The sequence below is a fragment of the Vulpes lagopus genome, chromosome 5, assembly GCF_018345385.1.
Source record: "Vulpes lagopus strain Blue_001 chromosome 5, ASM1834538v1, whole genome shotgun sequence".
NCBI lineage: Eukaryota > Metazoa > Chordata > Mammalia > Carnivora > Canidae > Vulpes > Vulpes lagopus.
Window position 1 is genome coordinate 21,821,240 of NC_054828.1, and position 117,884 is coordinate 21,939,123.

At 45.7% G+C, this 117,884-nt stretch overlaps 1 protein-coding gene, 1 long non-coding RNA gene and 1 other non-coding gene across 11 annotated transcripts; 2 read left to right on the plus strand and 1 right to left on the minus strand.

Annotated features, from left to right (window-relative positions):
- Nucleotides 1-27,707: 27,707 nt before the first annotated feature.
- On the minus strand, nucleotides 27,708-40,862 carry LOC121490663. 5 transcript variants are annotated; one of them, XR_005987742.1, is made up of 5 exons: nucleotides 40,101-40,220; nucleotides 38,475-38,611; nucleotides 32,128-34,166; nucleotides 29,325-29,948; nucleotides 27,708-27,757 (listed from the first exon to the last, which is right to left on the minus strand). It is a non-coding gene; the product is annotated as an uncharacterized LOC121490663 (long non-coding RNA). The 5 variants fall into 5 exon arrangements; XR_005987740.1 differs by lacking the exon at nucleotides 27,708-27,757 and having other exon boundaries at nucleotides 27,776-29,948; XR_005987743.1 differs by lacking the exons at nucleotides 27,708-27,757; nucleotides 38,475-38,611; nucleotides 40,101-40,220 and adding an exon at nucleotides 40,727-40,862 and having other exon boundaries at nucleotides 27,776-29,948.
- FHL2 (four and a half LIM domains 2) lies at nucleotides 40,305-108,436 on the plus strand. Of its 5 annotated transcripts, none has more exons than XM_041754537.1 (7): nucleotides 40,305-40,444; nucleotides 71,797-71,916; nucleotides 86,310-86,489; nucleotides 93,905-94,079; nucleotides 101,027-101,196; nucleotides 104,038-104,224; nucleotides 107,837-108,436. In XM_041754537.1, the coding sequence occupies exons 3-7, from the start codon at nucleotides 86,334-86,336 to the stop codon at nucleotides 107,986-107,988; spliced, it is 840 nt and encodes a 279-aa protein (XP_041610471.1). In that variant the 5' UTR covers nucleotides 40,305-40,444; nucleotides 71,797-71,916; nucleotides 86,310-86,333; the 3' UTR covers nucleotides 107,989-108,436. The 5 variants fall into 5 exon arrangements, with proteins under 5 accessions (XP_041610471.1, XP_041610467.1, XP_041610468.1 ...); XM_041754534.1 differs by having other exon boundaries at nucleotides 40,370-40,444; nucleotides 71,770-71,916; XM_041754533.1 differs by lacking the exon at nucleotides 71,797-71,916 and having other exon boundaries at nucleotides 40,321-40,444.
- LOC121492229 lies at nucleotides 102,717-102,824 on the plus strand. The gene has a single exon (XR_005988140.1). It is a non-coding gene; the product is annotated as a U6 spliceosomal RNA (small nuclear RNA).
- Nucleotides 108,437-117,884: the final 9,448 nt, after the last annotated feature.

Sequence of the window (117,884 nt, forward strand, 5' to 3'; positions counted from 1 at the left end):
GCTCAGGCAGCCCTGGTGGCTCAGCAGTTTGGCGTCTGCCTTTGGCTCAGGGTGTGATCGTGGAGACCCTGGATCGAGGCCCGCATGGGGCTCCTGCATGGAGCCTGCTTCTCCCTCTGCCTGTGTCTCTGCCTCTCTGTGTGTCTCTCATGAATAGATAAATCAAATTTAAAAAGAACTGGCTCTGTAGACCAATTTGATGTAAGTGACCAGTGCTGATTCTTTAAGCCCCATTGGCATCACATTCAGTGTTCTTAGATACAGTCACATAAATTTCTTGAGACAAATGCCCTGTGTTGTCTTCTGACTCAGAGCTACTACACTCAAGTTCAGAGGCAAAACTGGAGCACGAACCTTAGAGATCTAGGATAGAGCAGGAGTTTGTTTGGTTCCCAGGATGGACATTGTACCCTTCCAGTTTCACTCGTCACTCGAGGCGAGCCAGCAGAACAAAACTCAGCTCCATTGTGCTGTCTGGGTCACCTCCTGGGTTACTTTACCTCTTTGAGCCCCACTTCCCACAGTGGCAGTGCCGGGGATATGATAGAGAGCACTCACTAGTGGTTTACACTCTCTGTTTTTAGGAAGCTGGGAGGAACAAGAGGTAGACAGGAAGGTGTTGGCTCCTGTAAGTACACATGTCCTGTAAATGCCCTCCCTTCTGTGTGTGCCCTGCAATTCCTCACAGTATAGCAAAGGAGTAGCTACCCCTCAATTCGGCATTCTGGGTGCAGTGCTACTAACGATCCTCCCTGGAGGTGTGCCTTGAACAAGAGAGGGAGAGGATTTCATCTCCAAGCCACTGCTGAGAGAGGGCACCCACTCAATCTTGGGAAGTGACAACTGATAATTCAAAATCCATCAAAATCTTCCTGGTGTTGGGGTTACGGTGAAGTTTCTCTGAAGCCACCTCTGATCCAGGTGTGTGAATCATTAGATAAGCCACCATTGTGTCTTTTTTTTTTTTTAATTTCGTCTTCCTAATTGTTTTTATTTCTTCATTCTATTTTCATCTATCATTTAAGTTTTGTTTCCATTTTTGTTATTTATAAAACACGTTCCTAAGGTTCAGTGACTTGAACTAGAAAAGTCCTTCAAAATCCAGATAAAATGATCACCTCATTTTTAAGCACATCCTAACTTGTGCCTCTGTTAAAAGACAAAAGTGGGGAGTAAGTGCAGCCCTGTGTGTTGCTGGGGTGACTGTAAAATGGTCAGCCTCTATGGAAAACAATATGGTGGGTCCTCAAAACAAGTTAAACATAAAATTACCACATTATTCAGCAATTCCACTTTAGGTATATGCCCCCAAAGGATCAAAAGCAGAGATTCAAACAGATATGTGTACACCCATGTTGATAGCAGCATTATTCGCAATAGCCAAAGATGGAAGCAATGCAAATCTCCATCTGCAGATGCATGGAGCAACATAATGGGCTATAATTATTCAGTCTTAAAAAGAAAGGATATTTTTACACAAGTTGCAGCATGGATGAACTTTGAAGACATCACGCTTGGTGAATAAGCCAGTCATAAAAGCACGAACTTTTTTTTAAGATTTTATTTATTTATTCATGAGAGATACACAGAGAGAGGCAGAGACATAGGCAGAGGGAGAAGCAGGGTCCCTGCAGGAAGCCCGATGTGGAACTCGATCCCAGGACCCTGGGATCACGACCTGAGCCAAAGGCAGACAGACGCTCAACCACTGAGCCACCCAGGTGTCCCTAAAGGACAAATATTTGATATGATTCCACTTATATGAGGCACCTAAAGTTGTCAAGTTTGTAAAAGCAGAAGATAGAATGGGGGTTGCTGGGGCTGGGGGGAGAAGAGGAATGGAGAGTTGTTGTTTAAAGGGTACAGACTTTCAGTTTTGTAAGATGAACAAGTTCTGGAGAAGGATGGTGGTGATGGCTGCATGACACTACGAGCATACTTAATACACTGTTGTACACTCGGAAAGGTAAGTTTTATGTTATGTATATTTTACCATAATTTGGAAAAGGCACAAATTGGAAGCAGACTGGGCGGGGGGTGTTTAATTGATGAGATGCTGGTTCAGTTGGTACCCAGATGTTGTGTGGCCCTCATAGATGAGGGCAGGTACCATGGATGGATCTACTGGGAAGTCTATATTCCTCTGAATGCTCTTCACATCAAGCAAGCAAAGCAAAAAAGGCAATAGAGTTTTTTCTTGCAGTATCTTAAAAATAGAGAAGAGAATCTAGGTCGATGTTCTTGATAGCTCTATTTATTTTCCATCTCAAAGAATTCCTTCCTGTTCTGGGAAAAACTAATGAATGTTTTGCACACGTTTCCATGTTTTCTGAGCGGGAGGAATGTGATTGATGATGGCCAGAACGGAAACTGCCAAGTTCTTAGAAAAGGTATGTTTTTAAACTAAACCTCCCCCCACCCCATCCAAAGTCCTTTTCCAAAGATGTAACTAAATTTAGCCATCCAGAAATCATCAAGAGCATCATATTTGTAGCTTGGCAGTTCTTTCACACCCTGCCCCATGTCATGATTTCTGTGTTCACACCCCTCAGTGACAGAGAACATTGACTGTGACTCAACTTCATCATGTTCTTTTCATAAAAATTAAAATCTCCGGACCACTTCAATGAACTTGGAAGTCAGAGTTTCCATGCCAGGACTTCGGAAAAAAGTATTTGGTGACCAAATATTTTTGTATGGTTTTGTGGTTCGAATTTTATTCACAAGCCCTAAGAGCTATTTTCATCTCATTTTACTGATGCAAGTGTGAATACTGGATGGTGGAACAGACACTGAGTACAGGCTGCTTCTGAACCATGGAAATGCGCTCGAGCTGCTTGGCCAAAATGCACAGTGAACAAGATTTGGGAATCATTTCCTTTCTGTTGAGTTTGGAAGTTGAGATGTCAAAGGAGCTTCTAATGTGAGGTAAAGCAGAGAGTCAGCGTGGAGAATGGCCAGTTCCAGTCTGGAAGAGCTCAGGCAGGGCCCTCGAGAAGATATTAATGGGCCCTCTGGTTTCATGCTGGTTGCACTGCCCATGAGACTGGGCAAGGTCAAGTGGGGGGAAGGGAGGCAGCCTACACAGACAAGAATGTTGGACAAGAGCTGTTATTCCCCTCGCCAGTATAGACACTTGTGAAATCAGATTCTTTTGCTCTCATTAATGTGGCCTGTTAAAGCACCCCACGTGACAGATTAGTTCACTGAAATGATCACCTTTAATACTGGGGCCTGGGGACAGTCACCAAAGGGAAAGGGCAGAAAGGCAGAAGAAACATTAAGAAACTGGGTTGCAGTGTCTTGCTATTTATGATTGTGGGACTATTAGCAAGTTACTGGACTTTGCCAAAGCCAAGTTTCTTGATCCATAAAATGGGGGCTGCCTAACTCACTAGCTCTTTATAGGATGGACTGGAATAAGGTAGGTACGCACAGTAGAGCAGCTGGCGTGCGGCAAGGTGTGTGCTGCTTATTATGTCCAGGCATCCTTTCTGTTGCCGGGGCCGTGGGCAAACCATCTGTTAGTCAGTGAGCTGGCATTCACGGAGTACCTGTTGTGCACTGAGCACCCTGGGAGGTGCTGAGAGGTCTATCCCTGCAAGGCAAGTGGTCTTGGACTCTACAGGCCAAAGAAAGAAGACATATTTAAAAAGTATGCCATGATGAGTTACATCAGCATTCAGAGAGGACTTAGGCTACATCTTGAAGCACAGCTGGATTTTGGGGGGAGCTTCTGAGCAGGTGCATAAGTCCCCCCAGCCCACTAAGCCTGCTCCTTCCTGGCCTCATGCCTACATTCCACCTCCAGATATGTCAGAGCAGCTTTGACATCAGGACAAATAGGGTCATCTTTAGGGTGAAGACCTGTGATTAGGAGGTGAGGACAGTGAGGCCGGAGAACAATTGTTTCTCGGCTTGACATTGGGCTGCTCCCGGGATATAACCATGGTAGCAAACTTAGTCCAGCGGTTAATTTGTTGCCAAAGGAATGATACTCAAAAATTGTGATCTTGTTCCTTTCATTCCTTAAGTTTTGCTTGCTCTTTATGTCTATGAATTCAGGTTAAGTAAAAACTTGCACCCAAATAGGTGGCTTACTTTCTTCTTATGCCTAGCTTCCGATGGGGTACATGTCCTGGAGTGTCCAGTTTTACATTTGGTGGAACTCCTGCCCCAAAGCAAAGCATGTGTGTTGATGGACCTGGTCCAGACTCCAGAGGAGCACAGATAGGAAGACTAGGGGCTGGGCACGCGATGGACTGAGCCAGTCAGGCGCCAGGCAGGAAGAAGACAGCACCCCAAAGGAGAGTAATTTGTAGTGAGTTTAATAAAGGGACCGCTTTTAGAAGGATGTCCGAAAGACACAGTGAGGGTCCTCAGGGTCAGCAACAAGGGAAAGCGCTGACCACCCCAGGACTTGAGAGCACGAGGGAAGAAGTGACCGCCAGATACCAGAGAGAGCCGAGAGTGGCAGAGGCAGCCACCTGGCAGGAGCTGTAGCTTTCCATAAAGAAATACAGAATGAACAACAGCAACCTGGCAAGGGGAGGGAAATAAACACCACAATTTCACTCTCTCTGATGTCCTGCCAGGGTTCCCCATTGGCCAAACCCAACTGGCAGCCAGGTTTGTGGAGTCCATTGATTCAGTCCACGATGGTCAGCCTCCTGGATACAGACCAGGCCGGGGACCAGGGGAGGCAGGGGTCTGGAGGGGGAAAGGGAAAACATTCAGCACAGTAAGCTTCTATACATTCTTTGTTGCAGGAACATGATGCAACTCCTATTAAAAACTTACCTCAAGTAGTATTTTTTATGGAATAGAATTCAGTATATAAATGGGCCCATCTTTACTTCCAGTAAAGAACAAATAATAAGATGTTCTTGAAATTCTTTAATTATGCCTGTTGACATCCATGAAAATGTATATAATGATAATGCATACCTATTCTTTAAAATAAGTTTTTATCATATAAATAGCAAATATTCTGAAGGAAATAAAAAAAATTATGACAAAAATTAAATTACCTGCAACCGTACCATCCAAGGATGACATTTTTAAGATCCTCCTGCAAATCCATTCAGTCTCTTTTCTGAGCACACATACAAGTGTTTTCATACAACAACTATCAGATTGTGTTCTGTGTCCATTTTTATCTCCAGCTTTTTCCGCTTAATGTAACCGAAGAACATATTCGCGTGCGGCTGGCCACATGGCTCCTATCTTCAAGGTATATCATAATTTACTTAGACATTTAATTTACTTAGACATTTTCTATTATTGGATATTATTAAATGTTCAATTTAAGCTCTTTCCCATTTTTTTGCTGTTGTAGTTATACCACAAAGATAGTACGTGCCACTTTGAAAAAGATGACTCTGGCTTCTTGTGCTTCCCAAGTAGAGAAAGGCACAGGTTTTAAACACATCTTCAAAGTACACAAAGCAAACCAGCATTTGCCCTCCTTCATGGATGGCGGCCACATTATTCTCGCATATAGATTAAAGCTGGTGTCCTACCAAGCTCTCCTAGAACCTCTGTGTTCAGAGGTCTCTGGACACACAGCAGGAGAGGTGACATTGAAGGCCCGCATCCCCCTGGAGGCTCTGAGGGGCAGTAGGGAGTGTCACCGGCTCCCCATCACCCAGCAGGACAAATAAGCAGATGGGGACGCTCTGCAGAGCAGCAGATGAGCAGGCCATCGACCTGGAAGATCAAGCTCTGCCTTTCTACTCACCGCTGTGCTTGACCTTCACTGTCTCTCTTAAAGCAGGGCTGCTGAGGCAGGGCCGATTCTTTCTTTCTTCCTTCCTTTCTTCCTTTATTCTTTCTTTCTTTCTTTTTTAATATTTTATTTATTTATTTATTCATGAGAGACACAGAGAGAGAGAGGCAGAGACACAGGCAGAGGGAGAAGCCGGCTCCCCGTGGGGAGCCCGATGTGGGACTTGATCCAGGACTCCGGGAGCACGACCTGAGCCAAAGGCAGACGTTCAACTGCTGAGCCACTCAGGTGCCACCAATTTTTGCCCACAATTACCAATGACCATGGGCACCCCCCCAAACCCAACGTGTAGGGCACCTTTGGAATGATCCCGCAGATGACCCCTCCAGCCACTGCTCATCAGTCTCCCTGCTTCTGTTGATGGAGATTGTTCTCTTGGCAAAGTTTTAGAAACAATTTATGTTTGCTGGGGGGGAGAGGAAGAGAACCAGAACCAAAATAGAACCATTAGCACAAAAATTTTTTCCTACCGTGTGTTGTCTGACTTGGGGTTATCTGGAATCCATCTGCTCCCAAAAGAATTGTAAAAATGTTAGGAGGGCAGGGGGGTGGGAGTTCAGTTGGAGAAGTTTTGCAAGTCTGATCTGAGGTGAGAGAACCTGCCGGCTGCCCTATGACAGAGGGCAGAAAACAGCAAAGGGACACTTTAATGCTCAGTCCTGTGGGGAGTTCAGAAAGCACGTCCCAGGTGAGCTCCGGGGGTCACATGAAATCCTCCACCCAACATCATGTGGCCCCTTGGGCAAGTCTCAGGGATTCACAATCAGATAAGCCTGGGCCCGGCCTTCTGGGCCTGAGGGTCTGGTTGGCCTATAGTCTCCACCACTCCATAAACGAAGACATGCTACTCCATGTCAGAGATGCCACAGAAAGTTATGTCCAGTGTTCAAAAGGGGCCCAAAGGAGGGGGCAAGAGGTCATGTCCACCAGGAGATGGGCTAGGCCCTCCCCTGCAGATGAGTCACCATCCCAGGCTTGGAAGGATAGTGAGAAGGGTGATGACTGTGAAAAGTTTGCTGGGCACTTCCAGGTGCCGTCACTGTGCTCACCGCAGCCAGGGTCCAGTTAGGAGGCCAGCTAGGGGTGAGGGGCACAGGCTGAAGGACGCAGTCCTCCTCAGCTCACACCAGGGTAAGGTTGGCACCTGAGGGGGAGCATCCCCTTTCACTGCCATTCAGCGTGGCCCCCCTGGTCCAGCCAACACTGCATTCAGACCTCACTGATCACCTCCCAGCTAGCTTAGAAAGCAGCTCCATGGACACCTGGGTGGCTCAGTGGTTGAGTGTCTGCCTTTGGCTCAGGTCATGATCCCGGGGTCCTGGAGTAGAGTCCCTCTGCCTATGTCTCTGCCTCTCTCTCTGTGTCTCTCATGAATAAATTTTTAAAAATCTTTTAAAAAGAGAGAAAGAAAAAAAAAGGAAAGCATATCCTCCATTCCCACTTGTCTATGAGACAAATCTGTAAGGGTGGGTTAGTGCTCACAGCAAGCAGAGCTGGTACCGGCACCTGAGTCCTCTCCCTGCAGAACTGGGCTGCTGACAACACCTTCACCAGACAGTCGTGGGGTATTGGGGTGTCTTCCAGGCATGAAGAGAACATTCAAGGCCTGATGAGGAGACAGCAGCTCCCACCCAGAGGCAGTAAACCTTTGGCTCAGAGCTTAAATCCAGCCTGCAGATGGCTTTGCTTTTGCTTGTGGAGCATTTTTGCAAAATTTGGGCCACTGTTTAAAAATGAGTGACTTCCACAACACTCTGGAAGTCGAGATTCCCTCGACCTGTGAGAAGAGCTAGCAGCACTGGGCCCGTGTATCTGCAAGGAGGAGCCAGAAGGGAGGAGAGGCTGCCGGGCCTGCTGCCCTGCACCTCCAGCACCCCTTGCCCAGGTCTGTGCCTTCCTCGAGGCAGTGACAGAGTTGTCCTGGGTACTGCATCTAAATGGTGTGGGTGCACGTCTGACCAGGTAGGGGATACAGGCCTGAGGTCGAGGGCCAGAGGTTTTTGAAAGTGTCTTCCTTCTACAGTTGCCTGCTCGGCAACATGAGAGGACATGGGACAGTCTGCACACTGCGCGCTGGTCACAGAGAGCATCTAACCCAAACCCGGGAACCTAGAACCATCTGTGGAGGCAACCAAGAACCATCTGAAGATTTTTTGTAAAAGATTTTATTTTTATTTATTTGAGAGAGAGAGAGAGAGAGAGAGAGAACAAGCAGGAGGGCCAGACACAGACGGAGAGAATCTCAAGCAGACTCCCTGCTGAGTGCAGAGCCCCATGTGGGGCTCGATCTCAAGATCCTGAAATCATGACCTGAGTTGAAACTCAAAAGTTGGACGCCCAACCAACCGAACCACCAGGCGCCACTTTCTGAGAGTTTTAAACAAAGGAATGACAGACTCTGAAGGAAGCCCTATAGGATGCATAGGGTTCCTGGACCACCTTTCCGTCGTTCAGCATCTGTTTCTCTTCCACTGTGTTCCACGCTGCACCTCTGGAGTCCTGCAGAGTGCCCCAGCACAGTGGGGCGGGTGAGATGCCTCCTCTCCTTGTTCTCCAGCTTCCCTCTCCTTGTCCTCAGCTGATCACCCTACCCTGACTCTCATTTCAGTGAGAAAGAGAAGCCATTGAGAGGGAGCCACCACACCTTCCCACCACCGGCCTCTTGAGCCTCGCTGCTAGAAAGCGGCCCTGCTCTAATGCTAGCCAGCCCCTGGTGGTGTGCTGGGCCTCAGCCCCTCTGCTCTGCTCCAGGACTTCACCCTGCTTTCTCCTCCTCCTCCCTGGAATCATCCTATCTTTCCTCTCCACTGGTTCTGCTCACCAGCATGCTTAAATATAAAAATAAATAAACTAATCAAAAAGTCCCCTTCTCCATTTTTCTGCTCCCCTTGATGGTAGAACTCCTCAGGGGGCTTGACTCTACCCATTTTGTCACTTACTTACCTACAAGTTTGACTAGACTGTCATCAGTACATTTCTACTGGGCTTTGTCAAGGTCACAATGCCTTCAATTTTGCTATATTACACGTCTTGTCTTCTCTCCCTGCTCTGTAGCATTGGACACCTGATCCATCCCTCCCCTGGAAATTCCTCCTTTGCTAGGCTTTAAGGGCACCGTGTTTTCCTGGGGGGTTTGGTCTCTCCAATTAAGCTTTGAGGTCCATGAAGATGGAGAGTGATCTGGGCCATTTCCCCCTCTCTCCTGAGCATTCATATGTGTGCCTGGCACTCAAGAAAGGTTTACTGAAAGATGGAATGAGTAAATGGATCATCCTTCCTGCAGTACCCCACAGAGCACAGAAGCACATGCAGGTGAACACTTAATGAGGGCAATCATTTCCTAAGGCGGCTGTAATAAATATCCATACATTTACTTAAAAGGACAGAAGAGAATTCTCTCCAGTTTTTGAAATCAGTCCAACATCAAGATGCCAGCAGATCCACACTTCCTTCCAAGGCTCTCAGGGAGAACCCTACCTTGGCTTCTTCTAGCATTTGGTGGCTCCTGGCCATCCTTGGCTTGGGAAAGCACACGTCCAATCTTTGCCTCCACTGCCCTTTCCCATGGGTCCTTCTGTGTCTCTCTTTCCTCTTATTAAGATACCAGCCATTGGATTTGGAGTTGTCCCTAAATCCAGGATCTCAGAATCCTTAGCTAATTACACATGTGAAGACCTTGTTTCCAAACAAAGCTGCATTCTGAGGTTCCTGGTAGACATGAATGAGGAGCGGGGGCAGACACTATTCAATAACTGTACATCTCCCTTGAAATTTAAATTGTTTGAGTACCCACAACAGCTACTAGAGATTCATCTATTGGGGCCCATAGAGTTTGTAGTCCTTCAGGTGTCTCTTAGAAAGATAATGTTCCTAAAGTGGTGGAACTGACAGCCGAATGCTATTTTTTCTTTTCATTTTTTTTAAAGATTTTATTTATTTATTCTTGAAAGAGAGAGAGAGAGAGAGAGGCAGGACACAGGCAGAGGGAGAAGCAGGCTCCCTGTGGGGAGACCGATGTAGGATTCCATCCCAGGACCCTGGGATCATGACCTGAGGCAACGGCAAATGCAACCATTGAGCCACCCCAAAATGCTATTTTTAATCTTTAAACACAAACATGTGAAAATGTATCCTCCTTTATTTTCTTATATGTGATTTTAAATTTTGACCTTGAGCTCCCCTTCTACCCAATGGAGAAAATGTAGGGAATCATGTCCAGGTAAATTCAGGTCTTTTCCTCAGTCACTTCAGGTTGAAATACTCTGGGTTAGAACTCCCAAGTGCAGCACCATCCTTCCCACGTCTACTCTCCTCCAGAGTCCTAGTGGGCTCTGCCAAATGGTCTCTGGGGTCTTGTCTTCACTCCTGAGATATCCCTCAGGACTCAGTGCGAAGGACCCCTGAGCACAGATCTGCTGATCTATTGTCACTCTGCCCCATGTGGTAGTGACTTACCAAGGACTCCGCAACAGCATCTAACTTCCTTGTCTCCTCTCCTCTCCGGTCCTTCCTTCACTTCCCTTAGATCTGGGGAATGGAGGGCCCTGTGTGGATAGGAGAAAGGCTAGTTTTGCCTGACTGCTCTGTGCACAGATTTTCCTTTCTCAAACATGGATGGAAATAATTTTGGATTGGTTTAGTTTGGTTTGGTTATCATTTTTTAACTGAAAATCAAGAATTGTCTTTTTTTGATTTAGGCTTTCAGCACGCCTGCTTTTCTGAGATGGTGACTCATGTTTGGCAATCTGTTTATGTGAGGCAAAGGCCCTGGGGCACAAGTGAGGAAGTTCACTAAAGCAAAGGTGAGGACCTGTCTTAGGGCCAGGACATCCCTTACATTATGCCATCCACACATGAAGAGATGATTGCCTATGAGACTACACCCAAATATTCTCCATTCATAGCACCTTCAGAGTCCCAGAAATCATTCCATGGTGGCTTTAGACCAAAGAAATACCAAAGAAATACAAAAATGTATTAAATAATTAGGTTAAAAAACTTGATAAGTATTCATGCCCTAACAACATAGTAGGCATTTGAAACACACATACACACACACACACACACACACACAAAAACAAAAACAAATAAAACCAACCTACACTGAGCAACTTTTCAAACATCGGAATCAGATTGGACACCATCTGTTATGCACTGGGTCCCCAAAATACATGTATTAAAACCCTACCTGTCCTCCCCCCACACACACCCGGTCCCAGGCACCGGGGTGGCTCAGTCAGGTAAATGTCTGCCCTTGGTTCAGGTCATGATCTCGGAGTCCTGGGGTCAAGCCCTTCATCTGGTTCCCTGCTCAGTAGGGAGTCTGCTTCTCCTTCTCCTCCCCCTGCTCATGCTTGTTCTCTCTCTCTCTCTCTCTCTGTCACACACACAAACACACACACACACACACACACAAAACAAAAAACAAGCAAACCAAAAAACCTACCCCCCAATTCGTCTATATTTGGAGGCAGGACATTTAAAGAGGTAGAATCAAATGAGGTCATATGAGTAAGGTCCTAATTCACTAGGACTGGTGTCCTTACAATAACAAGAAAAGACACCAGGGATGTGTGTACACAGAGTAAAGGTCATGGGAGGACATAGAAGACAGTGTCAGAGAAGAAAAATCTTTCCTCTACCCTGTTTTGTTGAGTGATTGAGGCCTGCAAATTAAATGAGCAAAAGACAGATTAACAGGGGAAAAAGCTATGCAATTTTTATCACAATTTACATTCAGAGAAAGGGTTGTTTTTTTTTTTTTTTTTTTTCAGAGAAAGGTTTATAGAAAAGAAATAAGGGATCCCTGGGTGGCGCAGTGGTTTAGCGCCTGCCTTTGGCCCAGGGCGCGATCCTGGAGACCCGGGATCGAATCCCACATCAGGCTCCCGGTGCATGGAGCCTGCTTCTCTCTCTACCTATGTCTCTGCCTCTCTCTCTCTCTCTCTCTGTGTGACTATCATAAATAAACAAAACAAAACAAAACAAAAAAAAAGAAATAAAACTCAAAAAGGTAGTTAGACTTGGAGCTTATATGCCGTCTTAATAAAGGAAGGGGCATTTTGGCTTTAGGGGTGATAAATAGTGGGGCAGTAACTAGGAAATATATGAAGGAGCTAATGGGTTATGGTAACAAGATCTATTTATGGAGACTCATGTTGACTCCCTATCTGTGGTGTCAAGAGGGCCCTTCCCTCCTAGTGGGCACGGGGTGCCCCTTTCACAGAGGGACATGTAGGCCCTGCTTTGGGGAATAAAGGAGGGCAGACAGCTCTTCCTGCATCTGCTCCTTCTCAATTGCGCTCATCTTAAAATAGTCCATGTGCCGAAGTGGTGTATTTATTTATTTATTTATTTATTTATGATAGTCACAGAGAGAGAGAGAGAGGCAGAGACATAGGCAGAGGGAGAAGCAGGCTCCATGCACCGGGAGCCTGACGTGGGATTCGATCCCGTGTCTCCAGGATCACGCCCTGGGCCAAAGGCAGGCGCCAAACCACTGCGCCACCCAGGGATTCCCCCAAAGTGGCGTATTTTGGGGTGACATATCCTGATCCCCTTCAACTGTCATCTGCAAGCCAAGGGGAGAGGCCTCAGGAGAAGTCAATTTTGCTGACCTCTTGATCTTAGACTTTCAGCTTCCAGAATGGTGAAAAGATAGACTTCTGCTGGTTAAACCACCCAGACTATGGTATCATATTGTAGTAGCCTCTGCAAACTAATACACCATCATTCACTTTCCTTTCTTTTAATTTTATTTTATTATAGACACTTTGACAAAGAACAGGACTCCATCTGGCACCAAGACTATACATGTCCTTGAGCTAACTGTCCGCATTGGCTGGGCCAGATGTCAAGCGTGCTTTCTTCCCCAGGAAAGGCTGAAAGAGCCCAAGGGCTCTGTGAGGCTGCTTTGGCACACCTGGGCATGTCATCCAGAGTTGGAGAACTATTACTTCAGATGGGAAAATGTCAGTCTTTCTCCTTCAAGAGGCACAAGTGTAGCGGCCTAAGTTGCCCACTCTGTTGTTTTGATTGACAATTTTTCATCTACATAGTATTATAAAACTTTAGAGGTTCGGTATTTTATATCAACCTATAGGCCAAACACAGATGTACCAATTCAAAATAGTGAAAAGAGAATGTAAATGATCCCCCAAAGAGAAGTAAAGGAATCGCTGAAAAGTTGAGCAGTGAAGGGCAGACCGAGGTGGAAGGTGGAAGGTGGTATTTATTTTCCTCTGCTTACCTCATGGAAAACCAGGAGGAAATGAGGAAATGTAATGAAATAAGGACTTGAAGCTTAAGTACATTGCTGAAGCTATAAAAGTAGAATGGATACTTATTTTAAAATAACTATTTTTAAAATGGAGGAGGGCAGGAAACGTGGGGGAAATGTTACAGAGCTGGATTCCTTATCCACATTCTGGAGAGTGAACAGATACAGGCTAAATCCGATAAATCACCAAACAGAGGAATAAACATGTGCTTTCTCATTGTTTTAGAAGAACAATAAACAGGTAAACACATCTCTCCCTGGGGAGAGTTGCTGTGTCTGTACCTGGGTTTCAAGTGAAAGCAAGATGCCTTATCTTTTTCTTTAATCAGCATTCAATTTTATCGGAGTTTTAAAAATGATTTGCCCTTATTGCTTTCATAATTAAAGTTTTGTTTTCTAAGAAGAAAATGTTCACCAAATGTCATGTGGAAAGAACAGTGTTTAAAACAATATAGTTGCCTTTGAACAGAATGGGTTTGAACTCACAGGCTCCACTTAAACACAGATTTTTTTTTTTCCAATAAATGTAGTACAACACTGTAAATGCATTTTCTCTTCCTTATGATTTTCTTTAAAATTTTTCTTTCCTCTAGCCTACTTTATTGTAAGAATACAATGTGCAATACATATAACATCCAAAATATGTGTTAATTGACTATGTTATCAGTAAGGTTTCTGGTCACCAGTAGGCTGTTATTAGGTAAGTTTTAGGAGTCAAAGTTCTTTTTTTTAATTTTAAAAGGTTTTATTTATTTATTTGACAGAAAGAGAGAGAGAGAGAACAAGCAGAAGGAGCAACAGAGGAGAAACAGAATCCATGCTGAGCAGGGACCCCCGAAGGGGCTTGATCCCAGGACCCCAGGACCATGACCTGAGCCGAAGGCAAACACTTAGCCAATAGAGCTACTCAGGCGCCCCTAGGAATCAAAAGTTATATATGAATTTCTTACTGCATTGGGGCATCTGCAACCCTAATGCCCTGTGTTGTTTAGCAGTCAACTGTACTGTATAGTATGACTCCAGGATACTTCATATATCTAATTATAATATATGTTACAAAAATATTTGAAAGAAATAAACCACACAGCTAATAATGGCTACATCTGGATGGGAGAACATTGGTATGTAAAATCAGAAAAATACCACTTTTATAATCAGAAAAAAGTTTTTATCTTAAGCACTGGTACCAAAATTTTTCTCAGGGAGAGAAATTTTCAGTATACGAGATTTTTAAATTAGGTTTTTCATTTTAATTCTAATGTAGTTAACATACAGTGTTATATTAGTTTCAGATATACAATTTAGTGATTCAACAATTCTGTACATTACTATGCTCATCATGACGAGTGCCCTCCTTGATGCTCGTCCCCTATTTCACCCCCCACTCCAACCTCTGCTCTAGTGACCATCAGTGTTCTCTAGGGTTTTTGGATGGGAGTAATGGGTGATAACAGCCAAGGCACGGATATCTGCCAACACTCAGGCAGTGGTGAGAAATCGCTCTAGACCCCCTCTCAAGCTGCAGAGCCAGCTCATGCTTGAAGACCATGCTCTGGTCACAGAGAAGTCAAAGCTCTGAATGACAACTTACCCATAAGCTGCTTTTCTATCAATTTCCTAGATAATATGGTCCCCACAGTGGGGACCTGTATCTCCATAAGAGTATGAAACCACCCCTGACTAGAAGGATGGGTGTCATGGAAGGTCTCCATGAGTGATAGGACAGAAATCAAGGTGTTTAGATTGATATTCAGAATATATGTGTAGCTGTGGCAGGTGGGATGGAAGGTGTTGATTATAGTTCACAAGAAAATCTCTAGTTCAAGACTCTTGTGTCCAAGGAGTCTCCAGAGGACCCTAAAAATTCTCATGCCATGAGGGTGGAGTAGGCTAGGAGACACTGGTGGATAGACATGCATGGTTTGATCAACTGGGCAAAATCAAAGCTGTGTGTGCAAGAAACACTGCCGGCAAGGTGCCCAAGTAGCTGTGGGCTGTGTTGGAGGCAGCTAACTTTCTGTCCCCATTTTTGTGTCCCTTTGGAAGCTTCTCGGATTGAATTCATCGCTGAGTTTACAGCCTTTAAGAGCGTCCAGGGATTGCAAACTCATATGCCTCCAGCAGCCAGGCAGATGCATGAATATGCAAAGCAGACTGCTTATGGCAAGCCCCTGAGTTGGGCAGATAGAATTACAGAAACCATGTGCATCAGGACTCAGCCTTCTAGCTGCAGATAGGCAGCTTTGGAGAAGAATCCAAGGCCAGTCTGATCAACTCAGATCATGAAGTCACTGGAGAATCATGCCAGAACTGGAGGCATTGGCTCCAGCAATGCTGGTCAAGATTTCCAGACAAAACTTTAGGCAGCATACTAGCTCCACCAAATCAGATTACATCCACCAGCTTTTTGCTCAACTGTTTGCTCAATTCTTCTCCCCTTTTCCCCTCCCTCTTACATTTTTCCTTTCAGTTTAAGCAAAACAGACCTTGAGTTTCTTGTTTCTGGAATGTTACAGAAAACAGCTTACTCAGAAAAGCTTACTTTCCATAAATACACTGCTTTCCAAATGAGAGAAGATAACTGGAAAGCTGCAGACATTCCTAATTTGTTTTTCTTTGCTTGCTTGACTTTCTTGGGGACATGATCATCTAATGCACACATTCTTTTCAGATCTGCACATTAGTTATACAGAAATGAGCAGAATTCCTTAAGCCAAAGGAGCTTGCAATCCACAATCCTTCCAGAGGCCAATGACAAAGGAAAGAAGAAAGATTATTATTCACATAACGAACATGGAGTCAACGACACTCAGGATTAAAATTCCTCTTTTTGGTTATGCCTAAATAGGACAGAACAAGAGATTAAAGCAAGAAGAATGACTTATCTTGATACCTCACTAACCATCTAAAATGTGCTAGCATGGTTGGAGAATAGAAATTTTCTAGAATAAGAAACTAATTGATAGAATTCACCAGTGAAAGCATCTAGTCCTGGGCTTTTCTTGGTTGGGAAGTTTTTGATTATTGATTCAATCAATAATTGATTTTTTTTTAATTCAATCATCAATCCCCACACTAATTACAGGTCTGTTCTGACTTTGTACTTCTTTTATGATTCAGTCTTGGTAGATTGTGTATTTCTGGGAATTTATCCATTTCTTCTAGCTTTCTAATTTGTTGGCATATACTTGTCTATAGTTCTCTTTTATGATCCTCTTTATCACTAACATTACTCTTCCAAAAAATTGAAGAGAAGGAAACATTTCCAAACTCATCTTACAAGGCCATCATTACCCTGACACCAAAGTCAGAGAAAAATATGCCACAAAAAAATCTAAAGGCCAATATCTCTGATGAATATAAGTGCAAAAATTCTCAACAAAATATTAGCAAATCTAATTCAAGAGCACATTCAAAGGATCATACACCATGACAAAGTAGGATTTATCCCTGGAATGCAAGAATGGCTCAATAGATGAAAATCCATTAATGTGATACACCGCATTAAGAGAATAAGGATAAAAAAACATATGATCATTTTAAAACATGCAAAAAGGCCACTTGACAAAATTCAATACATTTTTATGATTAAAAACTCTCAACAAATTAGAAATAAAAGGGAATATCTCAATATAATGAAGGACATATTTAAAAGACCACTAACATCATACTTATTAGTGAAAACTGAGAATTTGTCCTCTAAAATTAGGAATATGGCAAGGATACCCCCTCTCACCATGTCTATTTGACATAGTACTGGAAGTCCTAGCCAGAGCAATTAGGCAAGAAAAAGGATCAAAAGGCATTCAAATCAGAAAAAAGAAATTAAAATTCTCCCTATTTGCAGACAACATGATTTTATATATAGAAAATCCTAAAGATTCGATTTTAAAAAGCTGTCAGAAGTAATAAAAAAAATTTAGTAAGATTGCAGGATGCAAAATCAACATACAAAAACCAGTTGTTTTTCTATAGAAGTGGCCCCCAACAATCCTTCAATTTATGATTTTAAATTTTGTGACGATGTGAAAGTGATATGCATTCAGTAGAAACTGTACTTTGAATTTTGATATTTTCCCAAACTAGTGATACATGGTATGATTCTTTCTCATGCGGCTGGGCAGCAGCAGTGGCCAGCCACAACTCCCAGTCAGCCACACCATCACAGGGGTAAGTGATCGATACATTTACAACTATTCTGTATCCATATAACCATTCTGTTTTTCACTTCCAGTGCAATATTAAATAAATTACATGAGATATTCAACACCTTATTAAATATGGACTTTGTGTGAGATGGCTTTGCCCAGTGTAGGCTAATGGAAGTGTTCTGAGTGCACTTAAGGTAGGCTAGATTAAATTATGATGTTCAGTAGTTTGGATGTATTAAATGCATTTTTGACTACAACTTAACTACATTTGAACTTATTGGGACATAAGTCCATTGGAAGTCAAGAAGGATCTGTACACTAACAATGAACTATCTGAAAAGGAAATTAGGGAAACAATTCCATTTAAAATAGCACCCACTGCCTGTGTCACTGCCTTTCTCTCTCTCTCTCTGTCTCTCATAAATAAATAAATACATAAATAAATAAATAAATAAATAAATAAGTATTAAAATAGCACCCCAAAATGATAAACTACCTAGGAATAAACTTAACTGAGAAAATAAAAGGCCCATATACAAAAACTACAAAACATTGATGAAAGAAATTAAACAAGACATAAATAAATGGAAAGATATTGCATTTTCATAGATTGAAAGACTTAGTATTATTAAAATGTCCACACTATTCAAAGCAATCCACAGATTTAATGCAACCCCTATCAAAATCACAGCATTTTAAAAAATTAAAGCATTTTTTAAATAGAAAAAAAAATTCAAAAATTTGTACAAAAGATAACGAATGGCCAAATCAACCTGGAGAAAGAAAACAAAGCTAGAGGTATCACATTTCTTGGTTTCAAACTATATTACAAAGCTAAAGTAATCAAAACAGTGTGGCACTGACATAAAACAGGCACAACAATTAATGGAACATAATTTAGAGCCCAGAAATAAACCCATGCATATATGGTCAACTAATATTGTACAAGGGAGTAAAAGTACTCGATGGAGAAAGGTAGTCTCCTCAATAAATAATATTGGGAAAACTGGATATTCACTTGCAGAAGGAAACTAGACACCTATTTAACCACTCACAAAAAATGAATTCATAATGGTTTAAAGACTTAAACGCAAGATTTGAAATTGTGAAACTCCTAGAGGAAAACAAAGAAAAAGCTCCTTGGGGCTACATCAAACTAAAAGGCATCTGTACAGGGGTACCCATATGGCTCAGTTGATTAAGCATCTGCCTTCCACTCAGGTCAAGATCCCACAGTTCTGGGATCAAGCACCACGTGGGGCTCTGCTCAGTGGGGAAGCTGCTTTTCCCTCTTCCTCTGTGTCTTCTCTGGCTTGGACTCTCTCTCTCTCTCTCTCTCTTAAATAAATAAATAAATAAATAAATAAATAAATAAAATCTTTAAAAATACAAATAAAAAGTAAATTAAAATAAAAGGCTTCTATACAGCAAAGGAAATCAACAATAAAGTGATAAGGCAACCTATAGAATGGGAGAAAATATTTACAGGTCATTGTTAAAAAACAAAATCTGAGCACCTTTGAAGATCTAACCGGTTTTACTAAATGACTCACAAATCAGGCTGCATCTCATCTAGAAAGTAGAGGGGAGCTCCAAGGAGCTATACACAATGGAAGGTTTTTAAAGGAAGAGAGGTGGCAGAGAAAAGGAATTTATTAGCAAGGAATGCATTGTTTCAGGCAAGGTTGCCTTCCTAAGGAGAATGGAAGGGGTCTCTTGGGGAATTGCCTTCTAGTGTTGACCAGGAAATTCCAGTTTGGCTGGTTAGAGATTATGTTCCTGGCTGAAGGGGGGGGGGGGGGGGGGCGGGGGTGGGGCACAGGGTAAGGGAGGAGATTGAAACTGAAGTTATGTTAGGTAGTAAGTCTTGGTTTACTGCCATGGGACCTTAACATAAGCGACACCATTTGGGGACTGTGGCTTTCTTTTTAAATACCATACATCTAATGAGGGGTTCGTTTTCAAAATATAAAAGAACTCTTGCAATTCGGTAGTAAACAAACAAAATAACTGAATTAAAAAATAGGCCACAGAGGGGTGCCTAGGTGGCTCAGTCAGTGAAGCAACCAATTCTTGGTTTCGGTTCATGTCATGATCTCAGGGTTATGAGGTCGAGCCCCAAATCAGGCTCTGTGCTAAGCATGGAGCATACTTAAGATTCTCTCTCTCTCTGCCCCTCCCGCCCCCCCTAAAAAAAGGGGGCTACAGACTTGAGTAGATATTTTTTCCAAGGAAGATACACAAATAGCCAATAGGTATATGAAAAAACAATTAATGTCACTACTCATGAGGGAAACACAAACAAAATCATAATGAGATATCACCTCACATCTGTCAGGATGGTTATTATTTTAAAAAGAGAGAGAAAGAGTGTTGACAAGAAATGTGGAGAAATTGGAATCCTTGAATACTGTTGGTAGATACAGCTACCAAGAAAAACATCATGGAGGGTCCTCAAACAAAAATAGAATTACTGTGTGATGCAGCATTTCACTTCTCAGTATTTATTTAAAAGAATTAAAATCAGCAACTTGAAGAAATATCAGCTCTCCTCTATCTATTGCAATACTATTCACAATAGTCAATGCGTGGAAAAAACCTAAATGTTCATCAATGGATGGATAAAGAAATTGTGAGATTTATACACACAGGAATATTATTCAGCTTTAATAAAAGAAGAGAATCCCGCCATATGTGACAATGTAGATGAGCTTTGGAGACTATGCTAAGTGAAATAAGCCAGTCACAGAAACACAAATTCTGCATGATTTTGCTTACGTGAGGTAGCTAAAATAGTCAAATTCATAGAAACAATAAGTGGAATGGTGGTTGTCAGGGCCTGGGAGGAGGGGTTACTTACCAGCAGGCACAAAGTTTCAGTCAAGCAAGATGAATAAGCTCTAGAATCTTCTGTACAACATTGTACCTACAGGCAACAATACTGTGTTGTACACTTAGAAATTTGTTAAGAGGGTGGGTCTCATGTTACATATTCTTACCACAATGAAATTAAAAAAAAAAAAAGCCTAACTGAACATCCAGCTTATCATTGTAAGGTACATGGCTTGATATCAAACAGGTAAAGCCTCACTTTTCTATGGACTAGCTGGCTTCTCCATCCTGGATTTTTTTTTTTTTTTAAGATTTTAATTATTCGTGAGAGACACAGAGAGAAAGAGAGGCAGAGACACAGGCAGAGGGAGAAGCAGGCTCCATGCAGGGAGCTTGATGTGGGACTCGATCCTGAGACTCCAGGATCATGCCCTGGGCCAAAGGCGCTGCTAAACCGCTGAGCCCCCCGGGCTGCCCTCCATCCTGGATGTTAGAGCACACGGGAGTGACCCTCAGCAGCACTGCTCAACCTCTCCAACCACTGGCTGCCCGACCCTTTCCGCAGAAACTGGCTTTCGAAAGAAAGAAATGGGATGATTTCATCTTGTTGTTTTGCTTTTATCTGATTTCCTTCTTCTACATCCTGCCAACTGAAGGGTTTTAAAACCAATGAATTGCTTCACAACAGCAGACAAATTTTGACTCTTGCCCAAAGTCTTTCTGATTCCTGGCCAAAGTAAAATAGTAATTTGGGATGCCTCGTTCCTCATGATTTTTTAGGATAAAAACTAGATGATGGTGGAAACACAGGGTAAAATGTTGTGCATTTTTTTTAATATTGTGCATTTTAAGAGTATGTGTGTCATAATAGATAGCTATCACTTGTTAAATTGCTGCCTGTTTTTTGACACAATACAAAATCTGTATGTCAAAAAACAAGGGCATGTGGAGAAAAGGAGACCTCTTGGGTTAGTTCTTTACCAATTCCTTAGTTAGAAAGGGTCACTATTTCCTTTATCTTTTTTGACTTTTTCTTTGAGAAGCAGCCTCATCTTCTCACCAGGTTAATAGTTGGGGAGTTTAATAGAATTTTCTTGATACATTTCATGTTGTGGCTGTCTTGTAAATCAGGAAAAGATGGCTCTGGTCTCACTTCCACCTGGCTGTGCATCTTTCATTGCTTTTTCTTATCCCCTCAGCTCCCTCCCTCTGTTCTCTCCCCATCCTCTTCCCCTGCATTCCCACTTCCTCCCTCACATCCTTTGCACTCCCCCCTCCACACTTCCTCTCCCCCTCTTAGACCTTAGCCTGCAGATCCCCTCCAGATGGTGGGGGTCCAGCCCAATGTGACTGCTAACCTCTTCTCACCACCCACTCCTCACTACCCTGGGTTAAGTATCAGCCCTCTGGGCCTCTGATAAAATGTCTTCGCTGCAGTACCAATTAAATGCTGAAGAGTCAGTCAATGCCAAAGTCACATCCTGTGTGTCTGGAGAGTTTCACTGGTGAATTTGTGTTGCTTTAAAACCTTCTATGTTTTCATAAATCACACTGATCCAGCACCATAAAGTGAGTTAGAGATTAAGGCCTCTTGTTTTACATAGATAAGAGGTTCAGTCCAAGGGGAAGTACACAAATATGGTAATATCTTGATTTTGTCAAATGTCAATTATTTTTCAACTATTTTAGTTGAACCACATCTCTCCCTTCCTAGACTTTTTAATTCATGTGTACTTTAGGTGAAATATAACCCCTATGTTTCTAGTACATTTGTACTTAATACAAGCAACTGTGGTTTTTTTTTAAATGTTCAACAACACTTTCAGAGATTTTTTTTTTTTAAGATTTTATTTATTCATCATAGACATAGAGAGAGAGAGAGAGAGGCAGAGACACAACACAGGCAGAGGGATACGTAGGCTCCATGCCAGGAGCCCGATGCGGGACTCGATCCCAGGTCTCCAAGATCGCGCCCTGGGCCAAAGGCAGGCGTCAAACCACTGAGCCACGCAGGGATCCCCACTTTCAGAGATTTTAATAAGCCTCTTTTAAAAGTCTTTCCTCCTCTCAGGCCCGCAAACAGGAAATTGTATTTTACTAAGGGCAAACAGATTTTATCATCTCCAAAGTTTAAGTGTGGCTTCACACCAAGCACCCAACATGATTCAAGAGGCTTCTGAATTTGACCAAATGTGCTCTGTTCCCCCTAGTTCAAAAGTGTGCATATGTGAAATTCCTAAACAAGTTTATAATTAGCTAGGTTATTTATTATACATTTATACATAATTACATCTTATATATACATAATAGGTACACACATACAGCATATAAATAATTGTATATGTAATATATACATTATAATCCTCTCTATATACATAAATATATTACATATATTAAATGATCAATATATTATACATAATATATGCTACCTGATGGGGACCGCTCCTTTAGAGCTTGCATGCTGAGAGGCCTAATGATTCTAAAATTCTGTCAATATGTTAATATTATTCAAGATCCAGGAACCTAAAAACTCAAATTAACAATTTTCATGCATAGAAATGCAAACCTTTGTCAAAAACCATCGACCCTCTCTTCGCCTTTCATGGTGTCTCTGAAGAATATAAAAAGCATAGCTAAGAAAAGCCAGATGGATCATCAAACGTGTACACATACCTTAAGAAAATCCCTGTGACATTCCATCAAGCCTGTTTCCTAATGGCCCTTGGCTCCCTTAAATAAGGTGATTGAATTGGAAGTCTTTGTGCATCTAATCAAGTGGAGGTGGTTGTTGCCATGTACATGTACTCAAAGGCCTGAATCGAATCTTTACAGTCCTTTAACAATCCAGCTGACTGGCTAGCTCCTGCCTTTGCAGCTCATCTCTGAGCTAGGACAGGTTACAGGATCCTCAGTTCAGCCCCGCTGGAGGGTGAGGCTCCTCCAGCAAAGGTATTTTTCTGCCAGAATCCCTTGGCTGACAGGTTCATGGAAAGTGATTCTGGTCAAAATGCTCCCTTCTTATCTGTGCCAACAGCACACTTAGAAAAGAGTTCACACTTGGTTCCTGAACATTCCTTTGTACTCTGGAGGTGTGTGTGCTTAGACACACGTACACATCCATCATACGCACATACACACACAAAGGTACGTGCATACACACGCAGCACATGGAACTTTTTCTATCCATTCCCACACGTCCGTGAACCCAACTTGCCTTTCACTCCATCCCACGAAAGGGCCAAAAGCTGACTTCAAAATTTTAGCACAATTATTCCAATCTTAAGAAAGAGGAATGTCACTGTGTGACCTGGGGCCCAGGACTAACTCCTGGTAGTTTGAATTTAGTAATCCCAGATAGGGTTTTGTTCTCCAGTCCTCCAAGAATCTAATTCTTGTCCTCTTATCTCCCCTTTCTGGTATGGGCTAGCAGCCAGGTCTCTGTCCTCTGACGCAGTTATCAAAAAGGACAAGCGAGGCAAAGGTTGGAGAGGAGTGGTGTTTGTTCACTGATTCCAAGGAAAATCATTCATTATTGACATTTGTTTCCTGAAAATCCTGAGAGCCTTTTCCTGGTGTTTGGCAGCTTCCTACCTCCTATGTATCTTGCCCACGATGCCACCCTGAAGATACATACCTTTGTTGGAAATGGCAGGGATGGAAATATAAGAAGAGAGTGAATGGCCCTCAGGATAGTTGTCTGAGGATAGGAGAATAAAAATGAAGTAAAGAAATGCAACTCTTTTTTATATTTATTTTGTATTCTACAGCTTGACTTCTTTATTATTTTGAACAGGTTTTTGATGGAGTCTTTAGGGTTTTCCATAATATCATGGCATCTGCAAACAGAGACAATTTTATTTCTACCTCTGCAATTCAGATGCCTTTTATTTTTCTTGCCTAGGAAGTCCCAGGCAGACCAATTGGGCAAGAAAAATGTTGAGTTTCTATACACAAACTATCTGAAAAAGAAATAAAACAATTCAATTTACATTAGTCAAAACAATAAAATAATTCAGGATAGATTCAATCAAAGAAGTGAAGGATCTACATTGAAAACTTTATGACATTGATGAAAGAAATTAAAGACCGAAAATGGAGAGGTATCTTGTGGTCATGGATAGAAAGAATTGGTGTTGTTAAAATGTCCATACTACCCAAAGCTATCTATAAATTCAATGCAATCTCCATCAAAATCCTTATGGCATTTTTCACAGAAGTAGAAAAAACAACTGTAAAATTAGTATGAAACCACAAAAGACCTCAAATAGCCAAAGGGATAAAGTGAAAAAAGCTAGAAGCATCACACTTCCTGGCTTCAAATTACATTCAAAGTGAAAGTAATCAAAATAGTACGGTACTAACATAAAAACAGAGCCATGGACCAATGAAATAGAATTGAGGGCCCAGAAATAAACCCATGCATATACAGTCAGCTCATATTTGATAAGGGATCTAAGAACACTCAATGGAGGAAGGGTAGTCTCTTCAATAAATGGTGCTGGGAGAACTGGATATGCTCATGCAGAGAATGAAAGTGGACCCCTATCTGACACCACTCACAAAAATTAACTTATAATAGTTTCAAGACTTAGAAGTAAGACCTGAGGGGTTCCTGGGTGGTTCAGTCATTTAGGCACCAGACTCTTGGCTTGGGCTCAGGTCATCATCTTATGGGTCATGGGATCCAGCCCTGTATTGGGCTTCATGCTCAGTGGGGAGTCTGCTTGAGAGTCTCTGCCTCTGCCCATCCCCCCACTCTCATGTGCATGCTTTCTCTCTCTCTTTCTGTCATATTAATAAATCTTAAAAAAAAAAAAAAAACCTAAAGACCTAAAACTATAAAACTCTTAGAAAAAAACACAGGAAAAAAAAACTATTTGACATTGGTTATGGGATTTTTTTTTTAAATAAAAGGCTCACATACAACAAAGGAAACCATCAACAAAATGAAAAGGCAACCTGGGGAATGGGAGAAAATATTTGTAAGTCATATATCTGATAAGGAGTTAATGTCCTAAATATATAAGGAATTCATACAACTCAATAGCAAGAAAATAAATAATCTGATTTTAAAATGGACAAGGAACTGAATAGACATTTTTCCAGAGAAGACATACCTACAAATGTACACAAATATAAAGACAACATAAAAATGACCAACAGCTACATGACTACGTGCTCAACATCTTTAATCATTAGGGAAATGCAAACCCAAACTACAGTGAGAGATCACATCTGCTAGAGTAGCATTATCAAAAAGAAAAGAAATAACGAATGTTGGTGAGAATGTGAAGAAAGGAGAACCCTCTTACACACTGGGGGGAATGCAAACTGGTGTAGCCACTGTGGAAAACAGTATGGAAGTTCCTCAAAAAACTAAAAGTAGAGGGGTGCCCAGGTGGCTCATTTTGCTAAACATCAGATTCTTGGTTTCTGCTCAGGTTACGATCTCATATGTCACGGGACTGAGGCCCATGTTGGGCTCCATGCACATCAGGGAGTCTGCTTGAAGATTTTCTCCTTCTGCCCCTCCCCTGACTCATGCTTGCTCTCTTTCTCTCTCTCAAATAAATAAATAAATAAATCGTTAAAAAAAAAAAAAAAAACTAAACTAAACTAAAACCAAAGTTTCTAAACAATTCAGTGATCTCATTTATGGATATGTATCCCAAGGAAATGAAATCACTATCTCAAATTGATATCTGTACCGCCATGTTCATTGAAGCATTATTCACAATAGCCAACATATGGAAACAATCTAACTTTGATTCGCCCATCGATGAATGAATGGATAAAGAAAATCAGCACAAATGACCCTGAGGGCATTATGCTAAACGGAATAGGTCAGACCAAAAAAGACAAATACTGTATGATCTCGCTTATAAGTGAAATCTAAAAAAGCTAAACTCATAGAAACAAGAGTAGATAAATTGGTGGTTGACTGGGGCTGGAAGTGGGGGAAATGGGGGGATTCTGGTCAAAGGGTACAAACTTCCTGTCATAAGATGAATAAGTTCTGGGGATATAATATCCAACATGGCAACTATAGTTAACAATACTATATTTTATACTTGAAAACTGCTAATAGAATGGATTATAGGTATTCTTACCACACACAAAAAAGGCAATTATTTGAAGTGATGGATGGGTAACTGATCTTAACATGGTCATCATTTTGTAGTATATCAAATCATCATGTTGTATACCTTAAACTTACACAATGTATATATACAATTATATCTCAATATGGGGGCGAAGATGAAGTGTAGGTTCAAAATTTTAAAAAGAGGGGATCCCTGGGTGGCTCAGCAGTTTCACGTCTGCCTTTGGTCCAGGGTGCGATCCTGGAGTCCCGGGATCGGGTCCCACGTCGGGCTCCCGGCATGAGCCTGCTTATCCCTCCTCCTGTGTCTCTGCCTCTCTGTGTCTATCATGAATAAATAAATCTTAAAAAAAATTTTTTTAAAGAAATGAACAAAACATGAAACTGACATGGAATCATACGCTGAACAAATCAAGACAGACATTTCTTAATAGAAACTTCTTTATTCAATCCATAATCTTTGAGGTTGTTGGAGATCAGATGACGCACAGTTCCAGGGTGATGGATCATAGATTCAATTGTCTTTAATAGGTTTTTGTGTGTCAGAACTTGAAACAAATATATTGTGTTTAGATTAGTGACTATAATTAGAGGAGTGGTTTCAAGTTTGCAATTAATGATCCAAGTTGCTGGGACCCATTTGACCCACACTCTCTGAAATACTGTTTCTACTTGACTAGATCCTCCATGGAGTATTCAGTGAGAAATCGGAATTAGAAATATAGTTTTCAGGGTGCCTAGGTGGAGCAGTTGATTAATCATCTGACTCTTTGTTTTAGCTCAGGTCCTGATCTTATGATTGAGCCCCACATCAGACTCTTTAGCGGAGTGTCTGCTTGGGATTCTTTCTCCCTGTCTCCCTCTGCCCCTCTCACTCATTCTCTTGCCTTCTCTCTCTCTCTCTCTCGTCTCTCTCTCAGATAAATAATTTAAAAAAAAAAAGTTGTCATTATTGAAATGCAGCTTGGTGACAGTACAATTATGACAGGAAGAGAGAAAACAGCATCCAAACACAAAATCAAGGCATACCACCGGGGTGTTCAAATATTGAAATTCCTTATCCATTGGTGGCAGCAACTTTTCTAGCTCCCCAAGTGTCCCCTACTGCCTTCAGAAGCCTAGGTGCTCCCCAGGAACCTCCTGACTGCCACATTATCCAGTCACCTGGGGACCCAGCACCTAGCATGGCAGGAGCCTCTGGACACACTTCTATCTTAGTTGAGCAGCCATTACCATTAGCGGTGCAATTCTTTGAGCATCATTCCCACACAAATGGTGGTGAATTCTGTCTTTGGGAATTGAAGCTGTTACAATTCAAAAAAGGCTCCTTAGAACTGGAATCAGACACGGCAAGGTTGCCACATGAAGCAGAATACAACAATTGAGAATTTTCATCAATAGAGATAAAAGTCATTAAAAAAAGATTGAGTTTTGGGATGCCTGGGTGGCTCAGCAGTTGAGTGTCTGCCTTCAGCTCAGGATGTGATCCTGGAGTTCTGGGATCGAGTCCCACATCGGGCTCCTGTGTGGAGCCTGCTTCTCCACCCTCTTCCTGTGTCTCTGCCTCTCTCTCTGCATGTCTCTCATGAATAAATAAACAAAATCTTAAAAAAAAAAAAAAAGATTGAGTTTTTAAAATACGGGCATCTGGAAGCTTGAACATGGATCATTAAGGGAAAACTGGATGCTAGGCAACATGATTGTAACCAGTTTTTGGCTGATGTTGAGGATGATGGCCACACCCTCCCGTATTAGCTTGCTACTTCTGTGAAAACAGAGTTTTGAGCTGGAAATGAATGATGTGTACACTTGGATGGCACATGCCTTGTCATTGTCGTCATTGTTGACGTGGCCGTGTTCAGAAGAGGATGGGAAGTTTTCCACAAACTGATGGAGAGGGACCCTGGCAACCATCCTATTTTTCAGCATGGGAGCCCCAGAAGTTTCTAGTGTACCATCCCTTGTCACCCACCATACTAACCACTCAGAGGCAGAACCTAAGATTTTGGATTATTGATGGAAGGTAAAGCAGCAGCACAAGAATGTGAGGGAAAGATTGGATAGAGAATCCAGGAAGTACAGTTTATGTTCTAGTTCAGCCACTGAATCTCTAAGAGGATTTATTTTATTAAAATAATTTTCCTTTTTTTCTGATCAAAAATCATATGCTCTTTATGAAAAATCATAATGCAGGAAAGTATAAAGCATAAGATAAAAACTACCCAATTTTCCATCCGTTACAGAAAACCCACTGGATTTAATGTTCACATTGTACTGGACCCATCTCTGGACAGCTGTCTCCACTGGACATGTGTAAACACACAGCACATAACGTGCTATCTCCTATCAGAATCATGCTTTTCATGCTATTTTATAATATGCTTTCTTTTACTTAACATATGTTGTAGATATTTTGGTCAGTCAATATATATAGCTCTATTTCACCTTAAGAACTGAATTGTGTTCAAGGTGTTATATTGTTAATGTATAGTAACTCATTTTGGTAAAACTCTAGATGAGCCTTTAGGTTGCTCCATTTTTTATACTGTGGGTAAGTCTATGATGAAAATCCTTGCATCTAAATCTTTTCAAAATTATCAAACATCTCCTTAGAACACAGTTCTAGAAAAGGAGTATCTACATCAAATGGCACGCTTGTGTTAAATGTTAACATTGTTAAACTGCTTTCCAAAACTCTGACCTGATTTATACTCCCACACACAATGTGGAGAGGTTGTCATTTCATTGTGGTGCCATAGATGTTGAGTAATGCCAACATTTTTTTTTAAAGATTTTATTTTTAAGAAAAATATACCCAACATAGGGCTCGAACTCACAACCCTGACATTAAGAGTTGCATGCTCTACTGACTGAGCCAGTCAGGCACCCAGAGTAATGCCAACTTTGGATTTTTCCCATTCTGATAGAAAAATGTGACGTCTCAATTGTAGTTGTATTTGCATTTCTTTTATGATGAGTGAGGTCAGGCACATTTTAATAATGCCATCAGCTCTTCCTTTGTTGTTGCATGGTCAGTTACCAACTTTATGAAGTTGATCTCCTCTCTATTGGATTGTTAACCTTTATTATACTAATCTATACAAAATCTATTTTAAGGACATTAATACTTTATCATATCAATTGTAAATATTTCCTTCATTTTGTGCTTACCTTTCAACCTCTGGATATGGTATTTTCGGCCACTCAATGTTTTACAGTCTCGATTTCTCATGTTTTCCCTTATCTCGATAGTATGAAGAATCCGCTGGATGAGTTTCAGCACCTGACAATTAATTGGACATCCAGCTTCCAAATTCAGAAATTGTGCTTTACTCGGTACCTCACCACCCATTCTATTCTTTGCTTCTTGAACCAATCTCTGCTCCGGTTCGTAAATTCTCTTCATAGTGCTAAGCAGATCAAAATAAACCTACTCCTCTTGCCATAGTTCTAGAAGCTCGCCATCAGCACTTGGCCGGGCCGGTGCCAGAGCCTCGGGTCACAGGTGCCAAGAGTGACTCCGACATGGTCACAGAAAATAAACACCAGTTATCACAGCGACAGCTGTTGAGTTGTGCTGCCAAGACTTCCTCCTCACTTGGGTCCACATGTCTTGAACTGTGCAAATGTGCTGAGCACAAGCTAATGTCCGTGACGACAGTCTGAAAGGTTAGCCCTCCTGAGACTAAAGCTGCTAGCTTCAAGCTGTCTGTTTCTTCGTTAACAGTTTCAGCTACATGAGATAATAGTTTCCAAACAGTACCAGACTGAACTTTTAATTCTACTCCACCGAAACTAAAGAGTGAATAAAGATAAAACGAGGTGGTCAAAAGTCAATCAGAGGAGGTCAGGAATGAACCACTAGACATGGATTTCATCTGGAAATGTCTCCTTAATGTGGCAAAAAACAGAGGTTTTATAAACTAAGGAGAAGCCACTGTGTGAAATGAATACTGAGGGTGGTCATAACGTAGCTTCTTGCATGTACAAGGCAATCCGAACGGAATGCCATTCAATGAATGAATGAATGAATGAATGACCAAAGGAACAAAACTCTCAAAGTACATTCTGTTAGATGGAATAAGGCTTTAATAATGTACCTATGGCAGGTCAAGATAAAGGAACACAAGGAATTCTGCTCTCGAGTTGTTTCTAAAGCGGGGATTTTTTTTTTTTTTTTTTTATGATAGAGAGAGAGAGAGGCTGAGACACAGGCAGAGGGAGAAGCAGGCTCCATACGCTGGGAGCCCGACGTGGGATTCGATCTAGGGTCTCCAGGATCGCGCCCTGGGCCAAAGGCAGGCGCTAAACCACTGTGCCACCCAGGGATCCCGCGGGGATTGTTTTAAATGCCTTTGAGAGTAGTTCTCAGGTGGAGAAGTCAGATGTGGAAGCAAAAATTCACCAGAACCACCTGAGTAGCTTTTTTCAATTAAACATACTCTTGCTCCATCCAGATTGTATCTGGTCATTAGCTTGTGCTCAGCACATTGTGGTCCCATCTCCCGATTCCTCCCTAATTTGAGATACATTTAGCTAATCCTGCCTGCAACATACTATTCGCTGATTAGGGCTAAGGGAGGAACTGGCCTTCTGGAAGCCTCTCTCTCCTGCTCTTGGAGGGCGGGGAGCTCACTTAAACAAGAAAAGATAAATTAGGTCAGCTCAGAGGACTGGGATACATTTTTAGTTAATTTATCCAGACATTTGTATATAATGAGACTTCAGTTAGCATAAAATCTGTGTCCTCCTAAAAACAGTTTAAAAGGTCTAACTAGGAAAACAGAATCTACATTAAGTAATTTCAGCAGAGGGAATGTAATGCAGAGGGCGCCGGAGCAGCGGCGACTGAAGGACGAGGAGGCGGAGGCCTCCGTGGGCCTCAGTGGGAGGCAGCACTCAGGGGCTGGGGACCCCAGGGGCCCCGGGGACGCCCAGCAAGAGCTGCAGCTGCTGCCTGAGACCTACCATAGGCAAAGGGGAGATGTGCCCGCCCTCCCTGCCCGCAGCCGGCTCCCCCCCACCCCCCAGCCCAGCCCTGGAAGCCCCTGGAAAGGCCTGGAAAGGCCCCTGCAGAGCGAGAGCATCGTGGCCCTGGTGCTGCAGAGCAGGGCGGGGCGGGGGGGGGGCGGTGGTTGCAGGGTGAGGAGCGGGCCTGGGGCATCCAGCCTCCCCACTCTGCCAGGCTGTGGCCCTGAGCCCCCTGCAAGCTCCCGGAGAGTGGGGCCAGTGCTCCTCCCAGGCGCTGCCACTGGGCCAGCTAGGTTTCAACCCTCCGTGTCTGTGGGACTGAAAAACTTGTCTCCTCTCCCCTTAGGAGTGCTTACATAGGCCAGGTCTCAGAGATAATTCCCCTCATGGTAGATCTGTCAACAAACTGGTTTATGTCCCCTGACTGGTCTTGGAGATTTTAAAGTTGAGAAATATTCAGGAAACACTAGCTCTTCTGACATTTGTCCTAACTGAGCTACAAAGGCCTGACCTCCTCCAATTCTTTTTTTTTTTTAAAGCTAGCTTTTTTTTTTTTTTTTTTTTTTTTTTTAACGATAATCACACACACAGAGAGAGAGGCAGAGACATAAGCAGAGGGAGAAGCAGGCTCCACGCACCGGGATGCTGACGTGGGATTCGATCCTGGGTCTTCAGGATCGCGCCCTGAGCCAAAGGCAGGCGCTAAACCGCTGCGCCACCCAGGGATCCCCTCCTCCGATTCTTAAATTATATTGAGACATACTTATTCTAAAGCCTATGAGATCAGAGCGCCTGAGTGGCTCAGTTAAGCACCTGCCTCTTGGTCTCGGCTCAGGTCACAATCTCAGGACCCTAAGATCAAGCTCCACAGCGGGTTCCATGCTCAGCAGGGAGTCTGCTTGAGATTCTCCCTCCCCCTCTCCTTCATAAATAAATAAATAATAATAAATAAATAAATAAATAAATAGTATGAGATGACTTAATGAAGAAAGCAAATATTTACCTTGTGACAGCCAAGTGTCCACCCAAGTATCCATCCACCAATGAGTGGGTAAACAAAAAGTCCTCTGCGCATACAATGAAATATTATTCAGCCTTAAGAAGGAGAAGGACAAAGATGAACCTTGAAGACATTATGCTACACAAAATAAGCCAGTGTGTTTGTCCCCAGCTCTTTGTTTCCTAAAACTCTTGGAATTTCTAAAGGCAAAAGGAGCATCTTTTGTTATAATTGGTTTTCAACCTCAGTTCATGAAATACCTCTCTGAAGCATCTTCTGTTATTCATAACCGCCCCTTTCAACCACACCTGAATTCAAGTTGAAGAGGTGGCTTTTGGAAAGTCCCTAAGGCTGGTGGAGGGGAACTGGTTGCCAGGGGAACCCACCATGGGTTTAGCCCCAATCCCCAACCTCTAAGGAGGAGAGAAGGAGGCTGGACCTAAGTCCCTATGGTCAGTGATTTAATCAGTTGTGTTTACATAACAAAGCCTCCAGAAAAGCCCCAAAAGGTTGGAGTTTGGAGAGCTTCTGGGTTGAGGTACACATGGAGGTACTTGGAGGGTGATGCCCCTGGAGCAGGAGCACATGAAGATCTGTGCCCCTTGCCATATACTCTGCCCTATGCATCTCTCCCATCTGGCTGTTCCTGAGTTGAATCCTTTATAAGAAAAGTGTGAACATAAAGTGTTTTCTTGAGTTCTGTGAGCTATTCTAGCAAATTGTAGGGCCCAAGGAGAAGTGCATAGGAATCTGATTTATAGCCTGTTGGTTGGAAGTCAGAAGGAAGGCCCAGCCTAGTGATTGGCATCTTACACAAGGACAGTCTGGTGGGAATGAGCCCTTAACCTATGGGATCTGGCATTAACTCCAGGTGTACAGTGTCAGAACTGAATTGGATTGCGGGGCAGTTGTCACAATTGTTAGTGTCCCAGAGAATTGGAGAACTGGTGTGAAGAAAACCCCACACATTTCGTGTCAAAGTGAAGTGTTGTGAAGATATAAAGGAGAAAAAAAACCTTTCTTCCTTCTAGGCTGTCACAAGAGAACAAATCCTATAGTATTCTGTTTGCATAAGGTCCCAAGTGTCTTCAAATTCAGAGACGGAAAGAACAGTAGTGGCCAGGGTTGGCAGAGGGGAGCACGGGGTGGGAGTGGGGTCACTACCCTGCAGGCACAGAGTTTCAGTTTGGAAAGGCCAAAAGTTCCAGAGGTAAATGGTGGTGATGCTTGCACAACATTGTGAGAATTGTCCACCTTTAAAATGGTTAAAATGGTAAATAAATTTCATGTTACGTATATTTTACTACATTAAAAATTAAGATAAAAAATACATATTTACCATGTGGTTTTCCCTGCGGAACTTTACCCATAAGTCAGAGCATTGGGTACATTTCAAAATAACCTTTGGAAGTCCAATATGAGTCAATATGAGTCAAAGCATCATGAGGGTCATCACGCTATGAGTAACTCATAAAACAATCTTGCTTTACAATTGGTTGGACACTTGGGTCTTTGGAAATAAGGTGACATTACCTTGGATCCTAAGGAAATCAGGCCCAAGTCAGTGGATCTAGGCTGGGAGAGCTGGGCGCAGATAGGGTGACGGGCTGCATTAATACACTAATAGCATCTGAGTCACCTGGGAAAGGAACGAGGAAGGCCTCTCACCTGATGGTGTGGGAAACAAGAGAAATGATTCTCTTCCTCACTTCCTTCATGCTGTTTAGTTTCCATTTTTATGAGTGAGCGTCCCCGAAGCGTAGCCTTGCTCAGTGGTGGGAGGTGTCCATCCTCGGAAGGGCAGGTTGGCTGATGGTCTGTTGTGTCTCCCATCTGCCTCTTCCGCCCACTCATCAGGCGTTAGGATGTCAGTGCCTGGAGGAAAGCACTGGCACTCAAGAAAACAGAACATTTCCAGCAACTTGTGTAGTGCCTGTGACCTGGCCAGCCTCCAGCTCTTGGAAGCCCCTGTCTTTGGGGACAAGCTGGATCTGCCTCCAGACTCTCAGACTCCCATAGCTTCGAGGTCCCCACCTCTGCCTCTGTAGGAAGAAGAATAAACAGAGCAGAATAACTATAATAATAACATTGAACATTAACCCCAAGCTTTCCCAAAGAGTAGTTTACCACAAAAATTATGTCTGTTCCACATGTCCACCGGGAGAAAGGGACAGACAGCATGGCATTTGCAATCAGTAGATGTGGGTTTCAAGGCCATGTGTTACCTTCCTTGTTTCTATTACATGCCAGCTGCCATCCTCCCACCCCAGATAGGGTCTCACACATCATAAGGGCTCAATAAATGACAGGTGTGTTATTATTAAAGCATGTGTGTATCTCAGTCTAGAAAGGCAGGTTACAGGAAATATTGCTTGAACTCCCCTAAAAACAGCTTCATTAGGATGCTGGGTACCCACTGTCACCAGCATGGAAGAAAGTTCCTCCCCTGGCATTACAGGGTTGTCTTCTGACCCTCATGACACCAGAATCTAGAGGGGATGTGACCATCCCATCATCCAAGGCAATCTCTCGGCCAAACTGGTGGCAGCAGCACAGAGGTTCCCTACCCCTCAGAGAACCGACACCCCTCCTTTTCATTCACGGCTCCGTTAGGTGTTGGGTGAGGGCTAGGGGTGGAATATGGAACCAATTCTCTGACTTTAAAGGCTTCCAAAGACCTTTGTTCCTAGAGCCTGGGCAGGACAGAGATGCTACCCCAACCCAGGTAATTGGAGGAGAGTCTTAACAAGAGAATTATTTACAAAAGTATGAGCAGGGATCCCTGGGTGGCGCAGCGGTTTAGCGCCTGCCTTTGGCTCAGGGCGCGATCCTGGAGACCCGGGATCGAATCCCACGTCGGGCTCCCTGCATGGAGCCTGCTTCTCCCTCTGCCTATGTCTCTGACTCTCTCTCTCTCTGTGACTATCATAAATAAATAAAAATAAAAAAAAAAACAAAAAGAAAAACAAAAGTATGAGCAGCACTTAGAGAACCAATGAGGGACGTACAGAACCCTGAGCTGGCAACTTTAGGAAGTCATTATGCCTTTCATCTTTAGGTCAAGGAGAAGGAACTGCTACTAGAGCCCAGAGAGGGGGCCCTAACTGGTGCTATGGCCTTGCCCAGAGGGAGACCACTAACCTACAGAGAAGATCCAAGCACCAAGGACCTGGCCTCACTGTCCTGTCTTCTGATCTCTTGCTGATTCCTTCTATTGGCTAACCCCAAGCAAAAGCCATAGAACAAAGAAACCCTTTGATGCTTGTCCACATCAGCCACCTGGGCATGGAGCAAAGGGTCAGAGGCCCAACAGAAGACGTCCCTTGGCATTACCCCTCTGGGCGTGGGACAAGGAGGGTAAGGTTTTTCCAATGGTTCCACCACATGGTACTTGTAAATGGTTCTAGAATTATAGGCTTGCTGACCAGATTATAGCCCATTATCTGCAGCAACAGATGGAACACATCTGGGAGTGGCTTCATGTGTGGATGCAGGGGCTAGGGAGGTACCCAAATTCTCCTTCCATCTACTTTGAAGGAAGGCTCGACATGTCACTGGTTAAAGTTTTGTCCCTTCGATCGAAAATGTTGATTCCTATGGAGCCAAGTTACTTTAGGCAGAGTCACCAAGATGTTACTAACAATGTGAACCATGGAATAAAGATTCCAAGAGCAGATCTGATAGGAATTTGAGGGAGAGAAAGAAAGTGCACAGCAACTGAAGGGCAGGGGCAATGCCAACCTGCTGGCATACTGTTATGCTGCATTTTTTGTGTATTTTTGTCATGTGTCTTGAAGCAGAGTGATGTGTTGGATCCAGGGGATCTTAGCTGAGGAAAACTCAGGCTGGTTCTAGGGCCCCCACGTGCTTTCTTCTTGCACGTGTGCTAGCTAACAGGACCCTGAGACCCTGGTCATTACAGAGTTAGCTTCCTGACTGGATAACTTGGTTTCTTTCAACACCGAAACTCATTCAGTGTAAGTCAAGTTCAAAAAAGAAGACAGGCCTGGAGTCTATCACACCAACAAATGGTGATGCTATTTTACAGGTTGAAACTTTCCAGAGCCGTTTGCAGACATATTTACACTATGGGACATTTCTTCAGCCCTTCTTGCCTGTTTATGACTCGGGGAAGTGCAGAGGGAATGTTTATGTAGAGATTTCTGTGATAGCAAATGGAGTAGTTAGATCACAAAAGGTATTCATCTGAAAACAAGGACACGGAAGCAAGTATCAGGCTCGACGTCTCAGCTTCTGTGGATAAGCACTGCGGAGGCAGCACATGTCATAAAGCACTGTCTGGTGCACCCGGACACACACTGCGTCTGCATCTGAGGACTTCTCAGTACAGAAAAGTAGGCTCCGCTTCCCCCTTGCTCTTCCCAGCCTACAAGAGTTGATTCTGTTCTATCTTCCTTCTGGAAACTGTTCTCTCCAGATTTCTGGCCTCAGCACTCAGAGCTGATCTACTCCTGATCTACTCGTCCTTCTCTGGCTCCCTGAGTAGCTCATCTTCCTCTGTCACAGAATCTACTAGTCCAACAGGGGAAAAAATCTGTGTGGGGTGAAAGAGACTAGCTCCCTCAGGCTAGGGGCAGGTGCAGAGACTCCCTGTGCCTTCCCATTCTATGGAGGGTAGTAGGTGCCAAGAGTAGCAGAATCAGCTTCACAGAGAGATTAAGCTTGTCCAACGCAAAGCAAGAAGCACTGGTGACAGTGATGACTGTGAGGCGGCAATAGTAAATGGCATCTACAGTGACAAGGAGGGCGAGATGCTCCAGATTCAAGGTCAGGGGCTTAGGCTCGCACAATGTTGTGAGTACAACACACGATAGATTGTCAGCTCCTCGACGTGAGGTTCTTCTATTTTGTTCAGAGCTGAGGCTCCAGGATCTAGTCCTGGTGTTTGCAACATGAAAGAACCTCAGCGAATTTTTTTTAAATGAATAATACTGATGGATGAATGAGATTTCATGACCCCGTGGGCAAAAGCCTTGTGATGGGCCTGGGAGCTGAGATGCCGGCACTGGTGGGGTGCCCTCAACAAGGCTGGTGGCCAGGGACAAGCTCCTAGAGCTCACAGGTTATCTGGGGATCTCCATCTTCTTGCTATCCTGTGCCTACCAGTTTCTGGGTTCTGGGGTCAACTCAATGCCTATTTGCTGAATTGAATCGAAATGTCTGTTCCAGACCTACATGTCCCTTGGGAAACAGGTTCAAGAAAACTTGTCAGCCTTTTCTCTGTGATATCGTGGAAGAGAAGCCAGTGCCACATCCACATCCCATACGGCATGTCACATCTAGTCCTGACCACAGCCCGGATTGTGGGTCACAGCCCCCAAAGCAGATGCTGTTCCCTCCCACACATGCCTGCTCCGGGGGTGACTGTCAGCAGGCATGGTGCGTCATGTCCCACCCACCCCAAGGCTGTGTGCCTGCAGCGTGCCCCTCTGAAGCGGGGGTAGTGAGTCAGCGCGGAGGAGGGAGAACAGCACAGGGGATGCTTCTAACAGCTCTCACTGGAGTTCAAGGGAGAGCCCCTGGGCTGCTGAGCCCATACACCAGCCTTGACTCCCGTGCCTTGCCCCAGGCGTGGCTTTCTCCAAGAGGAGGCCCCTCCAGTCTTTCCTGCACTGGCCTCTTCCCCTGTGTAGGGAACCTGTGCCCCATACAGGGGCTGACCCGAGGTGGAGCTACCCTTCTCACCAGATGTCTGCAGGACACATGCCAGCTGAGATCTGGTTAGAGCTAACACAGATGAGGCTTTAGGGAGACCATCCAAGAAAAGCTTTGGCACCCAAAGATCCAAAGAAGAGTCCAGAGCATTGCTCAGCCTCAGACTCCAGGCTCTGTCCCTGGGTGGTGTGTGATATAGAGCCTATTCCTGGAACAGCAACTCAACACAAAATCTTTGAGATTACCCCACTGCGGGCTATCCACCAGGTCCTGTTCATGGAGGGGACCCCCCTCTAGTGTTTACACGTGGAAGAGAAGCCATTAGAGCATTAGGGTCTTTCTGTACCTGTAACCCTGGGAGTCCAATGGGAGGGGAGCCCCTCTTCCAATTACACATCTCAGTGGTGGGTGCTTCCCTATCACACGGTCAGGAGTGGAGGTCATTGCCCAAGTCAAATATAATCAAAAAGGAAGGCATCTTCAGGACATACGTATTCTTTAAATACACATAGAGCCTTTGTTATGTCCTGGCCAGAGTATAAATTAGGATATGTTAGGTTAGATAAAGGCGATCTGAGTGTATAGGCATTTTCTGTTGCCTCTAGTACATAAATTTTCTTAGTTTTGGACCCCTCTTTATCTCTGTGCATTTTTTTCCTCTCTTCCTGACTTACCTTTGCCTTGACAGGGGCACTCAGGGACTCTATTAGCATTTTACATCACATTGCTGGTATTGGCATGAAAAAAAAAAGGCTGCTGACTCCAACATAGGTCTTTCTAAAGTGAAGAGACCCCAAGGAATTCTGTGATCCTAAAACAAATTTGGGACCATTAATGCAGAAACACAGAAAACTCTCTTCTGATTTTCAGAAACTTAAGTTTTATTTATTTTTTATTTTTTTAAAGGTTTTAAAAATTTATTTATTCATGAGAGACACACAGAGAGAGAAGTAGAGACACAGGCAGAGGGAGAAGTAGGGTCCCTGCAGGAGCCCGATGTGGGCTCTATCCCAGGAGCCTGGGATCATGACCTGAGCCAAAGACAGATGCTCAATCACTGAGTCACCCAGGCACCCCCAGAAACTTAAGTTTTAAGTGAAATTAATGTTTTTATTATAAAAGCAATGAAATATCATTGTGTACAATTTAGAGATGTCATATAAGCCAAGGAAAAAACATCAGCCATAATCTCATCACCCTGCCATAAGCACATTTCCTCATTGGATGCCTATCCTTTCAGCATATGTGCAATAGTAACTTCTGGCACATACGCCAAGTTCCCCTTAAAGTGACCTGCATTTTCACTACCAACATGTCATCATATTGTTTCTATGTTATTAAATATTCTTCTATGACATTTCCAAAGGTTGCAGTGTTTCCTTCATGGCTATACTATTCCTCATTTTACCAGTCTCGGTTGTTAGTCATTTTGGTTGTTTCCAACTTTCCTCAATTATTAAAAAACCTGCAAGAAATGTCCCTGGAGCTGTATCTCTGCTGACATCCATGATTCTTTCCTTAGGATAAATTCCCAGATGTGGAATGTCTGTCATATGGCAGACAGCAGCTGCCAAACAGCTGACCTCAGTTGTCCTTCATCTGACCCCCAGCCATGGCTGAAATGCCTCTCAGAAATAAGAAATTTAGGGGTGAATCAGGAATCATTGCTACCCCAAATTAGTCCTCTCTGACCTCTTCTAGTATATGGTTTTTTTAAAAGCCCTGGGTGGCTCAGTGGTTGGGTGCCTTTGGCTCAGGGCATGATCCTGGGATCCCAGACTGAGTCCCACATTGGGCTCCCTGCAGGGAGCCTACTTCTCCCTCTGCTTGTGTCTCTGCCTCTCTTTCTGTGTCTCTCATGAATAAATAAATAAAATCTTAAAAAATAAAAATAAAAAAGCTCCATAAGATTTCTGCATTAGCTCTATAAAGAAAATGATTTGTGGCCCAAGAATCCCCCCAATCATGCATGAGTGGGGGGTGGGAATGGGGAGAGAGGGCCTTTGTAAAAAGACTGCATTCCCGGCCTCCCACGTGCCCAGCATGAAGCCGATCCCTTAGAATCTCCCCTAGAATCTTTTTCACCCAAACCAATACCCCTGAAGCCAGGGAAGAGGGTCCCTGTGCTCCTTGCAAGAGGCAGCGCTGACAACCCACAGCACACCCCAGGGCGCCTTGTGGCCTGGATGACTTTCCTCCCCCTTCTGTACCACAGCGCCGGCCCTGATCTGGGGGGGGGGGGTGTGTCTCCCAGCATCCCAGCCCCTGCAGCCCCCCAGGGACTCCACCACTTATCTGACCAAGCGAGATTCCTCCCAGCGCTTGGCTTTCCCCCTCACTCCTTGGGTTGCTGGACTGTGTGCAAGGCCCAGGGTGTCCTTGAGGTGGGCAGGCCAAATGGGGAGCTGGCACCCCTTCCCATCTGGGGGCCGAGGCTCCTTTAATTTGGATACCTTAAAAGGCTCGCGGGAGCAAGGGGCTGGGTTCTTATCTCTCAGCTCTGGACAGCACCTTATTTATAGCCCTGCTGACACAAGGCGGCAGCTGGCCAGCAGCTGCACACACAGTTGCAAGAGCAGCCCACGAGCGTGGGCCCTGCCTCCCCGCTGGCCCCTGGGCTCGCCGAGGGCAGACGACAGGACAGGTAAGCTTCCTCCTCCCCGGGGCCCCTTCCTTCCCTGTGTCCTCCCAGGCTTCGCTGCCAGCTGTGTGGCCTCCTGCCCCGGGAGGGAGCTCTCTGGCACTGTGCACCTGCAGACCCCAAACCCAGCCCCAGTGGCCTGGCAGCGGGCCCCCACGTGCAGCCAGCTCCTGCCCAGGGCTGCGGGGCTGTGGGGAAGGAACAGAACCCGGCCGCTGCTCCAAACCCACGACAGGTGCCTCCGGGAGTAGAAAGAACACGGAGGGAACCCTCCGTTCATCTTACCCTCTCAGACGGGGAAACAGGAACTACACGGAGTTTTGAACACCAGGAAGCTTTTTGTAAAAGAAAAAAGAAAAAAAAAGTATAAAATAAACATTGGGAGGGGGGGAAACCACAGTGCCCTGGAGCTTTTTCTCCTTCACAGAATTTCCGGATGGCCTGGGGTGAGGAGGCAAATTACTGAGGAGTCTGATTAGGCTGGGAAAGTATGTTTATACAAGATGACTTGTTACTGACGGTTCCAAAGTACAGATAGCTGTTGTGTGCTTAAAGGAAATGCATTAACATTTTACTAATTTACTAATTTCTAGAGCAGGATATGAGCAAATGCACAGTACTGAGTAATGCTTGGGCCAATTGTGTAATAATGTTAACACTGATAAGATGGCATATTCTGATAATAGGTGTCATACATGTTAACATCCTCTAGTCATACTCCATGCAAGGCACCTTATCAGGTCTAATCTAATAAAAAGAGATATTACCAGGCCTTTTTTTTTTTTTAATAATTCTGAGGTCAAAAGATAGTATTACACTTGTGTTATTAGCTGATGTTATTTTATCATGAACTTGCTCTATATAGGTTTGTTCTGGTTTTATTTTATTTATTTGTTTCTTGAGGAATGCTATTTGAATTTTGTTTTATTGCTAGGTTTATAACATGATGTGCTGTAATCAAACCTATTACATTTTGAGATCCATCCAATCTTAGGAGAGTTTTTGTCTTTAAAGAAGTAGCCAACTACTCAACTCACACGATTACATTTTCGAGGCCTTTTCTGATATTAAGAAAATGCTTCAATGTATAACCTTCATGAAGAGTTGCATAGTTTCCCCTAAAATATGCCCTGACTGCTCACTCAATCTTGCCTATTTTTGAATGCATTTTGCACTATTAGATTTCTTCATCCCACTTAGTGCTTCTGGAGTTCTCCATTGGTTCCAGATCCTGAGGCTAGGCCACGTCATATTTCTCTCTGTAATCTGATAGCTCTTAACACAGGGACCTACATAGTCTACTGGTGTCTAAAATACTTCAGATGTAAAATAGATGGCCAAGAAACGGAGTTTAAATTGTCCTCTCCCCACCGTCAAAATTTTTTTTTCAACCGAATAAATTATAAAGATCTTATTGGTTTTACTCAATGATTCATGAATTGGGCAGTATCCCACCCAGCAGACAGAAAGGGGCTGTGCAGTGTGTACAAAATTGAAGACTTTTACAGACAGAAGGGAACAGGAACTAGGAAGGTACATGGGGCAAAAAAAGTGGACTGTTTATTCCAACGTTACTTTCCTTTAGAGGATGACAGGGCTCTATCAGGCAGATGACCTAACTAATGCTCATCAGGTGAGTTCTGACTGCTTTAAAATTCCATTACTGGAAGAGGCCAAAATTGTACTTAGGCTAAGTGTGTTTGGTGATGTGGAGCTTAATATAAGTGACTCCATTTGGGGCCTGTTGTCCTGTTTTTAACACCACCAAAGAAAGAGGTGAAATTATATTCATAGTGTTTATATTTTCTTTCATTGTATCTTACTGTACAAATATATGCCAGAAAATACAGACCAGCAGAGAGAGGAAAATGAAAAATTGTGTGTGGTCTTACTACATTTATTGTTTATCCTATTTCTTGATTCTAAGAGGTCTTTGATTTTGAGATGAGCCACTAATTTAACACTAGCTTTACAAGAGAGGGAAGGAAAGAATGCCTGGGTGGCTCAGTGATTGAGCATCTGCCTTTGGCTCAGGGTGTGATCCCAGGATCTGGGATCAAGTCCCACATTGGGCTCCTTGCATGGAGCCTGCTTCTCCCTCTGCCTGTATCCCTGCGTCTCTCTCTCTGTCTCTCATGAATAAATAAAATCTTAAAAAAAAAAAGGGGGGGGGGGAATTCTCACTATATACCACTCCACAGTGATGTATTTTAAGATGCATCTGAAAACAACAAATTATATGGAGAACTATAACTTCTAATTAAGAAAAAAATATATCATCAGGTCATTTGGTAATCTGATTTTTGTTAAATTTATGATCAATGTCTTTCTACCAAGCATTCAAACTTTAATTCTTTGAAATTAGTTATCGTTATATGACATTGTGATTTCTTTCATTTAGCCAGAATATTCAAATACTTATAATGATTGGGAATTAGAATGATGGAAGCTTTAAAAAAAAACGTAAATTGAGCTTTAGATAAGCAATTTTATCAGGATATAGCTAGTTGGGTTTTTTAAGATTTTATTTATTTAGGGATCCCTGGGTGGCGCAGCGGTTTGGCGCCTGCCTTTGGCCCAGGGCGTGATCCTGGAGACCCGGGATCGAATCCCACGTCGGGCTCCCGGTGCATGGAGCCTGGTTCTCCCTCTGCCTGTGTCTCTGCCTCTCTCTTTCTCTCTGTGACTATCATAAATAAATAAAAATTTAAAAAAAAGTTTAAAAAAAAAAGATTTTATTTATTTATTCATGAGAGACACAGAGAGGCAGAGACACAGGCAGAGGGAGAAGCAGGCTCCCTGCAGGAGCTAATGAGCAATATGCTAATTTCTACACTACTAATGCAACCCACTGAATAGTAAAAATACACAACCATCTTGTGCCTTGATCTACATGACCCCTAAAAGCTTATTTGGCTGATTTCTTCCTCATTATCACTGATTCATCAGCCTTTTATCATTTAGTCTCCAATGTACCAAATAAGGATGAAAAATAGAAAGGAACTAACATAAGTTCTGAGCAATTTGATATTTGACAGATGTATTTCATAAATATCATTAATTATCTTAAGTGTAAGCTTGCAAAGACCAATTTTAACTTTGAGTACATTTTTATAGTTTGGGGCTTTGTTGAATTTAAAAGATAAATTTTGGATAGAGAGAAGAGGAATAAAAATTCATTTTAACATAATACTTTTACAGTAAAAATGAAATACTGAAAAGTTACACTGAAAGCAAACCATACCAAGCCAAAGACTCATAAAATACACTCCATGGGTTTCACTAAGAAGGCATGTATAATTAGATTTTAAGGGGAAAGTGAGAATTTCATTTTGGTCTTTAGGAAGTGAGCCTTCTTTCCCTGCCTGGGACCCGTCTAATCAGCAGGAAGGGGGGTAGGGGTGTATGAAGAGGCAGGAGGAACTGATTATTTTAATGTGAAGCAAGAGGCACCAGAGCACTTTCTGCCTGGTCTCAGACTAATTTCAAGATGTCAGTCTATGGTTTAGCATGAACACAAAAAAAGAAAAATCCATGATGTTGATTATTCTACTTCTAATTCATATCCCTTGTAGTAAGACAAAGTGGATAGTGTGAAAGCAGACAGGGCTATATGACAACATATATGTATCCATTAAAATGATTAGTGCAACTGCTTGAATACAGTATGGTTAAAAAAATTGTGATACAGCCATTGTATTAAATATATACAATAATTGAAAATAAAATTTGCAAAGAATTTTTAATTTTTAAACACAAACCTATATTTATAATATATGCTCTTAACTGTGTAATATACATCCTGAAAAAATACACTAAAATATACAAAGTTATTGTTTCTTGTAAGATTATTTGTAATTTTATATTTTCTCTACGTTTTAAATAGCTTGCTAAATTCCTACACGGATACTAATCATGGGATTTTTTTTTTAATTGCAAAATCCATGCAAAAATAAAGCACTTTAATTATTGCTGCTGATTACAAAAACTATAAATAACCAACCACTAGGGTCAGCTTTTCAAAAAACAATTGCTATAATTTATTGACTGAGCACTCTGTCTGGGAACTAGTATTAGCTGATATAACATCCCCAGCCACCCTACAGGCATTATTATTATTTATTATCATTATTCCTATTTTCAGGTAAGGAAACTCACTTAGAACAGTGTTATCCCCTGCAGAAGGTTCAACCAAGTTCAAACTGGTCTGGCTTCAAGGATCTTCTGGTTGGCATTAGAATAATAAAAAAAAGCAATCTCCATGCCATATGCAATGAATAGTGTGTTTGAATGGCACGCATGCATCCTGTAGGAATGGTGGGCGATATTCCTGTAGGAAAGACACGGATGGGTAAAGTTTACACCGACAAAGGTATGGAGCTGAAAGGAAGTAAGGAATTATGAAAGCACAGACAGGTAGGGAAGAATGTGAACGATACAGAGATGGGAGCAAATGGGATTCAACCGCAGACTGAAGGTGTGTCCTACGGGTAGGAAATGAGCTAAATGTGTATGCGTCGGGCAGGGAGGGGTAGCAGTAATAATCTAGGGACAATGCTGCTCTTTGTTCTCTTTGAACATTCCTATAAGCCCACATTTTGTAAGAGGAAGTGAAGAGGTGTCCTGGCTCCCCAAAATAAAAAGGAAAAACAAACCTCTGTAAAGAATCTGAATTGGGACTAATTTCAATTCCAAATTTAGAATGGAATTTTAATTCCATTTGGAATTAAATGGAATTTCTTCTTAGAATGAAACTCTGGGCCAGAGAGGTCACGGTAGCTGATGTCTGAGCACTTGCCTGGGCCAGCACTGTAGTGAATACTACTCGTGTGTGCACACGTGCATACACATGCACACGCTCTTGTGATCCATGTAGCAGCTCTTTAAGGAGTGCTCCTGGTTTCCTGGCTTATAGATAAGGGCAGCCAGGTGCTGAGAAGCGAAGTGCTCAGAACCAGCAGGTGGGGAAGCTGAACCCAGGCAGGACGGGGCCAGGGCTGCCAGGAATCTGATCAGAGATTGCTGGAAAAGTCTCCACCATTGAGAAAGAAACTCATCTTAAAAATGAGAGTAAAGGGGGTGCCTGAGTGGCTCAGTTATTAGGTGTCTGCCTTCAGCTCAGGTCATGATCCCAGGGTCCTGGGATCAAGTCCCACAACAAGCTCCCTGCTCAGCGGGGACTCTGCCGCTTTCTCTGCTGCTGTGCTCTCTCTCTTGCTCTCTCTTTCTCTCAAATAAATAAATAAAATCCTTTTGAAAAATAAAAGTGATTGCTTCCCACTTACCCTTTATTTTTCTTTTTAAAAATTCTTCCCTTACGTCCAGCACCTTCTCAAGAGCATGGGCAAAGTGGTAACCTTCTTGATCATACCCTGAACATAAGCATGGTGCCTTGCACACGGCAGCTGCCTAATAAATATTTCCTGGACTGAACTGGTGTGTTTAATTCAGGCATAAGAAGTGTTAAGATGCTTAGGAAAGAGCCAGAAGTTTTCCTTGTTGATAGTACTTTTCCCTTCTGTGATACTGGCTTGGAAACAGGTTTAATAGTCCTTTTCTATCCTTGATATGTGGCACAGGGGCATTAATTATTGTAATAATTACTTTTTAAATGGGAGTTTCATTGGCAATAAACACTAATATTTGATGGTAATATATCCTTAAGGAATACATTTTTGACTCGGAAGTTCTTATTCCCCACAGTCAGCGTGGTGTGTGTGTGTGTGTGTGTGTGTGTGTGTGTGTGTGTTCACGCGCGTGCATGTAAGTTTGGGAGGTGGGTGTTAAGGGAAGAGAAAGAGAGTTGGAGATGCTGAATAAATCCTAGACATGAGGTTTCTTCTTCAAAATCTCTCTAGCTTTGTTCAGAATCTCTTGATTAATTTATTAGGAAACAACAGCAATTCTGTTTTCCTTAAATATAGTTTAGTGAACAAAAAAACAGGCAAGAGAGAACAGTCTCCTTATTTCAGAGCCCTGACTTTAATTACACTGTGTAATGAAACAAATATTATTCGCTTCCAATTCCTACATCAAGACAGGTCAACAAGACTCTCCAGTGGGAGTCTGTGAAAAAGGAGTAATGTGCACACAATGTCAAGGAAACCAAGAGATTTTGAAAGTGCCTAAGACAAACTCCTGTTGAGGCGCCCTTCTCTCTAGTCCTGCAAACTGAAAGTGTAAAAATTCAATGAACAGTTGCAAATGCATCGTCACTCAAACTCACCAGCCTGGCAATCTTCCAAGAGAGGGGAGAAATGTTCACAACCACAACGCCACGTCTAAAATACTCTCAGATGGAAAAACTCGGGGCAGCGAGAAGGGCAGACTGAGGATCTTCTATGTAAAATAGAATTCTCAATAGGCCAGAAGGTTTGGAAATTCAGTGGCATGTTCAACATCATTTAAATAATGAAATTTGGCTAGAAGTACTGATAAACCCTTCAGACACCATTATTAAGAAGCCACAGTAGCCAATCCTCCAGTCCGCTCTGAATTAGCTCTGGCAGGACCCTGGCACCCTGCCCTGGGCTGCTTCTACTTTCGTACAGGGCACTTCACTGTTTCCTGGGAAGCGTCTGCAAACCTCTGCCAGCCTCAGGCAGGGGCAGCTAAGGCAGCTCCCGAGGCCAACATGAGCTCATTGAACCACAAGTCTCTTTTTAAAACTTGTATTATCTTTTTTTGTAACTTAAATTAGACCATGTGTCTTGCCTGCTCAAAACCCTCCAATGGCTTCCCAAATCAAAATAAAATCCTAACGCTACATAACCTACAGAGCCTGACATGATCCAGGCCCTGAAATCTGACCTCATCTCCTCCCTCTCTCCCCTCCAATGAGGATGCTCCAGTTACACTGCCTTTTCCCAACTGTGCCAAGCAGCTGCCCTGCCCCAGGGCCTTTGCACTTACTGGTGCCACCAAGTGATCAGGCTCTCCCTCTAAGAAAATCACATACCTCCTTCCCACCAATTCTAGCACCACCCTTGAACATCCCATCTAAAATTACAATGTCTGCCACTCTCTAGCTCCTTGCCCTGATTTACTCCTTACTCTGATATTTTTTAAGACTTATCATCTCACACATATACACACCCATAAAGTGCCATGTATAGTGGTGTCTGTCTCTCCCCTAATAACATGTGAGCTCCAATTAAAGCAGAGGCCCTCTGTTTTGTTCACTGAGGTGTCTCCATCACCTGCAACTGTAAGTGGTGGGTAGTAGGCACCACGTAAGTATGTGTTGGAGGATAGAAGTTCAATAACCCATTTTTACTTCATTTGAATTCTCAGAAACTCTTTCACTGTAATTCATATGTCATCAGCCATTGCAAAGTGCTCATGTTGGGGTCTCAGTCCAGTGCTCTGTGTCCACAGCTTGTGTCCTTGCAAAAACTCCCAGTACACCTGCAGTTTGTTAAGGGAGGAGAGCGGGCACTGGGGATCTGGACTGCCTGTGCTTGGATCGTCACGCTGCCACTTACAAGGAACTGAGGCAAGATTGCAACTTCCCAGGACCCCACCTGTAAAATGGGGCTAATAGCAGTAACTTCTTAAAGTACTTGTAAGGATTGAACAAGGCAATAAGAATAGTAAGAGTGATCATTAATTGAGCACTCATCATGTGCCGGGAAGCAGACTGTGCGTTTGACTTGCCTAATGTTGTCCTGTCTTCACAACAGCCAACGTGGTGTAGGCACTAATATTACCCCAGTTTACAGAGGAGGAAACAAATTGAACTCCAGAAAAGTGCCTTAGCAAAGGAGATAGAGTCAATCAATGTATGAGTTTCTCCTCGCTGCTGTAACGAATAAGTTTATTGTCTGAAAGCAACACAAATTTATGATCTCACAGTTCTGGAGGTCAAGTGTCTGACATGGGTCTCACTGGGCTAAAATCTGGGGTTGTGCAGGGCTGTATTCCTTCTGAAGGCCGGAGGGGAGGAATCTGTTCCTTGGCCTCTGCCAGCTTCTGGAGGCCTCCTATGTCTGTTGGCTCATCGTGCTTTGCTCCACCTTCAAAGCCAAAATTGTAACATCTTCAATCTCTCTTTGATTCTGACTCTCCTGCATCCTCTTCCCCTTATGAGGACCCTTATGATTACATTGGGCCCACCTGGATAAGCCAGGATAATCTCTTCATCTCAAAACCCTAAAGTTAATCATATCCCGGACATTAAGACATGAACAGCTTTGGGAAGCTATGAGTCCACCTGGCAGTTACGAAGAGGCAGATTTGAGATCAGAGTCCCAGCTGACTTCCTGACCACTACACCTCTGTAGTACACAGCAAGGCCATGGGCAGGTAGCAAATCTTTCTCCTTTGCTGTAATGAAGGGAAGATTGAAAGCTTGGAGCCCAGATTCAGGTTTTGTATAGGACATTAAACAAGAAGGTTCACAGTGAAGCCTTCTACCCTGCTCTCCCGTAACATAGGATGCCAAAGATCCACAGTTAACTATAAAAGTCATTTTATCTTTACAATAATCAGTCTCACCCCCTCCTCAAACATATTATTGACTTTCAAGAAACCACAAACATTCAATAAAAGTAGGTTGCAAAGTGGAAACGAAAGCCCTGCTTGGAGTCAGGGTGCCCCTCCCACGGGGGTGAAGGGTCCAGGCAGTCCAGAGCAGACCTGGAGCCAGGATACCCCATGGTAAGACAGCATGGTAAGACACCCTATTGATGCCCCAGGGGTGCTTGGCCAGCCTGGGGTGACCTAGCTCAGGGTGCTCCAGTGGGGTACACATGGCCCGGTGACAAGGGTGACCTAGGACAGGAAGGGAGGTGGGCCAGGTCTCAACTACAAAGACTGTAGAAATGTCAGCCAGCAGCAGAGCAATCTTAGGCACCAGGAGCAAAGGGACTGACTCAGTGAGATCCCGTGTCAGCCACACAATGGGATGATGGGCAGGTCCCCAAATTGTGCTGGTGGCCTATGATGGTTTCAACCTCTCTGGGTCTGGAAGGAGCTGGGAGGCAGTTCCATGGCCCAGCAGATGAGACAGTTCAGGACAGAGCCCTACTCCAGCAGGGAGGCAAGGACACAGGCAGAAGCCTCACATGGGTACAGAAGCAGCAGCATTGCGGGAGACCAGAAGTAGGGGATGGATCGCAGGTTGGGGAAGATGAGGGAGCAAAGCTAGCTCTGAAGGCCCTGACCCCCAAATCTGTGGTGGTTGAACTATGTCCAGATCTCACCTCAAGTGGCACAGGGCTGTCCCTAAATATACACACGTTCCCTCCTTCCCCTTGAGGACACTTCAGGAGCCATGGTAGACAGGGCTCAGTGCCACCGGGTGTGCAGGACTGAGGAAAAGGCTACAAGCATGCTTCTGCATGACCTGCCATGCCCTTGAATTTTAGAAGTAGGTACCCTTATGCATCATTCCGACACTTACCTTAAAGTCTACATCACAGGTTAGAAATTAGAGATGAATAAACACATGGGCTCATGTTTTTGCAACAAAGCAATAATAATAATATAGACTGTGTGCTATAGACCTACTTTCCTTAATTACCCATTTTAAGGTTACCACAGAATTTATGGTCCACACTGGGGCACTCGGAAAGGGAAAGAGAGTGCTTTTATTAAGTACTTCAGGTCAACAGGCATAATAGGCAGATCCAGCCCCTGAGAACCAAGCTTCAGTCACAGATACCGTGGTGGAGGTGCCTTTGCTGGAAACATCACCATCTAGAAGGATTATTCGATGCAGATAAGCTTCCTGAAACCTCAATTTTACTCCTTTCTCCAGAAAGATAAGAAACTTCAAAGCAGGATTTCTTTTTCTTCTTTTTTTTTTTTTTAAGATTTTATTTATTCATTTGAGGCACAGAGAGAGAGAGGAAGAGATAGTGAGAGAGGAGACAAGCAGGGGTGGAGAGGGAGAAGCAGGTTTCCTGCTGAGCAGGGAGCCCGATGTTGGGCTCAATCCCAGGACTCTGAACTCATGACCTGAGCCGAAGGCAGAACTCAATGAGCCACTCAGGCTCCCCAGGATTTCTTATAAGGTACTAGGATGTGATGCTTATACACTGGCCACCAAGTTAAAGCCACTCATGCTTCCTTCTCTAAGAGATGGTTGACACTTGAAAGCTGCAGGCCTCACCTCAAGTTCAAATTACCTTTGTGATGTTTCCTTAAATCAGGCACCTATCTTCTCTGTTGTCACTCCACAAGTTCACACAGGAGCCATGAGTTCACAAGAAATTCTCCCTCGCCTGAGTCTGCCCCAAATGCAAGTTGTTCAAATGAGGGGTCTGTCTCATAATTTCATAGTGAGCCATGAGACCTGTGTAGTGGATTGTGCCTTGTGTATTTCTAACAATAAAATAACATTGACTTAGATTTTTTAAAAAAGAAAGAAAAGGAACAAAATGCATCTCACACCGTAAGGATAAGAATTATTTCATGACATATTTTGTCAGCACTGTGCGTGGGGCACTGTGATGTGGTTTTGACTTAAAAATGCACTTCCTAGTGTGGGTTGCTACCAAACTCTTAGAGATTCACCGCCGTACACCATATTTGCAGATTTCCTTTCTCTTTTCTCCTAAATAGTGCCCAGGGCACTTCACTTCCTCCTACAAGCCCCTCAGTCATCTTTCTCTCTCTGCAGATAGAGCTACTTGATCCCTTAGGCTAGAAACAATGAAATGGTTTCCTACTAGATCAGTTGTACAAATGCGAATCATTGTGAAAAATAAAAGAAAAATGAGGGGCGCCTGGGTGGCTCAGTCGGTTAAGCATCTGACTCTTGATTTTGGCTCAGGTCATGATCTCAGGGCTTTGAGATCGAACCCCATTATCAGACTCCTCGCTGAGGAGGAGCAGATTATTCATGTAGTGTGGTCTAATCCACCTCCCTTCTGTGCCACAGAATATGGAAAAGATATCACAGCCTGAGGACCTGGCCCCTTCTGCATTGTTTCGGGGTCTCTGCAGCAAGCACTGGGCTTCCAGCCTTGTCCTATAATTTGGCAGACATGCTGGGGGTGTTTAAGTAGTTACCCCCACATCAAAGGCTGCCTGTCATGACTCTGCCTAGGGAAAGGGGGAAAAGGGGATGTTGGTGCAGAGCAGAGGGGAACCACTCTAGGCAGGATGTCTGCAAGGGGAGATAAAGCAAGTTGCAAAGGTATTTTAATAGATCTGCTGTTTCCATCTTTTAGCATGTGTTTGTCATTCTGTTTTCAGTTACTTTTAACTTGAATCCTGGAACTCTGTCTCTTGGTTAAGGTAACCACGATGCGGTTGCTTTAGTACATCGCAAATGAATACTGACTCTTTTGGGTGGGGATGATGGTAAGTGGCCAAGACAGAAAACATGTTGCCTTTCAGAAAACTGGGAATGTTTTCCTTTCCTCTTCCTTAAGGGAGTGGAGAATGCCAACTTCCAAGAGCCCGGAGCACCTAGCATCCCTATGCAAAGGCAGGCCCAAGGATAAAATGGTGTGGCCATGATACTGCCACAGGGAGCAGATAGAGGGACAGGCCGCTGGTTACCAGTCTTCCTGCTATAGAAACAGAGTGGATTCCTCTGAGGTCTGAAGCAAGTACTTCCTCTCTTTGTACGGCAATCTCCTCTCCTCTAAAATGCAGATAATTATATTAGGAAAAAGGCTATTGTTAGAGGCTATTGCTTTGGAAATCTTCCAGTGGCTTCTAAATAACTGAAAGTCAGGTTCCACTTTCCCATCATTCAAAAGCTGCCCCTGGCCTTCGTTGGAGTCATGTTGCTCTGTTGGCCCTTCTCAACACCTGGGCACCACCGGAAGTGGTAAAATACAGAAGAGTCCTCATTCCTCTGTTGGCAGAGATCAGAGAGAGAAGGGGAAGAGAGCTCCCAGGACCACTTGACGTGGCTGCCTGAGTCTGGCCCAGTGCAAAACCTCACCTTGTCCCCAATTTGGGGCTGCCTTCAGGGGGACTCTGCTGGTTTCCAGTGTCATCCAGGTTGCAGGAAAAGGCAGAGAGAGTAAAAAAAAAAAAGTACTGCTCCGACATTGTTGATGAAACTTTTATTCTGGTTTCTAGTTGTCTGGGAGACATGGCTATCTATGGAGTGAGAAAAATCAGAATGAAAAAGAGTTCTTTGGCAACAGTTTTGGTATCTTGCCCCTGGCCACCCATAGTCTAACTGATCCAGACAATTGTTTTCTTAATCAATCCATCAGTTGATCAAGTAAAGAGGACGCACACAGCAACTTAAAGATGGAATTTGGTGGCAATATCAAACAGCAGACTGTATTTAATTTCCTTGAGATTTCTTTCATCTGGAGCATGAGACTGTCAAAGATAAGTTGCATCCATCGAGAGGGGAAAAAAAATTGGCAGAAAACGTATTTTAGTAGTCCTGATGTTTTTAAGTGGCTTGTGGTTCAGTTTGTAGATTCATGACTACTCTAGAGTTACAGTCTTACAATAAAAAAGTAAATCAAGCCATGAGGAAACTATAAATCAAAAAAAAATTGCTTGTATATGACCCCTCGTTCCTATCATAGTATTCCTTCCTTGGTAGCTTTATCTTATCTGAAAAGCACCAACTATCCATCTACACTGGGCCCCAGCAATCCTTATGCACGTGGCCATAGATGACCTTCATCTCCACATCCATCTGGCCACCAACTCAGGAAAGCCAGGAATTAGTGATAGCTCAGAGGACTTCTCGTTATTCCCACCATGACACAGGTGTCTGAAAAACCCAAAGGAGAAAAAAAAAAAGGCAAACAAGTCACAAACATGAGTGTACCAGCACAACTTTAAACCAAAACAGCCATTTCTTACTATGACCTCTTTTTCGATCCTCCTCTCAGGCCTGGCTCACTGCTGGGCCAGCATGGAGCCAGAGGACCTGCACGTGTGCTGGGAAGAGCCGCACTGTCGTTCTGTGCTGGGGCAGGTCCTCTGGCTGACCCTCACTCAGCCACAGGACTCGGGTAGAAGCAGAAAGCCGATGGGAACAAGAAGATTGAGTACCTAACTCTGGTCCAAATATAAAAATAGTGAGGTGAGGAAATAGAAATGTATTTTCCATTAAATCAAAGAAACAAATCTGGAAAAGTAGATCCTAGCACGTTTGAGTCCCTGATGGCAGGGACTATGACTCATGAGGCCAGCAGAGAGCCGTGCCTTCCGCATGGTGGGTATGTCTTGATTTAACAGCACCGTATCCATGTAATGAGGAGTGGATACATTCGTCTCACTGCTCAGAGGCATTGGCTTTCTGTGAAGTTGCTGTGAGTATTCTCACCCTACACCCTACATCCAGTGACCAGGCATGCTGGCCACCTTATGGTGGTGTTCTGGGGAGCAGAACTACAGTCTGGGGAACAGAACACCACCATGAAGCCCCAGATCACTAGCACCAATCAAATTTATGAGGACTCTGTCCTAGGCATTTCATGGGAAGCTGGCCATCGTTCCAAGCTGGTCACACACTAATCACTCTGGGACAGGGACTATATTGATTCCCACTTGAGAGCCTTGACCACATGGGGTGTAATCAGAATCCACAACTCTCCCATGAGTCTGACCTACATAGAACACAGGGCCACCAGGCCACTGGGCCACCACTGGCTCTGCCCAGCCCCAAGGGCCCCATACTTGGGTATGGATGAGCCTGTGCAGCTGGATGACTTGGTAGCTCTGGGAGAGACATGCCTTCCCACTTTCTTCCAAACCTTGCCCCTCTATCTCCTCCTCAGTCACCCCTCTTTCTGTCCATGTGCCTCCAATTCTTCCTCATGTTACTATTAGTTATGAACAATTTGCTCCTATTATTAGTGAAGGTGTTATCAGTTGAAGGGTGTCCCTTCAGAATTCATATGTCAAAGTCCTAACTGTTGTCCCTTAGAATATGACCTTGTTTAGAAATACATTTGTTGTAGACGTGATTAGATAAGTTAAGGGTGGGCCCTAATCCAGTATGACTGGTGTCCTTGTGTGAAAAAAAAAGGGGGGGGGATATTTGGACACTAACACATACACACAGAATGTTATATGAGTACAAAGACAGAAATGAAGGCAATGTGTCTACAAACCAAGGAACACCAAAGATTGCCAGCAAAGCACCAGAAGTCAGGGGAGAGGTAAGGGAAGGATTGTCCTTTGGAGCTCTCAGAAGGACCCCACCCTGCTAGCACCTTGATCCTGGACTTCCAGTCTCTAGAATTGTGAGACACTAAGTTTCTGTTGTTTAAGCCCCACCCCCAGTCCATGACACATGACACTATGTTCCTATGGTCCTAGCAAAAGAATTCAGGGGGCTTCTCTCTCAGAAGGTAAGGCATGTTCCTCTGGGAACCTGAACCAGTGCACCCCTGCCACCCTCCCCGGATACTCTCCCCTGGGGACCGTGTGCGTCCAGGAAGTTGGACTCCGTAGCCTTCTGCAGGTCCACAAGTCGGGTATAGAACAACCTGCTTTGTAGACATACATTCAGGTAAAAAACAAAATACCCAGAGACGTGTACACCAGGGAACTACATGTGTAAATATACTTTTAGAGGGATGAGTCCTTAAAGAAGACACAGAGCTCTGTACATCGACACAAACCTTATCTGCAGTAATAGCCATTAACCTGGAAGTGCACAACTGCAAAGTGCATTCTAACTAAAATGAACAGATAATGGTATCTGGTCTTACGGGCCATTCTCTTGATACTTGCCACCCTGACCTACTTGATGATCAGATCATATTGCTCTCTTGCTTCTTGTTAGTGGTGCTTAACCCATGGATCTCTATGGCTTATTTCTAGTTGGAAAAAAATAGGTGATTTCTGTCAGGGGGATGTAACCCTATGGTCCAGGCAGCTCGTTCAAGTGCTCACCTGCCTGGCTATCTCACCTTTCACACTAGAAGGCCAGAGATTCGAAAAGGTCAGCTCATTTAGCCCAACACTATCTCCATGATGAGCCTTGAGCAGCCCTCCTTGGCCAGTCACGGAGTCAAAAATGAGAATAGACATGAAACACGAGCAATACATAACAACACAAGCTACACACCCCCACCATTCACTTGCATGAATGAAATGATTCCGCTCCTGCCTCTATGACAAAAAGTAACTGCCCAGCATATAGTAGCTTAATTCAGTGGTTCTCAATATGTGATCCCTGCACCCTGCATCCCTTTCAAAGGGTTTGCAAAGTCAAAACTACTTTCTTCACACTTGTTTACCGTGCGAGCAAGTATATTGGGCACAAAAGCAGTGGTGAGGGATCTCCTGTGCCTAAGCAGGAACTGAGGTGGTGACTCCTGCAAGGAAGAAAACTTTACCTCTACCCTTGTAGGATCTCCAGCTGTGCCTGAGAATGAAGTCGACATAAGACATCAACAGAGGAAAGGACATAGTGTCTTACATGCATGTGGGAGCCTCCATAGAACAATGAAGACACAAAAGCATGCTGGGCCTGTGTCTCTGTACCAGGTTGAACAAAGAGAGGCAATTGTGGAAAAGTAACAAAATATATGGGGAGCTTAAAGGGAGATAAGAGGCATGTAACACAGTATCTTTGTATAGACTTCTCTCCCCCTTGACTCCCCATCTAGTGATGAAGAGTGTTCCTTTCCTCCTGGCATAGGGAGAAAACCTTTCACAAGGGGGTGCATCTCCTGCTTTCAGGAAGAAAACAGATTAGAACATTCTTCTTCTCACACTTGCTGTTTTTCAAGTGCCGTGGGCTTAAAATAATCCTTATGCCAAAGTGGCATATTTTGAATGACCTATTCAGCCACTCGTCAGATATTAGGTCTAATCATGAAATGTGCCACCCTTATCCTCACCCAAAATCTAGGTATTTTGGCTGAAGGTGAGAATGCACCATATACTGGAAGCTGGTTCAGTGCATATTTTGTACCCACAGGATAGCATCTCAAACTTGCAAGCTATTTTCTCCCTTCTGGGGTCAAAATTAAATCTTTACATGAGAAGATGCTCAACATCACTAATCATCAGGGAAATGCAAATCAAATCCACAGTGAGATAATGCCTCACACCTTTTAGAATGGCTATTCTGAAAAAGATAAGCAATAAGTGTTGGTGAAGATGTGGAGAAAGGGGAATGCAAACTGTGCCACCACTATGGAAAATAGTAGGGCAGTTCCTCAAAAAATTAAAAACTGAATTACCCTACAATCCAGTAATTCTACTTCTGGGTATTTATCTGAAGCCAACAAAAACACTAATTCAAAAAGATATATTCACACCTGTGCTTATTGCAGGATTATTTACAATAGCCAAAATATGGAAACAACCTAAGTGTCCATTGATGGATGAGTGGATAAAAAACTACAGTTTATATACACAACTGAATATTATGTATCCATAGAAAAGAAAGAAATCTTGACATTTGCAGCAACATGGATGGACCTTGAGGGCATTATACTAAGTGAAATAAGTCAGAGAAAGACAAATACCATATGATCTTTCCTATATGTGGCATCTAAATATATATATTTATAATTACATACATACCAAGCTTATACATACAGAGAATAGACTGGTGGTTGTCAGAGGTGGGGAGTAAGAGAAATAGGTGAATTGCTTTGGGTTTTTTTTTTCTAGTTTAAATAAATAGAATTTAAAAATCTTTGTGCATTTGGTTTTACATACAAAAAATATATGCCAGTGCAGCCTTCAGGTATAAGGTATGTAATAGGACATCGCTTAAACTACAGTTGTCTCATGGAAAATCATAAGCTACAGGTTACTGAGCACTTAAGAAGCTATAGTGAACAGCATTTTAGCTAGTTGCTAACTGCTAGAGTAGCTCGAGGGAGACATGGTGTACTTCTTTTCTTTATAAAATGAATGGAAATTTTTTAGAAAGACTGGAAAGTTTCCTTCTGACAAGGAAAAAAAATCAGATTTTATGCTTCTTGATCTTGGAAAATTTCGGTCCATTTTTGTCAAAGGGTGAGGCAGGAGGGAGAGCCTGGAGAGAAGGGACAATGGAGAGGCTTTGCCTTTCACTTTTGAGAGTGTATTTCTTGTGCTAGTTGAAAAGGAGAGACTCGAAGGAGAGGTAGTGAGTGTTCAGAAACTGGTCAAGGCCAAATGACTTGCTTGGGAGGCAGCCAGATGGAAGTGAGAGGACAGGCAGGCCTGAGTCAAACACACCCCCAATCTGAAGGCTGGCTACACCATTACCTTGGACTTTGGGTACATTAATTAGCTTCTGGGCCTCAGTTTCCTCATCTGTGAAACCCACTGATGTTGTTTCCTTTAGTTCCATCAGGCTTCTTGACACTGACATCTCCACATCCTCAATGGCCACTGACTCAACTTACTAGCTTTCCTGTTACCCCCTGGAAATGGATTTCTGAAGTCACCAACAGCCTCCATATGGCCTCATCCACTGGACCCCCAGCAGTCCCTAGCTTATTCAACACTACCGGCACTCCTCCTAGAATTAGTTCAGTGTGCAGCCTACCCATCCTCTCAAGGACCACCCCCCACCACCTCCCTAGGAGTCTTTCTCAATCTTTTTTTTCGTATATTTTTTATTGGAGTTCGATTTGCCAACATATAGTATAACATCCAGGGCCCATCCCGTCAAGTGCCCCCCAGTGCCCGTCACCCAGTCAGCCCATCCCGCCCACCTCTCCCCTTCCACTACCCCTTGTTCGTTTCCCAGAGTTAGGAGTCTCTCATGCTTTGTCACCCTCTCTCAGTCTTTATAGACTTCTTCCTCTGCCTGCCCCTTAAACCAAGAGGCTGCGGGAACTTGACCTTCAACCCACTCCTCACAAGCCATAAGCCTTGGAACGACTTACTCATTCTGCTTTGCTTGTTTGTTTGCTTTAAATGACCTTTTGACTCATGGTTCTTTTGTCCACATCTCCGGTTCTCCCCTTTCTTCTTGAATCTCATGTCCTTACAAGTTTGAAAAAACTCTTGGTATGGCTGTCCCCCAAGAGCTTCAGTTTCCATAGGTCAAAAAGGAATTCATCAAATTTGACTTTTTCTATTTTCCTAAAGATGGTGGTAGCTTATAGTTGCCTAAGTCAGGAGGCTGAAATCATCGTAGGCTCATCCTATCTAATCTTCTATTAATTTCTACTTGTTTTACATCTTTACAAAAATTCTTGAAACTGATTCCATCTCCCCATTCCTACTACTACCACCCTGCCTTCTTTTAACAGAACCAGCACAACAGCCTGCCATCCTAGGTTGCATTTCCCAGGAGCAGAGTGAGGGAGGAAGTGGGAAAATGGGACAGGGATGGGGAAGAAGGGACAGAAGGACAAGGTATCAGGGCAAATGCCAGCCTCAGCCTGACCGTCACCACAGAGGTGCTTCCGAGTGTAGACTCTGCCTCGGGTTTGACCCAATCTGAGGAAGGAGCTGGGCTTTCACATTCCCACACTAGTCAGTAGTTGCCAAGGACATACCAGGAGAAGGAATGAAGGAGCCCTACTAGCCCAAGGGCAGTCCACACAGAAACAGCAAAAGGGATCCAAAGGAACCTAACAGGGTCTATGCTGAACGCCGACAACATCTTCATATACTGCCTAAATGAGCCCGTGGTAGATTTCTATACTTCACCCAAATTTTTTCTTAAAGATTTCATTTATTCATTCATGAGAGACACAGGGAGAGGCAGAGACACAGGCAAAGGGAGAAGCAGGCTCCCTGCAGGGAGCCCGATGCGGGATTTGATCCTGGACCCTGGGATCACAACCTGAGCGGAAGGCAGATGCTCACCACGGAGCCACCCAGGCTTCCCTACTTCAGCCAAATTTATCTACCAAAATCAACGAACTGGCCAGGTCCGTTTCCCACTTAAACCCTTTCAGTGACTTCCAGCTTCTCGGCAGCACTCTGTGGGAACTGGCTTTCTTTACTATCCTAATAGGTATCAGAATTAGACAGGGGGAGGGAGTCTGTGTTAAAATATAGTGTGGTCTCTTGAAGATTCATGCTACATATCAGCTCATTAAAGCCTCTAAAAAGTCTTGCAGTAAAGAAACCTGTTCAGCTGGGGAATTCCTAGCCCTATCTGGCTTTGAGAGCTGGCTTGTGTGTGTCTTGTGGGAGGTACCTCCTACACACCTCTGTCTGCAGACCTGGGTGGGAAGTGCTGGCCTATAGGATAAAGTCCCTCGGCATAGCACAGAAGTCTCTCTGTGGGCTGGCCACACCTCCTCTCAGCCTCATCCCGGGCTCTGGTAACGCCGAACTACCTTGACATAGACCTTGACGTGTCACACGGGCCTCTGTGTCCCATTTGTGCTGTACAATTGAGCTTTCTGACAAAGCTCGGGTCTGTTGAACTTCCCTTCCAGGAATCTTCCTAAGACCCTGTACCAGACTGGGTTCTATAGAGAAACCAAATCAGATTATGCAGACTGAAAAATCCCAAATTCTGTAGGGTGAGCAGGCAAGCCAGACACTTAGGAGAGCCAATGTGTCAGTCTGAGTCCTAAAGCAGGGAAAAAAAACCTGACAACCTAGCCTGAAGGTAAGAGGGCAGAAAAAAAATCTCTCTTATTCTGCAGAGAGTCAGCCTTTCTGTCTCTGGAGGCCTTCAACGGATTGAATGGGGCCCATCCCATCAGGGATGACAATCTGCTTTACTCAATCTACTGACTCACATGTCAATCTTATTCAAAAACACCGTTACAAAAATGCCCAGAATAACGTCTGACCAACTGGGTGGGCACCCAGTGGCCCAGTCAACCTGATGCTTGAAATTAACTATCACATACCTAAGTGCATTTCTTATGTTCCCATCACTTTCTACACACACAATATCTATGTCTTTCTTTTTTTTTTACCATTCCAACAATTTTTTTAAAGATTATATTTATTCATTCATGAGAGACACAGAGAGAGGCAGAGACACAGGCAGAGGGAGAAGCAGGATCCCTGCAGGGAGCTCGATGTAGGACTCGATCCCAGGACCCCGGATCACGACCGGAGTCAAAGGCAGACACTCAACCGCTGAGCCATCCAGGTGCCCCTATCCCAAACATTTTTAAGTGTACAGTTCAATAATGTTAAGTGTATTGACATTGTTGTGCAACATCTCCAGAACATTTTCATCTTGTAAAACTGAAACCCTGGACTCATTCAACAATAACTCCCCACATTCCCTCTTCCATCTGCTCCCAGCCCTGGCAACATCCATTGTATTTTTATTTTCTCTATGGATTCAATGACTCCAAGAACCTCATGTAGGTGAAATTATCTAGTATTTGCCTTCTGCGACTGGCTTATTTCCTGCAACTTTAATGTCTTCAAGGTTCATCCGTGTAGTAGGACATGTCCCCTTTTCTTTTTAAGGCTGAGTATTCCATATTGTGCATACACCACATTTTGCTTATCTGTTCATCCGCCGACGGACATGCAGGCTGCTTCCACATTTTGGCTGTTATGAACAACGCTGCTGTGAACATGCATGTGCAAACATTCCTTCGTGACGTGGTTTAATCCCTTTGGATACTTACCCAGAATTGGGATATACTTTCCTTATCTTAACTCAGACCAGCTCTTATCGGACTCTCATCTCAACCAAGCTGGCACCCTCCCTTTCAGTCACACTGGACTTTAAGGTTTGGGAGGGAGGGGCCAAGCTTGATTCATGCTGGCAGCATCGTGAGGGTGAATCACACAGCAAACAGCAACTTCCTGCCCAGTGGTTTCCTTGCACTTACCCTCCTCAACCTGATGGCTCTGGGGTCAACATCGTGAGCTTTTAATGTCAAAATAAGCCCACGTTCCAGGGCCATGCACGAATTCTCTGTTTCAAAAATTAGGATTCTGGGTGAGCTGACAAAAAAAGATTCTAACTAAAACCATGAGTGAGAGACAGGAGCCATTAAGATGTGCTTGAAAAATTGAGGGGGAAAAATGTTTTCTTTAAAAAGTTGCTGCAAATGAGACAGCATTGATCTTTGATCATACTTTTTAAAGTTATGTTTTTAGTTTTTTAAAAAGATTTTATGTATTTATTTGAGAGCGTGAGCATGAGAGAGAGCACGAATGGGGGAGGGGCAGAGGGAGAGGGAGAAGCAGACTCCCCGATAATCAGGGGGCCTCACTCGGGGCTCCGTCCCAGGACCCTGGGATCATGACCTGAGCCAGAGGCAGACCCCAAGACCAAGACCAACTGAGCCATCCAGGCACCCCTATGTTTTTATTTTTAAAAGTTCCATCTGAAGGGGCACCTGGGTGACTCAGTTGGTCTTGGGGTCTGCCTTCGGCTCAGATCATGATCTCGGGATCCAGGGATGGAGCCCCGCATCAGGCTCCCTGCTCTGGGGAACCAGCTTCTCCCTCTCCCTCTGCCCCTCCCCACTCCTAGCCCTCTCACACACACACCCCACCCCTGCTCATGAGCAATCTCTCTCTCATTCTCTCTCTCTCTCATAAATAAATAAAATCCTTAAATTCATCTCTGGGCTCTGTCTCCCAAATCACACACATGCAGCTCCCAGCTCCACCGGGGTACACGTGGTCATCCTGGGGTCCCCACTGCAGCCCAGTGACCAGGCCAGGGATCCTGGTATTCCTCTTTCTCCATCTCTCTCTCTCACAAACCCATAAATAAAGAAAACCTTAAAAAAATAAAAGTTACATCTTAAGACTTTAACCCACAGACAGTCCCAGGAAATTGTGCTGACGGCCTTTAATCTTGTCTCGGGTTTGGGATAAGATGGTATAGCAGTCTGCCTTGATTGTGGGGTCAGTTGCTGTGACCAAAGTGAGAATGAATGAGTCTGAACCTCTGTGGTGATGATGCCAATGTGCACACCTGTGCTCACGAAGGTGCATTTGTAATTCTTTCACCGGACGCTCACCTCACTGACATCCCTGCTTTAAATTTCATGAGGATTTCATCAAGACACAGGTTCAGGACCAAAACGGTGGACATTTTGGAAATGAAATGGAATCTGGAATAAAAATCTTCTTTGTGTGGTCTTGCAGCATCTTACCTGAGGCTGGCTTACTATGTAGCGCGCCGCTTCCCAAGAGGACAGGGCATATTTCTATCGTGTCACTTCAAGGGCTGGAAGCTGTGGCTGCTGTGTCCTGTGCCGGGCTTTGAGCACGGTGGGTTTCTACCCCACAGTGTTATTCACTTCACTTCTCACTCCTGAGTGCTTCAGTGTGGCCTTCGTCCTGCGTGGACCCCTCGAGTTGCCAGCATCGCAGAAGCACAAGCTGTTACAAGAAGACCTGAGTGCCATAAACTTCCCTCTGCTTATCTGTGCCAAGGAATCCTTCTGGTCTGAGTAAGACAACCCAGCGTGTTGGTTGTAGACGCCAACATCATCTAGCAGTGTCATATGTGACATATTTCCCGGAGATGGGCAGTGAGAATAGACCACAAAGGGCCTCGCCCTAACAAATCTGCTGGCAGGCACCTTCCCAGCATCCAGAGCACTAGCTGTTGATGGACTAGCCCTACACACTCACTTAGGCTGTGTGGCCCCAGGCCTAGTTGGGGTTATTTCTCTCATCAAGGCACATGCCCCATTATCGTCAGGACCATGAAAGGAGGCGGACAGGCCAGGTTTCTAGAAGGTGGAGGAGTTGCCTGGATTTAAAACCCCTCAGGTCTCCTTCTAGCTGGCGAGTGCTTCTGCCTGGGAGACAAAGCTCTTCTGCTGCCCTCCCACTTTCCTGTGTCCTAACCTTGGTGTGAGCTCTTGGTGGGCTCTGCCTCCCGAATCACACGCGGCTCCCAGCTCCACCGGGGTGCACGTGGTCATCCCGGGGTCCCCACCACAGCCTGGTAGCCAGGCCGGGGATCCTGGTATTCCTCTTCCTCTGGAATGTCCCTCAGTCTGGTTAACTTGGCCTTAAGCCAAGGAATGAGGCAGGAGTCGGCTTGTTCTGCCCAGGAGGCTCCTGCCCAGCTGTAGCTTTGTTACCTGCTCCCATGGAAAAGTGCAGCCATGTGCTTTTCCAGACTGACTCACCAGGCAGCTCCAGGACACCAGAGGAGTCCACCAGGGACCAGAGGCAGCTCCAGGGTGACTCTGGCATCCCCCTCTGCCTCCTGTCTCTGGGACCAGGAGGCTCGATAGGCATTTAAACAACAGCATCGCATTATCTACTGCGCATCATAAATAGTGGCAGACCGAATGGTGACTTCTGCTGGTCCTATACACAATCACTTGAACAACTCTTGAACAAAATGTGCGATTTACCACTACCTCAGGAGCTGACCTAACGAGCTGGTAAATGCCCTCTCCCTTCCCAGGTTTGCTCGCTTGCTGGGCTTATACTGCCGTGGCCTCACTTGGAACAGCTGAAGCTAAGTGTGCAGCTAGGTCATGGAGAGAGTTTTGGGGTAACTCTAGCTTCTTCCTCTGAAACCATTCCCAGCTTCCAGGGAATAGTAGCCAGGTGCAGGCCCCAGGTGGAAGGAAGCCTGCTTTACCATCTTTTTCTTCTCTTCATCATGTCTCTGTTTTCTTACAGACAGTGTCCCTTTGTTCTCATAGGGATGGTTCTTCCCAGCAGGCCTCTGGGGCCCCTTCTCTCTGTCCCAAAGCTTTGTAACATTGTCTTCTTTTGAGCCACAGGCTCCCCCTGCCTCCCCTGCACCAGTGCTCTGTTCCCCTGCCACCAACACGACTCCCGCTAGAATCTGAGACAGCAGAAATGAGTCTTCCAAAGACTACATCTAAATTCACATCCACCTCTTTCCTACATGAAAAAGTGCCACCGTATCAGCAGTCCAAAAAAAAAAAAAGGAAAGAAAAGAAAGAAAACAAAGAAAAATTTGTAAGAATGATAATGAATGATAGCTTCTCTGAACTTTGCATTCCAGAGTCAGGGATGTCAAGTTTACATTCACTATCAGCCCGATTAGTTGTGCCCAGGCAAGGAGACTCAGTCCTCCCTCTGCCTACGCATGCCCCTTGCAAGGGAGCAAGAGAGACCTGTCCAAAGTAAAGGAGCCCTCACGGCAAGCCCAACTGGCCGTGTGAAAGGCTACTTCTCACAAGTGGAAGCCGTGATTCTGCACATACAGGATGCTGGGCCCACCTTGGCTGGGAGGTGTCCAATCCTACTGCCCGGTGATGTGCAAGTCAAAGTTAGGACCAGAGGACTTGGAAATCTGCATACTTGTCTCTGGGAGTGTGGATGGCAACAGTAAGGGGGGGCTTACGAATCTAGTCTACCTTTGGGAAGTATTATATGTCGAAAATATGAGCCAATGGGGGCAGTACACCAGTTTTTCTTTCTGAGTGACTTTTCCATGAGACAATATGGTTAGAAAGCAATGAGCCGGGTGCTCCTATTTGGGCTCATTTCTGCAGCCTGCCAATCAAAAAGCCTGCTTCGGGGGTGAGGATGCCCCTCTTGAAAGCTACAGCAGAGTTGTTATCACTACATAGGCCACTGCAATTAGACCTGCTTGGACAAACGGCCTGCCCCACAGGCGCAGGCAGCCGCAGCGGACAGAACCGTTACCCATTCTGGGAAATTACCCATTTCCCTGGCAGACAGAACCCTTGTCCGTTCCTGTTTGTATAGACAGACTGCCTTAAAGCACTTCCTAGCCAATCAAGCATGCCCCAACCACAGTTTTAAGACAAGGATTCACTGCATTTGGTTGCTGAAAATGAAGGCTGTGCTTTCGGGTGCATGACCAGCTTAAGGTCATCCCTCAGAGAGCTGCTTTCTTCATGGTTGGGTCGGGCCCAGGCAGGAGGTGGCAGGGGCAGGTCAGGAGCAGGCCCCTCCTCAGGAAGAGCCAGACACTTGGAGGCAGAAGGACCACCATAAGAGCGTCCACATGCTGACCCCCCACAGCCTGATTTCAGGGGCTCACAGTCCCCGTGGAAGATGCAGCTGGGGTTACTCCAGCGAATGCAGGGAGATCAGCTCCTGGCTCCCATCCACTGCTGCCCCAGAGGACAGGCCCTCCTCTTCGCTTTACTGCAAGTGCTCGAAAGTCAGATCCCCAAGCAAAGCTCAGATAATGGAACTACCCAAATGAGCAATGGGATTGATTTGTTTGGTTCAAGTAGGCCCAGATGAGCCCTTGTACGGCAGCCCTACATTGGTTTAAGCATTTTCAGGATACCTGAATTGAATTCAGTAAATACTGCCCGAGTTGCAGAGAATACAAAAATGAATGCGTCCATCCCTTCCCATAGGGGCTCACCCTCTTTCCTTTGTTGTTATGAAGAAGGGAAAGATGAGACGGTATGGAATGGTCAAAAACATGGATGGGTACCGCATGCCACCTTTCCAGGGGAGATAGTCCCTCCGAGTTTCAGGAGTTTGTCGGCAAAACAGAGAGCAGAAAGCGGTCTTTTCCCAGGGGTGGAGGTGGAGCAGATGGGAGCCAAGAGACCGGGTGGGAAGGGGTCTCAAGGACCCCCTGACATAGGCGGGAAGCCCCTGTTCTCCTGACTTGATGACTTTCAAAAAAACCTCTTCAAAATAGAAACCCTCCAAGCCTTTCCCTCGTCTGCTTTCAGCCTGACCTGGAAACTCAAGGGAGCGGTGACGATACAGGGAAATGGGCAGGCCACACAGGCAGGGTGGGAGACAAAGCCTCAAATGGTAACAAGGTCAGGGAGCCAGGCTGTGGTAAGGCGATCTGCAGAGGAAAGCGTAACTTCAGATTTTTGAAAGGAAAGTAGGAAAAGACAGGACGAGGACAGGAGGGAAGAAAGAAGGAAGGAGAGAGAGAACAGGAGAGAGGGACAGAAGGAGAGAGGAAGGAAGGGAAAGGAAGAGGCATTCACTGAGTTTAAGGACTGCTAACGACGGATTTGGGTATCTGACAGTGATTTGCCGCTGGAGCCCCTCCATCCCTGCAGGAGGCAATGACTAATCTGGAACTGTTTCAGAGTCATTCCTCGGCATCTCTAACTGTGCAGAAGTATCCAAAAATATTTGTGCGGTTAGGATGGCCCAGAATCTGAAAAGATTCTTTGGGGGGCAAATAGGAACTGCCAGGATCCTCCCAAGGTCAGACATTTTAGGAAATCTTTTCCTGGTTTTCCAGCAGGCAAGGACCATTGCAAAGATGTAGGACAAAGCCTGGCTGTCCCAGAAAGCCCCATCGTGACTCCCAGGCCCAATGTTAAAGCACTCTCTGAAATAGGTGGAAGACAGCCCTCCAGCAACGTAAAACACAGCTCTCTGTCACACAAAAGTCACACAGCACGCTGCACAATCATTTCTGTGATAAGAGACGTTTTAGGGATCCCTGGGTGGCGCAGTGGTTTGGCGCCTGCCTTTGGCCCAGGGCGTGATCCTGGAGACCCGGGATCGATTCCCACGTTGGGCTCCCGGTGCATGGAGCCTGCTTCTCCCTCTGCCTCTCTCTCTCTCTCTCTCTCTCTCTCTCTCTCTCTGTGACTATCATAAATAAATAAAAATTTTAAAAAAAAGAGACGTTTTAGAAAATGCTCAGTGATTAACCATAACAATAACTTGAAGAAGGACTAAATAATTTCAAATAAGCCTTTAAGGTGAGAAGAGAGGTCATCCTTTGTTTCAGAGGCTAAGTAAAGAGGACACACCAAGGTCATGGGTGGCACACATCCAGCTCCAGTTCCACAGGAGCACCCGGGCTGGAGCCCAGTCCTTCCCTCCCTTCCTGGCAGCCTAGGCTCCTGCTAGCTAGACCTCTGGATTTTTTGCTAATGATCCTGCTCAAAGTGGAAATAGTACATAAAGGACTTTGGTGGCAGGGAGAGCGGGCAGGGGATTTTAAAGTTGCAGCGCTGCCTCATAAAGTTAATTCACAAAAAATAATTGTGACTTCAGTGTGGTCCAAAATCAACATTCTGAGAAACAAGTGGGCATGAGATGCTCCCATTTCAGGGACTCCAGAAGAACTGTTAGAGGCCCCCCAGAAAAGCGCTTCAGAGAATTTAGGGAAGCAAACATGGTTCATTCAAAATGGGATTTTGCTACGTTTGCGCGGACCTTGGGCATTTACACTTCTTTTACATGTGTTTTGGAAGAACGGATAGCGGAAAAAAGAATAAAACAGTCAGCAGAGAAGTGCTTCAGTTATTGCAGAAAAGGGCTGAAATCAGAGACAAAAAAGATCTCAAATAAGAAGCAAGCGTTTCCAGGGCCACATTAGAAATAGTTTAAAAAAAAAAAAAAAAAAAGAAATAGTTTTCATCTGAAACAGTCCAGCAACATTTCCTGATCCCCAACTGCCCTCTGAGCCTGACAGAAATGAACCGTAGTGTGAATGGTTTCATTTTATTGGCCATTAGGCTGCCAAATAGGATCTTTCTTAAATGACTTATCAAAGCCACAGTGGAAACTTGTATGAAATGCTCTGAATCAGCTTTAACCAATGATAGCAAACTCAGAAAATCATGGAGTTGTTTGTGGATTTGGCCTGAAGTCAGACATGTTTTGAGGTTTTGAACACTGACTACTTGCATCCATTAAATCAGTTTGCAAAAAAGAGAGAACAAAGAAATGGGATACGGAAACCTCAGTCTTAAGGAAGAGCCAAGCTCCCCCCTAACCAGAGCATGGCAGGCTGGGAGGGGAGGGAAAAGAGTTTGCCTCTTCTGAAGCGCTGAGCTTTCCCTGAAATCCTTTTTTTTTTTTTTTTTTTAGATTTTATTTATTTATTCATGAGAGACACAGAGAGAGGCAGAGACACAGGCAGAGGGTGAAGCAGGCTCCCTGTGGGGAGCCTGATGTGGGACTCGATCCCAGGACCCGGGATCATGACCTGAGCCAAAGGCTGACGCTCAGCCACTGAGCCACCCAGGCATCCCTTCCTTGAAAGTCTTAACAGGCAATGTTTGGGTGCCTACAAGAAGGAAGCTGTAACCAGACCAGATTCCTCTGGTTTGCTCCAGGGGACATGGGTACCAAGCTCAGGGGTACGGGCAGGTGAGTGCCCTGCCTGCATGGTCATCTTTGATAGACGTATTCCTGCTCCATCCAGGCACATTGTGCTTTTAGAAAAAGTGAGCCCAGGAGTCTGAGCCAGTGTACTCAGGTGGTGCTGTGTCATGGGGAGGCATGCCCAGACCTGCGCCCCACCCCGCTCCCTTCCCCCGGAACATAGCAAGAGCTCAGGGCTTAAGGCCAGCTTTTATGATCTTAGACACTCACCCTCCAACCATCCGAGGAAATTAAGAATGATTACCTCTGAATCAAGGGCAAATCATCCAACAGCTTCCTGCCCAGGGTTTGAGAGGGCAGACTGCCCAGAAGTCCTGCTTCTGAAATGGGAGGAGTGCTATAAAAATCCTCATGGAAATGGTCAGTTAGGGTAAGGGACCTAGGGAGGTCTGAGCTTCCGCCCATGTTTTCACATGTTCCCTTCTTCCCCATGCTGGTGAGGTCTCCTAGCACCTTCGAGGTGGCCCAGGTAAGGAGGAGACCCCGCCTGCTCCCCCTTACCGGGTCTACAGGCCTGACCACACTTCCAGAAGCTGTGCCTTCCTCTCTTGGCCTCTGGGAGGAGAGAATTAGGTTTCAGCATTTCTATCACTGAGACACAGGCTGTAAGCAGTTGCCTTCTAAGTTTTCTACTTTGTGCTTCCCTCTCATGAAGTACATGACAGAGTAAGTACTGCTTGTGATTGGATTGGAGAGTTCCAGAGCCCAGTCTGTGTTTAGAGTATCTGTTTCCACCCCCCATCCACCGAAACTAACATCTGGGTTTCTGGTAAATTATGAAGTCCAGAGTTGGAATCCCCAGGGAGTATTTTACCTTCAGGCACTGTTAGTCATCAGAATTACCTGGAGGGCTTGTTAAAACAGGGGATGTTTTACTTCTAATCAGGTTCTGAGTGATCCCCGCCCTGCTGGTCCCAGATCATACTTTGGGACCACGGGCCACTGGGCGCAGCCTTCCTTTTCTTTCCCCGCTTCCTAGCTACCCCATCCCTGAAACTGCCCCCCATGAGAGAAGTCAGAGTGAGGATACTGGCTGGTGAGGGAATTACAGAGTTGTAATTAACAAGAGAAGCTTGAATTATTTGAATTACCTAGCAGGGTTGCCTCTATGCCTTTCCCAGGAAATGTAATTCCTTAATTTCTTTTCTTCCACGAATTAAACTTCTATCCATAGCAGAGCATTTTTCTGTCAAAAAGACAATCTTTTATCTTTACAATAACAACCTCAACTTCCTTCCTTCCTTCTGGTGAGAATTAAGTCTGTTTTCCTTCTTTTTCTATTGACATATAATGGACATATAATATTATGTTAGTTTCAGATGCACAGCATGATGATTTGATAATTGTAGATACTGCTAAATGATCACCACAGTAAGTCTAGCTAACATCTACCACAGTTACATTTTTTTTTTCTTGTGATGAGAGCTTTTCCGATCCACTCTCTTAGTAACTTTCAAATATACAATACAATATCATTAGCTATAGTCACCATGCTGTCTATTACCTCCCCAGGACTCATTTATTTTATAACTGGAAAATTGTACCTTTTCACCACCTTCGCATTTCCCTCTTATTCTCAATTCATCTTCCCTTTACCGTCAAATAAAATACCATGAAATAAATGTCCATTTTTACTGAGGCCCTACTATGTGCCAAGGACTGCACTAATACTGCTTAGTGATTTATAGGAGTCATCTCAAAGGATCTCCCCAACAATTTAGCAAAGTAATCTGTTATTCACCCATTTTACATAGGAGTAGATTGAGGGTTAGGGAGGTTTGGTGGTTGCCCAAGGCCACAGAACCTCAGTAAGTCCTAGGTAGGACAGGGATTCAAATCCAGACCTTGATCCAGAGATCAAGCTATATTGTCATAGCATTCTATTTTCTATAATATTCTATCTGCTATACTATAAAATAATCAATTACAAAATGAAAGACTTGCCACATATTAAACAAGTCTTCTGTGATCCATCCATTCATTCAATATGTTTTAATTAAGGCACATACTGTGTGCCATGCCCTATAGTTAGGCCCTGCAAATACAATCATAGAAAAGATAGAACCTTTCAAAAAACATTTTGCCAGACTGTCTTATAAAAATTTATTTTATTATTTTTTTAAGATTTTATTTATTTATTTGAAAGAGTAAGCACGATCAGGGAAAGGAGCAGAGTGAGAGGGAGAGAGAGAATACTGGAGCAGATTCCCTGCTGAGAAACCCCATACAAGGTTTATCCCAGGACACCAAGATCATGACCTGAGCCGAAGGCAGACAACCAATTGAGCCACCCAGGCACCCCCAAAATTTATTTTTAAAATAGTTTGTCCGTTGATTAAAATTGTTCCAGAAAGTACATACCATTCAACTCAGAATTATATTCCTCCTGCCTCTATTTCTAGCAAACCTCCTTGATTTTCTATAGTTAGCTTAACAAGTTTGTCTCGTGTTTGTCTTAAAGGAGCATATGTTGCTTTAATTTTTAAAATATTTTTATTTTTTGAATGCATAATATATTTTTATAGCACAAAATTTAAAAGAAACAAAAGTATATAGAGTAAAACTTAAGCTCCCTTCTATTCCTGGCCCCCACCTCCCCAGATCTCCCCAGAGGCAACCACTATTACATGCATACATTGTCTTCCTCCCTTTATTTCTTAACACAAATGGTTGCTTAATACCCACTTTTCTTTCCATGGACATAACTTGGAGATCATGCCAAATCAATAAATATAGCTACCTTGTTCTTTTCAACAGCTATATATAGAAATGACTCTAACATGTACCATACAATATTTAACTAGTCCCTGTTGATGAACATGTGACATGGTCCAACATCTTACTATTATGAAGAATTCCACAAGGAGTACTGCTCTATGTGTATCAGTTTACACATGAGCAAGTCTATCTGTAAGATAATTTCCTGTAAGGGGAAATGTTGGGTCAAAGTCAAATGGTATGTGCATTTGTAATTTAAAAAATGTTCCATTACAGAATTTTTCAAGCATTACAAAAGGAAAGAGACTAGTATAATGAACCCCACACACCCATCACCCAACTTCCAGTTATTAATCCATGGCAGATACTATTTCATATATATATTGGCCGTATTCATTCCCACCTCAAATTATTTTGCAACAATTTCAGACATAATGTTATTTCATTGGTAGATATTCTGGCGCTATTTCTGAAAGCTGAGGGCCTTAAGAATCTCTCTCTCTCTGTATCATTTCAGTATCACACCTAAAATAAATTAATAATAATTTATTTATGTCATCCACTATCTTGTTAGTGTCACACTTATCCAAATTGTCTCATGAGAATTTATTTTTGAAATAGTGTATTCTTTGTTTCAAAATCATTCAAGCCCATCTTATTCATTGCAGCTAGTTAAGTCTTTTCATTTTCCCCTCATCTTTCCCTCTCTCTCTCTCTCTCTCTCTCTCTCTCTCTGGGAGATGATTCTGTAACTTGCAACTCTACAGACAACACATCTAAATAACTGTCAGCGGGGAAGAGGCTTGTCTGCACACACTTCGCTCAAGATACTGGCCTGCTTTGCCTATCAGCGGGAATGCAGGTCTGGAACGCAAGCTTCTGTTCTGGTGAGAACCTGTCAGGTTCAGGGAGGAGTGGGGGAAGGCAGGCTGGCCTCACTGATGTGGCCAGTCTCAGCCCTCTGGAAGCTTGGTGGGAACAGGGGCATTTCCTGTCTGCAAGCTACTTGCAGGGCTTTGCCATCTGACAGACTCTAGGTCAAATCTCAGCTGGCATGATTATTCTCAGGAGGCCTGGAGCAAATCTCTCTGAGCTGAAATTTCCTCCCCATCAAAGGGGTATTAATCCTTATCTTCAAGGGGTGAGGATCAAACGATAGAACACGCAGAGCTAGTGCACAGTAAGGGTAGCTAATGGGACTCTCCAGTTCTGCGATTGCTTGATGGAGACCCACGGAGAGTCTGAAACAGCAGCAGACATGGAGCGTCACCGGGAGAAGAGAATCCAACAGCTCTTCCTTCTCGGAGGCCACTGCCGGTTAGATAGGACACGGCTGCCCACGGTACCCTGCTCTCCCGCTGCCGTCCTCCCATCAGCTCCTTCCCTCGGCCGCACGGCGGTTGGCCAGCCCCTGCAGAGCAAACCCTTGCACCGTGACGCCCTTCCTGCAGGTTGAGGGGTCCGGCGTCCCCAGGTCAGGGCTGGGCTGGGCTCTGGGCGCGGGCGGCGCTCTCTCCAGCTCACCTTTGTTTCCTCGCCCCGGAGGAGCAGCAGAGCGTCTCTCCAGCCCCTCGCCCCCGCCTAGCGGAACAAAGAACCTGGCGCTGCCCGTCCCCGGCCGTCTGCGGGGCTCCCCGACGCGGGGACCCGTCTGCGCCAGAAGCCCAGGACGCCCCAGGTGCGAGTCCACCCCAGGCTGGCCTCCTGCGGGCGACACCGACCGTGGCCCCGTCCGCACCCGCCCCCCCTTCTCGGGCTCCGGCTGCCGTCGCGTTCCCCGGACCCGGGCGGGGAGGGCGCGGGTGGGGAGGCCCCTGCCTCTGCGCCCCGAAGGGGGAGACCCGAGCGCGGCCCCGGCCCCCCCTCGGCCCTTTGAGCCTGCCCCGGAGCGCCGGCGACCCCCGCGCGCTAGAGACCGGGGATCGCGGGCCGAGGCACACAAAGGGAGTCGGGGTCCGCGCGCCCCGGGCCGCGGGAGGCCGCCGGAGCCCCCCGCCCCCGCGCCCCCGCGCCCCGCGCCCCCGCGCCCCGCGCCCCCGCGCAGAGCCCGCGTGGCCGGCGCCCGGGAGGCGCGCGTCTCCTTATATGGTCAAATGACACGGCGGGGGTTCTCTCGGCGGGAGCCGCTCGCTCCACCCGGTCGGCCGCCCGCGCAGCCCGGGACTCCGCCGCCCGCCGCGTCCCCAGAGCCCGCGCCGCGGTAAGTGCCCGCGCCCGTGCCGCCGGCGGCGACCCCACACCTCGGGGGGCGGGGGCGGAGACCTGGGGGGACACCCGGGGAGGGGGCGCAGATGCGGGGGAGACCGGGCAGAGGGGGCAGAACCGTGGGGATACCGGGAGGGGGAGCCGGGCATCGGGCCTCGGACGTGCGAGACGGGAGAGATGCGGGGCAGACCCGGGACGCAGAGGCTGAACCTCGGAGATCGGGCGGCTAGAGGGGGAGTAGCTGCGGGCTGACCCCGGGGACAGGGGAGCAGAAGCCTGGGCAGCCCCGGGGAGAGGGGGGTGAGCTGCGGGGTGACCCCGGGGACAGGGGGGCAGAAGCCTGGGCAGCCCCGGGGAGAGGGGGGTGAGCTGCGGGGTGACCCCGGGGACAGGGGGGCAGAAGCCTGGGCAGCCGCGGGGAGAGGGGGGCGAGCTGCGGGGTGACCCCGGGGACAGGGGGGCAGAAGCCTGGGCAGCCGCGGGGAGAGGGGGGGTGAGCTGCGGGCTGACCCCGGGGACAGGGGAGCAGAAGCCTGGGCAGCCCCGGGGAGAGGGGGGTGAGCTGCGGGGTGACCCCGGGGACAGGGGGGCAGAAGCCTGGGCAGCCGCGGGGAGAGGGGGGTGAGCTGCGGGGTGACCCCGGGGACAGGGGGGCAGAAGCCTGGGCAGCCCCGGGGAGAGGGGGAGTAGCTGCGGGGTGATCCCGGGGACAGGGGGGCAGAAGCCTGGGCAGCCCCGGGAAGAGGGGGGGTGAGCTGCGGGGTGACCCCGGGGACAGGGGGGCAGAAGCCTGGGCTAACCCTGGGAGGGGGGGTGTGAGCTGCGGGGTGACCCCGGGACTGGCAGACTAAAGGGGAGCAGAACTCTGAGGACACCTGGGCGAGGGAGGGGAGCCGAGCCTTGGGGGACCCGGGCAGAGGGGCGCCGAATGGTGAGGAGAGCGGGGCTGGGGTGCCCTGTAGGCGCGGGAGGGAAGCCCGCAGGCGTCGGAGCCCTGGCCAGGGTCGCCGCCCGTGGGAGCAGGGCCACCGCCGGTGGGAGCAGGGCCACCGCCGCCCACGGGAGGGCCCGGCACTGGGAGCCACTTGTCCAGCGGGCGGGCGCGCTGCCTGCCACCCGCCGGTGGGGGTGTCCCGGGCACTTCCCTTCAGTCCAAAGACGTGGAGCTTGGGAGGTGGCCTCAGGCATTGACTTGTGTGGAACTTAAAAGACTGAACTATCAGATTTTAAAATCTGGGCTTATTTTAAACTAGAAAAATTCTGATCTTAAGCTATACTCGCATGATATTTTAGCGTACCTGAAATTTTGGAAAGAAAGTGTTGAATGTCCTTTCGTATTTAAATCAAGAATCAATCATGCTTATTTTCAGATCCCAGTCTGGGTTTCCACTGGAGCTAGCCCATCCCAGGCTAAATGAAATGTGTCGGGCTGCCTATATGATGTGCTCCTATGGTGTGCACTCCCCTGCATTTATTTCCCGAGGTAGTAAATCAGGGCTGGGGCTTATAATCAAAAGAACTGTGTTGGGAACACAAGGCCATATACTTCTTGCAGCTTTGGCTCTAGCTCTGCTTACCTGTGTTTTCTAATAATATGTTAGGGGGGGAAGCTCTGATATCCTGAAGGTGATTTACACCAAACAACATTTGAGGCAAGTCTTAGAAATACAGGGATTTCTAGCCTGACATTTAAACTTCCATAGAATCAGACTCAAGGGAGAACATTTCATTGTACATTTATGTAAAAATTTTTTCATAGTGTTTTCCTCTGAATTCGTTCACTGAATTTTTAAAGAGTATCAGTTAATACATTTGACGCTGGAATGACGTGGAGGTTAAGGGTGCAGCCCCCACCCCACGCAGTTGAATATCCAAATATAACTTTTTACTCCCCAGAAATTAAATTACTATTGACTGGAAGCCTTACTGATTGCATAAAGTTAATCAAGACATATTTCATATGTATCATACACTGTATTTTTACAATAAAGTAAGGTAGAGAAAACATTTAGAAAATCATAAGAGAAAATACATTCACGGTGCTGTATTTATGCAAAAAATATCTACATATAGAGCATGGTTCAAACCCATGTTGTTCAAGGGCCAAGTATATACAGAATTGGATTTATTGGCATGCCATCCTTTAAAATGTTTTTACACAGTAGCATATTAATAAGGCCTAAATTGGCTTATTATAGATCAGGCTTTGTCCTAGGCACTACCATTCAGTCTCATTTAATCTTCACAAATATGCTGTATGACAGGTGTGAAAGGGCAGCCCAGTGGCATAGCGGTTTAGCGCCACCTTTGGCCCAGGGTGTGTTCCTGGAGTCCCAGGATCCAGTCCCATGTTGCACTCCCTGCATGGAGCCTGCTTCTCCCTCTGCCTGTGTCTCTGCCTCTCTCTCTCTCTCTCTCTCTCTCTCTCTCTGTCTCTCATGAATAAATAAATAAAATCTTAAAAAAAAAAAAAAAAAGACAGGTGTGAGAGACTAGTGGGCATGCCTGGCTAGAGCAAGGCTGCCTTACATCACACTCCTCAACTTGAGGTGTGCAATCTTCACTAAGTCACCTCATCTCTGAGTACCCCAGTTTCTTCAGCTGGGAGACAGGGAGGTGATCGTGGCCTGATTGAAGGGTTGTTGTCAAGTCTGCATGTCATAAGTAGTATCCATATTGATACCATCCTTGACTTGGCAGAGAAACTAAAGCACAGTGAGATCAAAATAACTTTTATTCCAGATGTTCCAGCCAGTAAATGGTGACCCTTTGATCTGACCTCAGGCAGCTCAACTGTAGAGCCTGAGTTCTAATCACTAAAGTGCTGGGGGCATACCTGAATGTTTCCATGAGGCCTTCTGCTGCCTCGTTTGACTCACTATTGCTTGTGAAACCACTTCCGGTGCTGAAAGAAATCTGAGTGGTGGTCAAACAAAACCCCATAGGTATCGAAAAATAATTAGGCTAGACATCAGGAGGCCCGAGTTGTTGTTGTTGTTGTTGTTGTTGTTGTTCTTCTTCTTCTTCTTCTTCTTAAGATTTATTTATTTATTTATTTATTTATTTATTTATTTGAGAGAGAGAGAGAGAAAGAATGTGCAGGAGGAGGGGCAAAGAGAAAAAGGGAGAGAATCTTAAGCAGTCTCCCCACTGAGCAAGGACGTGGGGTTGATCTTGTGACCCATGAGATCATGACCTGAGACAAAATCAGGATGCTTAACAGATTGAGCCACCTGGGTGCCCTAGGAGGCCTGGGTTCTGTTCCTGTTCTGCACCTAAGGATGCATTACCCAGCCTCTGAGGCTAGGGCTGCTTCATTTGTCGACAAGGGGGCTGGAGTAGGTAAGTTTCTCTTTGTCGCAGATGCCAGGAGATACAAAGTTCCTTGAGCTTGAGTGAACAAAAAGAGATATTGAATACTTCCTGTGTCGTTTTATTATGAGAATTCTATCAAAGCCCATTTATCATGTGGACTTCTACTGAGAAGCCACTTCCTGAACATGACCACCTGGATCAAAATGCCCAGGCTCTTCTCTAGAAGACCAAGAGCTTGGTCTTCCAGGAGAACAAGCTGGCATTGTGACTTTGGGGTAAATCACCAGGTGCCTCTGTTGTCCTGAATTGTGGACTTTTATTTTGGCCCCTATGCTGGCTGATTCTTTGTCAGCTTGACTGGGCCACAGGATGTCTAGATAATTGTTCAGACATTACTTCTGGGTATATCTGTGAGGGTGTTTCTGAATGAGACTAATATTTGAATCTGTAGACTGAGTGAAGCAGATTGCTCTTCCCAATATGGGTGGGCCTCATCCAATCAGTTGAAGACCTGAACATAAAGGCTAAGTGGGAATTCCTCTTGCCTGACTCTTGGCCTGGGATATCAGTCTTTTACAGTCTTCAGACCCAGACTGAAGAGAAGACTAAGTAAGAGGGCACTCTACCTGCCTGACTGCAGAGCTGGGACATTGGTCCTTTTCAGCCTTTAAGCTCAAACTCAGCTCTCCTTGAGTCTTGGGCCCAATGACTCTTTTTTTAAAGATTTTATTTATTTATTCATGAGAGACACACAGAAAGAGAGAGAGAGGGGTAGAGACACAGGCAGAGGGTGAAGCAGGCTCCATGCAGGGAGCCCGATGTGGGACTCAATCCCAGGGCCCGAAGATCCTCTGCCCTGGGCCAAAGGCAGGTGCTAAACTGCTGAGCCACCCAGGGATCCCCAGGCCCAATGACTTTTGAACTGTAATTTACACCATTGACTCCCCTGGTTCTCAGACCTTCTACAGATCTTAGCTTCCATAATAGTGTGAATCAGTGCCTTGTAACAAATCTCTTTACATATGTGGTATATACATGTATATTATAGACATATAATATGTATGTGTGTATATATATATGTGTGTATATATCCTGTTGGTTCTGTTTCTCTGGAGAACCTAATACAACTCTTTAGTAACTTTGCTTCAAAATTCTTCCACCAGTGGGGCACCCGAGTGGCTCAGTCAGGTGTCTGACTCTTGGTTTCAATTCAGGTCATGATCTCAGGGTCATGAGATCAAGCCCCATGTCAGGCTCCACATTCAGTGGGGAGTCTGCTTGAGATTCTCTGCCTCTGCCCCTCCCCTGACTCGTTTGCTCTCTTGCTCTCTCTTTCTCTCTTAAATAAATACGGAAAGAAAGAAAGAAAGAAAGAAAGAAAGAAAGAAAGAAAGAAAGAAAGAAAGAAGTCTTTAAAAAAATTCTCCCATAAGCCATCACTCATGTTGTTTAAAGATTCCATGACTACCTTGCTACTGGTGGTGTGAATTTTCTTTTTGCTGTAAAATATGGCCCCCCTCCTGGAGATCTAAGGAAAGATCTGGGGCAGGATCTGGTGTCTCAACCTTTAGTTCAGTTCTCCTGAGTTATTTGCACACCTAGTCTGAACTTGGACATCATGTGTCATCACACTTGTCCTCGGCCTTTGTAATTCATATGTTCACAACCCTGAGTTAGTCTGTGGCTTAAAGATCTTTAAGCTTATGGTACTGAGTGAGGCAAGTGATTTCTGTGCCAGTAAGAGAAGCAGCTGTCCATTTTTTATGGGTAATAAAATGAATATCACAGGGCATCCTCGGAGTCTGGACATACTTAGGTTCTCAGTCAAAAAGAAAATGGATCTGTCTGTGTGTGTTGATACAACTTTTGGAACCAATGAGAATTAGTCAGCCCATGAAGAAGGGAGCAGAAGATGTGCAAGCCTGTCCTGACAGGATCCCACTGCAGTGTGCTAAAGAAACACCACGAAGGAAGAGGACTTGGAGAAGGAAGAGACCAGTTGGGGCTCATAGGAGATGGAAGGCTGGGTAGACGGAAAGTAAACAATGGGCTGCCTTTTAGAGATTGGGGGAGACTGATGAGAGAGAGTAAGTGGATTTCCTTGTGTTCCTGTGGGAACAAAGCCTAAATAATGTGTTCACATGTTCCCAGGAAGGTGGTGACAGAACCATAGGGTGGGGCCTCCCCAGAGCCCCCACACAGGGCTGATTTATGAGCCTGAGTCAGCCTGCCATTCTAGCTGACCTAATTATACTTGTCTTGCGTTGACTGAACTGACATGTTTTCAGATTAAATGACAAGATAGTATCTTCAAGGTGATTTAAATTCTTTGGAGCTAGAACTATTCTGGAACTCTTTAGTGATCATGTGTTTTTTCCCCCAGTCTCTCAAATGCCTAAAACAGTACGTGGAGAAAAGTGGTTACTCAAGATATTCTTATTGACTGGTCTTAAAAGCCTGTAGAACATCAAACCAGTCTCACCACTCTTACATTCAGACTTAAAGTCAGAAACTTGGCATTTGTCATTTTCTCATTTCTTTTCTTTATTCAGTATTGCAAAGATAACCCAGAAGATAGCGGTTTACCTTAGTCAAGCATTGTCTATCACATAAAACATTTCCTTTCTTTTTTTCCCAAAGATCAATTTATTTATTTCAGAAAGCTGCAGGGCAGGGGGTGGAGGGCTGGATGCTTGAGCAGGGGAGGTGCAGAAGGAGAGGGAGAGAGAATCCCCAGTCAGACTCCCTGCTGAGTGCAGAACCCTGACATGGGCCTCAGTCCCAGGACCCAGAGATCATGACCTCAGGCGAAATCAAGAGACTGAGCCGCCCAGGCACCCGTAACACAAAATGTTTTCTTAAAATTATCAGAGAAAAATCAAGATTTTTTTTTTAAGTTTTTGAAAGTTACCTGTTTCTGTACCAAATTATAAAACATCCCTGACCCCTGCCCATGTACTCGGTAAAGTCTCATTAAATTAATCCAGACCTATATCACATAGTGATGGGCCTAGTCAATCTTACACTTTATCAACCCTCTAAAAATCAATTTCAGGGGCACCTGGGCAGCTCAGCCAGTTAAGCATCTGCCTTTGGCTCAGGTCATGATCTCTCAGGGGGGCCTGGGCTCTCTACTCAGCAGGGAGTCTGCTTTTTCCTCTCCATCTGCCCCTCCCCCACTCATGCTCTCTCTTGCTGTCTCTCAATAAATAGATAAAATTTTGAAAAATGAACTTGAAATTGATTCTAAATACATAATTATGTTCTTTCAAATAGCAAACTCCTTGAACTTGGATCTCTCTTTTTTTCCTCAGAATTCTTATTTAAAAGAAACAGTTCAGCTAGATTGGTAAAGAGTGTTAGAGGTGAGCCATATTTGTGTGTCAATACTTCTGTCCATAGGAAGGCATACATGTTCTCTAGCTATTGTTGCAGGTGTGAGAGCTGCTGCTCTTGGACAAAGGATCTTGGATTTATAGGCAAGCTGCATCTGTGGAGAACATCCAGGGCCTTTCCCTGGTGTCTGGAGCCTATAGCAGGGGATCTAGTGCATTCTTCATAGAGATGCTGGAAAGTGTCTCCTGGTTGGTTTTTGCTTCTTGACCTGTCCTGGGCTGTGCAGCTGTGTGTTCACATGAGTGTAGAGTCCAAACACAATAAGTAAAATTCTACCCACTGTGGAAGCAGCAGTTTATCTGGAAGGGGGAGAGAGGCCAGAGACAGAGGAGAAAGAATGAAGCCCGTGGTCTGTTACATTAGAAATTTTAATAGCATCAGTTGCCAAACCACATTACATTTTGGGTTTGGTATGCAAAGGGAATTGTTCACACAAAACATTCCTCATTTTCATTCTTGATTTTTGCCCACATGTTTGTACTCTTCATCCATTTGTTCATTCATTCCACAAGTATTAATCAAGCGGCTGACTGTGTTTCTCACCTGGGGGTGAGGCCACAGCAAGAGGCCTACCTTCACTGATTTGGTGGGAGACACAGGTGGTCACAGTGTTGCATGGTGTCATGAAAACAGTGCATTTTTAAATACATTCTTTGAAAAGAGCCTACATACAACAGACTGATTTTCTGAATTGTGTCCAAAAAGACTGTTGATAAGCAACGGAATTTCCCACCTGGGTCATTTAAAGACGGACATTTAAAGACGGACATGGTTTCAGCAGAGGCTGACTTACAGACCCAGCTGCTCATGTTCTGGGAAGGATTTGGGAATATTTGCAGATTTCTCTTTAAGAACTGATGACCTCCGAAAAGTCTTGTAAAGCAGGGTTGATAAAGAGAAATAATTGGGTCTTGAGGAAGAGGGATGTGGCACCTCTGGGTCGGATTGAAGTCGGTAGCTGAATAAGGGGAGCTTTGGAGACAATGCTTGAGGGAGATCTCTTTTGCAAATCTGGCCTTTTTTAGGCAAGCCCCTGTGGGCCAGAAGGTGCCCCTCTGGGAAGGACAGGCCCAGTACCTGGCACTCTTGGGCTGGCCAGCTCGCCAGCCTCCTCCCTCTATTCCCAAGACATCACTCCCGTTAAAAAAAAAAAAAAAAAGTGCATGAGCTATCTGGCTCTTTGTGTCCTTGTGTCTTTTTACCTTCTTCCTTTTTATTTTCTTTTCTTTTTTAAGATTTTATTTATTCATGAGAGACAGAGAGTGAGGCAGAGACAGGCAGAGGGAGAAGCAGGTTCCATGCAGGAAGCCCGATGCGGGACTCCATCCCAGGACCCCATGATCACGACCTAAGCTGAAGGCAGATGCTCAACCACTGAGCCACCCAAGTGTCCTTCTTTCTACCATTTGTCTTGGTAGAAAAATGCCTCTTCCCATCTCTCTACTTCTCTTTCCTTGCCTCTTCCCATCTCTTGCCTCTTCCCATCTCTATACTTCTCTTTCCTCTCTCTGTTCCTCTCCCCTTCTCTGTGTTTCTCTTCTGTGTTCCCAGCTCTGACACTGGCCGCCCCGCCAAACTTTGTTTCCCAGTTTTAAAATCTGCAGAGATAAAAATACCCCACATTTATAAGCATGGGGACTTTTAAAATAGTAGTAAGGTTTGTGGTAAGGGAGCCTGTGCGTCACTGCTCCCCTGCTCTTGGAGCCTTGGTTTTTTTCCACCCTCCCCAAAGCTGGGCCCGTGGGAGACCCCCCAGGGCCAGGTGCCTCCCCACCTGCAGCCAGGCCTGCGGTGCCCCCGGGGCCCGCTTCACTCAGAGCAATTAGCTGGCCGAGCCACACCTGTCCCCTGCCAGCCAGCTTTTCCAAATATCCTGCTTGCTCAGAGCCGAAGAGGGAATGATGTCAGAGGATGAGTTGCCCCTGGCAAGGGGCGAGAGCTCCTGGACGCTGTAATTTGGAGTTGGTTCAATGAAATAGCAAGTCAGCAGCCACACCTCTGCTCGGGCGCCTCCTTGCAGGCTGCTGCTAACCCCTCTCAGCAGGTCTGTGTCCCCGGACGGGGCAGGAGCCTGGTCTAAGCCGTCAGGACGATGCGGAGCTTTAGACATAGGAGGCAATAGTACCACGTAGGTTGAAAGAATCCTTACAGACCCAAGATCGTCCTATTTTTATTCAGAGAAATGACTCAGAAGTAGACCTGAACACCCTGGAAACATTTTTAAACAGTCAGTGCCACTGGGGTTTGTCTTCATCACCACCACCAGTGGCAAGGTCGGGCCTTCACACGGTAAGCTCTTGGCTGGGCCCTGTGAAGCCGTTGCCTGCAAGGCAAAGCCAAGTTCATGGTCAAGGCTACAGGCCTTCCTTCCTTTGAATTTTGACTACTTTCTCAGTTCTTGTGCTCGTCCTCCCCGCTACACATCATGCCTCAGCTCTGCCATCCGCCCCCTGCCCTGCAATACCACCTGGTTTACCCTTTTCCAGCACAAAGAGACATCTCCAGGAAGCCTGTCTTGGCTTCCCATAGTACCCGCTGTGTCTCCCCATCACTGTCCTGAGCGTGGAGCTTGGTAATGTTTGATGCACAGTAGACCGTTGAGCAACAGGGGTTTGAGCTGCACAGGGCCACTTTTACAGATTTTTTTCCATTAAACACTACACTACAGTAAATGTATTTTCTTTTCCTTGTGATTTGCTAAATAATATTTCTTTTTTTAAAGATTTTATTTACTTATTCATAAGAGAGACAGAGAGAGAGAGGGGCAGAGACATAGGCAGAGGGAGAAGCAGGCTCCATGCAGGGAGCCCGACGTGGGACTCGATCCAGGGTCTCCAGGATCACACCCTGGGCTGAGGGCGGCACTAAACTGCTGAGCCACCAGGGCTTCCCAATATTTTTCTTTCTTTCTTTTTTTTTTTTAGAGATTTAATATATTTATTCATGAGAGAGAGATAGAGACACAGGCAGAGGGAGAAGCAGGCTCCGCGTGGGGAGCCCCATGTGGGACCATCCCAGGACCCTGGGGATCACACCCTGAGCCAAATGAAGATGCTCAAGCACTGAGCCACCCAGGTGCCCCACTAAGTGACGTTTTCTTTAGCTTACTTCATTGTAAAAATACAGTATGTATAATTCATATAATATACAAATACATGTTACTTGACTGCTGGCATTATTGGCAAGGCTGTTAGTAGTTAGGGTTTGGAGGGGGGTCAATAGTTACACGTGGATTTCTGATGCTTCAGGTTGTTGGTGTCCCAACCACCACATTGTTCAAGGGTCAACTGGATATCTGTTTTCCTCCTAGACTGCACGTACCTTCAGGGAATGCCCGTATCGTATTCATCTCTGTATCTCCAGCACTTTGTATACCTTCTGACAACAGTTCCAGCTCAGCTGATGCTTTTGGAAAGAATAATCAGGGGATGTATAGGATTTAAAAATGCAAAGTTATGGGGACCTTCTAATGTAGGTCTATAGATACATGTTTCCCATTAAAAGGAAGCTTAAGATTGGTAGTATAGGTTTAAATACTCACTTTTTAATGTATTTTATTTTATTTTATTTTTAAATATTTTATTTATTTATTTGGTAGAGAGAGAGCAGCAGAGGGTAGAGGGAGAAGCAGAGTCCCCAATGAGCAGGGCCCCAGCATGGGGCTCGATCCCGGGACCCTGGGATCATGACCTGAGCTGAAGGCAGCTCAACTGAGCCACTTAACCAACTGAGCCACTGAGGTGCCCAATACACACTTTTTTAAAAAGAATATTCTATCTGGTAGTATCTAATTAAGGGAGACCTGGAATTAAATACTTGGTAATAGAAGGGAAATCTTTGGTTTTCTCATTAGCTTGTGGTCTACTTACTTTGACTCCCAGGGTCTGTGCTTCCTATCATTCTCTGGGAACTCATAAGGGGACCTTCTCAGACTGAGTGTATCCCGCTCTGTCCCTCATCGGTGACACGGGTGCTCATTTTATGCCTTAACCCACTGGTTTGACAGAAGTGCTTTCCTAATCCCTAAAATTGCAGTGACTTCGTAGCGAAGATAAGGAACAAGGTGGGAGAAAGAGCCACCGTCATGAGAATCCCTCTCAGCCCCTCTGGGCAGGTGGCAGCCGCTCTGCTAGTCCTGCTGGGAGTAGGCGTCAGTGCTGGTGACACTTGTCTCCTGAGAGCCTCGGTCCTGCTTTGAGCAGAGGCAGAGCCTCACATGTCCTCAGAGTTTACTCCGGTAGATTATTTCTGTCCCGGGCCCGTGGAACTGGAGGAGGTGAAACACATATGCCAGGTACATGAGCAACATCATGATCATTACGCTGATGGAAAAAGTTCATCCCTTTCATTGGCTTGAGAGCGTCGAAACGGCCCCTGGGGAGATGACCAGTACAGCCCATATCCTTACCCTAGCAGGATCCCACTGTGTTTCGACCCAGCCCACGTGGAACCACTTTTTGATTTGGATCGCGAGTTTGTGTTTTCTAACACAGGTGGCTTTTTTGGGAAAAAAAAAAGCCCATGTGAATGCTCCTTTTTCACTACTATTCCTGGGCTCTGGTTTCTCCGTCCATACAATGAGGTAGTTGTCACAGATAATCTTGGGAATTGTGTCCAGCTTTTAAAATTCTACTTTATAGTTCTGTCTCCTTTTGTTGTTCGTATTTCAAATCCTCAAATCATTACTTTTATATTTTTGTGAGAAGAACAGACAATCAGCCTTTAATTCCCCACAGGTAATGGCAACCTTAATGGGAAAAATATATACGTTGAAAAGACAGCTCTGGATTGTGATGACATAAACGATTGCCATTTTCAAGGGCTGATAACTAAGAAATTACAGGAAAGCATTGAATCTTCTGCCAACATTGCTGCCGCAACCTGAGAAGGCCTGAGTACAGAGGATATTTATACATTGGGTTTCAGAAGAATAATTCAAATGCACAAGAGCCTCATCTTGTAATGTTATCACAAGAATGTCCAGACAATGTTTTCTTTAACTCCGGGAAGAGCAATTTAGAAGGCTGGATTCTGCCACATGGGTCCAGCTGCATGTTTAATACTCTCGGAAAAAAATGTTCTATAAACACAGAAATCACCAAGCATAGATGCTTGAAGGATATTTCTTTCTTTGCTTACCGTTGTCAGAACCATGTATACACAAGAGCACAAAATTAATAAACACGATCAAATTTACTGTTATTATAAACTAGGCAGCAATATTTTATTTGCACCACAGGCTTTTCTGGAATTTCACTCTTCAATGGTTCAAAGCACTGGACATCGAACCAAGCGTAATTAGAGTTCTCGAAACGTGGCTCAGAGTTACATAGTCAGTCTGCCTAGGTAACAATTTGTAAAACTTTTCACTTTTAGCCAGTGAAATACTGCCACATGGGAAAATATTCCTAAAGGCGACTGAGTCTGTGTTTTTAATGCCCAGGAGCACATCTCTGCACCACGCATGCCCACAGTGGCCTGAGAAGCTCCTCCCCCCTCCCTCTGCCCAGTCTTGTCTCCCCTCTGCCCCTGCACACTCTCTGCTCACCCTGGAAAAAAATGCAGGGTGACTGGCACGGAGCTGCATTCCTGTTCCTCTCTGAAAGGCCTAAGGTATTGTCTGGAGAGCCACTGACTGCATTTCCCACTGTGTGATCATCTCTGTTCTTGGAAGCCAGCCTCCCCCTTTACCCTGCTGTCTGGATACCTGGGCAGCCCAAGGGTAACCTTTTCATAGGGGAGAAGTGACTCGCCCCCCGGAACACATGATAGTTTTTCTAGTGCAATTACAGGTTGTGCTTCCCAGTGTCACATCACGGTCAGGGGTGATGGTCCTTTGGCATCTCAGGTCTATCAGCTCCCATCCCCCCTCCCTCTGGACACTGTGGTTTCTTTCTCTTCAAATTTATGCATTAGAAAGGGGAGCTCATGGAAAATACTTTTATAGAAATGAACATATTGTTTCTATCCCGGCCTTTCTATTTTGAGGGTAGGGAGAAAGGGAGGATGTAAGGCCGCGTCGCACGTTTGAAGCACACAGCCAGCCTTGCCAGGGTGAGAGCTCTGATGCTGGCTCTCCCTGTGTTCAAAGTTGACATAGCTTTTTGTGACACTATCAACAATGTTGGGGACTTTTAAGGAAGTGGAATGCTCAAACAACAGAACTGCCCCCAGGCTGTGTGTGTGTGTGTGTGTGTGTGTGTGTGTGTGTGTATCACTGAAAATCGCAACTGTTGAAAGGCTGAGTTTCAGTTCTTTACCCGGAGGGGATCCCATCCCTTGGTCAAAGATGACAAGAGACAGCAGGACGGCATCGGCATCGTGAGTGTGCTCACAGGTACCTGTACTCTCTCCTTTCTGATAGGTTGCTGAAGAGCCAGGAGTCACCATGACCGAGCGCTTTGACTGTCACCATTGCGAAAAATCCCTCTTTGGCAAGAAGTACATCCTGAGGGAGGAGAGCCCCTACTGCGTGGCATGCTTTGAGGCCCTCTATGCCAGCACTTGCGAGGAGTGTGGGAAGCCCATCGGCTGTGACTGCAAGGTACCCCTGGGTCTCCCCAATCCCCGGCAGCGCCCACACTACTCTTGGATCCCTCGAAGCTCCCCAGAAACCGTGGGTTTCTATGCGGTTTGTTGCTGGAGCTCTGAACCTTAGTGCCTATTGAAATTCTGTCTCTTGAGCCCCCTCTGATGGGCTCGTTCCCTCCAGGCAGCCTTTCCGAGCCTCCTCCCTGCGGCTGGTCTGTGCCCACGCCTAACTCACCTGGTTCATCCCGGGGCAGAATGCAGAGGGCTCTGTGCCCTGCGTCCAGCCTGAACCACTGAGAAGTGCCCCTGGAGGTCCCCCCTGGTGGCTGGGATCTCTGATAGCTTCACCTGCTTATCAGTTGCTAAAACCCACTTGACAGGACTTTAAGTGATTGTCCTCCTTGGAGCCACAGAACTGGTACAGAATGGGGGCACTTGGGGAGCTCCCAAGGAATCCCCAGCTTCATGGACTTCAGGGTCATTCGTGGCATCTTGTGTCTCTTTTCTGCTGTCCCCCCTTGTACCCCGCAAGGGCCCCTCTCCTCCATGGTCATGAACCTCAGGACATAGCTGCTGCCTGATTGGGTCAGGCCGGGTCTGCAGCTGGGCAGCTCCAGCCGAGCCAGTGCACGTTCCTGACGTTTCTGTCCTCTAGCATGTCATTCCCAGGAAAGGCAGGAAGCAGAGGGCCGCACCATCACTTTCTGCTGCTGGGTATTTGGTGACGGTTGGCAAACAGCTCCCATCCTGTGTGAAGAGAAGCCTTTGCCCCAACAGAGATGAAGGCTCTGCAGCCTGGGCCACTTGAAACCAGGCCACAGCCACGTAACTTCTGACTAGGGACAGGGGAGCCCTGCATAAAAGAAACCAAAGAGCAGAAGTCCTGCGTAAACTTCAAAATGTGCAGAGGGTGGGCTGCCGTGAGCAAAAAAGTGGCTGATCTTGCTAGTCTGAAAAGCTAGATAGCATCCCGTCTGCAGTGTTGTCTCATGTATGTCTCGCTCTCCCTCGTGGGTTCTTAGAAGGCTTTATTCTTTATTGACCAGGCCAGACATAAACATAAACTGTCCAGTTCCAGTCCTGGCTCTGTCTAACTATCTGTGTGAGCTTGGGCTGATTTCTTGATCCTTCTGTGCCTGTCTTCCCCTTTATGAAATGCAGATAAAACAGGTGCCAACTTGGTGGGGTTACTACAGCATGTGGCTACGAAGCCTCAGCACCCCAAATAGCAGCTCATGGTTTTGTAAACTCCATCTAACTACTTACTCATTACTCTTCCTGCAATGTAGTCCCTCCACGCACCCTCTGGAAGCTTCGCCCTCTCTCTCTCTCGATCCATTTCCAGAGTAGAAACATCAATAAAAATGTCCAGTAGGAGGAAGAACTAAGAGAGAGAGAGAAAAAAATAATTCTTTTATAAAAATTTAATAGGCTTAAGTAGGTGAGAGGTTCAAATATTTTGACAGAAAACAACTCTGGTTTAGAGGAAACGTTTTGGATATTTGGGACTAGTCATCCTTGACCGGGGGCTAAAGTAAAAACAAAACAAAAGTCCCCTCTCAGTTCTCCAACATGATTTAGTGCAAAGACCCTTAAAACTAGTTTCCCTTCGGCACATATTTGATGCGCAGATAAACAAGAATCCCCCAAATGGGGCCAAAATCAACAAGACTGCTGCAAAGCCAGGAGTTAATCATGCTGAACTTTTCAACCCAGATTCACGGTTTACAATACATGGAGTTCCGCCGTGTGGTTGTCTACATTTTGGAAGGAAAAGGGATGCCTACTTGAAGTTTGACTTGGCTATTTGGGGCTCTTGAATATTTGGAATTGTTTGCTTGACTTTCAGAAGTAATTATGTAGTTGACTTTGTGGAGGAAGCAATGATAGGAAAAACATTCCTGTTATTTCAGGAAGTAGACCCGAAAGTCCTGGCTTGATAGAGCCACTGAGCTCACAGATGTGGGGGCTCTTCCCTTTTCTTAAAACAGCAGAGTCACCAGGAGCCCCACTCACCTCCTCCTCTGAAGGACACACTTGCACGTGTATATAGATTTGAAATACTGGCACACCGATGGGTGTGACTTTTATGTGATATAGATGAGATTTCAGGACCTGTCTCCGTAGTTAGCTCCCATACGTTTGAAAACGTTTCTGTGCACTTACTCAGATGTATTTGCTATTTGTGTTTAGTTGCTCTGAGGAAATGGTGTGCTCTCCAAGGAGAGAAATCATTCACTTCAGGACCAGGGGAATAGGTGAGAGCGGGTAATGCAAACAAAATTTCATGATCCTCCAACATTACCCTGTTCCTGAAATTTTTCTTGGACATCTGTGGATACTAGCAAAAAAAGTTTTTTGGCCTGACTACAGACATTTTTGGATGGATCTCCTTAGATTCGGAGCTTCAAAAAATCAAGAAACTAAGGAAAACGTAGGCGGGGCCCGTAACTCTAGAGACAGCTGCCAGTGCTGGGCACTTCACAAATCAGGGACTTGAACGACCTCTGGCCCACATGGTTAGCTCAGTCTGTTTCTAGAACACACTTTCTAGCTTCTGAGTAATTAGGTGGGAAACACCAAACTGATAATCAATTTGGCGCAAGTCCACCCACCAAACTGTTTCTCAGCGAACATCTGGAAAGCTTTCAAGGATCACAAAGTCTCTGGGGTTCTTGGGCAGAAAGCAGCCAGGCAGCTGAACCGGGAGGCGGAGGCTCTTACCTGTCCACGTGAAATCTCGATGTCTCTGCCATGCTTCCAGAAGGTTCCTGACCACGGCTGGTGTAGGAGGCATGAGGTCAGATTGGAAACGCCCGTTCTTCCCGCCCTGGAGCAGGACTCAGGCCTCCCCCCGCCCGCCCTCCTGGGCCTTTGTGGGAAAGGCTACTATTCCAGACACGTTCCAGACACGTCCTCACCGTCCAACTCCCACACGCAGCACTTTTTTATTTGTTGAGGTGATTTTTAAGTGCTTGGTGAGTGAATCATCTTTTTAGAGTTTCCATGTAATTTGTCCACAAAGGTTGTCATGAGCGGTGAAACTATGCTGATTTATTTAGACATCCTCCCATCAGGGAAAAATCTGTTTCTAAGGGGAAATGAATGAAGCAGGATCCTCAGAGCCGGGAACGAGGCTGATCAGGTGGGGAACCTCTCAGGCCCCGAGAAACCAGAGGGGCCCCTGCCAGGCAGGCCACCAAAGGCACGCCACGTTCGGCGGTGACGTTCCCCCCGGGGGCCTCGAGCCCCCGTGCCTGGGTTCCCTGCAGCCAGTGGACGTGTGGGGACTTAGGTCACCCAGGAGCCTCCGTGTCCACATCTGAAAACGGGCTGCCTGCCTCACAGCTGTCACAGGAACTAAGTTTGCCATCACAGCTGGGACCCCTGCGACGGCCACGCAGAGCCAGTGCTGTCCTTTCTGCCACTGTCTGTGCTCCAGGACCTTGTTCTTAAGTATTTGGAGGCACATGCAGTTAGAAATGTGATGCCCTGACAGTCTCAAAGCATAGGACATCTTTCCAAAGTGCGGAGCGTGAGGGACTCTGACAATCTGTCTGTCAAGTGAAATCGTATGGATTTGAGGCAGGATGGGTTTGGGAAAACCTCGTCTGAACCCCACCCCCCCGCCCCATCCAGGCAGAAGGGGGTGAGGGAGGGGTGTTGCCAGCAGTAGCCTGGGTTTGGAGCGACCCTGTTGCCTGGGGCCACCTTGGGCCAGCGGAGGGGCCACCGTCCTGCCTGGCCACCTGCCGGTCCCCTGGTTCAGCTGGTGTCTCAATCAGGGCAAGTTCCAGAGCCAGGCAACGAATGCTTCCCATATTAGGAATGATTCTGAAGTGGAAAAATATGAAATCTGAAAGGAAGCGTTTGGGCCTAATCTTACATTGTTTATCAACATTTTACTGCACTTTGTGACATTTCCGTAAGCACAAAATTAGCCTTGGTATTTTTTCTGGGACGTGTAAAAGATCTTCTTTTCTTTTCTTTTCTTTTCTTTTCTCTTTTCTTTTCTTTTCTTTTCTTTTCTTTTCTTTTCTTTTCTTTTCTTTTCCTTTCCTTGTTTCTTTCTTTTCTCTCTCTCTCTCCCCCCTCTCTCTCTCCTTTCCTTTTCTTTCACCCTCTCTAAAGGACTTTAAAACTATGATAGTTCCAGGACATTTTGATGTTCTTCAAAGTCAGTGAGTCTGTACCTCTTAACCTTGTACCTCCAGCATCTAAACAGTGCCCTTTGGGGACTTCACGGTGTACTTGATTCGTAACAGAATCAAGCTGGATGGACTAGGTCAGTCCTAAGAACGAAAACTAACCATCTTTTTGTAGCTGCAGGTGCAAGAAAGGAGAGGGCCTCCAGGTACCAAGACTTTGAGAGAAGGACTCAGGGTGTGACATGAAGCGTGGGTCCAGGCACACAGGTGTGGTCCATTGTAACAGCTTCTGGGCCCTTGGGTGGTAGGTTCCAGCCCATCGCTCGGCTCTGGGGATTCCTGTGCCAAAAATCCTGCCCCATGCCGAGACTAATGTCATCTTGGCCAGAAGCCTCAGTGTGCCCTCAGAAAGCGAAGCTGGCGGTGTCTCATTACCTTTCTCTTGCCATAAAGTCTTTTCTCACTTCCTATGCATTGTGGGCTTTCTTAAGAAGTGAGTCCAAGAGGAAGCTGTGACATAAATTTATTAGCTTCACCCAACTTCCAAAGAGAGCACACAGAAAGAGAATTACAGGGAAGCCTGGTAGCATAATGACTTAGATAAGAGCTTCCATGCAGGGTTTGGAGAAAGATGTTGACATGGCTTGCTGCTGTGGCGTGGTAGCTGGGGGTGGTGCACGACTTCCCTCCGGTCGGGGCAGCTCCCAGAGCAGGTGGCCTGCCAGCTGGGCCTCACAGCTGAGCTGGATTCTGCTCGTTGAAGAGGAGGCGAAGGGCCTCCCAAGGCAAAGCATGGCATGGGCCAGGGCGCAGAGGTGTGATAGGCCGGGACCTGGGCTTTGGAAAGTCTAGAAGCCTTGTGTTGATGCCCAAGTCCAGTCAAGTTGCATGGATGATATCCCAAGCAGGAAGGAGCACTTTCTAGGTCTAAGGTCTGCTGGCACATCGGTTTAACCTGTAGCTGCTGTGTTTTCAGGTTAACTGTGTGTAAAATGGGTTTCTGCAGTGCTCCTGACCCACGGGAGCATTTAAACAAACTTTTCCAGGACTGTCCATGCACATCAGCCCCTCTGCTGCTCTTTCCTCCTGTCCGGGGGCTCCCTCAGCAGGGAGGAGACTGTGGGGGGCGTCTGGTGGCTTTGTTGTCACGTTTCACAGAGAGGTTCCTCCCTTAGTTTTTTGAAGATCAGCCCTGAAAGGCAAGTTTCCTCGAACCCATATTTCCTTTCCCTCTTGTTTCACTAACAAGCTGTGTGGCCCATTGAGGCTGATGCTCTGGGCAGAGCTCACGCGAGCGCTGGGCCTGGGACTGCCTCCCCTCCTGCATTCGTGCATGCAGCCAACGTCCAGGACTCTTCATCTTGGAAAATTTGAAACTGTGTCCCCGTGAAACATTGACTCCCAGTCCCCTCCCTGCCCATCAGCCCCTGGCTCTCCACACTCTACGTCCTGTCCCTGAATTTGACTATTGGGGACATTATCTAAGTGGAATCGTATTTGCCCTTTGGCATCTGGCTTATTTGCTGAGCATAATGTCCTCAGGGCTCCTCTGCGTTGTAGCATGCATCAGAATTTCCTTTCCTTTTTGAGGCTGAATAATAGTCCCTGGTGCAAATGAACCACATTTTTCTTCTTCATGCATCTGTTGATGGACTCTTGAGTGGCTTCCACTTTCTGGTGACAGGGAATAATGCTGCTATGGATACAGGTCTACAAATTCCTGTTTTTGATTCTTTATGCATATACCCAGATGCATAATTGCTGTATCACATGGTAATCCTATTTTTGATTTTTTTGAGGAACTGCCAATACTGTTTTCCATAACAACAACAACAACAAAAACGTTAAATGCATTTATTCCATAGTCAGCATTTGCACAGTGATAATGATTAAAAACTCCTGACTCTTCTTAAATTAGGCTGACTTCCATTCGTAGTGGACAGGGCTGTAATGGCTTGTTCGACGTTATTCAAAATCTCAACAAAGGCAGTGCTGAGCTGTATTCATTCGTGTACAAAATATGGCATTATTTGTGAATATTTTCAGTGGATACATACGGATCTCATCAAAGAAAGCAAAGAGTAACACAGGCTCTACCAGGAGTTTACCTGGGATGGTTTACTGCAAATAGCTTTCGAATCAGAGGGACATGAGCTTGAACCGTGCTTGGCTCTGCTGTGTGACTGTGAGCTCTGCTCACATAGCTGCTCTGAGCTTCTGCAATAATATTTACCTTGCAGGGATGCATGGTGCCTGAGCTCACCACCTGGCAATGAGCATCATTGACTGGTGTCCCGGGAAAAGAAAAATAATGATTTCTTCCTGGAAAAATACGGGCTTCACAATTTATAATGAGTTTGCCTATTTGGCCGTCGACTCAAATTATAGCAGTTTATACTTTGTTTCATTTGTCCAAATAACCAGTGGAGCACCCTCTCATTTAAATGGTTTCCCCTCTTATTTAAATGGTTCATCCCCTCTCCAATGCCTTCAGGAGCATCTTTTTTTTTTTTCCTTCAGGAGCATCTAAACCTCTGTGCAGAATTAAAAGGGCCCCCCTGCCCACCTCTGTCCCGCCTCTGCTATGCTTATGAACTGTCTCTGCCTGAAAGCCCCTCTCTAACCCCCTCTGCCCATGTCCCACTGTCCACTGATCATCCACACTCAGCTGGTGGCACCTGCACCAGACATCTCTCTGTCCCCCTTCCCTCCAAGTGAAACCAGAGCCCTGTCCTTGTGGCTGCTTCTCTGAAATTCCCTGTACCCGGGCTTCTCTATCCCATCCGGTGTCCCTGTGATCCCACCATCACACGCAGGCCCACATCTCTGTCCCATGTCCCTGCGATCCCACTGTCACATGTGATTTTGCTGAGCTCCCTCAGAGCTAAGGGCTATGCTGTGTCTCACTAGTTGTCAGTGAGAAGCAGTGATGAGTTCCATGCTCTCTGCCCCTCTTCCCTGCAGACGATATATAAGGGAAATCCATGTGTTTTGGGAAAGCATCTCTTTCTCACACACAGACACACCCTGCGCGCACGCGCACGCACACACACACACACACACACACACACACACAGTTGCCCTGAAATGCAACAGGAGGAAAGTAGCCCCGCTCTCCCAGTTTCACCAGCAAGGTCATGGTCCAGGAACACGTACAGGCATCTGCCCCTCTTCACTCCCTGTCTGCCCCGGGATGTGGATGGCTCTCCCAGGCTGTGGTTGGGGCAGAGCAGCCCGGACCCCCTGACCTCTCACTGTGTCACATGCTCTGGGTCTGCAGGACTTGTCCTACAAGGACCGACACTGGCATGAGGCCTGTTTCCACTGCTCGCGGTGCAAGAGCTCCCTGGTGGACAAGCCCTTCGCTGCCAAGGAGGACCAGCTGCTCTGCACGGACTGCTACTCCCATGAGTACTCCTCCAAGTGCCAGGAATGCAAGAAGACCATCATGCCAGGTCAGGAGCACGCCCTTCACCCTCGCAATGCCGCAGAGCATGCTTGCACTTTTCTTGCCTTCCCGTTGCTGACTTCGTCCACACGAGCATTGTGCCCTGCTGCATGCCAGGCGCTGGCCTGGTTGCTGGGTGCTCATGGAGTAGTGAGTCGAGAGGCATACCCCATCCTCTGTCCTCCCAGCATGCTCAACAGATGTTCGTTCTCAGTAGACTCAGACTTGATCACAGCTGGGTCAAGGGTTAAGAAGAGTAATAAGGTGACTTGTCTGTTATGAGGAGGATGGGACTGTGTACCCTGTTTCTTGGGGAATGTTGCTTTGCTTTGTGGAACAGAGGAAGCTTTTATCTTAAAACCTTGAATGTATAGAATTCTTAAACACAGAACCAAAAAAGTCTTGATAGACACATAACAGAAGGAGAGTAGCCACCAGGGAAAGAGCCTGAGATGTGGACCCTGGGTGAGTGAAAGGCACACCTGTCGGCTGGGGCTAGCTCACAAGCCACGTGCCACCTGTGGTGTCATCTGCATGACCAGTAAATGTTACCAGAGGGTAGATTTGGTGGGATCAGCAAAGAAAAATACAAATTCCTGGTTCAGTCTGAGTTGTAAGTAGTTTTTTAGTATCTGACCCATTTGGGACATCTTTTTAAAAAACTTTTACTTATTTATTCATGAGACAGAGAGAGAGAGAGAGGCAGAAACACAGGCAGAGGGAGAAGGAGAAGCAGGCTCCTGCAGGGAGCCCCATGAGGGACTCAATCCCAGGACCCCGGGATCACGTCCTGAGCTAAAGACAGATGCTCAACCACCGAGTCATCTAGGTGCCCCCCATTTGGGCCATCTTGAAACTGGCATCCCTACCAGGGAGTCCCAGGAACCCAGGAGAGAGCTCTGTGCTCTGAATGTCTGCTGGAGGTGTGGCCCCCATGGAAGGACTAGCGTGAAGCAGTGGCTAGGCCCCTGGAATCCAGTCAAGTGGAGGAGCTCACTGGCTGGGGACCCAGCCTGCCGTGAGCCATGGAAGTTTTGGAGAGATGTAGCCCTGAGGCCTCCTGTTGGCAGAGCTTCTCTTAAATCAGGCTTAGGGTGGCAGGAGGGGTGCCGGTCCTGCTGAGAATCTCCAGCCAGCTGTCCCTTGCACCCACATTGCCCGGGGTGTGCCCACCCTCAAGACAGTCTCTGAAGCGGGTATGCATCTTTTATCCCAGGGAAGTTTAGGATTAATGGCAGAGGTAAAAAAAAAAAAAAATCTAACCCACCATAATGTATTCAATCTGATAAAGTAGGTGTGAAGTTTCCAAAAAATGTGGTCTAAAGAGGAAATTAAAGTGTATAACTGAATATGTGATTTAGGCTCGTGGTTTCAAATTGGAATTTTCTTAATTTATCCCCTGTTGTGACGTTCAAGGTGTTTTATGATTCGTCATGTTTAGAAGCCTAATTCATTTCAACAATAATCACTTAACTTGAGGTTGCGTTTGTTGGTTGAGGTTCTTAAAAGGGATGCTGTATGTGTGAAACGCTCAAGTGTAGTTTTAGAGGAGTTGAGGTTTAGGAGTACCTGGGTGGCTCAGTTGATTAAGTGTCCAACTTTTAATTTTGGCTCAGGTCATGATTTCAGCCCCGTGTGTCTCTGCACGCTGCTTGAGATTCTCTCTCTCCCCTCTCCCTCTGCCCCTCCGCTGCTTGTGTGGGCGCATGGACTCTTTCTGTCTCTAAAAAAATTAGATAAGGGGCCCCTGGGTGTCTCAGTTGGTTAAGCATCTGCCTTTAACTCAGGTTGTGATCCCAGGGTCCTGGGATCCAGCCCTGCACTGGGCTCCCTGGTCGGGGGAGCGTCTGCTTCTCCCTCTGCCTCTGCCCCTGCTTGTGCTCTCTTGCTCTCTGACTCAAATAAATAAATCAAATCTTAAAAAAGAAAAGGAGTTGAGGTCTGTACCTTAATAAATAGAAGTAAACACAAAGGTCCCTTAGAAGCAATTTTTAAAAATTCACCATATTCATTAATGCTGTGATAAGAGGTGCCCGATGAATGGAGGTCAAAGGTTTTGAGTTGGTTGCATCAACAGATTAATTTTCAAAAACCCCAGTAGCCTTCTGAGTCACAGGATGTCACACAGGAGCTGGGTTCACTCTGACGTGTGATGGGAATTAGGGCCCCCACGTTCATTTAGAGCCAGACTCTTCGGTGGAAGACTGCTTGCTGTGGCGCAGAGTTTTCCTTTTTATTTTTGGTTTGCTTTGTTTTTGGCAACAAAGAGCTACTGAAGAGTGAGCGAGAGACTGACGTGCGGAAAGTGTTATTTTAGGGAGACAGATCGGATAAGAAGGAATACATTTTAAAAAAGGCAAGGGCATAATCAGGCCTTCGGTGAGATGGTTTCTTATGGCTGCTACATTTCTCTGGTTAATACATCTTAAAAATAACTGACTCCGTGCTATTAGAAGGAACAAAACCCCCAGAGCAAGGCCGCTTCCAGAGCTGCGTCAGCACGGCAGATGTGGGAGCAGGGCCCAGCATGGGGGCTGTGAAACGAAGACCAAAGCCCACATAAGGCTGGGCCGACCCACAGGGAACTCCTGTCCCACAGGGGGTCACACATGGAGACAGCATTCTCCGCATGGTGGCAACCATGAAATTTAATGAGAAACAAATGAAATCTTTACTGAGTGTTCGTGACAAGAGCCCATGGAAGTTTCCATTCTGCCTGACAGCGAGTGGACTGTCGCCATCCACTTCCCCACCCCGCTGCCCGCCCCCGCCCCAGCTGCGGAGACTCCTGCTCCCCTACCGCGGGCTCTGGGGTCCCACGTTCTTCTTGTTCATCATGCGCACTGTTTGTTTGCTTTGCTTTGCTTGCTTGTTTGCTCCTCCTCAGCAGAACTCCTGCTGGCCTGACAGGGACAGGCTCCTGCCGCACCAGGGCTTAGGGTGCCGTGTGAGGTCACATGGACACCTGGCACCTACGGCTGGCCATGGACCCTTCAGACAGCTGAGGGAGTTTACCGTTAGGATAGTGCACTGTGTGGGTGCTAGAGAGCCCCCCCCCCCCCGACCCAGCTCAGGGACTTGCAGTGAGAGGCAGCTCTGTTCCACGACAGGGAATTGTGAGGGCATTGACGCGCTAAAATGACCTGAAGGTGCACCTGGTCTTGTCTCCCAGCGAAGAGAGCAGAAGTTTCAGTGGCGTGCCCCCGGCTGTGGTCAGCCTGGATCAGGACCTTGTGCGGGGCTCTGGCCTCAGAGCTCTGATCTCCCTGTCGGCCAGATCGGAGGGTGGCCCGGAGCCCACAGGTGTGGACGACCACTGACTTCCTGCCACCTGGGCAGCGGTGGCTAATGCAGAAGGTGGAGGGACAGAGGACACGCAGGAGAAAACTGCTCAGAATGGGGTGCTTACCACCCGGCTAGAAGGAAAGCAAAACAGCAGCATTGGCCTCCTCTCCGATTCAGGGCCTTGGCATAGTCCATGTGCGTTGGGCACAGGGCCTGCACCGGGGGCAGGGGTCCTGCTTGGTTGTGCAGGAGCGGGTGGCCCTAGCCCCTTGCAGCGAGGGGGACCCTTGGTCTCCCCGCCCCCATGCCTGCCACTCGGAGTCACTTTAAATTCTCAAGCAGTCCTGCCAGTGTCCTTGGCCCACCATAGTGTCTGTCCCGGCTTCCCCCTCGCTTTGGGGCTCCTTCCCCAAACTGTCGGTCCTCAGGGCAAATCTAGAAACTGCCAGGTTTGGGTTTCAGCCTCCCTGCTCTCCGGCTCTGACTTTGCACAGGTCAGTGCCCCTCACCGAGAGGTCACTAGGGCAGCCGGGCTCTTCCAGGGCAGCATGGGGAAGGGGCCCCAGGGAGGTCACACTAGAGCATCAAAGGGTGAGCTGGGTTTCACCTGGTAGAGGCGTCCCAAAAGGGCACTTGTGGCAGAGGACATGGGCTCAGCCCCAGAGGCTGAGTGTCCAGAAGAAGCTTGGTGAGACAGACTGAGAAAGAGAGAGAGAGGAGAGGGCGAGGGGAGGGATGGGAAAGAAGAAAGGGAAGGGAAAGAAAAAAAAAAGTGCTAAATCCTAGCATGTACTTCCTTTCTGTGGTCTGGTTTTTGAACGTGCTACAACTAAATCCAGATGAATGGGAGCGTGGTTCATCCGAGTAGCTCTGGCAGTGAATTTAGGGTTTTAGAACAGGAGGCTGGTACTGGCTGACAAACGCGCCCCTTGGCCCCCTACCTGACACAGGTCCCGCCCCCGAAGTAGTCAGGAAACCAGGAGTTCACTCGCCCGATGCCCCCGGCCTGACGCCTCAGCTGCAAGCCGGCCTCCGCCTGCAGAGCAGTCGTGCAGATGCACTGCTTCCTCCTAGCAGCCTCCCAGGCACTGGCCCTTCACCACCTTTCCGGATCCTCACTTGTTCCTTTCAATCAGAAAGAGACACCCCGGGATCCCTGGGTGGCGCAGCGGTTTGGCGCCTGCCTTTGGCCCAGGGCGCGATCCTGGAAACCCGGGATCGAATCCCACGTCGGGCTCCCGGTGCATGGAGCCTGCTTCTCCCTCTGCCTGTGCCTCTGCCTCTCTCTCTATCTCTCTGTGACTATCGTAAATAAATAAAAATTAAAAAAAAAAAAAAAAAAAAAAGAAAGAAAGAGACACCCCCTCCTCGGGACCCCAATCCATCTGCCGCAGAAGCCACGGTGGTTAGAAGGCCCCTTGCTGCCACCTGCTGGCAGTGCGTCCGGCACACGACGCAGCCCGAGCAGCTGCGGCTAACGGTGCAGCTCACAGGCGCCCCCCACTCTGTGGGATGCAGGTGCCCCTGGGCTCCCCACCAGAGACCAGGCAGGTCTCTGCCCCTGGCCTGGCTGTTAGAGGACGGCTCCCGCACACCGGGAACGCATGGAGCCGAGCCTGCGTGTGGTCTTCAGGAAGCAAACTGTTGCCCTGTGTGTATTTGAGCTGCTCTATGAGCAGAAGGCCAGAGATTAAAAGAGCCAGTGGCAAAAATACACGTGGAAGGATGAACCCCTGGAGGCAGAATCATTCCAGATGTAGATCCCAATTCTCCCACTACTTTTATCCGAACTTCGGGTGCTCGGTGTATTCTCCTAGTATAAGGTTTCGGGAGCCCACGAAGATCATCAGGTGCCCCACCTTGAATTTCCTCACATGCCTCCCCACCTTGCAGCACCTACACTCACCCTGAGTGTTTTATGTACTTATGGGAGGTGGTGCCACATGTCCTGTCTTGGACGTACAGGAAGCTGACACATTAGCCCGAAAATGACCTTGAATAAGATAATCTTGCAGCAATTCTCCGCACATCTCCTAATTTCTTCAGAGATGGAGATCTCCCTGTCACGTCAACCTTGCAGGCAGTCCGCATGCAGCCCTCAGCCTGTCATTTTGGCCATATTAGCTTTGGATGGGAGTTTCCAGATGCTCGCATCTCGTGGCCCGCATGATGCCAGCATGCAGCCACCCTGGACCAAAGTGAGAGCCCCTGCTCGCTGCCTAATAACCACCCGGATCCTGCTTTGAAGCCTAACTGGTATGTCCTTCATGCCACAGCCCCTGGATGCCCAGTAAGCCCCCGGGCTGCCTAACATGTTTCCAGAAAAAAACAGACCACTACCTGGGGCCTTGAAGGCCGCGGGGTCTGTCTCAGCAACCCTTTCCTGCCAATGTAGTGTGAACGCAGCCGCAGACCATTGAAGGAAGTGAGCAGGTGCGGCTGAGCTCCAGGAAAAGCCCAGCTGCAAAACGGGGGCGGCACAGACTGTGCACAGCCACAGCAACCTCCCCCCTCCCCGGCTGGCTCAGGTATCCAGAGCACGTTTCTTTTTTTTCACTTCTTACCCTCCTTTCCCCGCAAAATGTACCTTGTTGCTGCCTGCAAAGCGTGCTTGCATACGCATCTGTCTTGAACACATCTGTCACCTCTTTCTGTAAAATACACATACTTTTATTCTCTTGGAAAAGTATTGGAAAATGTCCACAAATCCTGAGCATTTGCTGTGACTCCGGCTCAGGGGCGGGTTCAAGGGTGGGTGGGGGTGGGGGTGAACCAAACAGCATTTCCGTTCTCTAGGACTTATTCATCTACTTGAAGAAATCACATAAACATAGCTCACGATAACAGTTATTCGAAAGGAAATGCAATGTCACAAGATTAGAATCAGAAAATTGCTAACTTGGCCATCCGGGCATCACTTGTGGCTTTTAACAGCTGCATTCAGTGCAGCGGGGGAGAGCGTGGAGACCCGGCCCAGCTTGATTGACACCTCAGGTCATATAAGGTGATTGGTCGGTGTGGAGGCTCCTCATGGGATCAGGCTTGACACTCTAGGTTTGTGTACAGCACCAGCACTTTCCATCCGGTGTTTTTTTTTTTTTTTTTTAAGATTTTATTTATGTTCATGAGAGACACAGAGAGGCAGAGATGCAGGCAGAGGGAGAAGCAGAAGCAGGCTTCCTGCAGGGAGCCCAGTGCAGGACTCGATCCCAGGACCCCGGGGTCCAACCTGAGCCAAAGGCAGATGCTCAACCACTGAGCCACCCAGGCGTCCCTCATCCTGTGCTCATTAACTGGCTGCAGGGCTGTGTCCCACTCCGTTGGGACTGGTCTGAGCTAGGCCAGCTTGCTCTTTCTGCTTTGCCTACTGAGACATGGAGAGACAGATCCTTTTCCCACCTAACGTTCATAACCTCCCTGCTGGACAAATAAACCTCGAGAATGCACAGAGACTGTTCTGGGAGCAGGGTGTACAGCAGTGAACCCCCAAAAATACACAATCCCTGCCCACTCCCAAACAGTCCCGTTTGGAGGCTAGCCTCTGAGAGCCACAGTGACGCCACAGTCACAAAACTAGGTGGTGGCAGTTTCTTGACGAGGGGCGCCAGGAGTGCAAGCCTGTCATGTCGTCAGCTCTGCTCTTTGCCGTCTTCTTGCCCCTCATGCCAGGTACCCGCAAGATGGAGTACAAAGACAGCAGCTGGCACGAGACCTGCTTCACCTGCCACCGCTGCCAGCAGCCCATCGGTACCAAGAGCTTCATCCCTAAGGACAACCAGAACTTCTGTGTGCCCTGCTATGAGAAACAGTACGCCTTGCAGTGTGTTCAGTGTAAAAAGGTAGCTCTCACCTCCCCCTGGGACCTCGTATATTCCAGTCTGTTTGCCTTGGCTGTCAGCCCCCTTTCCCCAGGGACAACACCCTTGGTACTGGGATAGCACAAGAGTCTCACCTGTCTGGCCCCGCATCCCAAAATTCTCACGTGCATGTGTGCATTTTATCCACTGGAAGGACCCCCATCCCAGGCCTTCTTTTGACCATACAAGGGCCACTGGGACCTGAGATGGGAGCCTGTAGCCCTCCCTCCTAGAGCACTGCCGAGTTTTTGCTCCTATTCATGACATGACGTTAAAGGGGGAGGAAAACTTACTATCCCAGAGCTCCTGTTACATTGTCCTCCATCAGTAGACAAGAAACGAGCTGCTGAACCTTGTGCGCAGGAGGGAGGTGAGAAGCAAAGGAAATTTGTGGCTGGGACAGGGAACAGGTCTCTAGTTGCACCCAGCCTGCTCATCACGTGCCGTGCTGTCACGGCCATTAGGTCAAAGACAGAAAAGGAGCCCCACGCCTGCCGTCCTTTGCCCTGGCAGGGCCTGCTGGGGAGCGATCGCAGAGCCTGTTTGGCTCCGGCCTGTTCACTGACGCTGCTGTTGGGCCTCCGTCTGCGGAAGAGCCCGCCTGCTGTTCCCTCTGCTGGTCGGCCTGACCTCGAATGCCCAACCCGCCGGCGCCTTTCCAAAGGGCAGGGTATTCCTCACTCGCCTTCATGCTCTCTCGTCTCCCTCGGCCTCGTGTCCGTCTCATTTTTTAAACTATGATTTTAAATTCCACTTCTTCCAACTTCCATTCGTAAGATTATATTACTTTTCTGCTGTTTTTCGTTTCCTCCTTAGACGAATCGCTCCTTCCTGTGTTTATATCAGGAAGCCTCTTTCTTCTCTGCTCACTCCCTTTTTGTTTGGTTTGCTCTTTCTCATCAAGATCCACGGAAAGTTCACGTCATTTGCTTTTCTTGCATTATTTTCCTCCCAACCTTATTGCTACTGTGTTTGGTGGCAGAAGTGAAGGTAATGCATCCTCCGGGAAGCACAGCCCTGTGGGTGTTCATCAGGACTCGTGGAAGCATTCACAACAGTAACATCCACCCTCCCGCAGCGCAGGAGGCGCTCGGGGCTACTAGGGCCTGGGGGGAAACACACTTTGGTGGCAAACGTTCAAGTGCTTATCGACAAGCGTGCTTTGGAGGAAAACAGTCGTAACAGAGCATACACAGGGGCCAGCTGAACCAGTCGGAGGAGTGGGAGCCAAGCTGGTGTTTAGGGAGGGCTGTTCTGGGACAGTGACACCCACAAGCATGTCTGAGCCAGCTGGGCCATGTGGGGCGCGGGTGGGAATGCAGAATCTGGGTGCAGAGAAGACAAGAGTGTGGATTCCACGTGGAGCAAACCTCTTACTACACCCACCTTCTCTGTCCACACAGACACCTTGCCACTGAATGTATTTTGCATAAATTCTGTTCCAAGGCGGGAATTTATAGGAAGATCATTAATACGTTATAGTTTAATGAAAAGAATATACGGTGCTCACTTCGGCAGCACATATACTAAAATTGGAACAACACAGAGAAGATTAGCGTGGCTCCCGCACAAGGATGACAGGGAAATTTGTGAAGCTGTTCCATATTTTTTATGTTGGCAAATTGAATTTAAGTTCTAAAAAAATTAAAAATAAATAAATAAAAAGAAAAGAATATATGATAGACTCCTGAACCCTGGTACCTGCTTTGTCTTTAACTAGCAAAGAATTCTCAGGCAAGTCCCTTAATTTCTCTGGGTCTCAGTTTACTCACTTGTAAAATGGATATAATGTCTGTAGTATGTAAGGGCCTTTATATAGTTGACCTTTGAACAACACAGAGTTGAGAGGGACCAACCCCCCTGCACAGTTGAAAAACCACATAGAACTTTTGAGTCCCTAAAAACTTACCTAGTAGCCTGCTGTTGACCAGAAGCCTTCCCGGTGGCATAAATAATCGATGCACACAGCTGTTGTATGTTATACGTATCCTAAACTGTATTCCTACAATAAAGTAAGTAGAGCAAAAAAAAAAAAAAAATTATTCAGAAAATTATAAGGAAAAAAGCATTGACAGTATGGTACTGGGGTTAATTGAAAGAAGCCCACGTATAAGTGGACCTGCGTGGTTCAAACCCGTGTTGTTCGAGGGCCAGAGCTGTGCTTTCTGTAAGGACTAGAGGCAGCGCTGGACGCCAGGGCGGGGTGACAGATGGGTCTATCGAGCTGAGACTCACCGTCCTTCATCCACTGTTGAAGTATATATATGAAAAGAGAAACACGATAAAGTTGAGGTATCGATGACCAGTTCTGTCCCATCTGGCTCCCCACTCCCCGGGCCGGGGGGGCACCAGGTCCAGGGGGCCAGGCCTCCTCCTTCCACCACTAGGAACTGAGTTGTAAGCGGGGTTCTCCAGGTTAGCACCCAGAGGGAGGCATGGGGATTGTCATGCGTGACCCGTGCACAGCCCAAGGCTGGTTCGCAGTAGGGTTGGCATTCACCTCCGGGTCTCCCTGATGTGGCGCTGTCTTCACCCACCCCGTACCATGGGGAAGCAGGCTGCCACCGGGCACTTGCATTGCAGATGCCTCAACATCCCGAGGGGCCGAGGACACACGTGGTGGTGCCGAGGTCACGGCTGGGAAAGCCAGGGTCCACGGCAGGGCCCTGAGAGGAGATGGGGACTCAAAGGGACTGACAGCTTGGGGAAGCCGTTTCTCGGTGACTTTTAACAAACATGGGGCGTGTTCCGGACAGGGATCTGGCGTCGTCCAGAGGCCACCCTGCCTAGGGAAACTGAGCCTGGCCCTCTTGCCTCCTCCAGCCCATCACCACCGGGGGCGTCACGTACCGGGAGCAGCCCTGGCACCGGGAGTGCTTCGTGTGCACCGCCTGCAAGAAGCCGCTGTCGGGGCAGCGCTTCACGTCCCGGGATGAGTTCGCCTACTGCCTGAGCTGCTTCTGCGACTTGTACGCCAAGAAGTGCGCCGGCTGCACCAACCCCATTAGCGGTGAGTGTCCCGAGGGGCCCCCTGAGCACGCCATGGCCACCCCAAGGTTAGATGAGGTACAGGACCTCAGCCCTTGGAATTGTTTCTGTGCCGAGACTCTGGGCCTCACCGAGGTTCCAAACAGAGCCAGTGTCTCTGCCTCTGTGCTTCCTGCCCTTGTCACACGGGGAGCAAGTCAGCAGGTGACACTTCCCCTCTAGCTCGCCTGATCCCTGAAAACCACATGGCCTGTTCTCAGGGGTCTGTGCTTTCTGCTTTCGGTGGGGTCATCCCCGAAGCCGCAGTCTGTGAGTGTATGACATGCGGAGCAGCACAGTCAAACTGGCATTTCCAGGCTGAGCCACTGCACTGTTTTTAAAGGTGCTCCCCAAGGGCACCTGGGTGGTGCAGTCGGTGAAGTGTCTGACACTTGGTTTTGACTCGAGTCATGAGATCAAGCCCCACGTCGGGCTCCGCGCTCAGCGTGGAGTCTGCTTGTGATTCTCTCTCCCTCTCCTGCTCATGCTCCCTCTCTAAATAATGAATTAGTTAGTTAAAAATTAATAATAAAGGTGCTCCCTAGCATCCTAGAGGGACTTATCTACCACAAGGCCCTGACTACGTGAGGGCAGTGGACAACGTTTTAGGTGGTTCTTTCTTATTCCCCGAAGGCTCTGGCAGTGTAAGAGCCCAAAGCCTGGTTGGCTGTAGACTGGCATTGCACTAAACTATTAGATTTGCCAAGAAATTGAGTGTGGAGGACAGATGGCTGTCCTCAAGTCCTGCACGTGTGCACCACGCATCACCACACAAACCTGTGACTGGGCTGGAGGGAAAAGAGAATTCTGTAGTGACACAGGAAAAGTTCTGGGATGTGGGATTCCCAGTTCTGCCACATTCAGGTGACTCGTCATCGGCAGATGGTAGGCATGTGGACATAAACATAGTGGCCTGGCCAAGTGCCATCCCTGTGTAGCGCTGCAGTGTAATCACACGGATGTTTATAACCTCTGTGTGCTTGTCTGTGACTTTCTTTACCCTTAGATCTAGAACTGAGTGCACCTAACTCAACCAACTCACCTGATGTAGGAAGCCCAGGTCACTAAAATAATCCTTTCGTGTGTAATCCAGAGCTCATATTTCCATATAAAAGTAATATATGGGGAAAAGAAGCACAGCACTTAAAATTTTCTGTTAACCTACAGATTGGAATCATTAGAGGGAGGAAATGCAGTCCTCCCTCTAACATATTAATCTTGAATGCTGTTTTCATGGTAACTTCTATGGAAGTAAATGTTTATAAAACTAAACTTTATAAAGCAATATAAAGTATCAGATATGTGTTGTTATTCTCATGGTAGCACTAGAAAAAGGAAAACAACACTAGGAAAGCAACGGATACTTTCCTCCCAAAGGAGGATTACTTCTCTGAAATGCAGAGACTAATGTTCTGGAACCTACAGAGGAATTTTGAAATTGCAGCTAAAATGTACTCGAGGTCAAATCCTCAAACAATTATAAGAAATTGTGACTTTAGATTTGATGTTTAATAGATCCTTACTTGGCACTTTTTCTCTTTAGCAAAATTTATATGATTTTTGTCAAAAAAAATCTTAAGTCTTACTTTCCAGTGTTGTGGCCAGTGATACAAAATGTACACATAAATACAGTCGGTCCTCATTATTCAGAGCCCATATCTGCAAGTTCGCCCACTCACTGACATTTATTTGTAACTCCAAAATCAACACTTGAGTTGCTTTCATGATCATTCCCAGCCAGCCAGAGAGAGGTGAAACATTGGAATCATCTGACAGGTACACTCCTGGTGGAGGGGGGATGAGGTAACACTGCCTCCTTGTTTCAATTCTCATCTTATAACCAAGGTTCCTTTTCATGGTCCGGTAGTGCCATATTGTTTGCATTTCTGTGCATCTTTTTGGCAATTTCACTGCTGAAAATGGCTCTCCAGGGGCAGTGCAGACATGCAGTCTGTGTTCCTATGCACAGGCAGGCTGTGAGGTGCCTTGTGGAGAAGATGCATGTTAGATGAGCTCTGTTCAGGCTGGAGTTCTGGTGCCGTGGGCTGTAAACCTCAAAGAACAATAATTGACTGCCTCTTGCCTTAGGAGGATTCATCCTCCTTAGCCTGCTTTTGGCTCTCATTTCTGGAACTTGCCCCATTGGTTGGCATTTCAAAGAAACTGAAGTTTCTAAAAGGAGGTGGTCCCCTGGGACAGCACCTGACACAGCACCTTCCCCGACATCCTTCTTCATCCTCTTCCTTCAAGTGCTTCTCCTGGCCCCAGATCTCCAGTACAGCAGGACTTATCAGAGGTGAGAGAGAGAAACACAGTAATGGCGGAAATTCGGGGGCATCCCAGCAGCTTCTTGCAGCTTTTCAGTTGGCTCAGTGCTGGGAAGAAAAACCACTACCTCTCAACTGTTTGGCTTTCCCTGCCCCTAAATCAAATGTTGCCTAAACCTCTGGTTTTCAAACTTGGCTACACATTGGAAACACCTGGGAAGCTTAAAAACTGACTGCTACCTGGGTCATGACTTACTTGGTAGGGGCCACAACCTGGGTGATTGTTGAAGTTTGAAAAGCTTTGGTCTCTAACTAGCTGAAGGGGATTAGCTAGAAGGTCTCCCCTGGCTGGAAGACTTAATGCCCCACATCAGCCTAGCCAATTCGGTTACAGAAGGAATGAGCTGTTCTCATGCTAGTCCGAGACTTCAAGCCATTATAAATGGGGTGGTCAGTGTGGTTACTTTCTTTTGACTGTGGTAGATCTAACCATTATTTCTGGAAAGAACACTTTGTAATTGGAATTCATGATTCAGATTTCACCAAAATAACCATGTGTATTTGATTTCAATTTATTTCAGGTGGCTCAATGGCAGGACAAAGCAACCATATTGTAATAGGCAGCCAAGGTACCTTAAACATTTGATAAGAATTAGTCACCAAACAAGAGTCAGGCACTGAACCTAGTTACTACTTTTCTTATTTAAAATATAAAATGGCCTTCTCTGCTGCCCATGCATCATAACACATTCCTGCCCACCTTAGCAGCCTGCCTTTCCCCCTCACACCTATGTTCATGCTTCTGTAGCTTATTTTGATATTCCCTCTGCAAGAATGTGCATACCCCCCACACACTCACATGCCATTTCTTTGGTGAGGCCTTTCCTAGCCATTCTGGAGAATATTTGTATTTTCCTTTTCCCCCCTCCCTTCAGCACCTTATTCATTAAATCACGACATATTTGAGCACCAGATGTGAGTCACCCAGTGAAGGAATAAGAGAAATCAGCTCCATTTTTCCTGGAGTTTCATTCTGGGGGAACGAACAAATAGACCCTCTCATCCCTCCATAATGGTAGCACTAATCATGGAGATTGGGAGCCAGTGATATATGTGTTCCTGCTGGCACTTATGAACTCCTCACTGCAGTCCAGGGAATCTGATTTACAGGCGGATCCCCAGAACCCAGCCATTGGAAACTCACACTCTCCAGGCCACACAGTCTAGCTTGGAAATGGATCAACCTGCTTCAGTCCTGGGGGTCTGGTTCTAAGTAGTTGTGCTCCCTTTCTCTCTCTACCTCGGTGTCTTTTTTTCTCTGTTAACAGGACTTGGTGGCACAAAGTACATCTCCTTTGAGGAACGGCAGTGGCATAATGATTGTTTTAATTGTAAGAAGTGCTCCCTCTCCCTGGTGGGGCGAGGCTTCCTCACAGAAAGGGATGACATCCTGTGCCCTGACTGTGGGAAAGACATCTGAAGCCCACGCAAGCTGCTTGCAACACACATGGATTTATACACTCTCGTTGTCAACCAGGCAGTCTGGTCTCCACTGGCCACGTTGAGACTTTCTTCTTGTGCTTCTCAGTGATACTCACGTTTGTTTAAACCCTTGAATCCTTTGTACTAGTTCAATCCCAGGGAAGGAGGAAACCCTTATGTAAACCCTCAGTGGGAAGATGGTTTTGAATTTTTGTAATCAAGCAAGGCAAATCCAAGTGTAAAAATCCCTTTTGAATGACATCTTTATAAATGTATCTTTCTTTTGCTGCGTATTTAATTTTTAAGTGCAATTAACATGTCACGAACTCGAGTTTTTTAAACTACATGAGATAATGAAGAGTGGGCATTTACAACTATGTAACTTCCTGTCATGTAAGACCTAGAGCAAGATTATATAGCTTGCAATAAAGTTATCCAGAACAAAATCCTTGGCCACACACAGTGTGCGAAGTAATGATTAAACACTGAAGTTCTGCGCGTTGTGGTAAAAGCACTTTATTGTATGTTCCACTGATCACTGTATGAAGTGCAAGTTCAGACGGGCTGGGTTGGCATTCATGGAGGTCCACCACACCTTTTCTTTCAAAGAAAGCCTTCCGTCAGCACCACAACCTCTTCCTTGCTTTTCATTCCTCTCTCCCAAACCCTCTTTTTCTCTCAATGCTCTGCATTGGATGCAGTGACATAGGCTCCAGAATATGAGCAGCAGAATATGAACTAATGACAGTGAGGACAGTTGGGGGTGTCACTTTTCTTAATATTGCTTGACGCTTTCCCCTTACCATGGGTCCTTACCCTACCCTGACCTGCCTTCTCATCCATAAAGTGAAGGACCGCAAAAGAATACAAGCACCTCAAGGCCAGAGATGACCTCTTGTTCGTCTGTGTGTGCTCAATACCCTAGCAATTTAGGGCATGCTTTGGAAGCCTTCAGTCTTTCTGAAAGGAGAGAAAGGAAAGAGAAAATCACAGCTATAAAGATGCGAGCTCCTAGTTTGGCATTGGTCTGCCAAACCATCTGTGAAAGCATATACGATTGGAAAGCACTGAGCCGATTTATGACCTAGGGCATTGCATATTTCTCTTTTCAGAATGCTAACAATAGTGACTTCTGTCCTTAGTTTTCTAAGTGCAGTACCAAAAGCGATAGGCCGGGCAGCAGAAGAATCTGGTGGACATCAGGTCTCATCCATGCTGAGCATGCTTGAAGTCAGTTTCTCAATCTGAGTACTGGACCATGTGACAGGTGTCTGACGATGTCTGAAACGGGCCTTCTGAGAACTTCATGGCTCATTAGTTGTTTTGCCTTGTCCTACTTTGTATTATAAAAGTGAAAGTATTCAAAACAAAAAGGTAAACACTTTGTAAATTTCACTGTGGAACACCTTACCTGTTCTCGTTAGATCCTCAGATACACTGGATGCACCCAACCTTAAATTAATGGTAGGGGGAGTTCCACTTCTAGTAACCAGCTCCTACTGGACTCCAGTAACCTTCTGGACAAAATATTTTTAAAACTTTTGAAAACACTGGAGCATGACCCGAAGCAGGAATATTTGGGGGGAATGGTAGGTTTCCCATTTTTGTTGCTTTTACACAAGAGCAGGCCCTAAAAAGGGAGCTAAAACTCTGTTACAAAGCCTGCAGTCTGGGGGCACCTGGTGGTTGAGTGTCTGCCTTTGGCTCAGGTCATGATCCCGGGGCCCTGGGATGGAGTACCACATTGGGCTCCTGGCAGGGAGCCTGCCTCTCTCTGTCTCTCATGAATAAATAAATAAAATCTTTCTTTAAAAAAAAAAAAAGGAAAGAAAGAAAATCTGCAATCTTCCTGGCTTGAAGAACCAGAGGCCAGAGCTTGGGACAAATAACCTTTGGAAAGTTAAGAGGGAAAATTGTATGAAAAAGAACCCCAAGGAGGATCCCTGGGTGGCTCAGCGGTTTGGTGCCTGCTGCCTGCTGCCTGCCTTCGGCCCAGGGCGTGATCCTGGCATCCCAGGATGGAGTCCCATGTTGGGCTCCCTGTATGGAGCCTGCTTCTCCCTCTGCCCGTGTCTCTGCCCCTCTATCTCTCTGTGTCTCTCATGAATAAATAAAATCTTAAAAAAAAAAAAAAAAGAAAGAAAGAAAGAAAAAGAAAAAGAACCCCAAGTTCTTTGTATGAAAGCCCTACCAATCCCTGGCTGACAACTTAACCACACACACAGAGGCTAGACTCCAAGCAGTCCAGCCAAGGCTCACAAAACAGTGGGTGGGACTTTGGGATGGTGGTGTGCAGAGCTCAGTGATTGTCTTCCCAGTGTGACAACCAATTAACTGGGGAAAGTGTGTGTGTGTGTGTGTGTGTGTGTGTGTGTGTCTGTATAGACATACCAAATAAATACCTTCAAATCTTGGAAACTTACCCTAAAGGCATGCAGCAAATGGAGAAACATTCAGGAAAATCCACATGTTAATAAGAAGAATGACAGTCTGTGGCCCTTGAGCCACGGACCTCCAGTTTCAGGGGACAGAAGCTCTACTCTGGCAAGTGCAGTCAAGAAGGAAAGACCTACTGGTCTAGGGCTGTGCCCCAGGCATGACAGTCTGAAAATTCTGGGGCTCTGATCACTCCTGTTCCAGCCTGCCCATAGGGAGGAGGCTCCACATAAAGAGGGCAATCTGAGAAGACTAGAGGCTACCATGCTCCCAGGAATAGGCCTGTGTGAAAACATTTATTAGGATATTGGCACACTCTGCTGAGAAGAATCCCAGTCTTCCCTATCCAGTACCTACTTATAGAGGAGGGCTCCTCCAGGGGAAGCAGGACATTGACCAGCACCCAGGTGTGGGTGGGAGTGGCAGCTCTGAACTAATACATCAGCAGCTCTGCAGGAAGGGACTGTTTGGTACCAAGAATGGAGGAATCTGTGCCTAAGGGGATTATCAGAAATAATTGAGATCTTGGTGGCAAGCAGTTGAGAGGGGGCTGCTAGCTATGTGATACTAGCAGCAAAAAGCAAAATGACAGACTAGTCCAAAGCTTCACAGAGAGAACCAGGTGAAGAGATGGCTAGGAGGAGCCCCTAGGAGTCCGGGAGACTGTGAGCATGGACTGGACTACACCCACTCAGAAGTAAACAGAGAGGGACACGGAGTGGACTTGAAAGCATTGTCTAGGCCGCACACACACCATCAGCAAAGGGCAGAAGTCTTATTAGCTCAAAGTGCTTAAGCAGAACCTCTCACCACACACTGGCCAAACATATAAACATCTTCAAGGAATTTTTTTTTTTTCTTCAAGGAATTAAAGGAACATGTATGATAGTAATTCTCATCAAATAGAGAACACCAATAGAGGGATAAATGTTATAAAAGAATCAGATGGAAATTCTGGAATTTAAAAGTATAATCACCAAAATGGCAAATTCACTGGAGAGGATCAATAATAGTACAATTGAGAGAAGAAAAAAAAAATCAGTTCACAAAAAAATCAGTGAACATTATTTCAACACAGAAATTATGAAATTTGAAAAACGAGGAAAATGAAAAATTAACAACCTTAGAGCACTGTGAGATGCCATTAAGTGAATCAACATATGCCTAATGGGAGCATCAGGAGAGGAGACAGAAAAGGGACAGAAAAAATTATTTTTTAAGAATATCTGAAAACTTCTAATTTGATGAAAATTTTTTGTAATTTAAAAACACATTCCAAGAGCACCTGGGTGGCTTAGTGAGCTAAGCATCTGCCTTCAGTCCTGGGAGGTTCCCTGCTCAGCCAGATACCTGCTTCTCCCTCTCCCTTTGCCACTCCACCTTCATGCTCTCTCTCAAATAAATAAATAGAAATCTTAAACACACAAACATCCAAGAAACTGGACAAGCTTGGAGAAGAGAGTCTGAAGTTTGAGTCCAACCACACACAAAAGCCTAGTCTTATCTCCAGCCTGGCCCTACTCAGCTCTCTATCAGCCGGGAATCATGACACTGCATGGTATTTCTGACTGGCTGTATGACAATCATTTTTATTAAGCAAGACTTTTTATTAAATTGTGAAATAAAACATACATAGAAGCTCATAATAAAAGGTGTTAGCAGGTAAAACTATAGAGATAGAAGTCAGAATAGTGGTTACCTCTCTAGGAAGGGACATGAAAGAAGCTTCTGGAATGCTGGAAATAATCTGTACTGTGGTTGGTAAACTATGGTCCATGGCCAAAACCTGCACACTGCCTGTTTCCTAAACAGTTTTATTGGAACACGGCCATCCATGCCTATTCATTTACCCATCATGTGGCCAAAAGACATTCTTACTATCTGGCTTTTTGCACAAAGTTTGCACCCTTGCTCTATTTCTTGATTGGGACAGTGGTTACATATTTAGGCATATAGATTTTTAAAACTTTACAGTATTTTATGGTACCTCAATAAAAATTAAAATATGTATGTTATGTAGTGTCATGCATTGGACAGTTATTTTAAACCATACCTTTTTCTTGAAACAAAGCAAACTTGCTTGCTCTTTATGTGGCTATTCTAATACATGAAAGCTCTGAGGGTCCGTTTATACCACCTGATGTTTCTATTGACCGTCATGCTTGGTACCATGTTTCCTTGGATGGTTGGGTAATTTTAACTAGTGCTAGTCACTGACTTTGACAAATGATCTGTGGGGGTTTCCTCAGGCTCAGGATGAGCCTGTCTTCCCTCAAGATGATTTCTACCTGCCCCTGCCACACGCCTTCTCCAGGAACAATTCCAGGTCACTTCCTGTGTGTCTCTCACCATCCTGGGGTATCAAGTGTGGCCATGAATCTGAGAGCCGGCTCGCATGTTTCTAGCCTCCACCACATCTCTTCCTATTTTACTGTCCTTTCTTCTTTTCCTTTCCTCTTGTCTTCCCTCCCTCAGCAGGGCAGGTTTACTTCTAACTTACCTTAACCACATGGGATTGCTCTTTGGGTAAATCTAATAGCTCTGACCCCAAACAAAGCAAATAAAATAAACATCGTTAATTCCTGTCTTGGAAACACAGTCTACAATACGGAGACTTACATTGATCTTACCTCCTACTTTAGTACCTTGGAGCTTTGATTTAAAATGCCTACCTATCTTGTAGAACAGATTATATATTTATTAGAATTATATACTTAAACTTTACAGTAATAATATTTAGGATATTGTAAAAAAATTTTTTTAAAGATTTCATTTATTCATTCATGAGAGATACACAGAGAGAGAGGCAGAGACACAGGCAGAGGGAGAAGCAGGCTCCATGCCGGGAGCCCGATGTGGGACTCAGTCCTGGAACTCCAGGATCACACCCTGGGCTGAAGGCAGGCACTAAACCACTGAAACGCCCAGGCATCCCAGGATATTGTAAAACTCATAATAAACTAGTCTACCTTCAACACAAACCATAAAAACCCAGTCACCACAGTAAATGAAAGCAAATAGTTTTCCTTATGAGGCAGTCAGTCACCTGTTGGGGGAAGTCATCAAAAAAAAGGGACTGCCAATTGACACAGGAGCTGGACCCAGGCACTTGGAGGCTCCTCACCCTCTCCTCTGTCCCTGGAATGTGGAAACATAGTTGGCCTTCCCGTGCCTGGAGGCTGCTCCAAGGACACAGCCTTGAGCTAGTGAGGTAGTTGAGAACACCTACACACTGTATGTGAATGAACCCAGTTAAGGCCTCTTTATGAACTTTTAAGGTTTGGAGGGTGGGTACAGGGATCCATTTATCCTGCTGCCACCCAAAAGAAGCCTCATATGTAACTAAAACTGCCACCTCCAAACCTGGAGTGGCCTGCCTCTCCTCAGGCTCTCCCAACCGTTCTGTAAGGGAGACGGTTTCAGATTATACCCGGGCAGCTCCCACTCCCACACTCTTGAGATGGTTACGACTCATATCACCTCGCATTGACCTTGAACATCACAAGCAGCTCAGTCAATGTATCTGCTCTGATACAATGAGCCCAGGAACAAGGCTGATTACAGTACCATCTCAACATTGTCCTTAGTGACAGCTTAATCTCCGGGAAAACCTCAAAGAAGTGTCTGTGAAACGCCTCAGTGCTGTTGGTAAAGCAGAACTAAGGAGACTTGGGAGCAGAGAGCCTTGTTGTCAACACAGGTGAAGCCAGAGTATATTTAGAACACATCACTGATCCCCACAAATGGACGCCACCCAATCTGTCAGCAGACAGCTGCCCTCAAGTCACAAATCAGCCTAATAAATAAGCCCTCATTCCCTTTGAGAAGATTTTTTTTTTAAATTAGCTACACTAAAGCAGAATAAAAGTGAAATTAACTTGTGCCTCAGTGAATCATATTCCTTTGGGAACTGGAAATATATAATATACTAAATCAATTCTCAATTATCACTAGTGATGCCCATTCACACTTGAGGGCACCTCTTCTCTGCCACCTGGCCACTAACTGACAGACCAAGGGTTCCAGGATCAGTAGAAGGTAGAAATAGAGGGAAATCCAATCTGGAAGAGACTTGAGGGTCAGAGAGAAATCTGCCTCCTGATGGAGGAGGAAATAGGAGTGCAGAAAGAATAAAGCTTACTCAAGACTACACAGAGGCCAATCTGCTAGAACCCAGGTCTCGACTTATAGCTCACTGTCCATTCTGAGAATTTTCTGATGGCAGCAAAAAAACAGCTGCCACACATTTTTATACTTCCATCTCTTCTTTCCAGCAGCCAAGTTGACTGCACTTTTGAATAACTGCTTTTCTAAAAGCTGGCACTGTTGTATACTTTATTCCCAGGACGGGGTGGGAGGTGGCTTCCAGAAAGGGACCTACCTCTGGTTTCATGCAGAAGAGCAAGAGATCTAGGTTTCAGTTGCTGTTCTACCACCGACAAACTGCATACCTTTAAAGGAGTCACTCTTCCTACAGGCCTCAGCTTCCTCTTTTGTAAAATCAGAATGTTGGATTAGATTGTATTTACAGCTGAATAACCTCCGCTAGAGAAGAATTAGAAAAATCTGTAATAGGATTTACTTGATGAATTTCAGGGAGGGCATTCTATCTAAAATAAAACAGAAATTATTTTCTTACATGTAGAGATGATTATGGGGGAAATGCCACCTCTGAATACATGTTTTTTTTCTGAAACACGGAGGAAATGTCCAGGTAACACATATGCCAAAATGTACATAAACTAAGAAACTGACCTTTTTAAGAGTGGCAAAGAAACAAATAAAAGCCTTTCACAAAAATAAAAGCAGTGTAACTTCATCCCCAGACACCTATTAGCAGTTACACAATCAGAAGCAGATGAATAAAAAAATTTCCCAGGACCAAAACAAACGGACAAACAGTGACAACAAAAAAACATAAACAGGCTCATAGATACAGAGAACAAATAGATAGTTGCCAGTGGGGAGATGGGGAAAACAGGTGAAGGGGACTAAGAGGTACAAACTTAGTCCATCACGCAGGTGTAATTACAGCACAGGGAATACAGTCAATAATATTGTGGTAACGTTGTATGGTGACTATACTCACTGTGAGCATCACCTAATATACATAATTTCTTAGCACTGCTGTACACTTGAAAATAATTTAGGTCAACTATTTGAAAAGAAACAAAACCCGAGCCTCTCTTGCTTCTGCCCTACTTTCTCCTCCCCATCAGAGGTAGCAGGGAGGTCAGGAGACAGGAGAGGCTCCTGCTCAGGTACCCCACACCATGCAAGGCCACATCCACACATGTGAGGCCTTCAACTACCCAATCCAACACCACCCTGTTTCAAATAAACAGAGGTCGTGTTAAATAATTCTTTTTTTTTTCAAGATTTTATCTATCTATTTATTTATTTATTATTTATTTATTTATTTATTTATGAGAGACACACAGAGAGAGAGGGAGAGGGAGTGGCTGACTTTAGACGGGGGCAGGAAACACACAGGATGAACCTAGAGCACCTGGAAGTGTAGAAAGTAAGGAAGTGCTCAGAAGAAACCACAATGATGAGGTAAGTCAAAGGGACATAGGAGCCAACTGGAAATGTTTCCCATGGCCAAAGCTGGAACAATATATGAGAAAAAGGCATTGGATTATAAATAACCCAAAGAATAAGTTCCGAGTCCATACTGACATAAATTATTAAATAAAGAACAAATATGCACAGAATTACAAGTAATTTATGTAGCTACCTTGCCCATAAGGTGGAGCCTAATTCCCTACTCAAGTCTTCCTTCCAAAGAGTACAGTGTGAGAGGAGGAAAAAGAGTAGCTCTATGTTAACCTGACTAACATACAGTATGTCAGCCAGGTGACCAAGCATAACCTCAAAAGCAGTAAGTCATGTTGACAGTATATACCCTTCATATGGGATGAAAGTTGCACTTCACCTCTGTGAGGTTCCCTCCAAAATCCATAACCCCAGTCTGATCATTAGAAAAACGTTAAGTCAAATTCAAATTGATATCTAACCAGCATGCCTAGATTCGAGATATCTAACCAGTATGCCTCAGAACTGCTAAGGTCATCAAAAATTCAAGGGGAGTCTGGGAAACTGTCACAGCCAAGAGGAGTCCAGAGTACTAAAATATAAGGTGGTGTCCTGGATGGCATCGTGGGATAGGAAAAGCAACATTATGTAAAAACTAAGCAAATAAGAGTAAAGTTATGGACTTAGCCGACAAAAATGTGCCAGTATGATTCACTTCCATGAACGTACCATACCAGTGTGTATCAGTAATGGGGGAAACCCAGTGTGTGGTATATGGGAACTCTCTATACTATCTTCCTTAAAATAAATCGTCTATTTTTTTAGTTTATTTTTAAAAATTATATAGCAGGATACAATAAAGTTTAGCCAGATGTGGTATTTTTACAGTTATTATTTTGAATATTATATGAAAACATTTTCATGTTATTTTATGAAAAGTATCTTTTGCCATGATTGGTATTTTAGTCTCCTAACATTTGTTAGTCAAAGAAATATAAATATTTTAGTTAAACTGAAAAACAAAAAAACTTGGATAATTTTACCAGAAGAATAGTTCAGAGCTATTCTATATTACTTAGCTAGTCTTATTTGTTTTTTGGTTAAACTAAATGCTTGGTTAAGTCTGAACATAGTTAACAGCTTCCAACTGGCTGCAGAATCAAATCAAAAGTCCTTACCATGGCCCAGGTAAGATCCTACATAATCTGGGCTGCTGCCTACCTGCTTTGGCCTCATTTAATATACACTTCCCTGCTCTATTCACTGATCGGAGCCGTACGTTTTTTCTGGTCTAAAATCCTCCTAAGCGTCAGGGCTTTCACTCTGCTCTTGTCTGGTATGTTAGCTAATGCTGGGTAGCAAACCATCCCCAACACTTAATGTGGCTTAATGCAATTCCTATTCTGTTCAGTGAGGATTCCCTGAGTCAGTTATTTAGGCTGGTCTCACCAGGGACACTCATGGAGCTGTGGTCTGCTGGCAGCTGGAACGGGAATGGGGGGCTAAGTCCCATCCGGACGTTAGAGCTGCTTGCTGGATGGTTTTCTAGCAGGATTTCTCAGATGGCTGCAGCAGCGGTCCCAGAGCATTTGATGAAAGCAAATTACAAGGCCAGTCCATATTCAAGCAGTGGGAAAGAGACTCCATCTCTGATGGAAGGAGCAACGAAGAATATGTAGACATTTAACATCTACTATATGTAAGATGCTTTTCCTGAAAGCTTTCTGAAACTGTCTCCCCTTAAAAATCATCTTTTCACAGAGGACGTTCCTAACCACTATTACATTTTAGGTAGCTCTTCAACCTCCATTCCCTATCTCTCATTATTTCATTTCTCGGTTTGATTTTCTGTCATTACAATTATCCATTATTTCATTGAGCAGAAACATAATTGACTCACACCTTTATTTTTTCTGCCAC

Coding starts and splice junctions, on each gene's coding strand:
- FHL2 (XM_041754537.1), top strand. CDS start 86,334: ATGACCGAGCGCTTTGACTGTCACCATTGCGAAAAATCCCTCTTTGGC. Junction 86,490..93,904: donor CCATCGGCTGTGACTGCAAG/GTACCCCTGGGT, acceptor CTGGGTCTGCAG/GACTTGTCCTACAAGGACCG. Junction 94,080..101,026: donor CAAGAAGACCATCATGCCAG/GTCAGGAGCACG, acceptor CCCTCATGCCAG/GTACCCGCAAGATGGAGTAC.